Source organism: Erythrolamprus reginae, chromosome 8 (genome assembly GCF_031021105.1).
Source record: "Erythrolamprus reginae isolate rEryReg1 chromosome 8, rEryReg1.hap1, whole genome shotgun sequence".
NCBI classification, from domain to species: domain Eukaryota; kingdom Metazoa; phylum Chordata; class Lepidosauria; order Squamata; family Dipsadidae; genus Erythrolamprus; species Erythrolamprus reginae.
In genome coordinates, this window is record NC_091957.1 from 2,588,140 (window position 1) to 2,697,404 (window position 109,265).

Below are 109,265 nucleotides of genomic sequence, written 5' to 3' on the forward strand. Positions count from 1 at the left end.
CCATCCATCTATCTTGTTATTCTGAACCAACACTTGGGTTGCATCAATAGAGGGATAATTTCAACCACAGGTAGAACCAGGCACTGGTGAGGCCACGCTTGAAATTGTGTGTCTAGTTTCAGTCTGCATGATGCAAAAAAGATGCTATGATCTTAGAAAGTGTGCAGAGAACAGCAACAACGATAATAAAGAATCCAGAGCCTAAATCATATCATGGTTAAGGGAATTAGGTTTGTCTAACGAAGAGAAGAATTGAGGAAGCAATGGGTGGAAACTAACCAAGGAGAGAAGCAACTTAGAACTAAGGAGAAATTTCCTGACAGTTAGAACAATTAACAAGTAGAACAGCTTGCCTCCAGAAGTTGTGAATGCTCCAACACTGGAAGTTTTAAAGAAGATGATGGATAACCATTTGTCTGAAGTGGTGTAGTTTTTCCTACCTAAGCAGGGGGTTGGACTAGAAGACCTCCAAGGTCCCTTCCAAACCCAATTCTCCCATGATTCTTTCATATAAACTTTGCATTCTAAATCCAGCCCTTGGACAATTAGTTCTTTGGTCATTTGGCTCTTCGGCTTTCCAAGGACTCCATCTTGTGGAGACACCCGATTATCCTACAATTTTTCTTCTGCTGCTTGGAAAGACACAGCTTTAAATGAATACACGTATTAATTTAAATAGATGTGGAAAGAATGATGTACATGCTCTTTAATATTATTTATGGATTGTTAAAGTATGTTGTACATATGTACGTTCTTTCTATATTTAAATTGCATATTGTTAAAAAGTGCATTACCCACTTAACATTTAAACTGTATTGTTATGTATTATTATTGTTATTGTTGTTGTTGTTATTATTATTATTATTATTATTATTATTATTATTATTATTATTATTATTATTAATTAGATTTGTATGCCGCCCCTCTCCGTAGACTCAGGGCAACTCACAACAGTGATAAAAACAATACATGGTAACAAATCTAATACTTAAAATCTAAAATGACCGTTTTACATTAAAAAGTCTAAAAAGAAAAAAAATGCACACTTTTTAAATATTTTTGAAATTCTGTGATTGTTAAAATGTGTAGTATACCTATTATTTAAATACTCAAATTCAACATGGATATGGACACCCTATTTAAAGATTACTCAAATGCTGTATCATTAAAGTATTTATTATTTATCAAAATTATATAGCTGCCCATCTTGCAAAGCAAGCTCAACATTGTACAACACATATTATCTACACATGTTGCGTGACATATAAAAAATACACATTTTTAAAAATTGTTTTCTGGCGCGCATCTCCCCTTGTTCACTCTTCTATGTGTTTGCGCAAAATATTAGGTATAATCTCTTCTCCTGAGTTTGATGGGTTGCCTTGGAGATATATAGATCTCTGGGGAATATGGCACACATAGTAACGGGCTGGGAGAAGGTGCATAGTATATAAACCATTGTTTCCCAACCTTGGCAACTTGAAGATATTCGCTGGCTGGGGAATTCTGGGAGCTGAAGTCCAAATATCTTCAAGTTGCCAAGGTTGGGAAACACTGGTATAAACGAATTCCGAGCGTCAAGATCGAAGATCCGGTTCTCTGTAGAGCGCTGTTTGAAATATGTCCAAAGTAAGAGATTCTTGCAACCTGGATGGTGTGTAATTGTAGAAAAAGAAATCCAGGATGGCATTAACCATAGTTTGTTGGCTAAAGCCCAGTTTGAAGGCGGAAAGCTGGAGTCACTATCCTCCCCCCTGTTCTATATCAATCAATTCTGTAATCAAAATTTTATTTTGCCCATTCTAGTTCAGTTCCATTACGGCCGGTCAATTTCATTGCCTGAGTTTCAGGAGAAGAATTCTGGGTTGTGTATCTTCTCTATTTTCCCTCCCTTCTTTTCTTCCTTTTCTTTTTCCTTTCCGTCCTTCCCTTTCTCATTTTCCTTCCTATCTTTCTACATTTTTTCTTTCCTTTTCCTTTTCTTGCCTTCCTTCCTTTCTCATTTTCCTCCCTCTTTTTTTCTTAGTCTACCTCCTTTCCTTGCTTTTCCTTTCCTCACCTACCGTCTTTCTTTCCTTCTCTCTCTCTCTCTCACCATCCTTCCCTCCCTTTCTCATTTTATTTCTTTCCTTCTTTCCCTTTCTTTCCTTTCTTTTCCTTCCTTCTAATTCTTTCATTTTCCTTCCTTTCTCTTCCTCTCCCTCACCTCATTTCCCTCCCTTCTTTTTCCTTTCCTTATGTCTCTTCTTTCTTACTTTTTCTTTCTTTCTTTCTTTCTTTCTCTTTCTTTCACCTTTCCTTATGTCTATTTCTTCTTTCTTACTTTTTCTGTCTCTTTTTCTCTTTCTTTTACCTCCCTTCCTTTCTCTTCCTCTCCTCTCTCACCTCATTTCCCTCCCTTATTTTTCCTTTCCTTATGTCTCTTTCTTCTTTCTTACTTTTTCTTTCTTTCTTTCTTTTACCTTCCTTCCTTTCTCTTCCTCTCCTCCCTGTCTTCCTCATTTCCCTCTCTTATTTTTCTTTTCCTTGTGTCCCTTTCTTACTTTTTCCTCCCTTTCCCCCTTCCTTCCTTTTCTCTCTTTCTTTTTCTTTCTCCTCCCTCCCTTCCTCTCCTCCCTCCCTTTCTTTCTCCTTCCTCCCTTATTTCCCTCCCTTCTTTTTCCTTTCCTTATGTCTATTTCTTCTTTCTTACTTTTTCTTTATTTTCTTTCTTTCTTTCTCTTTCTTTTACCTTCCTTCCTTTCTCTTCCTCTCCTCCCTGTCTTCCTCATTTCCCTCCCTTATTTTGCCTTTCCTTATGTCTCTTTCTTCTTTCTTACTTTTTCTTTCTTTCTTTCTCTTTCTTTGACCTCCCTTCCTTTCTCTTCCTCTCCTCCCTCACCTCATTGCCCTCTCTTATCTTTTCCTCCCTTTCCCCCTTCCTTTTCTCTCTTTCTTTTTTTCTCCTTCCTCCCTTTCTCCTCCCTCCCTCATTTCCCTCCCTTCTTTTTCCTTTCCTTCCCCCCCTTTCTTACTCCCCCCCTCTCCTCCTCCTCCTTCCCTCCCTCCTCTCTTTCCCCCCTCCCTCCCTTCCCCAATCCCACCCCTTGCTCTCCCCGGCGGGCCCTGCAGGCGCCGCTGTCCCCTTCCGCCGGCAGAGCGCGCCCGCACCCGGCCTGAGCTCCTCACTCCAGCCCGGGGACTGGTAGGCCTCGCTCTGAGGAGGCGGAGGCAGGCGGCGGCGGCGGCGGAGGGAGGCGGCGAGAGGCGGAGGGAGGCCAGTCGAGGAGACGCCGAGAGGAGGCAGCAGAAGCAGCAGCAGCAGCAGGAGAAGAAGCAGGAGGAGAAGGAGAAGCCGCCAACGCCATCCGCCGCCATCCGCCGCCCCCAGGCGCCCCGCCCGCCAGACCCCCGGCGCCCCACAAGCACCACAGGTGGGTCTCGGGGCGGGGGGCGGCCGCGGCCTTGGGGGGGGCCCGTCGGGCGAAGGAAAGCGACCAGACCGAGCATAAGATGGAGGGAGACGCAGCAGGCCCGGCCTGGCCTCCAATGCAAGCGTCGCCCCCCCCCCCCCGTTGCAAAAAAGAAAACAATCTGCAAAAGGGGAGGGGGTGCATTTCATGGGGGGGGGGCTTGGCTTTTTAATTCCCTTTCCTTTTATTTTATTTTGCAAGGACGTTTGCATGGGAGGGGGCGCTCCTATCTCTCCCCCCTTCCCCGTTTTGCAACTGTTATTATTATTTTTGTTTTCAAATTTGGGGAGGGGGAAGCTTTGGAGGTCGCCCTGGCCTGTCTGGAAGCCCCCCCCCTGTTAAAATAAAAAATATATTATTTACCTTGCCCGCCTCTCCCCCCGTTTTGCAACTCTTATTTTTATTTTTTGCAGACCCCCTTTTTAAATTTGGGGAGGGGGATGCTTTGGAGGTCGCCCTGGTTTGTCTGAATAACAACACCCCCCCCCACACACACTTTTTATTTTAAATTAAATTTAATTTTTTCCTTGCCAGCCTCTTCCCCTCCCTCCCGCCCCCCCCCAGACCCCTCCCTCTTATTTATTTATTTCCACGCCTTGCAAAACAACTCTTTTTTTTGCAAGGGGGGATTAAAAAACAACAACACAAATTTAATCCTGGGCTTAATGGCATTTTATTATTTTTTCTCGACCCCCCTCCTCTTTTTTTTATCCCCCCCCCCCTCTTTCCTGGGTCTGGCCTTTTTTTCTTTTTAGGTCTCCCCTGTATGTGTTTGTGTGTCTGTGTCTGATGTGGTTGTGTTGCCGTTGCCATTTTGTGCACACAACCAGGGTTAGCTTTATCCATTGTTTTGGTTGGGGGTCCAGGCCTGGGTGATGCTGACCCCCCCCCCATTCCTCCGCATATCATCCATTGCCCACCAGTGGGGGGGGGGGGACGACAAAGGCTACCAAAACCTGACAACACAATCTGGTTGCATTTTGCTCCCCCTCCCCAAAAAAAAGCATCCCGGAAAAAATATATATATTCCGCGATGGGCATCTCCATTTTTTCACTACGACACACCTGGCGTTTAGCAGCGGAGCGAGCAATGGCTTCCATCTCCTTTTTATTTTTCATGCACTAGAAGGGGCATTTTAAAAAAATTAAAATTAGAAAAAGATGATGCTTCTTAATTTGGGTTTTAGGTTGCAATTTTTTTTTTGGTGGTGGGGAAAAAAAGAGGGGGGGGCAACTGGTTTGGAGACATGCCGCAAGTCGTTGGGTGATAAACATGAAAGCGTGTCTCGGTTGCGCCAGATCTCTCCGGGATCCGGTTGGGTAGCTTTGTTTGTTAACCTGCTTTAAAGAAAGAAAAATATGCATCTCCTTTTCCCTAGATTTTGGATGTTGGGGGGGTTGTCAGTGTTTAATTTTTTAAAGGGGTGTTGTTGTTTTTTGTCCCAGCAGGAATCCAAAATTGGTGACACAAACGATGGTTTGGGAGGAAGTTGAATTTCAAAGGTTGCGTTCAGGATTTCCTGCTCGGAACAAAAAAATTTGCGTGCAATGTTGTGATAGGGTTTGTGGGATATTTTATTATTTTGGGGGGCCTGGGATTCTATCTCCAATTCCTCCTTCTGTGCCCCATGGGATCGAGTAGATTTAAAAAAAAAAAAAGGCCTAGCTTGTGAATTGTGGCAAACACAAATATTTTGTGTTGCTTTTTTTCTTTGTTTATTTGCTTGCAAGAAGCAACACAAAACTTTTAAGAATTGTAGCAACATAGATTTATGTTTATATTGACTAAGTGCGACTCTCCCCGGGTTAATCTCCCTGTTGCAACATGTTTGATCCTTTGTGGTTCCCCAAAGTTGATGGTTTCATATTTGTAGCAATCTCTTGAGTGGCCAAAAGTCCTGGTGGGAGTGTGTGTGTGTGTGTGTGTGTGTTTTTAAATTGTCTGCCCTTTCTACAAGGTTTTCTCTGTGCTGCCGATATGTCTCCCAACTTGTGTTGTCTCCTGATTTTTTTTAAAAAATAAAAGTTTAAACATGCAGTTTCTTACTTTTGGTTTTTCATTATTTTCTATTTTGATTTCGCAAACCGACCCTTTGTTGACAAAGCGAAGTTTGTTTTGGTATTTTGTGGGTTTCAACAAAAAAATCCGACTGTGCACCATTGTCTTGGTTTCTCTATAACCCCCAAATTAAATAAACTTACTTTTGTGGGTTTCTGGATGATCTATGCGTGCATGATTACGACATGCTGATGAAAAAGAAAGAAGAAGCAGATAATTATAATGTTGCTACCTCACACCCAGAGGCTGGAATTTGCCAAGTGTTATTTCCCATGTAATGTAGAAATATTGGCTGAATATCTTAGGTTTTTTTCTCTCTCGTGACAAATATTAAGTGATTGTCGTGGGATTCTGTGCTGGAAAAAACCAACATTGTCACGCTGGTCCATAGTAGGGGAAAAAAAGTAAAACTGTAATTGTTATTGCCATAAAAAGAGTGCAACTTTTTGGCTTGTGCAGAATTCTTCGTTTGAGGAGGAAGTAGAGGGATTTATCATTTGTGGCTAGGATGGGGCACCACCAGGAGAGTCCAGGTTTAAAGAAATCAGGGAGAATAATAAGTGAAATATTTCCATCAATGCACCCAGAAAAATGGAGTTGGAAAACTCTTCGCAGGGAATCCTTGACTTACAACCGCAACTGAGCCCAAAAATTCATTATTATTATTATTATTATTATTATTATTATTATTATTATTATTAATTGGATTTGTATGCCGCCCCTCTCCGTAGACTCGGGGCAGCTAACAACAGTAGTACAAAACAGCATGTAAATCCAATACTAAAACAGTTAAAAACCCTTTTCAACCATGGGTATGAATGGTCGTAAGTATGAAAAGTGGTCACAAGTCACTTTCAACGCCATGGTGGCCAACATTTCATTTGGTGGTTTCAAAATGTTTGGTTTTATCCAGATACCGTTGTGAACAGTCACTAAACAGATTGTTTTAAGTTAAGGACTTCCTGTAAATGTGTGGGGCGTTTTGCCAATGGAAGATGGGTCAGAAAAAGGCATTTTTCCCCTCTGCTCCATCAATCATTTCGACCATGTTTCTCTTTTCTTGCTAACTTTTGGGGAGAGCAAGCCTGACCCTTGGCTACTTGAGAGGCTTAGGAGCCTCAGTGGCGCAGTGGTTAGAGTGCAGTACTGCAGGCTAAATTCTGCTGACTGCTGGATGCCTGCAATTTGGCAGTTCGAATCTCAGCAGGCTCAAGGTTGACTCATCCTCCCATCCTTTCAAGGTGGGTCAAATGAGGACCCAGATTGTTGGGGGCAAGAGGCTGACTCTGTAAACCGCTTAGAGAGGGCTGTAAAAGCACTGTGAAGCGGTATATAAGTCTAAATGCTATTATTATTGATTGGAATCCACAGCATGGTGTGGATTCACCCATGACATTTTAAATGTACTTTGCGTGTTCTTTGCAAAACTCTTCCGGATGTTTATTTATTAGATTTGTATTTATTTATTTATTAGATTTGTATGGAAGCAGGAAGAGGGAGATTGTGATCCCCTTTTATAGAGCGCTGGTGAGGCCACATTTGGAATACAGTACTGTGTTCAGTTCTGGAGACCTCACCTACAAAAAAAGATATTGACAAAATTGAACAGGTCCAAAGACGGGCTACAAGAATGGTGGAAGGTCTTAAGCATCAAACGTATCAGGAAAGACTTCATGAACTCCATCTGTATAGTCTGGAGGACAGAAGGAAAAGGGGAGACATGATCGAAACATTTAATAGATTAAAAGGGTTAAATAAGGTTCAGGAGGGAAGTGTTTTTAATAGGAAAGTGAACACAAGAACAAGGGGACACAATCTGAAGTTAGTTGGGGGAAAGATCAAAAGCAACGTGAGAAAATATTATTTGACTGAAAGAGTAGTAGATCCTTGGAACAAACTTCCAGCAGACGTGGTTGGTAAATCGACAGGAACTGAATTTAAACATGCCTGGGATAAACATAGATCCATCCTAAGATAAAATACAGGAAATAGCATAAGGGCAGACTAGATGGACCATGAGGTCTTTTTCTGCCGTCAGTCTTCTATGTTTCTATGTGTGCCGCCCCTCTCCGGAGACTCGGAGCGGCTCACAACAACTTTGCTTTGAATGGGACAGTAAGTGAAGCAGGGATGGGAGGATTAGCTGTAGCAAAAGAAGGGAGGAAGGAAAAAAGGGAAGGAATCAACCAACCAACCAACAGTGATAGCCCTTAGTCTTATATTCCACTTCACAGTTTTTCACAGCCCTCTCTAAGCGGTTTTACAGAGTCAGCCTCTTGCCCCCAACAATCTGGGTCTTCATTTGACCCACCTCGGAAGGATGGAAGGCTGAGGGAGGGAGGAAGGAAAGAAGGAATAGAGAGGCACCCAACAATCTGCCGCACGAATCCCAGCGACCGATTAGGTCCCACAGAGTTGGCCTTCTCCGGGACCTGTCGACGAAACAATGCCATCTGGCGGGACGCAAGGGAAGGGCCTTCTCTGTGGCGGCCCCGGCCCTCTGGAATCAGCTCTCCACGGAGATTAGAACTGCCCCCACCCTCCTTGCCTTTCGCAAACGTTTGAAAACTCATCTTTGTCGCCAGGCATGGAGGAACTGATATATCCTTAGCTGCCTTTGACTTTATGGATGGTGTGTTTGGATTGTATGACTGTTTTTAATAGGAGTTTTTTTAAAGACTGTTTTAACATTGGATTTGTATATTATGTTTTATTTGTTGTGAGCTGCTCCAAGTCCTCAGAGAGGGGTGGCATACAAATCTAATAAATAATTATTATTATTATTATTATTATTATTATTATTATTATTATTATTATTATCTGGGTCCTCATTTTATCCACCTTGGACGGATGAAAGGCAGAGTCAACCTTGGGCCGGTAAGGATCAAACTACTGGCAGTGGGTAAAATTAACCTGCAATGTTGTATTCTAACCAATGTTCACCATGGATGGATGGATGGATGGATGGATGGATGGAAGGAAGGAAGGAAGGAAGGAAGGAAGGAAGGAAGGAAGGAAGATCATTTAGATACTGCTTCTAAGCGGTTTACAGAGTCAGCCTCTTGCACCCAAAAATGTGGGTCCTCATTTGACCCATCTCGGAAGAATGGAAGGCTGAGGGAGGGAAGAGGGAGGGAGGGAGCGAGGAAAGAAGGAATGGAGAGAGGAAAGGAAGGAGGGAGGGAGAAAAGAAGAGCAATGGCCCTTAGATTTATATACCGCTTCATAGTGCTCTTACAGCCCTCTCTAAGTGGTTTACAGAGCCAACTCTTGCCCCCAACAATCTGGGTCCCCATTTGACCCGCCTCGGAAGGCTGAGTCAACCTTGAACCTGATGAGATTCGAACTGCCAAATTGCAGGCAGCAAAAGTAGCCTGCGGTACTACACTGATGCCACCGCGGTGTCTTTCTGTAAGAAGGGTCTTCCTGCTGAGAATGGACACTGGGCAGCGAGGACTTCACAGGTTGCGTTAAAAAATGTTGTGCGGTCATTCATGCAAAAGAGGAGACCTGTTGTGGTTGTCGTTTTGTGAACGAGAGAGAAAGCCAGAGTTTGACTTGCAAACACAATTGGGACCAATATTTCCATGACCCTAGGACAGCAAGACAGTTGTCATTAAGCAAGTTTTGTCCCATTTTATGCTGTTCAGTGAACCACTGCAGTACTACTAACGTAAGTAACAGGCTTGTTAATTGAAGTAGATTTCCTCATTGTGTCAACCCAGAACCTGACCTCCATATCTGAGCTTTCCATGTTGCCACATTGGAGTTGGGAGGGTAAGGGAGGAGGGATTAGAGATAGAGGGGCTTATGTGGTCAAAACAAAGTACTTTCTCTTGAGAACCAAGGACATCATTTATTTATTTATTTATTTATTTATTTATTTATTTATTCGATTTTTATGCCGCCCTTCTCCATAGATTCAGGGCGGCTTACAACATGTTAGCAATAGCACTTTTTTTTAACAGAGCAAGGCTATTGCCCCCACAATCTGGGTCCTCATTTTACCCACCTCGGAAGGATGGAAGGTTGAGTCAACCTTGAGCCGGTGATGAGATTTGAACCGCTGACCTTCAGATCTACAGTCAGCTTCAGTGGTCTGCAGTACAGCACTCTACCTGCTGCGCCACCCCGGCTCATCACACCTGGATGGTGGAGGGAGGGGGGAGGTCATCATAATGACAAGATAGGCTCTCGATTGGACCATGTGACTGATTAGGGTTGTGGGAAAAGTTTCTCTTTTAGCTATGTGAAAACCGTGGGAACCTTTAGAGTTAGTTAGTTAGTTAGTTTATTGTCATTGCACCTCGTACAATGAAATTAAATGCCGTCTTCGGTGTACATCACGCATTAGAAAACTCTAAAACAAAAACACACATCCCTTAGTTCTATACAATTAAATTGAAAACCCCTAATATTGCATTAATATTGCATAGGCACCAAAGACAAATTCCTTGTGTGTCCAGTCACACTTGGCCAATGAAAAATTCTGTTCTGTTCTATTTTCTGTTTCTTCTAGTCTATTTTGTATTTTCTTTTTTTTAAAAAATAATCTTTATTAAAGTTTTACATATACAAAAAGAAAGAAAAGAAAAAAATTAAACAGAAAAATACAAAGAAAAAAACCAAGAAAAACAGACAAACGAACATATTAAACAACATATAAAACATATTCAGTTTCACTCATGTTCTTTATAGTCACATTGATATAGTTATTTGCTTATCACCAATCAATACTTTCTTTCACTACGTACATATATTTATTTGTTACATAGAAGACATAATTTGTCAACCTTATTGTTGACTGTCACTATCAAGCGACTAATATTAAGCATTTGTGTCTACTGTGCGGAATTGTAGGTTTGTTTTCTTTAGTTCTGTATATTATGTTGTATTCATTTTGTATATTTGTGAGGAAGATATGGATCTCTTTTATATTTTCTATCCTTTTCTATTCTATTCTATTCTCTTCTAGATAGTAGAATTCAAAATAATAATAATAATAATATGCAAGGACTCTGGCATAAGCCAGTGAAAGTGGTCCCAGTGGTACTTGGCACGCTGGGCGCAGTGCCAAAGGATCTCAGTGGACATTTGAAAACCCTCGGAATTGACAAAATCTCCATCTGTCAATTGCAAAAGGCCGCTTTACTGGGATCGGCAAACATAATTCGCCGCTACATCACGCAGTCCTAGGTGCTTGGGAAGCGTCCGACTGGTGATGAAATACGAAATCCAGCATAGTGATCTCGTTTGCTGTGTTGTACTGACATAATAATAATAATAATAATAATAATAATAATAATAATAATTTATTATATTTGTATGCCTCCCCTCTCCAGAGACTCGGGGCGGCTCACAACAACAATAATAATAGTATTACAATATAACAAATTTAATATCTAAAAATCCATCATTTAAAAACCATACAACACAAGCATACCATAGATAAAACTATATAAGCCTGGGGGAGATGTCTCAATATAGTTACTGCTCTAGGATAGAAGTTGTTTTTCTGCCTATTTGTCCTTGTTTTTATTGTCTGGCCAGATGGTCATAGTTCAAAAAAAAAAAAAAGGGTGCCCAGGATGAGAGATGGATCTTTAAGAATGTTTTTGAACTGTTTTAAGGCAGCAGGAGCCATAAAGCTATAAATGTATAGAGCAGTGATTCCCAACGGCAATTTGATTTTTAATGGGGGCAGTTGGAACCTTGTTTAAACCAAGTTAATGGCCTTTTAGGTTTCCTCTGCATAAGTTCACTTTTTGAATAGTAAGAATTATATTTCACGGGGCATCAGGATTTTAGAGATGGCCCAAAAAAGGTTGGGAACCACTGCTAGAGAGAGATGTGCCAATGTGGTATTCCCAATAAGCTATTTCTTTGAGGAATCTATCTGCCTTGGAGTTTTGCTTGCTATGGATCTATTGACAGGTGTGAACTTTGGGCGCTATCTAACAAAATGAAATTCAGTGGTGAAAACAGGTTCTACGTGGAGGCAAGAATAAAACGCACAGGTACAGGACAATGTGGTGCATTGCTCAACAGTAGTAGCTGTGAGAGGGATCTTGGAGTCCTAGTGGACAACCATTTAAATAGGAGCCAGCCGTGAGCAGCAGCTGCCAAAAAAGCCCACACAGTTCTAGGCTGCATCAACAGAGGGAGAGAATCAAGATCATGTGAAATGTTAATACCACTTTATAAGGCCTTGGTAAGGCCACACTTGGAATACTGGATTCAGTTTTGGTCGCCGTGATGCAAAAAGGATATTGAGACTCTAGAAAAAGTACAGAGAAGAGCAACAAAGATGATTAGGGGACTTGAGGCCAAAAAATATGAAGAACGGTTGCAGGAACTTTGGGTATTTCTAGTTTAATGAAAAGAAGGACCAGGGGAGAGACATGATAGCAGTCTTCCAATATGTCAGGGGTTGCCCCAAAGAAGAGGGAATCAAGCTATTCTCCAAAGCACCAGAGGGCACAACAAGAAGCAATGGGTGGAAACTAAACAAGGAGAGAAGCAACTTAGAACTAAGGAGAAAATTCCTGACAGTTAGAACAATTAATCCGTGGAACTGCTTGCCTCCAGAGGTTGTGAATGCTCCAACACTGGAAGTTTTAAAGAAGAGACTGGATAACAATTTGTCTGAAGTGGTACCGTATATAGCAGGGGTCCCCAAACTTGGCAACTTTAAGACTTGTGGACTTCACCTCCCAGAATTCTCCAGCCAGCTATGTTGGCTGGAGAATTCTGGGCATTGAAGTCCACAAATCTTAAAGTTGCCAAGTTTGAAGGCCTCTGGTATATAGCTTCCTGCCTAAGCTGGAGGTTGGACTAGAAGACCTCCAAGGTCTCTTCTAACTCTGTTATTCTAGAAACATAGGAACATAGAAGATTGATGGTGGAAAAAGACCTCATGGTCCATCTAGTCTGTCCTTATACTATTTCCTGTATTTTATCTTAGGATGGATCTATGTTTATCCCATTCAGTTACTGTGGATTTACCGACCATGTCTGCTGGAAGTTTGTTTCAAGCATCTGCTATTCTTTCAGTCAAACAATATTTTCTCATGCTGCTTCTGATCTTTCCCACAACTAACCTTAGACTGTTCACCCATTTTGAGACGGTCAGAAACCACTACCCCTAAATCGTTCTCTTCTGAAGTTTTTGCTAACACGGAACTGCCAATACAATACTCTGATTGAGGATTCCTTTTCCCCAAGGGCATTATTTTACATTTGGAAACCTTAAACTGCAGTTTCCATTGCTTTGACCACTTCTCTAGTAAAGCTAAATCATTTGCCATATTACAAACGCCTCCAGGAATATCAACCCCATTGCGCTATTTTTTTAAAGAGTCATCGTCAAATAGGCAAACCTTCCCTACCAAACCTTCCCCTATGTCACTCACTTTCTATTATATTCTATATTCTATATTCTATTCCATTTCATATTCTATATTCTATTCCATTCCCTGGAACCCTGACACAATGATTTTGCTTGTCAGAAGGTACCTGAGACACATCATAAAGATGAGTCACTTGCCAAGTATTTGGCATTTTGATCACATGCTGCAAATATCGTAAGTGTGAAAACCATCACTTTTAAAAGTCTCTACAAAGAGCCCTTTGTAAGCCCCTTATTTCAATGCTCCAGTAACTTCGGACTGAATGCCTGTAATTTAAGGACTTTTTACTATTTGTGCGTTTTTTGTAGTACAAGCTAAACTTTGGTTAAGCTTCCCATCCACCACCACCACCCCGTCTGTTTTAGCGAAAGAAATTTTGGGTCGTAAGTCAAACTACCTGAATTTAATTTAGTTTAAGTTAAGTTTAAGTTTTATTAGATTTGTATGCCGCCCCTCTCTGAAGACTCCGGGCGGCTCACAACAGCAGTACAATATACAAAGTACAAATCCAATATAAGTTAAAAGCAATTTAAAACCCATAAATATTAAAAAAAACACGATCCTTACTACACAATCACACCATTCTCATATATTACATTCAGAAAAAGGTGGTGCTGGGGGGGTCAAGATAGTTATTCCCCCCATGCCTGGCGACATAGATAGGTCTTCAACATCTTGCGGAAGGCGGGAAGAGTAGGGGCAATTCAAATCTCCGGGGGAAGTTGATTCTAGAGGGCCGGGGCCGCCACAGAGAAGGCTCTTCCCCTGGGTCCCGCCAAAAGGCATTGTTTAGTCGACGGGACCTGGAGAAGGCCAGCTCTGTTAGCATAGTTACTATTTATTAAATTTATTTACCACTCATCTCACAGTCACTCTCGCAACTTTAATTTGGACATATTGTGTCAAGATAGATCAGTTTGGCTCTGCTTTACTTGAAAACCTGGAATTACTAGTTAAACTGTAACTCCTGTTCTGCGGATTGCACTTTCTGATCCTAATTCAAAGAGTAAAGCCAGCTTTGTGTGAATCGGGGAAAAAACCCACGATTGGGGTCATGTATCCCTTTTTCTCTGCACAAAATCTGGAAACTTTTGCATGTAAATTTTGCAAAAAAAAAGGAATTAACATGGTGGATGTTTAGCGAATAAAAATAGAGCTGAGTGTGCATTAAAATAGATTTAAAACAGAGTGAAAAGCAAATTGAGACTCTAGAAAAAGTGCAGGGAAGAGCAACAAAGAGGATTAGGGGACGGGAGGCTGAAACTCATGAAGAACGGTTGCAGGAACTGGGTATGTCCAGTTTAATGAAAAGAAGGACCAGGGGAGACAGGATAAAGTGCTCCAATATCTCAGGGGTTGCCCCAAAGAAGAGGGAGTCAAGCTATTCTCCAAAGCACCTGGGGGTAGAACAAGAAGCAACAGGTGGAAACTAAACAAGGAGAGAAGCAACTTACAAGAAGGAGGGAGAGAGGAAGAAGAGGGAGTCAACCTATTCTCCAAAGCACCTGAGGGTTTCCGGCTTAAGCAGGGGGTTGGACTAGAAGACCTCCAAGGTCCCTTCCAACTCTTTTATTATTATATTATTAAATTAAGCCTTATGCGAGCCCAACGGAATCATTTCAGGAAATGGAATTGATTAGCGAAAGATGCCTATCCTAGAAAGGGGGCCAGACTAGATGCCCTCTAGGGTCCCTTCCAAACTATCTGCTCCATCACTCTCTGAAATTTCAGGCAGGCAAAGGGAAGCCTGTGATAGTGCCAGCTTACAATTCGTGCACGTTTTCTGATGTTTCCATTGACCTAAGAAATTAAAAATTGGATTTGAGGGATATTTCCCCCCTCCCTCTTATAGTTAAAGAATGTCGCTTGGGGAAGAGCCTTCTCTGTGGCGGCCCCGGCCCTCTGGAACCAACTCCCCCTCAGAGATTAGAATTGCCCCCACCCTCCTTGCCTTTCGTAAGCTCCTCAAAACCCACCTCTGTCATCAGGCATGGGGGAATTGAGATACTCTTTCCCCCTAGGCTTCTACAATTTATGCATGGTATGTTTGTATGTATGATTGGTTTTTATATTAATGGGTTTTTAACTGTTTTTAGTATTGGATTATTGTTGTACACTGTACACTGTTTTATTACTGTTGTTAGCCGCCCCGAGTCTGCGGAGAGGGGTGGCATACAAATCCAATAGATAGATAGATAGATAGATAGATAGATAGATAGATAGATAGATAGATAGATAGATAGATAGATAGATGATAGATAGATAGATAGATAGATAGATAGATAGATAGATAGATAGATAGATAGATAGTTCTCATTGTCTTTTCTTTTTCATAACTGGGAAAAAGACCGTTTGTGTTATTTGTGATTTTACAAAAAAAATATGTTTATTTTTAAAGCTCCATCATGTCTAGAGATAGTATTGCTATTTTTTTTATTTTTATGTTCTGTGGTCCAGTTGGAGGTTTTCCTTAACTATTCTAGTGGAGTTTCCTTCCTACAACTCAGGGGTTTTGGGGGGATTCATTTCTAAGCCAGGAAATTTGTTGGTCACAATGTTTTCTTAAATCTTTCGGTGGCCAGTACCCAGCTACAAGCAACTGGAAGGTTGAATATGCCAAAGGAAGACATTTCTCTTATTCCTAAAATGGAAAATCATAGAAACCTAGAAGACTGACGGCAGAAAAAGACCTCATGGTCCATCTAGTCAGCCCTTATACTATTTCCTGTATTTTATCTTACGATGGATCTATGTTTATCCCAGGCAGGTTTAAATTCAGTTACTGTGGATTGACCAACCACGTCTGCTGGAAGTTTGTTCCAAGGATCTACTACTCTTTCAGTGAAATAATATTTTCTCACGTTGCTTCTGATCTTTCCCCCAACTAACTTCAGATTGTGTCCCCTTGTTCTTGTGTTCACTTTCCTATTAAAAACACTTCCCTCCTGGACCCTATTTAACCCTTTGACATATTTAAATGTTTCGATCATGTCCCCCCTTTTCCTTCTGTTCTCCAGTCTATAAATCCTTTCCATTTTAGGAATTTAAGCTTAAAATTTAACCATAATGTTTCCCTTAGCTGTAAACTGAACCCCAGTTGTTCAATTTCAGCAGTGTTTTTCTTTATTAATTAATTTATTTATTAGTAGCATTTATATGCTGCTCAATTTCAAATGGATTCTGGGCGGCTTCAGACTTTGCTTCCCCAACCTTCAGAATTTTAGCCCCACCAAACTGGGGTTTTTTAAATTAAAAAAAAAAAGCAAAACAAAACATTTCCGTTTGGGGCTCAAAACATTTCCTGAATCGAATTGATGATTTTTCACGCCCAGCGAGAAAGCTTCTTTTGTGCTGGAAAGCAAACTTGATTTGAAAAATCAGCTCACGGCCCTATGAAAAAGGGATAATGAATAATAATACTGTCATTTAGAAAGTTGTAGTTTTAGATTGTGTTTTTGTAAACCCCCTCGAGTGTGACCAGACCAGAGGAGCTGTCTGCCTTTATCCAGATTTTATGATGGCCTGTTTTGGAGGTAGAAATGCTACCAAAGCTGAGATGGGGAAACTCTTTTTTGAAGGTTGTTTGCTAAGATGAAAAGTTGTCCCTTCCTTCCTTCCTTCCTTCCCTCTCTCCCTCCCTCCCTCTCTTTCTTTCTTTCTTTCTTTCTTTCTTTTTTCTTTCTCCTTCCTACCTTCCTTCTCCCATATCCTTTTTCCCCTTCCCTCCCTTCTCCCTTCCTTTCTTCTTTCCTTCCTTCCCTCCCTCCCTCTCTTCCTTTCTTTTTTCTTTCTCCTTCCTTCCTTCTCCCATATCCTTTCTTTCCTTCCCTCCCTTTTTCTCCCTTCCTTCTTTCCTTCCTTCCCTCCCTCCCTTGCTCCCTCATTCCTTCTCTCCCTCTTTCGTTCCTCCCTCCTTTATCCCTGCTTCTCTCTCCTTCTTTTCTCTTTCCTCCCCTTCCCCTTCTTCCTCTTCTTATTTTTTATTTTCTCCTTTATCCCTTCTTTCCTTCCTCTCCCCTGCCCCCTTTCTTATCTCATTCCATTCTTTCTTCCTCCTCCTTTCCTGCTTGAGCAGGGGGTTGGATAGAAAACCTCTAAGTTCTCCTTTCTTATCCTGTTGTTGTGGTCTGCTTTATATTTTTTCCCCCGGGGGAATTGTCGGGCCAAGACAAGTCGCTTGGTTAGCTGATAGCTCAAAAAGCCATTGCGCAAACTTAGCAAAATGGGTAAAATTCAACAAGTGGGTGGAACGTGTTACGCACCACCATAAATGGCCAAAGCTGCCCCCTTATCTTTTCATCCCCTGTGTCTTCCTGGCTCCTGGTTTCGAAAATATTTTTTACCAGCGGCGTTTTCAGATCAGAACGACATGGGACCGTTGAGAAATTTCCATGTGGAATTCAAACTGGCCAGTTCCCCCTTCCGTATTTATCTTGCCGTATTTATTTATTTAGAAACATAGAAGACTGACGGCAGAAAAAGACCTCCTGGTCCATCTAGTCTGCCCTTATACTATTTCCTGTGTTTTATCTTAGGATGGATATATGTTTATCCCAGGCATGTTTCAATTCAGTTCCTGGGGATTCACCAACTACGTCTGCTGGAAGTTTGTTCCAAGGATCTACTACTCTTTCAGCCAAATAATATTTTCTCACGTTGCTTTTGATCTTTTCCCCAACTAACCTCAGATTGTGTCCCCTTGTTCTTGGGTTCACTTTCCTATTAAAAACACTTCCTTGAATTTTCATTGCTTTTGTGCTTTTTTGTCTCCTCTGCAGGCAGATCAGGAGCGGTGCAGAGAAATTTCCTTACTCGATGACCTTTCATCGCGATGTCCGATCGTTCGGGGCAAATAACCAAGGGAAAGGATGGGAAAACCAAGTACACGACCCTCAGCCTGTTTGATAAATATAAAGGAAAGTCAGTAGAAACAGTCAGAAGTACAGGTGAGCTGCGTTGGAACAGGATGTGTGTGTATGTGGAGATTTTTGCATTTAAATCAGCCGTCATTTGATATATAGTGCCAAACAGACAATGAAACAAAGTTTGAGGAGTAACTGCGATTGAAAATGATGTGTGTCCCACTTTTAATGCCCGTTTATAGCGCTAGATAACCGTTGTTTGTTGCAATCCTTGCCAAGGATAATGTGCTCTGGATGGATTATTTTCTCTCTCTTTCTCTTTCCCTTGCTAGTTACTCCTTTTTTAAAAATAATAATAATAATGTTTAAAAATTTATTTTAAAATACTAAACATAAATATTAAAAAAGACACTTAAAACATTACAACACAAATTTAAGACATTACAAAACAAACAAACCCAAAAAAAGAAGATAAACTTTTATAACACTTCTTTTGTATGGTGAATTTATTTATTTATTTACTTACTTACTTACTTACTTAATTACTTAATTACTCAACTTACTTATTTACTCACTCACTCACTCACTCGGGGCGGCTTACAACTTTGATGCAACTTTGATGAATTGCTTTGATGTCACACTTTCATACATATATATATATATATATATATATATATATATATATATATGAATGTTATTTCTTTTACAGTTTTCATCTATCACTCTTAGTTAATTATTACGGTAATTAATACACTGCTCAAAAAAATAAAGGGAACCCTTAAATCAGTGTTTCCCAACCTTGGCAACTTGAAGATTCGCTGGCTGGGGAATTCTGGGAGTTGAAGTCCAAATATCTTCAAGTTCCCACTAAGTTGGCCTTCTCCGGGTCCCGTCGACCAAGCAATGTTGTTTGGCAGGCCCCAGGGGAAGAGCCTTCTCTGTGGCGGCCCCGGCCCTCTGGAATCAACTCCCCCCAGAGATTAGAACGGCCCTCACCCTCCTTGTCTTTTGCAAATTACTCAAGACCCACCTTTATCGCCAAGCATGGGGGAGTTAAGATATTCTTTCCCCCTAGGCTATTACAAGTTATGCATGGTATGTTTGTGTGTATGTTTGGTTTTATTATAAGGGTTTTTAGTTGTTTTATTAATTGGATTGTTATATGCTGTTTTTTTATCATTGTTAGCCGCCCCGAGTCTGCGGAGAGGGGCGGCATACAAATCCAATAAATAAATAAGTAAGTAAGTAAGTAGGTAAGTTGCCACGGTTGGGAAACACTGCCTTAAGCAACACAATATAACTCCAAGCAAATAAAAAATCTGTGAAAACTGTCCACTTAGGAAGCAACACCGATTGACCATCAATTTCACAGGCTGTTGTGCACATTTAACTTTGTACAGAACAAAGTATTCAATGAGAATATTTCATTCATTCAGATCTTTGATGGGTTCTTTGAGTGTTCCCTTTGTTTTTTTGAGCAGTGTATTTACCTGCTATAAAGATCTATAATAAAGATTATATCTATTTCTTATACGTCACTACTTAAATATTATATCTATTCCTTATGTATCATTGCTTGTACATTTCTTCCCTCTTTCCCTCGCTAGTTATTCCTAGACATGGCTTACAGAGTCTCGGGAAAGTTGTTTCCGCGCGGCGTATGCCCCCGCCTGCCAACTTGCCAAGTTTGAAATCGGAGCACAAAGGAAACGACCCCAATATCATCATCGTGCCGAAGGACGGAACAGGATGGGCAAACAAGCAGGACCCTCCAGAGCAAAAGAGGTGAGACGGCCATTTCCCACCTTCCTTCCTTTGGAAGGATCAGCCCTTCGGGGTAGGCCTCTCGGGGGGCAAAATGATTCAGGGATGACCGGAGCTGCATGCTATAAAACGTATCAGGAAAGACTTCATGAACTCCATCTGTATAGTCTGGAGAGCAGAAGGAAAAGGGGGGACATGATTGAAACATTTAAATATGTTAAAGGGTTAAATAAGGTCCAGGAGGGTTTAAGTGTTTTTAATAGGAAAGTGAACACAAGAACAAGGGGGCACAATTTGAGGTTAGTTGGGGAAAAAATTAGAAGTAATGTGAGAAAATATTTTACTGAAAGAGTAGTAGATGCTTGGAACAAACTTCCAGCAGATGTGGTTGGTGAATCCACAGTAACATGCCTGGGATAAACATAGATCCATCCTAAGATAAAATTCAAGAAATAGTATAAGGGCAGATGAGATGGACCATGAGGTCTTTTTCTGCCGTCAGTCTTCTACGTTTCTATGTTTCTATTGTGGTAGGTTATGGCCACAGAATCTTTCACCCGCTTTTTTTCAAAAAGTTTTATTAAGAATTCCAAGGTGTTAAAGAAAGGAAAAAGAATTAACTATGTTCTTCATACTAGCATGTAAAAAAACATCTGAGTAGTTTTTTGGTCATATTGTTTCCGCAAGCATAAAGTCCAGAAATGGTTTCCCAGGTGAAACAAAATTGAATTGTATTTCCTTCCTTAATCAAAGCGGTCAATTTATAGCCGTCTCTGCTGACTCCCACCAACTTTTACAGCCATTCATCTATTGTGGGCATAATCCAACTTTTTTTAAAAAAAGTTTTTTAAGTGGACTGATGAAAAAATCACCACCGATCTGTGATACTCACAGAGACCTGGATGGTATATAGCAGGGATGGTGAACCTTTTTTCCCATGGGCGCTGAAAGAGCATGTGTATTGCACATGTGCGAGTGCCCAGAACCATAATTCAATGCCTGGGGAGGGCAAAAACAGCTCCCACCCCCCGGAGGCCCTCTGGAGCCAAGGAACAGGCTGCTTTCCCAACCTCTGATGGGCCCAACAGGCTCGTGTTTTGCCCTCCTCAGGCACCAAAGGGGGGGAGGGTAAAAATGCCCTCCCCCATCCCCCTGGAGGCTCTCTGGAAGCCGAAAATGCCCTTCCAGAGCCTCTGTGCAAGCCCAAAATCAGCTGGCCGGCACACACATGCACGTTGGAGCTGAGCTAGGGCAACGTCTCGCGTGCCAGCAGATATGGCTCTGCGTGCCACCCGTGCCATAACTTTGCCATCACTGCTCTATGCTCTTTATTCTATGTAGAGTTTCCTGTTGCAGTTAAATAGTTGAGCAGTAAAGCACATGGTGTCTGTGCTGTTTGTTTGCTCTGCAGAGCTATATATAAAGGTGTCCAGGGAGAAAGCATTTTGAAATTCCCTGATATTTCCCTGTAACTTACGATCTAGTTAAAGCACGGTCGTAGATGACGGCATACAAAACGGCTAAGCCGTGGAGAAATATCAGTAGCTGAGGAAGCAAGTTATTGCCACAGTTAGGCTCATTTTTGCTTGACTCTGCCAGGCAGCGCGATCCATTGGGGGTTTTTTAACATGATTTTCCCCTGCCTTTTAAACATTTTAATCCAGTTTGGGGTTTTCCCCTCTGATTTATTCCGTTTTTTTCACTAATAATTCCCTGATATTTCCCGAACCGCCAATTTCCCTGAAGCTAAGCTAGGGCATCTGCTCTCGTGCCAGCAGATAAGGCTCCGCGTGTCACCCCTGGCACCCGTGCCATAGGTTCGCCATCACTGGTATATAGTCACTTTCTCCTTTTATGTCAGTTCCAGTTGCACAGCCGCACAGCCGCGGGAGTCGCTGCCGCAGCAGGATTTACAGAAATCTGTCTCCAGTTTACAGAAACGGAACCCGTCGATCAGCCAGGAGGTGAGTCGGACGAGCGAGCTGGGCGCTCAGGCTCAAAAGGCGGGAGTTCAAATTCAAAACTATTAGCATCTGGCATGTGCTCGGGACGGTTTGCAGCATTGCGTGATCTCCTTTTGGGACCTCTACTGCAGAGGGGGTGGGTGGGAGGAGCCAGATTCACACAACAATTGTATGACTCGCTAAATGACGCTAGCGACCCACTGAGTGACCATGGCAAGAATGGTTGCAAAATGGGACAAAGTTCAGTTGAACCGACCGCTTAGCGATGGAAATAGATAAGTGAGTGAAGATTGGACTTAATCCCTGGATAGTTCAGTGGATTTGCAGCTGGCTGAAGTGTAGACATCAGAGGGTTGTTGTTAATGGCGAGTATTCTGAGCAGAGACTGGTTACAAGCAGTGTGCCACAAGGGTCTGTTCTGGGTCCTATTCTTTTTAATATATTTGTGAGTGACATAGGGGAAGGTTCGGTAGGGAAGGTTTGCCTATTTGCCAATGACTCTAAAGTGTGCAATAGGGTTGATATTCCTGGAGGCGTCTGTAATATGGCAAATGATTTAGCTTTACTAGATAAATGGTCAAAGCAATGGAAACTGCAGTTTAATGCTTCCAAATGTAAAATAATGCACTTGGGAAAAAGGAATCCTCAATCTGAGTATTGTATTGGCAGTTCTGTATTAGCAAAACCTTCAGAAGAGAAGGATTTAGGGGTAGTGATTTTTGACAGTCTCCAAATGGGTGAACAGTGCGGTCAGGCGGTAGGGAAGGCAAGTAGAATGCTTGGCTGCATAGCTGGAGGTATAACAAGCAGGAAGAGGGAGATTATGATCCCGCTTTATAGAGCACTAGTGAGATCATATTGGGAATACGGTGTTCCGTTCTGGAGACTCACCTATAAAAAGATATGGATCAAATTGAACGGATCCAAATATGGGCTACAAAAATGGTGGAAGGTCTTGAGCATAAAACGTATCAGGAAAGACTTCATGAACTCAATTTGTATAGTCTGGAGGACAGAAGGAAAAGGGGGAACATGATCGAAACATTTAAATATGTTAAAAAGTTAAATAAGGTTCAGGAGGGAAGTGTTTTTAATAGGAAAGTGAACCCAAGAACAAGGGGGCACAATCTGAGGTTAGTTGGTGGAAATATCAGAAGCAACGTGAGAAAATATTATTTTACTGAAAGAGTAATAGATGCTTAGAACAAACTTCCAGCAGACGTGGTTGGTCAATCCACAGCAACCGAATGTAAACATGCCTGGGATTAAACATAGATCCATCCTAAGATAAAATACAGGAAATAGTATAAGGGCAGACTAGATGGACCATCATGAGGTCTTTTTCTGCCGTCAATCTTCTATATTTCCATGAAATTTTTGAGGTCGTAAGTTGAGGACGGCCTGTAAACGCTTCTATTTTCTCTTGTTCTTCGTCAGAATACAAATTCAGCACTCGGTGGTGTAAAATCATGGGCGCAGCTGAATGGAAAGCCAGCCAGACCAGAAGGTGGTAAGTATCCCCCTGTCTGCAGGCGTTTTGTGCTTGGGCAGGTCCGCGTCATTCCCAAGCTGGAAGGACGAAAGGCTTGTGGATGGCGCCATCTCTCTCTGTCTCTCCTCCGCAGGTTCAAGGGTCTCAAACCGACTGTTATCCTTCTCTCCCGAGGATTTTCCAACGTTGAAAGCAGCTGGAGAGCAGGACAGGTCTGGCAAAGAAAAGGGCACCTTAGATCCGTCGTATGGGCCCGGACCAAGCCTCCGCCCCCAGAGTACGTAGGTTAAAAAAATAAAATATATTCGTCAAGAATCATAAGATACAACGGCATTTAGTGGATGGCCATAGGATACTATAACTAAGTATCTTAATATTTCTCAGCCAACTAGATTACCAGGGAGAGAGAGAATAGAATAGAATAGAACGGAACAGAATGGAATGGAATAGAATAGAATGGAATGGAACGGAATAGAATAGAATGGAATAGAATTGAATAGAATGGAATAGAAAAGAACGGAATAGAATAGAACGGAATAGAATGGAATAGAATAGAATGGAATAGAATAGAATAGAATGGAATGGAATAGAATGGAACAGAATGGAACACCAACCGTCTGCCAACAATTTGGGTCCCAAACAGCCTCTTTCGAGCATCACAGTTGGGCTTCCCCAAGGCCACTCCAACCAAAAACATTCCTTTCCGGGATTTTTCAAAAGCATCTTTCATTTTTTTGGCCTGCCGCTCCTTGTTGGTGTCATCAGATGTCCTTGTCTTAATCCTCTCTCCAGGCTGGGGGGAAAAAGTCACTCCTAGAAGCCCTTTCAACAAAAACTGATCCAAACCGAAATTCTTTTCTATGTTTAGCTTCCCGTGTGGGTTTGTTTAGGAATGTTTGGAGTAGGCCAGAGTTTTCAATGGAATGTTAGATCTTTTTCCCCCTCAACTGTTTGCCTTTGCCCTTTCCTTCCTTCCTTCCTTCCTTCCTTCCTTCCTTCCTTCCTTCCTTCCTTCCTTCCTTCCTTCCTTCCCTCCCTCCCTCCCTCCCTCCCTCCCTCTCTTCCCTTCCTCCCTCTTTCCTTTCCTTCTTCTGCCCTCCCTCCCATTTTTCTCCCCTCCCTCCTCCCCTCCCTTCTCTTTCCTCCTTTCTCTTTTTTCTCCATTTCCTCCGCCTCTTCCTCCTCCTATGTATCTTCTCCTTCTTCCTTCTTGCCATCCTAATTTATCTTCTCATTCCCCTTCCCTCTCATAAAAGCCTGAACCTGTAGATGAAGAGCAAATAAACAATCCTTAAATTTTGAAAGATGCTTAAAAATCATTTTTTTAAAAAATGAGATGCACATCCTAACATTGCCAATTGTTTTCTCTTTCTCCTTCCTTTCTTCTCTCTCTTTTCCTGTCTTTCTTTCTCTTTCTCTCTTTCTTTTTCCTTCCTTTCTTCCTCTTTTCTTTCTCTTTCTTTTTCTTCCTTTCTTTTTCTTCCTTCCTTTTTTCTTTCTTTCTTTCTTTCTCTCTTTCTTCCCCCCCCTCCCTCGCAGATGTCACAAGTTGGAGGGAAGGTGGTGGCAGAAGCAGCACCTCGTCCACCTCTTTGTCCCCCTTCCCAACCGAGCTGGGTACCAAGGGCTCCAGCGCAGGTGAGGATGTTCCGACCGGGGCCAACGGGGCCGACCCCAAGGAGCCTCCTCTCCACCCTTCTCTGCCTCCTCGCAAAGGAGCATCGCAGTTTATGGCAAACACGTACCAGCCACCCACATACCACGACATGCTTCCCGCCTTCGTAAGTCCTTGAACGCCTCCCGGAGTTTACCTTCTGCATTACAGGAGACCGGAGACCGCCTGGGGGCTTCCTAAATACACCTTACCCTCAACTTACAATGGTCATAAAAGAGTCAGTTTTCAAGCATTCGAATGTATAAACCAGTGTTTCCCAACCTTGGCAACTTAAAGATATCTGGACTTCAACTCCCAGAATTCCCCAGCAAGCGAATGCTGGCTGGGGAATTCTGGGAGTTGAAGTCCAGATATAGTTGCCAAGGTTAGGAAACACTGGTATAAACCATGTGACCACGGGGATGCTTCTCAATGGTCATAAGTGCGAAAAATGCCCGTGTGCCTTTTTTCTTTTTTTAAATTTTTTTTTAACAATTCAATTTTTCTCATTTTCCTTCCCCCAAAACTAAGGTGTGTCCGAAAAAGTATTTTCTTCCCCTTACACAACAGTTTTCCAAATAGTTATTAAACTTTTCTATCTTTATTTAACAAAAATACTATGAGAAAAATGAGAGGCCCTGAAGTAACAGAGAGGTTAAAACTACTGCCTTGCAAGGGAGACTCCAAATCCCAGTAAGGATATGGCTAACTGATGAGAGGAAAATAGCTTGAAATAGATCTATCCTAGTCTCCCTTCCTTTTCATTATCAGCAAAAATATGTTACAGAGAGAGAGAGACAGACAGACAGACAGACAGACAAGCTAAGACAGGAGGAGAACCTTTGGCCTAGAGGTTAAAGCTACTGTCTTACAAGGCAGATTCCCGAGGTTCAAATCCTGGTAAGGGTATGGCTAGCTGATGAGAGCAAAATAACTTGAAATAGATCTATACCTAATCTTCCTTCCTTTTCATTATCAGCAAAAAGATATTACACAGAGAGAGAGAGAGAGAGAGAGAGAGAGAGAGAGAAACAGACAGACAGATACACACACACACAAACACAAGCTGAGGAGAACCTGTGGCCTAGAGGTTAAAGCTCCCCGGGTTCAAATCCCGGTAAGGGTATGACTAGCTCATGAGAGAAAAATAACTTGAAATAGATCTATACTAGTCTCTTCCTTTTCATTATCAGCAAAAGATATGTTACACACACGCACACATTTATTTATTGATATTGATATTTATTTATATTTCTTTTTTCAAAAGAATGTTGTCTGTAAGGTTTTTAACACATTGTCTGTCATCTTCCCAGGAGAGAAAGAAGGCGGAAGGCTTAGCCATTTTCTAACACTTCGTTTTTATTTCCGCTGTCCATCATCTCAGATGTGTTCGAACCCACCAGCCGAGACCCCAAGCTTGCCCGAACGGGGGTCCTTTCCTCTGCCCTCCTTCTGTCTGGAGCCCCGTGTCTCCTTCAGACCACATCAGCCTGGCGACCAAGACGGGTAAGCCGATAGCGTTGTGCGAGATTGTGTCGTTGGTCCAGGCAGCACCAATTGCGGTCACGTCTTGTTTTGCAAGCACTGTTCCTGTTTTTAAAAAATAATTTTTATTGAAATATATACATTAAAAAAAACAATATAGAAACATAAACACAACATACAAACATTTAAAGACACACACACATATACTGTATATACACACACATACACACAAAAAAAGATATTCAAGTTAAAATATTCTCATCCATTAAACATGTTGTCTCCATAGAAAGTTTTACGGCTACAGAATAAGAAAAATTAGTTCTGGTTATTTAATTTATATATATATTTGTTCTGCTTTTTACTGCCTTGTATGGATCATTATTACAATATCTCAATTAATACAAATCAACTAGTTTAAATAAGTTATTATTTAAATAATATCCTTCTGACTTTTATATCTAATTCATAATTATACACTAATTTTGTTCTTTCCTTGTTTCTAACCATTCATAACATGAGTTCCAAGTTTTGTTATATTCTGAGTCTTCTTTATTATTTAATTTTAACGTCAGCCTCTCTGCTTCTGCACAGTCTATAATTTTCTTTATTAATGTACACTGCTCAAAAAAAATAAAGGGAACACTTAAACAACATAATATAACTCCCAAGTAAATCAAATTTCTGTGAAATCAAACTGTCCACTTAGGAAGCAACACTGATTGACCGTCAACTTCACATGCTATTGTGCAAATGGAATGAATGTTTCATTCATTCAGATTGGGGGAAGATCGGAAGCAACGTGAGAAAATATTATTTGACTGAAAGAGGAGTAGATGCTTGGAACAAACTTCCAGCAGACGTGGTTGGTTAATCCACAGTAACTGAATTTAAACATGCCTGAGATAAACATAGATCCATTGTAACATAAAACACAGGAAATAGTAAAAGGGCAGACTAGATGGACCATGAGGTCTTTTTCTGCCGTCAGTCTTCTATGTTTCTATGTTTCTATACCGAGACATACCAACAGAGCCGTTTCCCCCAAACTCTCTCTCCGATGCAGAAAAGAGAAGCGACTTGGCCCTCCCCGCCCAGTTCGTCCGGTCCGACCGCCGGGAGAACGAGTCCCCCGACCGACCATCATCAACGCAGAGAACCTGAAAGGTCTGGATGAACTGGACAATGATACAGAGGATGGCTGGGCAGGTAAGGGTCTTATTCTACGGATTCTGTATCGGTGATGGGGAACCTGTTTTATTTTTTTGGCTCAGGTGCCAAAAGTGCGGTGTGCATGCCCGCACCCATTATGCAATGTCCTCCCCCATGTGCCTGCACTCACAACCCCCACAAGTCCCTTATCAGTTCTGTGATACTTAGCTTGCAGCTGTGAGGCAATTCACAGTCCTTCTTCTTTCACAAAGTGAAACACACTTTGCTCTGGGTTAGTTTCAAAGCGGGGGAAAATCAGCACACAAAAGGTCAAAGTCAGTAAAGCAGTCACGAAACACAAGGATCAGATAATCCTCCACAATGGCCAAACCCACAGGCTGCTCTTTATAGCAGCCTCACTAATGACCACAGCCCCACCCAACCACAGGTGGCCTCATTTTCTTTGATAATAATCTCTCAGTTGTTGCTGCCTATGCATCGCTCTCCGCATGCGTGGCTGTATCCTTAACTCTTGTTCTGAATCCAAGGAGGAGCTAGAGAATTGATCTCCTTCTGAGCTGTCTGCCCCACTCTCCTCCTCCCTGTCACTCATGTCTTCTTGGTCAGAGGAGCCTTCATCATCAGATTTCACCGGGGGGGGGGGGGGGGCAAAACAGGCCTGCAGCATGTGGATGTCTCCCCCACATCCACAGTCCTTGGGGCAGGAGCTGGGCCAGAGCTAACCACAACACCCTCTTAAAGCCACACTGTTCCAATACATTTAAGCATAACCCAACCAGTTATGTACATGGTGAACATTGGAAATAGCAGCGTCTGTTGGCTTTGTTTCTCCAAATTGGGCTCCTTGCCTTTTCCCCTAGGAATTCACGACGAAGTGGATTATTCCGAAAAACTGAAGTTCAGCGAGGATGAGGAGGAGGAAGACGCCCCCAAAGACAGGAGGCAGAAATGGTAAATGGAAAGAGATACACGTGTAATGGGTTACTACCGTACCCCGAGTAGAGATAATAGTCAGCAGAGCCCAGAGCTGCATAAGGAGGCTCCAAAGAAACACCCCTTAGTTTCTCAGGCTGTAAAAGGGCAGGCTGTAGTGGGAAGGCACTTTTGTCCCAATCGCCAGGACACCGTGAGTTCTAGTCCCACCTTAGCATGAAAGCCAGATGAGTGACTTTGGGGCCAATCGCCAGGACACTGTGAGTTCTAGTCCCACCTTGGCATCAAAGCCAGATGAGTGACTTTGGGGCCAATCGCCAGGAGACCATGAGTTCTAGCCCCCCTTAGCATGAAAGCCAGATGGGTGACTTTGGGGCCAATCGCCAGGACACCGTGAGATCTAGTCCCACCTTAGCATGAAAGCCAGATGAGTGACTTTGGGGCCAATCACCAGGAGTCCGTGAGTTCTAGCCCCACCTTGGCATGAAAGATAAGAACCGGGTGTTCAAGATTTTTTGTGCCTCTTCTCAAGAACAATTTTTTTCCACTTACAAACCCGAGCCTCTAAAACTTTAACCGGAAAAGGCAGGGAAAAGCCTCCATGGGGCCTCTCTAGGAATCTCCTGGAAGGAAACAGGGCCGGAAAAGGCGGGGAGAATCCTCCATGGGCCTCTCTAGGAATCTCCCGGAGGGAAACGGCCGGAAAAGGCAGGGCCAAGCCTCTGTGGGGCCTCTCTAGGAATCTCCTGGGAGGAAACAGGGCTGGAAAAGTCGGGGAGAAGCCTCCATTGGGCCTCTCTAGGAATCTCCTGGGAGGAAACAGGTCCGGGAAAGGTGGGGAGAAGCCTCCGTGGGGCCTCTCTAGGAATCTCCTGGGAGGGAACAGGGCCTCTGCCCTCCCTGTGGTTTCCCCAATCGAACGCCTTATTTGCTTTTACATTGATTCCTATGGGAAAAATAGCTTCTTACAAACTTTTCTACTTAAGAACCTGGTCACGGAACGAATTAAGTTCGTAAGTAGAGGTACCGCTGAACTTGAATAAAAAGACCTCCATGCCTCTATTGGCAGGAACAGCTGGGATCCCCGCAGGCCGCCTTTGCTGAGCTCGGCCGAAAGCCCCGAAGCCAGGTACCCCACAGAGGATCCCAAGACTTGGAACGACTCAGCCAGCCTCTCTCGGTCCATCCGCAAAGCACCTGAAGGTCTTCCAGGCTCGAGAAAGCTAAACGGCTGGACTCCTCTGCCGGAATATCAGGTATTTTGAACTGAGTCCCCAAAAGCTGCGGCATTCTCTGGATACACTTTTCTTTGGCGAGTAATTTGAAGAGGGGAAAAAAAAGTCTAAAATTTGGATTTCTCCTTCACACAGACACACACACACATAGAAATTCTCTACACATAAGAACCAATTGAGGTTCGACTACTGCAATGCTCTTTACATGGGGCTACATCTGTAGAGTGTTCGGAAACTTCAAATCATGCAAAATGCAGCCGCACGAGCGGTTATGGGCCTTCCAAAGCATGCCCATGTTTCTCCAACACTCCATGGACTGCATTGGCTGCTGATTGGTTCCCAGACACAATTCAAAGTGTTGATTATTGTTCTGGTCTCCGGCTAGAGCCTCTGTTAATTGGAATAAAGGCTTGCTGAATGAAGAGATTTATAAAAACAAAACCTCATCTTTATTTTTTCTTCCTTCTGTTACAAACTGCGTCATCGGCATGCAGTCACTTTTATCTCAGTCTTTAGTAATTAAGGCAGCAAAAACATCCTCAAAGCATTCCTCCATTCATCTTAAAATTTATGGCTAAGCAGCATTAGCTCAGGGTAATAAAAACTGCAATTAAAAACACATAAAACAAAGCTTACTTTCAGAGCCGCGGAAAGGCACCTCCATATTGATTCATAGCAGATTGAAAACTCCACCCTTCTTCTCCGCTGACACTCCGCTGATGAATTAATTACTTAATTAATTAACCCGTTCCTATTCTAATATTTCTTCCCTGACACTTGTTCCCTTCATCTCTGTAATCGTCTGAAAGAAGGATTTATCCATCTGATATCTGTCTCTCCTTCACTTGAGTCTGAGCTCATAGGAACGTCCTGTGGTTGGTCTCCCCCTTCTTCCTCTGCCTGTAAATCAGGACCTGCCACTAATTCATAAACACTATCCGAATCAGAATCTGCAAAATCCTCAAACTGAACAGGAGTACGTATACACAACAGTTATGACCTATAAACCCTACATGGCATTGGGCCAGTTTACCTGCGGGACCGCCTTCTGCCGCATGAGTCCCAGTGACTGGTGAGGTCCTACAGAGTCAGCCTTCTCCAGGTCTCGTCAACCAGACAGTGTCGTTTGGCGGGGCCTAGAGGAAGAGCCTTCTCTGTGGTGGGGCCGTCCCTCTAGAATCAGCTCCCCCCAGAGATTTGTACTGCCTACACCATCCTTGCCTTCCGTAAGAGTCTAAAGACTCATTTGTATCGCCAAGCTTGGGGTCATAAGACTCTAGCCCCCTGGCCAACGAGTATAGGTATAATATTATTATTATTATTATTATTATTATTATTATTATTATTATTATTATTATTATATATTAGATTTATATGCCGCCCCTCTTCGCAGACTTGGGGCAGCTCACAACAATAATAAAACAATGTACAGAGAACAAATCCAATATTTAAAAATATCTTAAGCCCATTATTTAGGTATGTCTGTTGCTGAATCGGATTTAATGATTTCTAAATGCTATTAGGGTTTTTAAATGTAATTAGCTAAATTAATTGGATTTTTAATATTTGTACTGTATATTGTCTTTCTCAATATGTTGTAAGCCGCCCTGAGTCCTCTGAGAGGGAGCGGCATATCAATCCAGTTAATAAATAAATAATAAATAAATTGACCCTTGGAAGATTAAAATGTCGGTTTCTTCGTTCTTGGCCAGAAAACCCCGCTGGCTTGTCTGCGGCAACAGTGTCCCGAAGAAAAAGAAGAGAAGTCGCCCCTGAGACAGAAGTTCGTCTACTCGGAAATGTCGGAAGCCGTCGAGCGGGCCAGGCGCCGGCGGGAAGAGGAAGAGCGCAGAGCGCGGGAAGAGCGCCTGGCTGCCTGCGCGGCAAAGCTGAAGGAGCTGGATCAGAAATGCAAGCTGGCGCAGAAAGCGGGCGAGGGTCCCAAACACGCCGAGAGTGATGAGCCCCGGTCCTCGGCCTCGGAGAAGAATGGCGTCCCGGAGAGCAGCCACGTGACTCGGAGAGGTAAGGGCGGGAAGATAAGCGAACGGTTCAGACGTCCAGGTAGGACCCGGAGGCCGCAAACCTTTTGTCCAGAAAAAGCCACTCGGAGTCCGTGTCGGAGTGAGTGGCATATCAATCAATCAATCAATCAATAATATTAAAAGGCACGATGAAAAATGGGAGTGCAAGGACCATTCATTGATTTCCAGTTAAGATAAATTTATTTGCTTATCTGGTCAATTAATGGCTATTACTCAATTGGTGCTTAGATATAACAGAATTTAAGAGGGATTGGACTTGGATTGCTTACAGGGACTCCAGGCTCATTACCGTATGTTTTGGAATATAAGACGCATCTTTTTTCTCCTTAAAAGAGGCTGGTAATTAGGGTGCATCTTATACTCTGAATGTAGGCCCCCCCCCCAGCCCTAACTAGCTGCCAGCAATGTTCCCAGCTCTTACCTTGCAGGCTCTTTCGTTGTTTCTCTCTGCGAAGAATGTTTTCCAAGCCCCTAGTTTCTCAGGCTGTGGGAGATTTGTACCTTCAGATTTACAAGGTCCTGTTAATGTAGCTTTACAGTAAAATCAAAATCAGTTCATAGCCTTACAACTGGTCACTTAGCAAGCATTCAGATATAGTGGTACTTCTACTTATGAACTTAATTTGTTCCGTGACCAAGTTCTTAAGAAGAAAAGTTTGTAAGAAGAAGCCATTTTTCCCATCGGAATCAATGTAAAAGCAAATCATGTGTGCGATTGGGGAAACCACAAGGAGGGTGGAGGCCCTGTTTCCTCCCAGGAGATTCCTAGAGAGGCCCCACAGAGGCTTCTCTCCGACTTTTCTGGCCCTGTTTCCTCCCAGGAGATTCCTAGAGAGGCCCCATGGAGGCTTCTCCCTGTCTTTTCTGGCCCTGTTTCCTCCCAGGAGATTCATAGAGAGGCCCCACGGAGGCTTCTCCCTGCCTTTTCCTTCCGGCCCTGTTTCCTCCCAGGAGATTCCTAGAAGCCCCCATGGAGGCTTCTCCCTGTCTTTTCTGCCCCTATTTCCTCCCAGAAGATTCTTAGAGAGGCCCCACGGAGGCTTCTCTCTACCTTTTCTGGCCCTGTCTCCTCCCAGGAGATTCCTAGAGAGACCCCATGAAGGCTTCTCCACGCCTTTTCCGGCCCTGTCTCCTCCCAGGTGATTCCTAGAGAGGCCCCAGGGAGGCTTCTTCCCGCCTTTCAGTGGCTCGGGTTTGTAAGTGGGAAAAATGGTTCTTGAGAAGAAAAGTTCATAAGTAGAGGCGTTCTTAGGTAGAGGTACCACTGTATATAACAGACACCCCCCCCCAAGAGGCATCCCATCCAGCTAACGTGTTCGCTTAACGACTGTTGTGTTCGCTTTAAGGACGGCTGTAAAACAGCTCCTAAATCGGGAGCGATCGCACAGTGACCCATTTCGCGACTCTCACGGCTTGCAAACGTAATGTCGGAATGCCGTACTAATAACAATGGTTACAACTTGCAAGCTTTAAGCAAACGTACCTTTTATCTGTTGCGTTTCCTGCCTGGCCAACCTGGTGAGGCTGACGTGCAGCTGCGTTGCTTTAGAGCGCTTTCCATTTTTGGCCTCTCCTTTTCTTCCCTCTAAGCCGCCCCTGAGCCTCACGCCCAGGAACCCCCTCCTGGTTATGCGGATGAGGAGACCCCAGCAGCTGCCTCCGCGGCCCTCCGGAGTAGCAGCGAAGAGGAGCTGCGCGAAACCGTCTCCCCCATGCAGGAATTCGGCAAATTCCCCAAGCTCCTGCCCCCGCGGTTCCAGAGAAAGCAGCAAGTAAGAAAATGGTTCACTACATTCATTTCTCTCATTCATTTGGGGTTTTGGCCAAGCGGGGTTGAGGTTTGGGGCCCCAAGTATGAGTGGGTGTCCTTTCTTTGAAGTCAACTGGCATGGATGTAGCCAAAGTTTGCAACTTTTATCCATCCATCCATCCATCTACCCAACTATCCAACTATCTTCATTTCATAAGTTTGCTTTTCTTTTTGATGTCTTTTTATTTCGTGTGCACATTTGTTTTCCTTTTCAATGTCGGAGTTCTCGGTGCCGCCTCTACCGTTAATTACTTTCCCGGGTTTCCTTTCAGGACCAGGTCCACAAACTGCAGAGCTGGCCAACCTCCCAAGCCTATCCACCTTCTTCCCACCCTCAGCGGACTTTCTACCCAGCTCACCCGCAGATGTTGGGGTTCGATCCGCGATGGCTAATGATGCCTTCTTATATGGACCCTCGAGTTACTCCAGGACGCCCACCTGTGGATTTCTACCCTTCATCCCTTCAACAATCAGGTAAAACATATATATGAAATGTGAAACGTTTTTAACTGTCTGATGCTTGTAAGTTTCCTATTTTTTTCTTCATCTATTCCTTTTTCAATAACGCTTATCTATTTATTTATCCACTCATGTCTTCTATCCATCCATCTACCTATCCATGTCTTTTATCTACCCCTATATCAGTCACTCTTTCCCGAGGTCTTCTGTCTGTCTCTCTCTCTCTCTCCATCTCATAGAATATACACTGCTCAAAAAAATAAAGGGAACACTTAAACAACACAATATAACTCCAAGTAAATCTAGCTTCTGTGAAATCAAACTGTCCACTTAGGAAGCAACACTGATTGACAATCAATTAGCAGCCCCCCAAAAGTGTGGGTCAGCAAAGGGACCAGACTAAGAACGCTAGTAGGCAAAGACAGATTCCCCCCCCCCTTGTTTTCCTCTCCCCCAAAACTATACTCCGTCTTATACTCCGAAAAAAGGTATTAATTTAAATGTGGAGTCTCCTCTCTATTCCTTAGGATTAGGCGGCATTTTAATGTGATCTGATTTGTTATTTTTTCTCTCTCTATCTCTGCTAGGGATTATGAAGCCTGCCACGCAGCCAGATTCCGTGAACGGGGGCGGCTGCCCATCGGAGGAGCAGAGCTGTCAATCTGTGGCGGGACTGCCGGAGAGAAAAGGGGAAAACATCTGGGGTGTAGAAAATTTTGTCCCCTTGCCGAACAAAAACAGTTCCGTTTCTCAGCCAAAGCAAACAGAGAATGTGGCGGAGGAAGGATTACATACCAGGTAAGTACCGACTCATCTGGATGGAGTTTTAAGACGCTAAATACAAGTGGTCCTCATTTAATGACCATGTTGAGAGATTGGTCATTAAGTGAAGCAGTTGCTAAGTGAAAAATGCCCTTCCTTATCATCTTACTTCAGTTTTCCTTTGCTTTAAGGACCTGCAAAGGTCATTGAAAACGAGGGATTATGCATTAACTTTATTTTTTCATCCCTATATGGTCATTAACAAGGCATTCGGGAAACCAAATCTACCTGTGATGGAGCTGTCGTCAATTTGAGTCTTTTTTTTTTCTTTAAAAGGGTTGGAATCATTGTTGAGTTGCTCCAGTTGTGCTGAAGGTAGAAAAATAAAGTACTTGTCTTGCCTATAAATCTTTAGGTTTGCCTATTTGTAATATTTGTATGCCACGTGCCATATTTGTAATATGGCAAATGATTTAGCTTTACTAGAGAAGTGGTCAAAGCAATGGAAACTGCAGTTTAATGTTTCCAGATGTAAAATAATGCACTTGGGGTAAAGGAATCCTCAATCAGAGTATTGTATTGGCAGTTCCGTGTTAGCAAAAACTTCAGAAGAGAAGGATTTAGGGGTCGCGATTTCTGACAATCTCAAAATGTAACGTTGAAAGGTCGCTGAACAAATTGCTGTCAGTCGAGGACGGCTTTTAATTTCTCCCTCCTCTTAGTTCGTAGCAGCCACTTGGGCGAGTATTTGCGATCGGGTGGGGTATCCATGCAAAGTTTATCAGTCTTTCCTGCTCCTTAACGTGGAATTCCTTCTTTTTTGTGGGTCCTCTTCTTTTTCCCAGGGTTGAGAATTCTTACTCTGCGTCCTTGGGGCTTAACACCCAACGTGACTTCTTTGAAGAAGTTGGAGATGACTACTTAAGCTCCTTCGAGAAGAAACCCCAGGGGAACTTCGACCGGTGCATCAGTCCTGCCCAAAGGGCACCCCAAGAACGTATCTTTCAGCCCCCTGAGTGCGGCTCTGAGCTGTCTGACCCTTGTGATAGGAGCCTGTTGAATTCTCCTTTGGAATCCGCTTCCCTTCCCGATGAAAAGAAGTCCGAATACAACAGCTGGGACATGGGCCATTTTTCCAAACCTTTGGAAGAATCACCTTCGATGAAAGAAGAGGGCTTCCAGGAAGACTCGTTGTTTGGCTCCGAGATGTGGAAGAAGGAAGGATCTAGCAGCAAACAAACCAACTCTGGAACTGGATGGACGACCCCCGAGAACCGGAACGCCAATAGCCAACCACCACAGCAGCCAGAGTCGACAGGCCGAACCCGTCGATCTGGTCCGATTAAGAAGCCGGTCCTGAAGGCTCTTAAAGTGGAGGAGAAGGAAAAAGAACTGGAGAAGGTGAAGGTGGAGGCCGAAGAGATTTCCCGTCCCGCTAAAGAAAAGGGGCCTGTGCCGAAAGCGTCAGAGGAGGTCAATTCCGGAGGGGTCGTCCACTCCACTCGATACCGCTCGCTGGACGAAAGACGCTCCCCACAAACCCCTGTCCAGGACAACGAGAGACGTCATGAAGACAACGAGGAGGAGAGCAAAGGAAAAGAGAAGATAACCAAGGACTCAGAGAGCAAGAATCCGTTGCGGGAGTTTCCTGAGCTGCCTCCGACCAAAAGAAACAACTGGATCTTCATTGATGAGGAACAGGCCTTCGGTGGACGGGGGCGTGGACGTGGACGGGGCTTCCGAGAATTCACCTTCAGAGGCCGTAGCAGCACGGCGGGATGTGGAGGTGCGGCTGTTGCTGGTGGCAGTGGCAGCGGGAATCTCCGAGGCGGATACAACAGCAGCAACGTCGGGGGTCCCCCGAGAAACAGCCGAGGGCGAGTCTTGCGAGACTTCAACCAGGGGGAGGAGTTCCCGCGGGGAAAACCCAGGCGCCGGATCGCAAGCGAGACCCACAGTGAAGTCTCCGAGTACGAGGAGCTGCCGAAGCGCCGGCGTCAAAGGGCTTCGGAGAATAATAACGAGGCGGAGAAAGAAGAGGACGACTTCAAGAAGGGGGACTTCCACGACTCCTGGAGATCCAATAAGATCTATTCAGATGATCAGGATGCCAAGTCGAGGGCCCCGCGAGCTTTCGGGCGATCCTTACCCCCGAGGTTGAGCAACTCGACGTACGGGCGGCGAGGATTCATTTCCAAGGAGCCTTCCCAATGGCAGAGCCGGAACGGTGGGAATACTTGGCAAGAATACAGCCACAACGCCCCTCTGGACGCCTTCGGCATCCGGCGTCCACCCGAGAGGGAATACAGCCAAGAGTCTTACAAGGCTTCGGATTCGTTTAGCCGACGGGCATTTGAGGAGGACTACGGAGGTGACCCTGAAAACGCGGAGAACCGTCCGTTCCGTCGACGGCGGCCCCCTCGTCAAGACAAACCTCCCCGATTCAGGCGCTTGAGGCAAGAACGCGAGTCGGTGGGCCAGTGGACCCCTGAAGAGGGTGGGTCCAACCTGGCCACTTGCCAGTGGCCCAGAAGAGCGAAGCTGGTCACGACCGATTACAACGACTCCTCGAACAGAAGGTCGCCGGAACTCTCCTATCAGAACACCTCGGATCACGCCAACGAAGAGTGGGAAACGGCCTCGGAAAGCAGCGACTTCAGCGAGAGGCGGGAGAGGAGGGTCGGTGGCGGGAACACGGAGAACGAGGTGCCGTTGGATGGCGGGGTGCCCGGGAACGGCTTAGGGGAGAAGAGAGACCTGGCCAAGAGGAGCTTCTCCAGCCAGAGGCCCGTGGTAGATCGGCAAAGCCGGAAATCGGATCCCGTAGGATTTGGGGAGAAAGCTGTACGAGCTGGTGGGAACCGACCGGCGTCCTATTATGAAAACCAGCAGAATGTCCTTCAGATGAGGAGCAAAAGGTAATAATCTTCCCTCTTCTTAAGAAAAGAGAGAGGGAATATTTGGGTACAGGGTGGACTTCCTAGTCCAGCTCAATCTTCAACGCCCAGATTTCCCTGGCCGGCATGGTCTGTCTGGGGAATTCTGGGAATTCTCACAACTTGCAATTGCTAGAGTTTGGAAGCACTGGTTACCCCTTAGGAAAAAAGAGACAATACAGTAGTACCTCTAGATACGAGCTGCTCCACATGCGAGTATTCCAAGTTACGAGCCACGACGGGAGCGAAATTTCTGTTCCACACCCGAGCTCAAATTCGGGATACGAGCCGAGCTTCCACTAGGTGGCGCAAGAGTCCTTGCTTCTGGTTATCTCGGTGGGGAAAAACAAAGTCTAAAGCCATTTGTTTCAGATACGAGTTGATCGACATACGAGCTCCATTCTGGAACGAATTAAACTCGTATCTAGAGGTACTTCTGTATTTGGAAACAGTGGACCACTAGTGCAATAGCACTTAGACTGGTATACCGCTTTGCAGTCCTTTTACAGCCCTCTCTAAGCGATTTACAGAGTCAGCCTGTTGCCTTCCTCATTTTATTGATCTCAGAAGGATGAGAAGCTGAAGGAGGAGGGAGGGAGGAAAGGAAAGAAGGGAGGGAGGGAGGAAGGAAGGAAGGATAATAGCAATAGACTTATATACTGCTTCCCAGTGCTTTCCAGCCCTCTCTAAGCGGTTTACAGAGAGTCAACCTCTTGCCCCCAACAATCGGGGTCCTCATTTGACCCACCTTGGAAGGACGGAAGGCTGAGTCAACCTTGAGCCTGGTGAGGATTGAACTGCTGGCAATGGACAGAGTTAGGAAGGAAGGAAGGAGACTTCCTTCCTTCCTTCCTTTTTCCTTCCTTCCTTTTTCCTTCCTTATTAAAGGTTGACTCAGCCTTCCATCCTTCCGAGGTGGGTCAAATGAGGACCCAGATTGTTGGGGGCAAGAGACTGACTCTCTTTAAACAGCTTAGAGATGGCTGGAAAGCACGGAGAAGTGGTATATAACTCTACTGCTGTCTTCCTTCCTTCCTTCCTTCCTCCCTCCTTCCCTCCCTTTCTCCTTTCCTCCCTCCATTCCTTCCTCCCTCAGCCTTCCATCCTTCCGAGCTGGGTCTAATAAGGACCCAGATTGTTGGGGGCAAGAGGCTGACTCTCTGTAAACCGCTTAGAGAGGGCTGTTAAAGCAATGTGAAGCGGTATATAAGTCTAAATGCAATTGCTGCTGGCCAGGCTCCATTAGTGTCATAACTCGATACAGACTTTTTTAAAAAATGCTTCTTCCCCTTTGACCTAGCCCTAGGCTAGTGTTTCCTAACCTTGGCGACTTGGAGATATTTGGAAGTCCAAATATCTCCAAGTCGCTAAGGTTGGGAAACACTGCCCTAGGCAACATTGCTGGCCAATTTCTGCCAGGACCATCTTCCCTATTTGCTGCAGGAGTCCGCCCATGAAATCATTTTGCATTTTGAGTCAGAAACCGCTGTTTTCCCCGTTTAGATCTCCGGAAGAAAACGGCGTTCTTGATAACGGCAGTCCTGGGCGAAACTGTTCCGCTTACGGGTCACACTCCAACCTGAGTGGTGCCGAAAACCTGGAGAAAAGGCAAGAGAAGGAACTGAAGTCTGCGGTCAATGAGATCGGAGAGGCCATCAATTCGTTCGAGCTGAGCTACAGAAGTAAGTCCCTTTGAGAGGGGCCGGAGAGAAATGGACGCTCCTTTTGCAGAAAGAAAAAAAGTTCAAATTTGCAATGTTTTGTTAGTCCGTTGTTGTTGTTAATTTGCAAGGTTGTGTTAGTCTGTTGCTGTTGTTAATTTGCAAGGTTTTGTTAGTCCGTTGTTTTATTATTATCAGCAAGACAGCACAGCAAACGAGATCACTATGCTGGATTTTGTATTTCATCACCAGTCGGACGCTTCCCAATTATGTGTGTGCCGATCCCAGTAAAGCGGCCTTTTGCAATTGACAGGTGGAGATTTTGTCAATTCCGATGGTTTTCAAATGTCCGCTGAGATCCTTTGGCCCTGCGCCCAGCGTGCCAAGTACCACTGGGACCACTTTCACGGGCTTATGCCAGAGTCGTTGCAGCTCGATTTTTAGATCTTCGTATTTCACTAATTTCTCTAGCTGCTTCTCCTCAATTCTGCTGTCCCCTGGGATTGCAATGTCGATGATCCATGGTTTCTTTTGCTCTACAGTCATGATTTCTGGTGTGTTATGTTGTTATTGTTGTTGTTATTCTGTTATTGTTTTGTTTATTTTTACCCTGCCTTTATTATTTTTATAAACAAGGCAGCAAAGATACCCAGCTCTCCTTCCTCCCCCTATTTTCCCAGCTAGCTTTCATACTAAGGCAGGACTAGAACTCACCGTCTCCTGGTGATGGGACTGAAATCACCCAATCGACTTACTTACATGCCTAACATGGAATGAGAACTCACCGTCTCCTGGTGACTGGCCCAAAGTAATCCAGCTGGCTTTTATGTCTAAAATGGGACTAGAACTCACCGTCTCCTGGTGATGGGACTGAAATCACCCAATCGACTTATTTCCATGCCTAACATGGAACTAGAACTCACTGTCTCCTGGTGACTGGCCCAAAATCACCCAGCTGCTTTTCCTGCCTAAGGCGAGACTAGAACTTCGGGTCTTCTGGTGATTGGCTTAAAGTCACCCAGCTGGCTTTTGTACTAAGGCAGGACTAGAACTCACCTCCGCCTGATTTCTTGCCTGATTGAGCACTAGTTCAGTCTTTCCAAGGCCAAATTCCCGCAGCCTTTAAAAGGGCCGTGAGAAAATTCCACTTTCCAGCGAGAAGTTTCGAACTGGCGTTACAAACTTTTTAAGCCTTTGCCCAAAATGCTTTGTGTGCCGTTGCGCAGATGGTGTGATGGACGGCCGTGGGTCAGGGCCTGGGGCAGAGGCGGAAGTGGGGCCGATCAACAGCGAAGGGTTCATTGAGGTGCTGACGAAGAAACAGCGGCGGCTGCTGGAAGAGGAACGCCGGAAGAAGGAGCAAGCCGCTCAGGTGAGAGAGAAATCAGAAATTAACAGGCAAAACCTCCATTTTGTGACTGTGCCAAAGTCACAGGAGCACTGGGGGAAAAACCCTATTTTATGTGTTTTTCACGCTTATGACTGTGGCAGTATTTATTATTATTATTATTATTATTATTATTATTATTATTAATTAGATTTGTATGCCGCCCCTCTCCGTAGATGCGGCAGTATCGCCGTGATCATTATTGTAGGGTTTTTATTGTTATGAATTTTTTTAATTTATTTATTTATTGATTCATTCATTCATTCATTTATTGGATTTCTATGCCGCCCCTCTCCGAGGAAATTTTTTTATTATTAGGAAATGTATATTGATTCATTATTAGTAAATATATAGAATACATGTATTCTATATATTTACTGGATTCATTATGATGATTTTTTTTATTATTAGGTAATTTATTCATTATTAGGAAATGATATCAATGAATGTGGGCATATTATTATTATTATTATTATTATTATTATTATTATTATTATTATTATTATTATTATTATGTCAATACAACACAGCAAACGAGATCACTATGCTGGATTTCGTATTTCATCCCCAGTCGGGCGCTTCCCAAGCACCTAGGACTGCGTGATGTAGCAGCGAATTATGTTTTGCCGATCCCAGTAAAGCGGCCTTTTGCAATTGACAGATGGAGATTTTGTCAATTCCGATGGTTTTCAAATGTCCACTGAGATCCTTTGGCCCGGCGCCCAGCGTGCCAAGTACCACTGGGACCACTTTCACTGGCTTATGCCAGAGTCGTTGCAGCTCGATTTTTAGATCTTCGTATTTCACTAATTTCTCTAGCTGCTTCTCCTCAATTCTGCTGTCTCCTGGGATTGCGATGTCGATGATCCATACTTTCTTTTTCTCCACGATCACAATGTCTGGTGTGTTATGCTTCAGAATTCGGTCAGTCTGAAGCCGGAAGTCCCACAGTAGTTTTGCTTGCTCATTTTCGACCACTTTTTCGGGCTTATGATCCCACCAGTTCTTTGCCACTGGGAAATGGTAGTTCCGGCACAAGTTCCAGTGGATCATCTGTGCCACAGCATCATGTCTATGCTTGTAGTCAGTCTGTGCGATTTAATGATGATGATGATGATGATGATGATTTATTATTTATTATTATTTATTATTATTATTTATTATTATTAATAATAATAATAATATTTATTATTAATAATAATAATATGGTTTTCTTCCTCATTTTATAGGCTCCAGCTAAAGGTCGCGTCCTTCAGTCGCGCATCCCACCTCGCTTTGCCAAAAAACAGAACGGTCTGTGCTTGGAGCAAGGGGACGTCTCGGTGCCTCGAAACACCCTGGGGACAGAGATTTGGGAGACCAACAGCGCAGGTAGGCACAAGTCTTCCTTCCGTTTGGCCTTCGGACTCAGAGGGCGCTGTGCAAAACGTCGGATCGTTCTGATGGGTTGTGAAACATCTGCGAGAACGTAGCTAGGAAAGCAACAAGGACCCCACGATTCCTCTGTTTCCTTTTCCTCCTCTTCCTCCTCTTCGTTGTCTCCTCCTTTTCTTCCCATACACATGCTGCTCCGTTGAAGCATTGATGATGTTACCTAGTTCGATTGGGAAATGTCTGCAAGCAAAGACCCAAACTCAGAAAGCAACAAGGACCCCACACTTGTCCTCCTCCTTTTCATTGTCAGTCTCCGTCTCTTCCTCCTCCTCCTCCTCCTCCTCCACCACCAACTTCACTTTTGCAACACTGATGACGTTACCTAGTTAGTTTGGGAAATGTCTGCAAGCAAGATTTCATTTTCTAATACAGTGATACCTCGTCTTACAAACGCCTCGTCATACAAACTTTTCGAGATACAAACCCGGGGTTTAAGATTTTTTTGCCTCTTCTTACAAACTATTTTCACCTTACAAACCCACCACCGCCGCTGGGATGCCCCGCCTCCGGACTTCCGTTGCCAGCGAAGCACCCGTTTTTGCGCTGCTGGGATTCCCCTGAGGCTCCCCTCCATGGGAAACCCCACCTCCGGACTTCCACTGCCAGCGAAGCACCCGTTTTTGCGCTGCTGGGATTCCCCTGAGGCTCCCCTCCATGGGAAACCCCACCTCCATTGCCAGCGAAGCGCTCGTTTTTGCGATGCTGGGATTCTCCTTCTGGGATTCCCCTGCAGCATCGCAAAAACGGAGGTGGGGTTTCCCATGAAGGGGAACCTCAGGGGAATCCCAGCAGCGCTAAAATGGGCGCTTCGGCTGACAAAAGGGGTGAGTTTTGGGCTTGCACGCATTAATCGCTTTTCCATTGATTCCTATGGGAAACATTGTTTTGCCTTACAAACTTTTGACCTTAAGCACCTCGTCCCGGAACCAATTAAGTTTGTAAGACTATCACTGTAATGTGTGTTTTGGGTGTGTTCGCGGGGGGAAAAAAGGTGACAATAAAAGTGATCATCTCTCTCTCTCTCCTTTTCCGACAGCTCTGTCCGTTCAGTCATCTGGTCCCGATTCCTGGAACAAACCCATCGGCACCTTTATCGCTAACGAATCTGGCTCTGCGGAGGTCAGTGCCGCCCGATGGGTCATTTTCTCACACCAGGGAGAGGTTTATAATGCTGGGGCAGAGGGGTCTTGGCTAAGCTGACCTGTGCAGCCAGGCAAAGCAGGGTCTTTGAAGCTTAACATATGAAGAACAGTTGCAGGAACTGGGTGAATGTCTAGTTTAATGACAAGGAGGACCAGGGGAGACGTGATAGCAGCCTTCCGGTATCTCAGGGGTTATTGCCACAAAGAAGAGGGAGTCAAGCTATGCTCCAAAGGCCTAACAGGAAGCAATGGGTGGAAACTAAACAAGGAGGGAAGCAAGTTAGAACTAAGGAGCAATTTCCCGACAGTCAGAACAGTTAATCAGTGGAACTGCCTGCCTCCAGAAGTTGTGAATGCTCCAACACTGGAAGTTTTTAAGCAGATGTTGGATAACCATCTGTCTGAAGTAGTGTAGGGTTTCCTGCCTAAGCAGGGGGTTGGACTAGAAGACCTCCAAGGTCCCTTCCAACTCTGTTATACTATTCTATTTATTTATTAGATTTGTATGCCCCCCCTCTCCACAGACTCGGGGCGGCTATTCCAATATCTCAGGGGTTATTGCCACAAAGAAGAGGGAGTCAAGCTATGCTCCAAAGAACAAGAAGCAATGGGTGGAAACTAAACAAGGAGGGAAGCAACTTAGAACTAAGGAGCAATTTTCTGAACATGAGAATAATTAGCCAGTGGAACTGCTTGCCACCAGAACTTGTGAATGCCCCAACACTGGAAGTTTTAAAGCAGATGTTGGATAACCATTTGTCTGAAGTGGTGCACGGTTTCCTGCCTAAGCAGGGGATTGGCTAGAAGACCTGCAAGGTCCCTTCCAACTCTGCTGTTGTTGTTATTGTTGTTGACCACACTTGGGATATTGGTTGCCACATTATTAAAGAAATCATATCATTAAAGAAACTCTAGGAAGAGCGTGAAGAAGATAAACGTGTGCTTAAACACATGTTTTAAAAAAGGGTTATCCGATTCCTTTTCTTTCTTTTCTTTTCCCCTTTCTCCCCCCTTGTAATTCTTTAATGTATTGAATGTGGATTTTGTGTATGTCAAATTGTGTTTTTTAAAAAAATTCTCAGTAAAATCTTTTTTTAAAACAAAGGTTTCTCCGATTCAGGCCAGCGTAGTTACTGTTGCTCTTAACTCCCCTCCTCTTCCTCGCAGGGCTTCAAAGGCAGCCAGGGAGACAGCGGCATCGATCTGAGCGCGGAGTCCCGGGAGTCTTCGGCCAGTTCTTCCCAGCGCAGCTCTCCGTACGGCACGCTCAAGCCGGAGGAGTTGAGCGGAGGCGGGCTGGGCGAGGCCAAGGGAGACGGGCCGAAAGAGCCAGCTTCCAAGCAGCTGGAGAAAAAGGTAAGGCAGGTTTCTAGTCCTCTGCAGCAAATCTTGGCTCTAATTTGATGGAGGAAGGCTTCGGCCTTGGGTTGCTGACTTCTTTTTTGGGGGGTGGGATCCTGTTATGGCCCATTAGCTGTCTTAACAATGAAGCAAAACCCACATTTTTTATCCTTTATTTCCTTTTATTTTTGCCTCTGTTTCCCCCCTCTTTCCCTCTTTATCCCTGCCTCTCTTCCCTTTCTTCTTTTCCCATTCATCCCTCTCTCTCTCTCTCTCTCCCTTCCCTCCTCCCTTTACCCCTGCTTCTCTCCCCTTCTTTTCTCCTTCCTGCCTTCCTTTCTCCCCCTTCTTTCTTCTTCTCTTCTTTCTCCTCTTCGTCCTCCTCTTCTTATTTTCTCCTCTCTCCCTTTTCTTTATCTGTCCTTCCCCCCCATTCCCCCTTTCTCCTCCTCCTCCTCCTCCTATTCTTATTTTCTTATTTTCTCCTCCTTTATACCTTCTTCCTTCCTTCCTTCCTTCCTTCCTTCCTTCACTCCCTCCCTCCTTTATTCCTGCTTCTCCTCGTCTTTCTCCTCCTCCTTTTCTTCTTTTCCTCCTCTTCTTATTTTACTCTTTTCTGCTCCTTTATCCCTGCTATCCTTCCTTCCCTTGCTCCCTCCCTCCTTTATCCTTGCTTCTCTTTCCTTCTTTTCTACTTGCTCCCCCTCCTTTCCCCTCTTCTTCTTTTTCATCTCCTCCTCTTTTTCTTCTTTTCTCCTCCTTTATTCCTGCTTCTCTTTCTTCCTCTTTCCCTCCCTCCTTTATCCCTGCTTCTCTTCCCTTCTTTTCTCCTCCCTCCCTCCCCCTTTAACCCTGCCTCTCTGCCCTTTCTTTCTTTTCCCATCTGTCCCTCCCCTCGTTCACGTTTTCCCACTTTTCTTCTTCTACCTTTTCCTTCTGTCCCTTCTTTTTTCTCTTTCTCCCACTCTCTTCCTTGCCTTCCCTCTTCTCCCTCCTTCCATATCAACCTCTCTCTTCTTTTTTCTTGCCCAGGATTCGGAACAGACCCTGACCCCAACCAAGGACCACAAACCGGGGCCCATCGGCAACGAGCGCTCCTTAAAAAACCGGAAGGGCTCGGAGGGGGCCGAGCGCCTGGAGGGCAACATTGCCCCCACCAACGGGGTGGATCTTCACGTGGATTCGGTTCTGCCTGTCCCGCCCATTGAATTCGGAGTGAACCCTAAAGTAAGGATGCGGTTCGACTTCTCCTTAGAAATATAGAAACCTAGAAGACTGACAGCAGAAAAAGGCCTCATGGTCCATCTAGTCTGCCCTTGTACTATTTCCTGTATTTGATCTTAGGATGGATCTATGTTTATCCCCTAAACACTCTAGAAAATGTCCAGAGATACTTTATTAAAAGAGCCCTCCACTCCTTCACTCGTAACAGAATCCCCTCTGCTACTAGACTTACAATCCTAGATTTGGAAAGCATAGCACTGCGTCGTCTTAAACACGACTTAAGCATAGCCCATAAAATCATCTGCTACAACGTCCTTCCTGTCAATGACCACTTCAACTTCAACCACAACAACACACGAGCACACAACTGATCCAAACTTAAAGTAAACCGCTCCAAACTCGACTACAGGAAATAAAACTTTAGTAACTGAGTAGTTGATGCCTGGAACTCACTACCGGACTCTGTAGTATCATCACCTAACCCCCAAAACTTTACCCTGTTAGACTATCCACAGTTGACCTCTCCCGATTCCCAAGAGGTCAGTAAGGGGCGTTCATAAATGCACCAGCGTGCTCTCCGTCCCCTGTCCTAATGTTTTTCTCTCTTACGTATTTATGTATATAAATAAATAATCTCTATTAAATATGCGTTAAAAACGAAACAGACATAAGTATAACTATAATACATGACATATCAATCATATATGTTGTACTATAACAGAAGCAGAAGAAAAGAGAGAAGGAAGAAAGAGAGAGGATAGGAAAGATGTGGTAGAAAAAGGAAGTTAGGGGATAGAGAAAAGAAAAGGGGGATTGAGAAAAAATGAGAAAAGGAGAAGACACGCCGGCTATTTAGCTGGCACTTCCGTAATATACGACCTCTGATTTAAATCTGACTTTTGTTAGTTCATTGTATGGTGTTATTTAAATTTTTGTAAATATTGTTGGTGTTTATCTAACAGGCATGTATATAAATTTTGTTACATCTTTGTATACCATCAGTACGCACTTGAAAAAAATAAATAAATAAAATAAGCACAAATAAAATTTGTTGCAGGATTCGGACTTCAGTCTCCCGCCTGGTTCATCTCCGGGCACTCCAGCCAATCCGGTTGCGAAATTGCAGAACGTGTTATCCAGCAATGTAAGGATATTTTGTGGTTGTCGTTCTTGCTTCTCTTCGCTCTTCGTCTTCTCTTCCTCCTCCTCCTCCTCCTTCTCGTTCTCCATCTCCTTCTCTTCTTTCATTTTTTTCTCCCTTCATCTTCTGCTTTTTTCCCCTTTGGCTTCTTCCACTACGCCTCTTCCTTTTCTCTCTCTCTCTCTATCATCTCTTTCCTTTCTTCCATCTTTTTTCTTCTCTCCCCCTTTTTTCCCACAACTTCCCCTCCTGTTTTTTTCCCTCTCTCGTTTTTCCTTCTCCTCCTCCTCCTCCTCCCTCCTTTCCTCCATCTTCTTTCATTTCGCTCTCCCCTCCTTTGTTGCTTTCTTCTTCCCGTTTTTGCTCTTGTTTTATTCTTCCATCTGCTCTTATTCTTTATTCTTCCCCCTTTAACAGCTTCTCCTCCTCTGCTTCCTCCTCCACCTTGGAAATCAGGGGGAGCTCTTTCCTGTTGTTTGGGAAATTGCACTCGGCTTAAAAACGTGATTTGCACGCGCTTGTGTTTATGTGTGCCCTCCTCCGCAATCTCTTTTAAGAACTGACCTCCCAGCCTGCTCCTTTTCTCGCTGTTAATTCTGTCCAGTTCTTTGTATGTTAGGTTCCCACCCAAAAATGCTGCCGTCGGTTAACCAAGGTTCTTTTTCTCTCCACAAACTTTACAGAACTCTGCCAACCCAACACGGTTTAACTGTATCCCATCTATGTTTCAACAGTCTGGATTAACCCAGTCCCTCCCCGTTATTCGACGAGACCACCAACTTCCCCGTTGCATCAGCTTAAACATATCTTATCCTACAGCAGAGCTGACCCTTAAAGTAAGTTTTTTTAGGCGGATGGGGGGAACTGACAAAAAGAACAGCGGGCACGTCTTTGATGGACAGGTATCACTGGCAATGATGGGCCACCGTCGCCTCCTTCTCTGAGGAAGACGGGCAGTTAAGAAATATGAACTGCAAATAAATAAATAAAAAAATTAAAAAAGCATTTGTTTGTTATCCTAGGAGCCTTAATCAAGGTAACCGGACAAAGGTAGTCCTCAGGTTGAGCAAACAATTTCTGTGGTTGAGTGAAATACTGTATTTTTCGGAGTATAAGACGTACCTTTTTCCTCCCTAAAGGAGAATCTGGGTGCTGTCTTGGAGCTTTTTTCCCCAGCCCCAATCTTCCCAACTTGCAGGATTTTTTTTCATTGCTACTCCCTCCAAAGAAGGTTTTTTCTCCCAGCCCTAAGTCTTTGCAGGCTTCTTTTCATTGCTTCTTCCTCTGAAAAAGGTTTTTTCAGCCCTAACGAGGTGCTAACCATCTTCCCAACTTGCAGGATTTTTTTTCATTGCTACTCCCTCTGAAAAAGTCCTTTTTTCAGCCCTAATCAGTTATACAATAATTTGCTAAAGCTGACCAGACTTAAGGACGGTAGCCAGATGAATACCTGGTAGGCAGATTCCCCCTCCCCTATATTCCTCCCCCCAAAGTAAGATGCGTCTTGTACCCCTTATACTCCGAAAAATACGGTATATGGTTCTTTCTGACAGGTCAGAATTGATGCTAGGGTGCTAATTCCTGTCCCCTGGTCCTCTTGCAGATGGAGTCAGCCCGAAAGGCCTGGGAAAACTCTCCCAGCCTCCCCGAACAGAATTCCCCCGGAGGGGTTGGCTCTGGCATTCAGCCTACATCCGGCATTGGGGCTTCTAGTGGGGTCAACTACAGCTCTTTTGGGGGTGTTTCTGTGCCCCCCATGCCCGTAGCCTCCGTGGCGCCTTCTGCTTCGATTCCAGGTGCGTCTGTTTTAATTTTTAAAAAAGATTTCTAGTAGGGAAGGACTCGTAAAGAAATGCCCTGCAAATCTTGCTCTATCTAGCAATCCGAAACGAATCAATCCTGGTTTGTGGCTGTCCAGTTAGCCTTTCATTGGTAACTTCTGCTTCTGCTTGTGTCTCATCATTGCTAGTTTACTTCTACTTTATTGTAGGCTACATTAACAGAATTGTTAGAAATTCTGTTTGTTTGTTTCTTTGCTTGTTTATTTATTTATTTAGATTTGAATGACGCCCAGACCTGAAGTACTTATATTATTATTATTATTATTATTATTATTATTATTTTATTATTATTTTGATTTGTATGCCGCCTCTCTCCATAGACTCGGGGCGGCTTACAGCAATGATAAAAACAATATATAATAGCAAATCTAATAGTTAGAGTCTAAAATAACAATAATACATTTAAAAAGTTTAAAAAACAAGAAATCCCAATATATAAAAAACATACATACAGTCATATCATACAAAACTACAGCTCTGCAGAGCAAACAAACAGCACAGACACCATGTGCTTTACTGCTCAACTATTTAACTGTAACAGGAAAATACTTAGAACAAAAGAGCTTAGAGTATCAGGCAGTGTTCTCTCTAAAAAATTTTTTGGGGTGGGCGGAAAAGTATAGTGTCTGAGCGGCAGTCCCTTCGGGACTGGGCGACACAGAAATAATAATAAAATTTCCCTCTCGGCTTCTGGGCAGGTTTGGAAAACTCTGAGTTGATGATGATTTTTAAGTGAGCGATTGCTCACCTGCTCAGCTTAGAGGGAACTATGGTATCAGGGTGTCCAGCAAACCTGGAAAACAGGGAAATCAGGAAATTATCAAGGAAATTGGGGGTTCAGGAATTATCAGGGAATTATTAGGGAATTCGTGAAAAAAACCGGAATAAATCAGAGGGGGGAAAACCAAACTAGATTAAAATGTTTAAAAGTCAGAGAAAAATCATGTTAAAAAACCCCCAAGGGATTGCGCTGCCTGGCAGAGTCAAGCAAAAATGAGCCTAACTGTGGCAATAACTTGCTTCCTCAGCTACCGATATTTCTCCATGGCTTAGCCATTTTGTATGCCGTCATCTGTGACCGCGCCTTAACTAGATCGCAAGTTACAGGGAAATACCAGGGAATTTCAAAATGGGCATCGTATCCCACGGCGGTAGCAGAAGGGCTGGTGCAAAGCTAGGTCGAAAGCTTCCCGTCTCTGTGATGTTTCCAATGGATCCTACTGAACCCCTGGCTGTGCAATCGGTCAAAGGGCGTTTGAAGAGATTTTACGGCTGAGAGACTCCTGGTTTTGCTGCCTATATTCAGACTTTTGCATCTTTAAAAGTGGGAGGAAGCTCAAGAAAGACGTTAGCCTATGGGCAGAATTAACCTCTCTCTCGCTTCTTTCCCCACCCGTTCTAGGTAACCACATCACACCCCTGTATTTAGACGGGCATATGTTTGCTAGCCAGCCCCGGCTTGTTCCCCCAACAATACCTCAGCAACAAGGCTACCAACAGGCAAGTCACTTCTCCTTGTGTGTGTGTGTGTGTGTGTGTATGAGAGAGGGAATATATCTGTGATGTTTCCAAAACTTTGCAAGCAGTCAATAGAAACACAGGAGATTAACGGCAGAAAAAGACCTCCTGGTCCATCTAGTCTGCCCTTATACTATTTCCTGTATTTTATCTTAGGATGGATCTATGTTTATCCCAGGCATGTTTCAATTCAGTTCCTGTGGATTGACCAACCACGTCTGCTGGAAGTTTGTTCCAAGCATCTACTACTCTTTCAGTGAAATAATATTTTCTCACGTTGCTTCTGATCTTTCCCCCAACTAACCTCAGATTGTGTCCCCTTGTTCTTGGGTTCACTCTCTTATTGAAAACACTTCCCTCCTGAACCTTATTTAACCCTTTAACGTATTTCAATCTTTCAATCGTGTGTGTCCCCCCTTTGGTCCTCCAGACTCTACAGATGGAGTTCACGAATTCTTTCCTAATCAGTTTGATGCTTAAGACCTTCCACCATTTTTGTAGCCCGTCTTGGACCTGTTCAATACATCTATCAATTTTATCAATGTTCTGTGTAAAAGGCCTGCGCCTCCATCAATCAACCTTGGATTATGTTTTGAGCAAAATTTCAACTCTACTCCAATCCTCAAGCATTCAAAGGAATTTTGAATTCTAGGAACATTGGTTGACGTTTGTAGGGAAAGCTGAGGATTCTGGGCCGAAGTCCGTCCATCTAAAGTTGGCCTTGATGATGGGCCCTTCCTGCTTTGACGTCATCCTTGTTCTTGGTCTTGCTCTTTCCCCCTTGTAGGCAGCTGCTGCTCAGCAGATTCCACTCTCCCTCCACACTTCCCTGCAAGCCCAGGCTCAGCTCGGACTGAGGGGCGGCCTGCCAGTGTCCCAGTCCCAGGAAATCTATAGCTCCATCCCTCCCTTCAGGTAACCTTCTTCAGTGGCCATTCTCCTCCGGTCTTCTTCCTCCTCCTCCTCCTCTTCTTTCTCTTCTTCTCCTTTTCTTCCTCTCCTCCTTCTTCTTCTTTTCTTCTTCTCTTCTTTCTCCCCTCCTCTTCTCCTCTTCCTTCTTTCCTTCTTTTCTCCTCTTCCTCCTCCTCCTCCTCTTCTTTCTCTTCTTTCTCTTCCTCCTCCTCCTCTCTTTCTTTCTCTTCCTCCTCTTCTCCTCCTTTCTCTCCTCTTCTCCTTCTCATTTTCTTCTCCTCCTTTTCTTCTTCTATTCTTTCTCCCCTCCTCTTCTCCTTTTCCTTCTTTCCTTCTTCCTCCTCTTCCTCGTCTTTTTTCTCTTCCTCCTCTTCTCCTCCTTTCTCCTCTTTTCCTTCTCATTTCCTTCTCCTTCTTTTCTTCTTCTCTTCTTTCTCCCCTCCTCTTCTCCTCCTTTTCCTTCTTTCCTTCTTTTCTCCTCTTCCTCCCCCTTCCCCTCTTCTTTCTCTTCCTCCTTCCTCCTCTTCTCCTCATTTTCTCCTCCTCCTCCTTTTCTTCTTCTCTTCTTCCTCCTCTTCTACTCCCCCTCCTCTTCTCCTCCTTTTCCTTCTTTTCTTTTCTCCTCTTCTTCTTTCTTCTTCTCTTCTTCTCTTCCTCTTCTTTTTCTCTCCTCTTCTCTCCTCCTTTTTTCTTCTCCTCTTCTTTTTCCTCTTCTCCTCCTCCTCCTTTTCCTTCTTTTCTTTTCTCCTCCTCTTCCTTCTTCTCTTCCTCTTCTCTTCTCTTCTCCTCCTAATCTTCTTTCTCCTCTCCTCCTCCTCTCCTCCTCCTCCTCCTTTTCCTTCTTTCCTTCTTCTTCCCCTCCTCCACCTCCTCCGCTGCTCTTCATCTGCTGACTTGCTGCTTCCCCCTCCTCAAGGTCTCAGGTCTACATGCACCCCAGCTTATCCCAGCCCAGCACGATGGTCCTGACTGGAGGCACAGCGTTGAAGGCCCCCTACTCCGCCTTTCCAGGGATGCAGCCGTTGGAGATGGTGAAGACACAGTCGGGCAGCCCGTACCAGCCTGTCAATGGCAGCCAGGCTCTGGTGTACGAGGGCCAGATCACCCAGGCGTCCCAGATGATGGACTCACAGCTTCAGCAGGTCTGGATAAGCCCCGGGGATGTGGCTGTTTTATTTGATTTAAGCAGTGGTTGTACAAGGTCTGGAGTAGCGCAGTTGTAGCAACTAGTACAGTACTTCTCAGCCTAGGCAAATTTGAGGTTATGGACTTCAATTCCCAGAATTCCCCAGCCAGTATGCTTTAAGAAGGGTGGACTCCCACCAGAAAGTATAATATATATTTTTTAAAATATACTTTATTAATTTATACAAAAAGGAATAAAACGGGGAAAGGGGGATGGGAGTACAGAAAGGAAAAGTGGGAGGGGAGTGGGGTAAACAATATTGTTATATCACAGCTTATATATATTATTGTATATACATTTCGGGTATTTGTCCATATGTAAATAATTCGTATTCAGAGTTCTTATTTAAATATCTTATAGCTGTAATATTTGATAATCCAACAGTAATGTGGGAAAAGAAAGGATAGAAAGGGGGAAAAGGGAGAGAGAGAAAAAAAAGAGAGAGAAAGAGAAAGGAGAGAGAGATAGCAAGATGAGAGGTAGTACCTGCAAGCAAGCAGGCGTTTGGGTTTGTGACGACTTAGATGGATTATATTTATTGTTTTTGTTAGTATAATCATTTTTTAAAATATATGCACGTGCCGAAACGGATAAGCTCACAATAGACCTAAGCAGCCACAAAAATTCAGTTCATTATGAAACTTGGGAACAATGGTAATCATTGGGTGGAATGTAGGAAAAAAGAAAAAGAGAAGTAAGATTCCTAACGTGCAAATATGTAGTGTATAAAGTATAATATGCAAAAACAGCTGTATAAGAAATTTGAATAAAAAAGAACTAGAGTAATGTGAAAAGGTATAAAGAAAACAGAACTATATATTAATGTAGAATTACTCTAAGAAATAATGTAATGATTGTTCTTAAAACTTTTGAAAACAATAATGTAATGATTGTTCTTAAAACTTTTGAAAATCAATAAAGTTTATTTTTTTTTAAATTATCCCACTCCCAGAATTCCCTAGCCAGTAGCAGCATTATATACAGTTGCCTTCAATGGGTATTTTAACACTCTGACGATGTTAGTAGAGGACTAACAAAAGCTTAGTTAATTTTAGTAGTTTTTAATTAATGTTAAACGTTCTGAAGATCGTGATGGCTGTTGCCTCTTCATTTATATATGTGAGCTGAAGGGATTGGATACTGTAGCCTAGAGGTTAATTCTCTGCCTTACAAGGCAAAGGTTGCAGGTTCAAGTACCAGTGGGTATGGCTAGCTGATGAAGCCAAAATAAGGCCGAAATAGATCTATCCTAGTCTCCCTTAATTTTCAAATTCAGCAAAAAAACATGTGACATATGTTTCGACGAGGTCCCCAGAAATTTCCAAATCCTACACGGGAAGAAACCCGAATATACCAATACCATCATATCTGTACCTGTGAAAATCTATGAAAACACACACACACACACACACATATATATGTGTGTGTGTGTGTGTATGTATATATATATATATAAGGCCGAAATAGATCTATCCTCATCTCCCTTAATTTTCAAATTCAGCAAAAACATGTATTTATTTATTTATTTATTACTTGGATTTGTATGCCGCCCCTCTCCGAAGACTCGGGGCGGCTCACAACATGTAAAAAGACAAATCGTAAGTAATCAACAATTTAAAATTTTAAAGATTTAAAAAACCCCACAAACTAACAGACTCACACACAAGCATACCATATATATACCATATGTAACATATATATGTGTGTACGTATGTATATGTGTATGGATATATATATATACACACACATATACAAGGACAGAAGCACCAGCCTGAAGATGACGAGTGGGACCTCGTAGAAACATCGCCAGAAATCTCTGAATCCCACACGGGAAGAAACCCGAATATGCCAAGACCGTCGGGTTTTGCCCCGTGTAATATTTTCAGTGTCTACGCGACGTTTCGGTGAAATCACATTCACCATCACATTATATATATATATATAAATAGAAAAAAACTCCAATTGCTCTCCATTGACTGAGACTCCTTGCTTCTATCTACCCACAGCTCACAATGTCAATTCCGGGGTCACAGCTCCCGATGGCCCGTTACGGCTCCGGCCAGCAGCCTCTCTTACTCTCCCAGTCCATTCACCTGCCCCAAGCGCAGAACCTGCCCGTCGGCGCCCCACGCAGGATCCTCTCGCCCAACTCCCAACTGTCTGCCCTGGTTACAAACAGGGAGGTAAGTTAGTGATGTTTTCTCGGGGAGTGTGTGAGCGGGCACCTCGGTGTGAATGCACAAGACGTTGAATTTTTAAATTTGAATTTTTAAAATTTTTAAATTTATTCTTATAAAGGTTTTGAACCGCATATGACACTCCCTTCCCAAAATAAAAAAACCCAGCCCAAATGTCTCATAATTCTTATTTTCTGCAAGATCGAATAATGTAGCTGGTTTTTCCACTGTTGTTGTTGTTGTTGTTGTTGTTGTTATTATTATTATTATTATTATTATTATTATTATTATTTTGTCTTCTAGCCTTCTCACATGGAAATCAAAGGATTCTCCTTTCCAGACACTAAACAAAACATCGTGCCTGGGGGGCCCATTCCGTCTCCTCATACTTACAGGTGAAAAATTTAACGCTTGGATTTATTTGATTGGAATGACGACGGCAGGGGGGGGGCTTCTTAGAGAAAGTGGTTGGCCCAAGGGCCCCCCCCCCCCATCTGACTATTTCCCCTGTGGGCTCCTTGGCGCCCTCTGAGCCTGGTGGTTTCCTCGCAGACATTTTATGACCCAACTAGATAACATTATCAGTGCTAGCGAGTGTGGGGTTTGCTGCCTGTTAATTGATTGATCGATTGGACTTACATGCCGCCTCTCTCGAAAGATTTATAGATAATAGCTCCGAGCTGGGCGATTTCATGACCCAATTTATTTAAAACTACTAAAAATTACTCCGCTTCCATCAGTCCCTACTGACTTCGTCAGAGGATTAAAATCCCCATTGAAGAAACACTTGCTTTGATATCATGCTGCTCAATGTAGCCATTGTGTGTGTAATTTTATTTATTTATTTAATTTATTTATTTCGTCCAATACACAATGAGGGTTTTAGTGGGTGTGTATATATATATATATACACATAGTAAAATGTATGATGAAGGTTATAGAGGAGATACTCATAGTAAAATATATCTAAGAAAGAATAGAAAAGAAGGTATAGGAATAGAACATATCAATGAAAGAATAGAAGATGAGATACAGGAATAGAAGAAAGGAATAGGACATATAGGAGAGCAATAGGACAGGGGACGGAAGGCACTCTAGTGCACTTGTACTCGCCCCTTAATTAGCTTTGTTGTTTCTGCCTTAGTCATGCTGACAGATAGGATAGTAGTGATTTTAAATCAATTTTAAATGCATTAAATAAATTCATTTTAAATAAATTAAATAAATAAATAAAAGTTTAATGTATATAAAACTATAAATATAGTTTTACGTATGGTATGCTTGTGTTGTGTGGTTTTAAATGACGGGTTTTTAGATGTTTTTTAAATATTAGATTTGTTACATGGTTATTATTGTTGTTGTGAGCCGCCCCGAGTCTGCGGAGAGGGGCGGCATACAAATCTAATAAATTATTATTATTATTATTATTATTATTATTATTATTATTATTATTATTAAATAACTCAATGGCTCCATTGAGAAGCGTTATATCAGAGCAAGCATTTCTTCAATGGGGATTTTAATACTCTGACGAAGTCAATTGGGACTAACGGAAGCTGAGTAATTTTAGTAGTTTTAAATAAATTGTCTACAAGGAAATCACCCAGTTCAGAGCTATTGTCTATAAGTCTATAAACAAACAGGGAGCAAACTCCACACTTCTTCAATGTGGATTTTAATACTCTAACGAAGTCAGTAGGGACTGACGGAAGCGGAGTAATTTTAGTAGCTTTAAATAAATTGTCTACAAGGAAATCACCCAGTTCAGAGCTATTGTCTATAAGTCTATAAACAAACAGGGAGCAAACTCCACACTTCTTCAATGTGGATTTTAATACTCTAACGAAGTCAGTAGGGACTGACGGAAGCGGGGTAATTTTAGTAGCTTTAAATAAATTGTCTACAAGGAAATCACCCAGTTCAGAGCTATTGTCTATAAGTCTATAAACAAACAGGGAGCAAACTCCACACTTCTTCAATGTGGATTTTAATACTCTAACGAAGTCAGTAGGGACTGACGGAAGCGGAGTAATTTTAGTAGCTTTAAATAAATTGTCTACAAGGAAATCACCCAGTTCAGAGCTATTGTCTATAAGTCTATAAACAAACAGGGAGCAAACTCCACACTTCTTCAATGTGGATTTTAATACTCTAACGAAGTCAGTAGGGACTGACGGAAGCGGAGTAATTTTAGTAGCTTTAAATAAATTGTCTACAAGGAAATCACCCAGTTCAGAGCTATTGTCTATAAGTCTATAAATAAACAAACAAACAGGGGGCAAACCCCACACTTCTTCAATGTGGATTTTAATACTCTAACGAAGTCAGTAGGGACTGATGAAAGTTTAGGAAACGAACAGATTCCAACAGAAAAATTAATAATAAATAAAGTATATACATGTGTAGAAATGGATGAAATTACAAATTCAACCAAGGGAAATAAAATTGATGAACCGAAACGAACATGGTACAAATGCCATGAATGCATTCAAAAGAGAACCTAAAAATAATACAATACAAAGTATCAGTACAAACAAAACAAATAATAGATACCTAGCAAATGTCTTTCTTTTTTATTACTGTATGGAAAAAGTAACATATTAATGAAACAAATAAATAAACGTATAATGTGAATGTAAGGTGCAAAAGGATTAATGATACACACAAAGGGTAATAATGCTGGATCATGATCTGTAAAAATGATTAAAACATGTGATAAATACTTGTGAAAACAATAAAGAAACTTTGAAAAAAAGAAAAGAAAGCTTAGTAATTTTTAGTAGTTTTAAATAAATTTTAAACATTCTGGAGATCCTGATGGCTATCGCTGGAACTCGCAATATCTTGAGAATTTGGTTTAAATGATGTTGCGAATGAAATGCCTGGAGAATTGAGGGTTATTGGAGAGATTGGTTGTTTCTGCGCCAAGCTGGTGCAACGGAATCCCTTCTTGACTTTGAATGACGGTGTTTCTTATCTTCCACCGCTACCGCCATCACCTTCTTCCCCTTTTTCCAGGCCCAGTTCTGCCAGCCCCAGCGGGAAGTCCTCTGGATCGGCCGTTGGCATGAGCTCCGTACAAAGGCATTACATTCAACAGGTAAAGTGTCCGTGGGGGTTACACCAGCTCCCTCCTCGAGAACTGAGCTTGGGATGTCAAAGCTGGACTTCCCCCACTAGGAGTTAGCAGTGAGGTGCTAAGAGTAGAAGAAGGTCCCTTGGCCTCCTGGGGATTCTGGGTGTTGCAAGGTCCAGGACTTAATCTGCCCTTCTCCATCCACCTCTCGGCCCTCTCTGGAGCTCTGTGAAAGGATTGTGGAGAGAAGGAAGGAATGGAAAGAGAGATAAAGGGAGAGATAAACACAAGTTAATCTTGCCCTGGTTGTGTCTTTCTTCCTTCCTTCTCTCTCTCCCTTCCTTCCTTCTTTCCCTTTCTGCTGCTTTCTCTTTTCCCTCCTCTTCTCTCACTCCTCCCTTTTCTCTCTCCTTCCTTCTTCTTTCCATTCTCTTCTCTCCCCACTTCTTCCCTGCCACTTCTCTCTTCCTTCTATTCATTCCTTTCTCTTGTTCTCCCTTCCCTTTTCTTACTTACCTGTCTCTTTTTCCTTTCGTTTCCCTCTCCTCTTCCTCTCTTCTCTCTTCCATCTTCCTCCCCTCTCCTTTCCCCCTCTCCTCTCCTTCTCTCATCTCCTCTTCCCCTCTTCTCTTCCTCTCTTCTCTAACCTATCCCCCTCTCTTTTCCTTCTTTCCCCCTCTTTTCTCTCCTTTCCTTTCTCACCTATCTTCCTCTCCTCTCCTTCACTTCCGTTCTCTCCTTTTCCCCTCTTCCCCTCTTCTCTCTCCTCTTTTCCTTTCCTTCTCTCCTCTCTTCCTGTCTTCTCTGTCCTCTCTTCCTCTCCTCTTCCCCTCTTCTCTTCCTCTCTTCTCTAACCTATCCTCTCTTCTCCTTCTTTTCCCCTCTTTTCTCTCCTCTCTTTTCTCACCTATCTTCCTCTCCTCTTCCCATCTCCCCCTCTCCTCTCCTTTACTTCCCTTCTCTCCTTTCCCCCTCTTCTCTCTCCCCTTTTCCTTTCCTTCTCTCCTCTCTTCCTCTCTTCTCTGTCCTCTCCTCTTCCCCTCTTCTTTTCCTCTCTTCTCTCTCCTCTTCCACTTTCCCCTTCTCCTCTCCTTCTCTTCTCCTCTCTTCTTCTCTCTCCTCTTCCACTTTCCCCTTCTCCTCTCCTTCTCTTCTTTCCTTTCTTCTTCTTTTCCTATCTTCTCTTCCTCTCTACTCTCTCCTTCCCTCCTCTCCTCTCCCTTCTTCCCTTCCCCTTCTTCCTCTCCCTCCCTCCTCCTCCTATGACCGACAGGCAAAACAGCGAGTGGATGAGAACAAAAGCCTGGGAGCCGTGAAACTTTCGGAGTCTCCCTCCTCCACCGGTCAGATGAAGCCGGTCCGTACGGGCGCCATCAAGCCTCAAGCTGTCAAAGTGGAGGAGAGCAAGGCCTAACTAAGCTCCCCCCCCTCCCTCCACGAAGGATGCCCGCCAGTCCTCCAGCGGAAGAGGAAAGAGAGAGAGGGAGGGAAGGAGAGGCTCTGCAACCCACATCCTTCCCCAGGGGGTGGGTGGGTGTGTCTCTGGATGCTCCCAGCTGCTTTCTTTACGCCCTACGGGTTATTTTCTCTCCCCCCCCTCTTCCTTTTCCATCCTTCCTGGGCCCCTGCTTGTTGTTTTTTTAAAGAAGAACACCCGAGGAAGAGCGCTCCGTGGGAATTCAGCAGCATCCAAAGTCCTCTTTTGAATTTGTGGATTCTGGAGTGGCTACAGGCATTTTTAATTCATTTGTTTTCTCCACTTGCAAGTAGCAGAAAGCATTAAGGAGATGTTAAGCTTTTTATGTGGCACAGTGGAATGCTAGGCTATCTGTTGTTCTCCTCCTGTCTTTTCCCTTCCTTCCTTCCTTCCTTCCTTATTTCTTCCCTCCTTCCTTCCTTCCTTCCTTCTTTCTTCCCTTCCTCCCTCCATCTTCCTATCCTATCCTATCCTTTCCTCCCCTTTCCTTCCTTCCTTTCTTCCCTTCCTCCTTCCCTCCATCTTCCTTTACTCCACTTTCCTTTCTTTTCCTTTCCTTTCTTCCTTTCCCTTCCTCCCTCATTCCCTCCCTCCATCTTCCTTTCCTTTTGTCATCCTTTCCTCCCCTTTCTTTTCCTTTCCTTTCCTTCCTTCCCTTCCCTTCCTTTCCATCTTCCTTTCCTTTCCTCACCCTCCTCTGCTGTCTTTTCTTCTCCCTCTCTTCTTCCCCAACTTCCTCCCTAACTCCATCAGAGGGGTCTTTTTAACCTCCAACCCCCTGAATCCTTCATTGTAGCTGAACTTCTCCACCTTCTGTTAAGATATTTCCCCCCCCTTTCCTGCTTCCGATTGACTCACCCGGAAAGGAAACATTTCCCCAACCTCCAAAATCATGTCTTTGTTTGCATGGGCTTCCTTTCTTGGCTAGAGATCCCTACATGCGACTTTGTGATGGACGATGGTGTTCCATCAAGCTTGGACCTCAGCTCTTTTCAACCAATACATTCTCCCCTCTCCTTCCCTTTGGCACTTAAAGAAACAAGCTTTTGGAAATAAACCAAGATAAAAGAGAGGCCCGCACAGCTGTCTCCCCATTGCCTCGTTCTTCAAATTCCCCAACGTGTGGAAGTCATTTTGAAATAAATCACCAAGAATCTTCCCAAATCTGCCCCCTCCCTCCTCAAACCAGGGCATTCATAGCTGTTTTTTTAAAAAAAAAAATTCCTATATGCAATTTATTTCCGTGTCGTTTTTAGACACGAAAGGATTGTGGGAACGTAAGTGGCTCAAGTTTTCTGCTTTGCCGGAAAAGTGATTTTTTTCCTCTCCCAATCTTGAAGGGGTGTGGACTTCAACTCCCAGAGTATTTTTCCAGCATGGATTCTGGGAGGTGAAGCCTGCTTTATCTTGAAGCAGGCTAGAGGCTAGCTGTGGAATTCTGGGAGTTGAAGTCCACCCATCTTAAAAGTTGAGCTTTAGAAACGCTTTGACTTGATGGTGGTTTGAAATTGCTTCTTCCTCTTTTCCTTCTTCTCATTTTCCTACCGCTCTCCCCTCCACCAAAGTTTGTCCTTACTCTGCATCCCTTCCTTTGCTTTCGCTCATTCTATTTTTCTTTCTTTTACCCTTTCTTCCCTCTTTCGCATCCAGGAGTCTGTTTCTGTAGAAAAGGGTCTTCTTGGTAACAAACCAGGACAGGTTAAAAAAAAAATAGAGGGTTTTGGCACGCAGGGAGGTTTTAACATATATTCCCCCCCCCCTTCTCTCCCTTTCCAAGCCTCGTAGCAACAAATGACGAAACACCTTTTTTTGCACAATCATTGTTGGAAAAATACATTAGTAGGGGAGTTCTGCATATGGGTATTTTATTTTTAAGAGGAGGAAAAAAACGGCGGAGTCGCAATTTGTGTGGCTTACTTTAAGGTGTCCCACGGGCCTCTTGGTTGGCAATTCCAAACACCACATTTTTGGGGAAGGGAAAAAACATAATGCAAAACCTTCAGGACTTCAGAGCCGTCCTGCTGATGTGCAAAAGAGGCGATTTTGAATTTTCCAGTAACTATCAAAATGGTCTTTTTAGTACAGTAGTACCCCTAGATACGAGCATAATTCGTTCCATAAGGGAGCTTGTATCTCGAGGCAACTCGTATCCGGAACAAGTTGTTTTTCCCCTCCGAGATAACCAAAAGCAAGGATTCTTGCGCCACCTAGTGGACGCTCGGCTCGTATCCCGAATTTGAGCTTGGAACTAGAACAGAAATGTCTCTCCCCTTGTGGCTCGTATCTTGAAATACTCGCATGTAGAGCAGCTCGTATCTAGAGGTACTACTGTATTTGTTTTTCTGCAAGAGCTTTGTCAATAGTGTTGGCTTCGTCAGCTCCTTTGCTCCCTCGGCGTGCATTGGAGATCTCTTCCCAACCGTCTCCAGAAGTTTAAAATGTAGGGACATTTCAATAAAATAAAGAGCATTGCTAGGGAGAGAGAGGATTTTTTTTTTAAAAAAGAGATAGAACTCTACTGCTTGTAGTCATTTTAGTCATTTGGAGTTGAGTAATTCTTCAATATTCGCCTTTGGAGTTCTGCCAAACTTTCCATGTATTTTTAACCTTGGTTTTACTCCCTGTAATTATCTTTTTTTAAAAAAAAAAAAAGACTTTTTTGCTTCCTTCTATGCCTCTGCTTGAAAAAACATTGCAAGCCACAGAATTTCTCACACAAAACGCCTCGAAAAACATTTGGCCAGCTCTGTGCAAAAAAATAAATAAATAAACCAATTTCAATCTTGGCGTAATTTGCTTTGCTTTAATTTTTCTCTCCCTCTGTGCAAAGATTAGCGAATTGCAATCCTGCTCTTATTAGTGGCAGTAAATGCTTTGTGCCCCCGAGAATGAGTTTTTTATTTTTATATATTGTTTTCTTCGTCCGGCCAAATGTTTCGGCCTTTTTTGTCTTTTCAAATTGCGAGGCAGCTAGATTGATTGTTAGATGCACGAGAGCATCATAAGGCTTCTGGTGGGAATTTAAATCTTAGAATAGAGGAGGTTGTTCTGCCTTTCAGCCGTTTCCTTCCACTCCAGCAAAATCTAAAAACACTAGAATTTATTTATGCGTCTTTGATGTTGTAGGTAAAAAGAATTAAATACTTCACTGATCTATTTATATAATGTCTGGATTTATTTTGCACAGGTCAGGCCGAGAAAGTGTCCATAGATTTTTCCTATTTTGTCAAAACTCGCTTTCGATTCTAAAGCTTTTTAACCGTAGCCACTTAAAATTTTGGCTTAAATCTTCTGGCTTTATTTTTGTCTGCCCCAAACTGACTCCAGAGAATATTGTGATGTTCTTGAAAGAAAACTGTTTCCTTTGCTACAAATTCAACAATTTTTTTGTGTGCGTGTTTCGAAGAAGGAACACTTCTGATGCAAGCAAAAAGTTTTCCAAACTGATTTCTGGATGCAGTTGCTATGCGGGCTGACATGTTGGTGAGAAGCAATTCTGCACAAGCATTTTTCTCCTGCGTGAACCATGTAAATGCCGAAGATTGTATATTGGCAAGGACGGTGGGTTTTATTCCCCTGCCACCAAAAGAAAAGGAGATCGCACCTCTTCCCAAGATTCCTGTCAAATTTCAGCTGTGCACACGATTATTTGGGAAAAAAATAAAAAATAAAAACCCGGAAGGAAAGAACCGCAGTCTGTTTATAATCCAGAAACAAGCTAACAAGCGCTTCTCTTGATCATTTTTCCCCTAAGTTGTTTTAAAGCACCATTTTAAAGCTATTGTGTTTTTGTTCAGCCTGTAAATAGAATTTTAATTCTGCGTTTCACCCTCTTGTATTTCGAGGCTAGCCTGTAAAAACTCTGAAAATTATTCTTTAAACTGAAGGTGTCTGAAAGAGAGAAAAACGGGGAGGCTAAAAGTTTTAAAAGATGAACGGAGAAACGTTTATAGACCATAGTTAACGTAGATCTTTCCCCCTCCTTGCTTTCTATAAAAGGACCCTCCATATTCCTGGCTCTGCTTTTATTTTATTTTTTCCAGAAAGTTTATAGATGGAAAAGACCCATCAGCTTAAAAGTTTTATCGTTAGCCACAAGACCTTAATTGCATGCCATTTTTATTCCCCCCACCCACTTTCCTTTGTGTCTTTTAGCCTTTGGTGTGATGCAAAAAAATTCTCTTTCCACGTCACTTAAAAATATGGCAGGCAGATTTCAATTTAATTTGCCTTCAATCCACTTGGCTTATAATTTGTCCTGTGGCTTCTAATGAGCATTTTTTTCGCCAGAGATGTCGGACTGAAAATTGTGGGGTGTAACGTAAGCGCTAACACAACACTTGGTCGTTCGACACAAGGCTGAACTGCTTTTAAAGTTTTTCGAGGATGTTCAAAAGAAGCTGAATACTACGATGTTGTTCATAGCAAAATTTTCTTCTCTCGTCCTGTATAAATCACATTATTTTTTATTTTAAAGATGGTATCGTACCTGTTCATGTTTTAATCTTGGAAACCTGTACAGTAAACTTCTTTTTTGTTTTGTTTATTTTTGTTTTGTTTTTTTTGGGGGGGGGGGGCGTCCCCTGTGTTTTGTCTTTTCATGTAGAGCAGAGATTTGAAAGGGTGAATGCATTTGCAGACACGTAAAATGTTTTAAAATCTTTCGGAGAACTGCCAAAGCCGGTAAAAAAAAAGACAGTTCTTGTTCGCCCTTTTATGGGGTTGGGTTTGTTTGTTTTTCTTTTTTGGGTTTGTTTTTTTGTTTTTTGTTTGGGTTTTTCCCTCCAGTTTGTATGGTTTCTCCTTTCAAATATGTGATTGTATTAGCTCTTTCCATATGAAAGAATTATCCTTATTTAAATTTAAAAAAAATAAAGAAAGAAATAAAAGCGAGGCCATTTCGTGTCGTGCTTTGGTCCAGTTTTGCAGAGGAAGGCGGAGCAAAGATTGCGGTCTGAAGAGACGGGTGCAAAACACCATTTCTGTTGCTAAAAAAAGAGAGATCATACAAAAGATCGCGTTGCATAGCTAAAAATTGGGAAATTCACAAGTCATCCAGGTCATGGCTGTGCTTTTTCAGGAAGCAACTGGACTTTATTGTTTTTGATTTTGCTAAGAATCTCCACAGACTTTTAGCTATAGACAGTTTGGGATTAGTGTTGGGCGAACTGAACTTGCAAAGTTTGGGTTCGTGCCGAACTTTGCAGTGTTCAGCAAGCCGAACCTGAAGCAGAATTTTTAAAAAGTTCGGGTTCGGTGTTTGATTGTGCACTGCAAAACGCCGCCGTGGGATTCCCCACCTCCTTTTGCTTGTAGTGCCACTGCAGCATCCTTTTCCGTAAAAATAAAAGGAAGCAAAAGGAGTTGGGGAATTCCCCACCTGCTTGTTTATTTTTACGGAAAAGGATGCCGCAGCGGCGCTGCTGCTGTTCAAGTTCGGGTTTGGCGAACTTACCTGAACTTCACGGCAAAGTTTGGCCGAACTTCGTTGGGTTTGCCCAACACTATTTGGGATGAACACCCTTTGAATGGTGTGGGAGTAGGAATGAATTTCCAGAGGGGGGGGGAGAAATGCATACTGGGAATCAGGAGCACCACTCAGCTGATCCGGAGGAGACAGATAAATCTCCAAGTGGCCTCCACAACCCTCTACAAAGGATGCAAATGACCAGCTTTCTGCAAAGAATATAAATCCTTCCATTCCCCACCATCCAGTTGGAACTGAAGAAGTGAAATGTCTTCGAAGGAAATACAAAGTCCACTTGTTTCCTGAAAAAGCACCTTTGACACATCTGTCCAGCTGCCCCTCTGAAATTCAACAATTTGCATTCACCCTTGTGTTTACCCTTTTGCCATACATCACTGCAAGTAATGTACTTGCAATTGCAAAGCAAGATTTCACTAGGCCGGTGGTTCTCTACCTGGGGGTCGGGACCCCTTTCGGGGTCGAACGACTATTTCACAGGGGTCGCCTAAGATCCTGGGAAAAGACAAATTCTACATGGTGTTAGGAAGTAAATCTATTCTGGCCCCTTGGAACATATTTTTACAATCTGACCAATCGGGCGTCTACAGTGGGCGTGTCAGCTTAAAGCTCTCTTTGGAGAATTGCTGCTAGACTTATGGTTAGGGGTCACCACAATATGAGGAACTGTATTATGGGTTGTGGCATTAGAAAGGTTGAGAACCACTGCACTAGGGTGACTGATACCTACAGAAAAGAAAATAGTTTTAAATAAATTTAATTTAGGGCCACTTTATTTAAAGTGGGCGTTTTCTCAACCATGAATAACTACAGAAATTGGATAATGAAAATTTATAATGCCTTGGTAAGGTCACACTTGGAATCCTGCATTCAGTTTTGGTCACCACGATAGAAAAATGATGTTAAGACTCTAGAAAAAGTGTAGAGAAGAGCAACGAAGATGATTAGGGGAATGGAGGTTAAAACATACAAACGGTTGCATGAATTGGATATAAAAGAAGGACCAGGGGAGACATGATGGCAGCCTTCCAATATCTCAGAGGTTGTCACAAAGAAGGAGTCAAACTATTCTCCAAAGCACCTGAGGGTAGAACAAGAAGCAATGGGTAGAAACTAAACAAGGAGAGAAGCAACTTAGAACTAAGGAGAAATTTCCTGAAAGAACAATTAACCAGTGGAACAGCTTGCTTGCAGAAGTTGTGAATGCTCAAACACTGGAAATTTTAAAGAAGATGTTGGATAACCATTTGTCTGAAGTGGTGCAGGGTTTCCTGCCTAAGAAGGAGGTTGGACTAGAAGACCTCCAAGGTCCCTTCCAACTCTGTTATTCTATTCAGCATCTGAAAGGCAAAAATCCAGAAGGATTTAGGAAAATGGTAATAAAAACCAACACCCTCCTGTTCTGTACTGTAGCAACTAGTAAGGCCGTGGTTCTCAACCTGGGGGTCAGGACCCATTTGGGGGTCGAACGCCCATTTCACAGGGGTCGCCTAAGACCATTGGAAGAGACAAATTCCCGACGGTGTTAGGAACTAAAGCTTCTATTCTGGCACCTTGGAACATATTTTTACAATTTGATTAATCAGGCGTTTACAGTGGGGGTGTCCCTCTGACCTTCCTGCCAATCAGTTTAAAGCTCTGTTGGGAGAATTGGTGTTAGACCTTTGGTTGGAGGCCACAACAAAACGAGGCACTGTATTAAGGGGTCGCGGTTGAGAACCGCTGTAGTATGAGATTTCTGACTGTCATTTTGTGACAAGCAAGGCTAAATAGATTTGCAGTGGGAGATGTAATGCAAAACATCTGGTAACATTGGCCTGGTTCTGGAATTATGATTGCATAAAATATTTTAAATACTTTAATACTTTGGTGGCTACAATATCTAAATACTGTAGGTTTGGTATTGCAAAGAATACTAGGAATTCTGGGGATTAATTTCCCAGGAAAATAACCAGGTTGCAAATGACTATCGGGGAAAAAAGGGATTGTTGAAAAATAAATTTTAAAAAATTGCCAGGGGAAAAACAAAAAAAAGCACATGGACTCTATGGTTTCTTGTTCCTATGGCAACTGCACGGGCTCGTGATGTCACTTCCGGCCCTGCCTTCCTGCCTTCACGTGGAAGGGCGTAGAGCGGATGGCATGTTCGCCTCCTGTCTCTCCACCCTTTTGTACAATTGGTACGTCCCATATCCGCCGCTTTGAGCCCTGCACGAAGGCGAGCCCATTCTAGAAAAGGGGGGAGGCGGGGAGAAATTAGGGAGATTGAACCAAGCGAGCGAGCAAGCAAGCGAGGCAGAAGCAGCAGGAATCGGGTAAGTGTCTCGAAATAATGGGAAAGAAAGTGAATTTCTTTCCCGGCTATTTTATAGATAATATTTAGACATATTTTTTTTTCTATTTTACAGGCGTGCGTTTGGGGTGCAAAAAAAGAACAGGGGTTGGTGCAAAAGAGCAATTGCTGGAGAGAGTTTGTACGCTCCAATGTTGCTTTGTGATGCATTAAAATGATGTGCAGATGTTGGTTGGATGGAGTTAAATGCATTGCCTCTCTTTCTAATTTGTTGCCTTCTCCACTTTCTTTTTTTAAAAATAATCTTTCTTAAGTTTCTACATATAAAAACAATTTAAGCAAACAGAACATACAAAGAAAAGAAGAAAGAAAAATAGACAGACAAATCAATTTATAAACTTAAACAACATTTAAAGCGTTCAGTTTCAGTGGTGTTAGATATAGGCACGTAGATGGTTATTTGCTTATCAATATTTTCTTTCACTACATACATATATTTATTTGTTATATAGGAGACATAATTTGTCAGCCATGTTGTTATCACTATCAAGCTACCAAATATTGAGTTTTTATATCTAGTGTGTGAAATTGTATGTTTGTTGTCTTTAGTTCTGTATATTATATTGTATTCGCTTTGAATATTTCTGAAGAAGGCCCAAATTCGTCTTTAGGGGTTTTATGTTCCATCAATTTATGGTACAGTATTTCTACATTTTCATTTTATTTGGGTACGAAAGGAAGGCGTGTCTGATTTTGCTTTTCCTTTTTAGTGTATTTTTTCTGTTTGAGCCATTTGTACCTTCTCCACTTTCTTTTGCTGTCTCCAGATACTGCCACTTGTTCTTATGGTTTGTCACTCCACCAGCCAAACATTTAGACTGCATTTGGCATTTGGGGCCACCAGACAAGTCCCTGTAGCTCAGGGTTTAGACTGTGGGCTCTTTGATGGCCTCCGAGCTTGGTTGTTTCCTTGCAGGCCTTTCATGACCCTACTAGGTTACATCACTAGTGCTATTGAGTGTGGGGTTTGCACTATGTTTATATACAGTAGCTTGCTCTGCCAATGTGATAGGGGGTTTGGTTTTCTCCTTGGTAGTGCCTCAATTAAGATATTATCCTCTCTGCTTGCTTGTCTGGAGTTAATCCCGGTTTATCTAAGTATTGGTAGCTGGAGATGTGTTTTAGTTTTCGTTGTTTCCTTCTGTTTTTGTATTGTTTCTTTTCAACGGTGGGCAAACGTGGTTTATCTCTCTGTGTCTGTGGATGGTTGATTGGTCCGAATAATGTAATTTTTCCAGCAATTTGAGAGCATGCAAGATTCTCCCCCCCCATTTAAAAAATATATATATATTAATCCATACACCTTTAAATATTACAGTATTTGTAAACACATGCTTTTATTTATACTGTACATTTTTTAAATTAACCATTCATGTATTCTTAATATGTAGAACAGTTCATTTCAGGTATATTTTCATAATATCGTGCTTCTAAGAAAAAGGAAAAATATATAAATCTAATTTTGTCTTCTGGGATGTCCAGTAATTAATTTCAAACAATCCCCCGCAAATTAACTGCTATTAGCTTAATTCACCTTTAAGTCACTTAATTTTTTATGACAAATGGGACCAATTTTCCTTATTTTTTATTTATTTAGATGTCACCAGACCATTCTGAAAAAATGCTCGGATATTTAAAGCAGCCAATTGTCTTTTCGGTGGAAATCAATGTCAACCTGGTGGTTTTGACAGTGGTGGGATTGATCAGCCGGCTGTGGGCTCTGTCCTACCCCAGAGCTGTAGTGTAAGTAAACATATTTCAATATATGGAGATGCCGTAGATTTAGTAGACTGAAAATATCCGTATGGACAATGGCTCTTCCAGGGATTGAAACGAAACTTTTCTCTCTGTCTCTTTATAAAGACTGTCTGTGGGAAAACCTCACCGTTGCGTTTTTAGAAGCTTTTAATCCAGGCGCATAAACTATTTATTATTCAGTCTAGCTTTTAGAGTGTGAAAAAGCTTTGAAAACAAAATGAGATTAACATTACTCAAGCTGTCGTGGTGCATGAAGCTTGGATATCTTTTATTCTCTGACGGAATTGTAACCACCGGGAGACTGTTGTGAAAGTCAGTTTTGTCTCATTTTATGACCTTTCTCATGGATGGTTGATAGATAGATAGATAATAGACAGACAGACTAGATAGATAGACAGACAGATGATTAGAAAGATGATAGATAGATAGATAGATAGATAGATAGATATAGAAAGATGATAGATAGATAGATAGATATAGAAAGATGATAGATAGATAGATATATATAGAAAGATGATAGATAGATGATAGATAGATAGATAGATAGATAGATATAGAAAGATGATAGATAGATAGATATAGAAAGATGATAGATATAGAAAGATGATAGATAGATATAGAAAGATGATAGATAGATAGATATAGAAAGATGATAGATAGATAGATAGATAGATAGATAGATAGATAGATAGATGAATAATAGGTAGGTAGGTAGATAGGTAGGTAGATGGATAAATAGATGAGAAAAGATGAGAAATGGTGGTAGCCATATATAATGATATATCACAAAATTTTCTTATTGTTTAGATTTTAAACATATATAACTTTATTTTATGAAGTAGGGGATATATTATGAATAGTTTCTTTTACTATAGAATTTTTAATTAGCTATATGCTATAATATTAAAATTTAGATAATAAAAGAGATTTTATTGTTCTTTGCATAGATGTATTGTAACTTGTGTATAGTAAGATAGAGAGGAAGAATTTTATTTAGTTTTTAAAGTATTGATACATTAAAATTAATAGAAAATTTTAGAGGAGGAGAGATAAGTTTATATATGATTGATTTTAAGCATTGTTGCTGTGTTTATAACTATATATTGCTTTACTTTATGGTGGAGAAAATTTAAAAAAAATCTTATACCCCCCCAAAAAGAATTTATCTGTAGCTTTAATGCTGTCTGATGCGTCTTTCTTTGGAACTGATATTCGGTGTGTTTCTCCATTGCGGTGAGAAATCCAATTACATGAGGGGTTTGATGAGAAATCTCTCGTCTCTCTTTTTCTAAAAAAAAAAAATATTTTATTGCATTATTCCAGTTTTGATGAAGTTTACTACGGCCAGTTCCTCTCCTTGTATATGAAGCGGATATTTTTCATAGATGATAGTGGCCCGCCGTTCGGACACATGCTTTTCGCTTTGGGAGGTAGGCAAGTTTTCAAATAATTCACATCCTGTGTTGCAAGAATAAATTAAGGCATCTCTGCCCCAGTATGTGTTGCCGGGAATTTGAATATTAGCAAATTGCCTGAAACCCCGCAAATAAAGAGAGGGAAAAATAGAAGCTGTCCAGGTGACTTTCAGTTGCTCACCCGGAGACTGGGAATTCTACTCCATCCTTACTAGAACTAGTAACTTGCTGGTTGATTTTGGGCCAGTCAGCAGGAGACGGCGAATTTTAGTCCCACTTTAGGTATGAAAATTTTAAAAATGAAAATAAACATTGGAAAAAGCTAACCACAATTTTCTTATGCACCTGTAGAAAACGGGGGGAAACCCTGCACAATATTGACACTTAATTAAATGTATTTTTATAGCTGCCGCAGCCTTTTCTTTCTTACAATGTTGGACGGAAGGATATTCTAAAAATAAAATCTTTGATTTTACTTTGCTTTTTGAAGTTTATTTTCTTAGGTGCAATGAAGGAGGAGAGATATAGTCAAAACTTTAGCCCTGAGGCTATGGCATTTTTTCCATGATTAAGCGTTTTATATAATTGAGCCTCCTTCCTTCTTCCTTCCTTCCTTCCTTCCTTCCTTCCTTCCTTCCTTCCTTCCTTCCTTCCATCCTCCCTCCCTCCCCTTCCCTCTCTCCTTCTCTTCCTTCCTTCCTTCCTTCTTTCCTTCTTCCTTCCTTCCTTCATTCTTTCTTTCTACCTTTCTTCCTTCCTTCCTTTTTTCTTTCTTTCTTTCTTTCTTTCTTTCTTTCTTTCTTTCTTTCTTTCTTTCTTTCTTTCTTTCTTTCTTATATTCCTCTCTCCCTTTTGATAGTCATAATACCTGAATTTCACAATTTGTGGACTAGGCTTTGCTCCTGGGCGGGAGGTTAATGTATTCTAATATTTTAGGGCCCCTGCTTCGATTTGTTTGACTTATGCTAGATCATTTTTAGTATGAAGTCTTCATGCTGTTTTTAAGTATTATCTATTTTCATTGGTTTTTATTTTTCTTGTGCGCTGCCCAAAATCCATGGCAGTGAAACATTTGGATGATATGTCAATTCAAATGATAAGGAGTTGAACCGATAAATGTGTACTGATTACGTACACATTGATTACGTGTATCGAATCTAGATGGAGAAACTTAGAAAAAAGAATTCATATATTGCTGCAAAAACCATAGGGATACATCCAGGTTTTTAGCCAGCATCCATCTTTAATTTAAGTTTAGATTCCGTGAGCTGGAAAATTTAATTTTCTCTTTCCCTTCCTTTTCAGGTTACTTAGGGGGATTTGATGGAAATTTCCTGTGGAACAGGATAGGAGCAGGTAAATTAGTCTCTGAGTCACTCTCCAGCTAAACATGGCCACCTGTTAAAACGAGAGGGGAAAAAATAAAGGAAATAAAGGATTGTATATATATCTTTATTGTTCCTGATGAGAGATGTAGAAAAGCCAGCTAAAATGGAAGTGTCAGGGTTCCAAGTAACACCATCAAATAAAGAGGACCCCAATGCTAGGCATTCCACAAAGACCCATTAGAGATTTCATATTGGCATATCTGGGAAAACCCAAATTGGAAAGTTACTGGGTTTTCCCCACCCAAGAGAAAGTCAAGGAGCTATCTATTCTATAGAGCAGAGTAGAGTAGAGTAGAATATAATAGAATAGAGTAGAAAATATGGAATGGAATAGAATAGAAACATAGAAGACTGACGGCAGAAAAAGACCTCATGGGCCATCTAGTCTGCCCTTATACTATTTCCGGTCTTTTATCTTACAATGGATATATGTTTATCCCAGGCATGTTTAAATTCAGTGACTGTGGATTTACCAACCACGTCTGCTGGAAGTTTGTTCCAAGGATCTACTACTCTTTCAGTGACATAATATTTTCTCACGTTGCTTTTGATCTTTCCCCCAACTAACTTCAGATTGGGCCCCCTTGTTCTTGTGTTCACTTTCCTATTAAAAACACTTCCCCTCCTGAACCTTATTTAACCTTTTAACATATTTAAATGTTTCGATCATGTCCCCCCCTTTTCCTTCTGTCCTCCAGACTATACAGATGGAGTCCATGAAGTCTTTCCTGATAGGTTTTATGCTTAAGACCTTCCACCATTCTTGTAGCCCGTCTTTGGACCCGTTCAATTTGATCCATATCTTTTTGTAGGTGAGGTCTCCAGAACTGGACACAGTATTATTCCAAATGGGGCCTCACCAGCGCTCTATACAGTGGGATCATAATCTCCCTCTCCCTGCTTGTTATACCTCTAGCTGTGCAGCCAAGCATCCTACTTGCTTTTCCTACTGCCCGACCACACTGCTCATAGAATAGAATAGAATAGAATTTCTTTATTGGCCAAGTTTGATTGGACACACAAGGAATTCACCTTCAATGCATAAGCTCTCAGGGTAAATAAAAGCTTTAAGGGATAAATATCATCATAAATACATTCATCATGAATCATAAGAGACAACTCTAAGTAATAAACATAGGATACTAAATAAGCAATCAAAATCACACTTGGAAACTAAATAAAACAATATAAATCAATACAAACCGACAACAAGGTTATAGACATAAGTAGGAAAGGTAATAGGAAGGACGAGAAGAAGAATAGCAATAATACAGTCTTAGTAAATTAGTTGTTTAGCAGAGTGATGGCACGCAGGCAAAAACCATCCTTCTGTCTATTGGTTCTGGTGTGCAGTGCTTTATGTAATGTCGTTTTGAGGGGAGAAGAACTGATCCGGAGAGGCAGGTAAACCACTTGCAATTGGTGCATTGGTTGGTAATGATTTTTCTCTTTATTTTATCCTAGAATACAGCGCCAATGTGCCCATCTGGGCTTTGCGGCTGCTACCAGCCATGGCTGGTGGCTTATGCGTCCCCTTGGCATACCAAATACTGGTTGAGTTACGTTTCACTCATTTTGTTGCCCTGGGTGCTGCGGTCCTGATTCTACTCGGTAAATAAGATCTCGTTCTTTCCAATCCTTCCTTTGTGCCATCCTTGTCATCTATTGGTTCTCTATTTATTAATTTATTTATTAATTTATTGGGTTTGTATGCCGCCCCTCTCCAGAGACTTGGGGCCGCTAACAGCAACAATAAAGCAGTGTACAATAGTAGTCTGATGTTAGAAATAATTAAAAGCCCATTAATATAAAAAACCAAACATACATACATACATACCATGCATAAAATTGTAAAGGCCTAGGGGGAAAGAGGATCTCAATTCCCCCATGCCTGGTGGCAGAGGTGGGTTTTAAGCAGCTTATGAAAGGCAAGGAGGGTGGTGGCAATTCTAATCTTTGGGGGGAGTTGGTTCCAGAGGGCCGGGGCCGCCACAGAGAAGGCTCTTCCCCTGGGTCCCGCCAAGTGACATTCTTTAGTTGACGGGACCTGGAGAAGACCCACTCTGTGGGACCTAACTGGTCGCTGGGATTCGTTCAGTAGAAGGTGGTCCCTGAGATAATCTGGTCTGGTGCCGTGAAGGGCTTTATAGGTCATAACCAACACTTTGAATTGTGATCGGAAACTGATCGGCAACCAATGCAACTGCGGAGTGTTGGTGTAACATGGGCATATTGTAGATCGTTAGTTGTAAAGTTCCTTCAGAAGTAACTTTACACGAATTTAAAAGCCACGATAAATGAATTTAAAAGGCATAATGCCAATATGGAGATTCTCAGTCATCCAGGTCAGGGTTGATTGGTTGATTGGTTGATTGGATTTATCTGCTGCCCAATTGGACTCTGGTTGTCCCAAAGGTGCTTTTTTCAATTTTCCTTTCTCCTTTTGTGTCTTAACAGAAAATTCACTCATCACTCAATCCAGGTTGATGCTGCTGGAGTCCATTTTAATATTTTTCATCCTGCTGGCAGTTTTATCTTACCTGAAGTTTCACAACCTGCAAAAAGAAAGGTAAAAGGTGTCTCCAATGTTCCACCTTTGTTTGCAAGTGGAACGTGAAGGTAACACAAACCAAGCCTAGCAATAACACCAGAGGTGGATTCCTCTCGGTTTGTGCTGGTTCTATAGAACCGGTAGTAAACAGGCAATGAATTCACAGAACCGGTTCTGTCCGTGGATGTTGCCATTTTTATTTCATTGTTTAAAAATTCAAAAAAAATTGGGGGTGGATTTTTTTTGCTGGTTTGTCGTGCCCAAAAGCTGAGATTTCGGCACTGTGAATGTGCCCCCGTCTTGTTTTCAGCTTTTTTAAAAAAGTATCTTTATTGGTTATTTACATATAACAAACAAACAAAATAGTCAAAATAATCAATGTAGTAAAAAAAAAAAGCAAAATATTCAAATACAAGCACAGGAAAAACAAAGGAGAGAGAGAAAGAGAGAAGATAAAGGAGGGAGATAGTTACAGATAATGAGAGTTACGGGAGAGAAGAGTTTAAGTAGCATAATATACTTTACTCTTTGTTATTATTTTTTTAAGAGAGTTGTTTTCTTGTTTTCATCTATTTTTCCTAACACCCCCCCCCCCCCAGTTTTTGCTTCTGTGCATGCGCAAAAGCTGAGTTTTTCGCACTGCGCACCACACAGGGATGACATGATGGGAGTCTTTCAAAATTTGCGGGGCTATCAGAGAGAGGAGGGGGTCCCCCTATTCTCCAAAGCGCCTGAGGGCAGGATAAGAAGCAACAGATGGGAACTTTATTAAGGAGAGATCCAATTTAAAGAGGAATTTTCTGACCGTGAGAACCATTAACCAGTGGAACGACTTGCCACCAGAAGTTGTGATTGCTCCAACACTGGAGGTTTTTCAGAAGAGACAAATGGACAACCATTTGTCTGGTGTGGTATAAGGCTGGCCTGTGAGTAAATATGTTTTTTCCCCCTTTTTTAAGCTCTTTTTCTGCAAGATGGTGGCTTTGGCTGTTACTAACAGGGGTCTCCTGTTCTTGTGCAGTTGGGTAAGCTTATCTCTTGATGGTCTGCTAAGTTATTGGATAACTGTCTTCTTCTTAAACATCTTAGCCACCTTCCAACTGTGACTTTAAGGCTTGTGGACTTCAACCCCCAGAATTCCTCCCGTGCCGGCTGAGGAATTCTGGGAGTTGAAGTCCATAAGTCTTAAAGTTGCTAAGAGTTGGACATTCCTGTCTTAGATTTTCTGGCCCATCATGGGTTCCCTACATGTTCAACTCTTTACCTGGAACCCCACTTCAGGCTTCTCCTACTAATGGGCTTGGTTTAGGTGGCAAATTTATTTCTCTTTTTAATCATCTTTATTGGATTTATTAAAAAAAAATACATACAAACATACCAACATTCATACTTACATATGACATATAGCATATAAGATACATTTGGTATGCAGCCTTAAACATGGACACCAACTATTTCGTCGACACTTTCATTTTAAAAACTCATTATTATATCTTTGTATTTTCCTATGTAATTAGAATTTACATTGATGTCATTCTTATTTGGTTCTACTAGTATAGTATAATATTGTATAATCAAGTCAGTACAGAAAGTGGATTATTATTGTTCTTTGTGGAGTTTTGATTTGTAAGACCTGAATATGTCTGTCTGTCGGTCTGTCTATCTATCTGTTTGTCTATCTATCTATCATTTATCTATCTCATCTTGTCTGTCTATCTCATTCTGTCTGTCTGTCTATCTATCTATCTATCTGTTTGTCTATCTATCTATCATTTATCTCATCTTGTCTGTCTGTCTATCTATCTCTGTCTGTCTGTCTATCATCTATCTATCATCTATCTATCATCTATCTATCTATCTTCTATCATCTATCTATCTATCTATCTATCTATCTATCTATCTTCTATCATCTATCTATCATCTATCTATCTATCATCTATCTATCATCTATCTATCTATCTATCTATCTATCTACCTTCTATCATCTATCTATCCATCATCTACCTACCTACCTACCTACCTACCTACCTATCTATCTACCTATCTATCTATTTGATATTTATTCTGCCCTAACCAGCTAAAACCAGGTGTTGTAGAATTCTGAATCGTCTTTGTCCTGTACTCATTTCTTCACACTCCTAATACTTTTAACTGGGGTTATTTCAGATGGTTTAGGGGGCCTTCCATGCTTGCTTCTCAGGGTGAAATACATGGGACTTTTCACTTACCTTCTCATTCTGAGCCTGGCGGGGATCCATTGCTGGCAACTGGTTGGCGATCGCTGCTTGTCCAACGTAAGTCGGAGGGGAATTACAATCTGCTCCCTCTGAGGTGGTGGGAATCGATCTCCAGGACTTTGGGAGAACTTTGGATTTCGGCATCCGTGGGTTTGACACAGCAGTTGTTTGGGTGGATGTAAACCAGTCAAGGTTGCAGGAAATGTGTTTTTCCATACCTGCTTTATGGTAAAATTGGGAATATTGGTAAGTTAGATGTGAGGCTCTCTAGCATAGAGCTGTCATATCCATCAATGACAGGTACTGTAGATACTGTGTTTCCCTGAAAATAAGACCCCGAAATAAAGGCTTGGCCTTATTTTCTGGGGGAGGGGGTGTTTCTTATTGGGGCACAATATAGATAGGTAGGTAGGTAGGCAGAGAGGCAGATAGGTAGATGGATAAATAGATGATGGATGGATGGAAAGATAGATAGATAGATAGTAGATGGATGAACATGGATGGATGGATGGATGGATAGAGAAATAGATGATACATAGATGGATGGTAGGTAGGTAGGTAGATAGATAGATAGATAGATAGATAGATAGATAGATAGATAGTAGATGGATGAACATGGATGGATGGATAGAGAAATAGATGATACATAGATGGTAGGTAGATAGATAGATAGATAGATAGATAGATAGATAGATAGATAGATAGATAGATAGATAGATAGTAGATGGATGAACATGGATGGATGGATAGAGAAATAGATGATACATAGATGGTAGGTAGATAGATAGATAGATAGATAGATAGATAGATAGATAGATAGAGAGAGAGAGAGATAGAGAGATAGATAAATAGATATAGATAGATATAGATATATAGATAGATAGATAGATAGATGATAGATAGACAGAGATAGATAGATAGATAGATAGATAGATAGATAGATAGATAGATGGAGATAGAGAAAGGATGGATAAATAGATAAATAGACAGACAGACAGGCAGATGATGGATAGAGATAGATGGATGGATGGAGAGAGAGAGAGAGATGATAGATGATGGATGGAGATAGATAGATAGGTAGATAGATAGATAGATAGATAGATAGATAGATAGATAGATAGATAGATAGATAGATGATACATGGCCAGTTTATTCTAGCGGTGAAGATGCTGGAGTATGAAACCAGGGTTGGAAAACCCGTTAGAAGCCAACGTGACCCGTTCTGACTTTTCCATTTTAGGTCTCCCTGCTGGGGCATTGTTTGGCCCGAGCTTTAGCTCTCCTGGTCCTCCCTGTCGCTCTCTACCTCTCCTTTTTCTACATCCACTTGATTTTGTTGTACCGATCCGGCCCCCACGATCAAATCATGAGCAGCGCCTTTCAAGCGAGTTTGGAGGTGAGACAGAGCTGCCTTGAACTTTGAATGGTCGCTATATGGACTCAGTAGGATTTGTGCTTCTGGATTGTGTAACAAGCACTCTGTGTGTTTGTGTGTGTTTTTTTTAGGGAGGGCTTTCTCGCATCACTCAGGGGCAGCCCTTGGAAGTGGCTTATGGTTCCCAGATTACTTTGAGGAACATCTTGGGCAAACCCTTACCGTGTTGGCTACACTCCCACCGGAATACCTATCCCATCAGGTGAGGAAGGGAGGTTTCACACCCGGAACATTGTGTACAACCCAGGTCTGTCTCAACAATGGATTCCACCCTCTCTGATGGAGATGCTCTTTTCTTTGGGATTTTACTAAAAATCTTATTAGAAGATTAATTATCTTATTTTCAGGGAAATGCAGTATCTCTCTTCTCTCTCTCTCTCTCTCTCTCTCTCTCTCTCTCTCTCTCTTTCTCTCTCTCTCTCTTTTTCTCTCTCTCTCTCTCTTTCTCTCTATCCATCATCTATCCATCCATCCATCCGTAGAAACATAGAAACATAGAAGACTGACGGTAGAAAAAGACCTCATGATCCATCTAGTCTGCCCTTATACTCTTTTTGTATTTTATCTTAGGGTGGATCTATGTTTATCCCAGGCATGTTTAAATTCAGTGACTGTGGATTTACCAACCACATCAGCTGTAAGTTTGTTCCAAGGATCTACTACTCTTTCAGTAAAATAATATTTTCTCATGTTGCTTTTGATCTTTCCCCCAACTAACCTCAGATTGTGCCCCCTTGTTCTTGTGTTCACTTTCCTATTAAAAACACTTCCCTCCTGGACCTTATTTAACCCTTTAACATATTTAAATGTTTCGATCATGTCTCCCCCTTTCCCTTCTGTCCTCCAGACTATACAGATTGAGTTCATTAAGTCTTTCCTGATACGTTTTATGCTTAAGACCTTCCACCATTCTTGTAGCCCGTCTTTGGACCCGTTCAATTTTGTTAATATCTTTTTGTAGGTGAGTTCTCCATCCATCCATCCATCTATCTATCTGTCTATCTATCCCCATCATCTATCTATCTATCTATCTATCTATCTATCTATCTATCTATCTATCTATCTATCTATCATCTACTCCCCTAAAATCTTCCCCTTTGTCTTTTCTGATCCAGCTGACCTTGAAGGGCTGAGATCTCTTTCTGTTCTTTTCCTATGCAGTGCAGAAAATAAATATTATATTTTTTCCCTGTGACCTAAAAGAGCCCTTGAGATTATCTTGCGTTCCTTCTTTTCCAAAGAGTCGATTACGTCCCTTTTCTTCCCTGTCTTCTCCAGGTATGAAAACGGACGGGGCAGCTCCCACCAGCAGCAGGTGACCTGCTATCCCTTTAAAGATGTGAATAACTGGTGGATCATCAAAGATCCTGGAAGGTAGGTCTCTTCAGGTAGCCCTGAATGCCAATAAAAGGGGGAGGTAAGGCAAATAATAAAAAGGAATAAAGAATAACACTACAGCCACACTTTAATGCCTTGGTGTCCTTGGATTCTGCTGGTCCAAGCCCCCGTTTTTCCGCCTCTCCCAAAACAGGCAGCAGCTGGTCGCTAGCAGCCCGCCACGGCCTGTGCAACACGGCAACATTGTGCAGCTGGTCCACGGGATCACAACCCGCTACCTTAACACGTAAGCTTTTTCCTCCTCTGGCTTCAAGTTGGGTGTCGTCTCGCAACTGCTTGAATGGGTGTGTGGGGATGGCCTAAGGCAGGTCAAAGTTGGCTCTTCTTTGACTTGTGGACATCAACTCCCAGAATTCCTGAGCCAATCATGCAAGCTCAAGAATTCTGGGAGTTGAAGTCCACATGTCATAGAAGAGCCCACTTTGGCTACCCCTGGTCTAAAGGAACGGCCAGATAAGAGGCGGCTCAGCCATCAGCTCTAGGACAGGGCTGGGCAAGAGGCTGGAAAGAGGCCCCCCCTGAGGTCTCTGGAGTCAGGGGAGAATTGTCTGGAGTGACGGGCTTCCAGGATTTCTCCAGCGTTTGGACACTTAGCTGGATTAGACGGTTGAGTCTGTCCATTTGTTTATTTATTTAATGTATTTATTTATTAATTAGATTTGTATGCCGCCCCTCTCCGTAGACTCCATAGACTTGTTGTGCAATGAAGGAGTTTTAATCCTGTTTACTGTTTACTGTCTGCAATTGGTGTTCTCCTAGCATTGATGATGTTACCTAGTTGGGTCACGAAACGTCTGTCAGAAAACAACCAAGCTCATAGAGCATCAAATTCCCCAGAATCATTTCCACCTCTTCCTCCTCTTCTTCATCTTCCTCCCCTTCCTCCTCCTCCCCTTCTTCTCCTCCTCCTCCGTTTTCTCCTTCTCTTCTTCTTCCTCCTCCTCCTCTTCTTCTCTTCTTCTCTTTCTTCTCCTTCTTCCCCTCCTTCTCTTTCTCCTCCTCCTCCTCTTCTTCTTCTTCCTCCTTCTCCTCCCCCTTTTCTTCTTCTGCTTCTTCTGATCTTCCTCCTCCTTTTTCTTCTCCTCTTCCTCTTCCTCCTCCTCCTCCTTACCTAGGTGGGTCCTGAAATGCCTACAAGAGTCCTCGGAGAGGGGCAGCACATGTCCAATGAAATAAGTCCAATAAAATAAAACAACCAAGCTCGGAGAGCACCAGGGACCCCCATAGTCCAACCCCGAGCTTCAAATATTCCCTCCTGTTGCTTTCTCCCCTTTGCAGACATGACGTGGCTGCCCCCCTCAGCCCCCACTCCCAAGAGGTGTCCTGCTACATCGATTACAACATCTCCATGCCCGCTCAGAATCTCTGGAGAGTGGTAAGTGGAATTGTAGAATTGCTGTAGGGCGATAAAATTTCGACTGAACTAAAATAATAAAATAAAAAAGACGGCAATATCACAGTCCTTTCACAGCCTTTGTGCTGTACAGAGTCAGCATGTTGCCCCCAACAATCTGGGTCCTCCTATTACCCAACCCCGGAAGGACGGAAGGCTAAGTCCACACCTGCAGCTGGTCAGGATCGAACTACTGACAGTCGGCAGAGTCAGCCTGCAGTACCGCATTCCAACCACTGCACTACCGTGGCGCTATCCTGGCTCTTAACCCTTTTCCTAAACCGGTTTATAATCAGACGTGGAATCTAATGGGGTGGTGGGAGCAACGAAGGCAGAGTCTCAGCCAAACTTGCAGCCTCAGTGGGGTGTGTGTGTGTGTCTCTTTCAAACACGCAGGACATTGTGAACCGCGAGTCGGATAATGAGATTTGGAAAACAATCCTGTCCGAAGTCAGACTGGTCCACGTCAACACGTCGGCCGTGTTAAAGGTGAGTGATGTGCAGAGAAGGCATTTAGTCTGAATGATTAATATTCTTTTTAATTGATTGATTGATTGATTGATTGATTGATTGATTAATAATTCTTGACAAATGTCTCTTCTCTTTTATGTACACTGAGAGCATCTGCACCAAAGACAAATTCCTGGTGTGTCCAATCACACTTGGCCAATAAAGAATTCTATTCTATTCTTTCTATTCTGTTCTATTCTATTCCATTCCATTCTATTCTGCATTCTATTTTATTTTCTTAATTCTTCTCTTAATGCTTCTCTTTTCTTTTAATTCTAGTGTCTATTGTATTCTATTCTATTCTGTTTTCTATTCTATTTTTACTCCATTCTATTTCTCTCTCTCTCTTTCTCTCTCTCTAATTGGCTAAAAACTGTTAAGATACTTACTGGTAGTATCCTATGACTATCACTGAATGTTGTATCTTGAGATTCTTGACAAATATATTTGGTTTTTTTCTTTATGTCCACTGAAAACCTATGCACCAAAAACAAATTCCTTGCATGTATCCAATCACACTTGGCCAATAAAGAATTCTCTTCTCTTCTTCTGTTCTGTTCTATTCTATTCTATTCTTACTTCACTCTCTCTCTCTCTCAATCTAATAAATCCTACGGAGTTGGGTGCCATAGAAATCAAATAAATTAAAGTGTTAAGATACTTACTGATAGTATCCTATGACTATCACTGAATGTTGTACCTTATGAATCTTGACAAATATATTTGATTTTTTTTCTTTATGTCCACTGAAAACCTATGCACCAAAAACAAATTCCTTGCATGTATCCAATCACACTTGGCCAATAAAGATTTCTATTTATTTTAAAGCTCTTGTTTTTCTTTTCTTTTAAAAAAAAAGCAAACCCTTTTTTTCTGCCTTCCAGCTCAGCGGAGCCTCTCTTCCCGAATGGGGTTACCGGCAACTGGAGGTGATTGGCGAGAAGATCTCCAAGGGGTATCACCAAAGCATGTTGTGGAACGTGGAGGAACACCGATATGGGAAAAGTTAGTTTTTAGGCAAACCGCTTTGGACGTCAATCCAGGGTTGTTGTTTTTTTATCCCCCTGCAAAGTTCTGGAAAGACTTTTCCGCCCCTCTCCAAAAGTCCCACTCACCACCAGACCTGGCGAGGTTGTCCTTGACTTAATGACCACAACTGAGGCTTAAAAAAAATCCTGTTGGCCAAAGGAGACAATTAAGTGAAGTTTGCCCCATTTAATGACCTTTCTTAAGAGAATCACTGCAGTGATGAACATGTCCGATGAGTTGCTTCCCCCATTGACTTTGCTCATCACATGGGACCACGTGACCAAAACAACCATCATAAATACATGTCTGAACTTGTGCCATGGAGCTTCAGTAAAGGTCGTATGTATGGAAAAACAGCCGTAAGTGGCTTGTTTTTCAGTGCTGTTGTAACTTTGGTCAATGACAGTCTTAAAATGGCTAAACAGTGCAGTCAGGCGGTAGGGAAAGCAAGTAGGATGCTTGGCTGCATAGCTAGAGTTATAACAAGCAGGAAGAGGGAGATTGTGATCCTGCTGTATAGAGCGCTGGGGAGACCACATTTGGAATAATACTGTGTCCAGTTCTGGAGACCTCAGCTACAAAAAGAGATGGATCAAATTGAACGGATCCAAAGACGGGCTACAAAAATGGTGGAAGGTCTTAAGCATAAAACTGACCAGGAAAGACTTCATGAACTCCATCTGTAGAGTCTGGAGGACAGAAGGGAAAGGGGGGACAGGATCGAAACATTTAAATATGTGAAAGGGTTATATAAGGTTCAGGAGTGAAGTGTTTTTAACATGAAAGTGAACCCAAGAACAAGGGGACACAATCTGAGGTTAGTTGGGGGAAAGATCAGAAGCAACGTGAGAAAATATTATTTTACTGAAAGAGCAGTAGATGCTTGGAACAAACTTCCAGCAGACATGGTTGGTCAATCCACAGGAACTGAATTTAAACCTGCCTGGGATAAACATAGATCCATCCTAAGATAAAATACAGGAAATAGAATAAGGGCAGACTAGATGGACCAGGAGGTCTTTTTCTGCCGCAAATCTTTGATGTTTCTGCTAAATGAACTCTTTGTCAATCAAGGGCTACCTCTATGTTCACCCCCAATTGTCCTCTCTGAGCAGCAACTACCGATCTACCAGCCCCCAGGTGGGTTTAGAGATCACGCCGAAGGATTGTGGGGGAAAGCTTGGCCCCCACCTAACCTGGGTTTGTTTGTTTGTTTCGGATCTCTTTTGTTGTGATCTTTTTCAGGCCATGAGCAGAAAGAGAGAGAGGTGGAATTGCACCTGCCCACTCAGATCAACATCAGCCAGAATCTCACCTTCGTTGCCAAGTTCACCGAACTGCAGGTGAGAGAAAGGGCCAGGAGGCCTTTGAGAAAGTCACAGGCTGGCCTTCATTTCCCAGAATTCTCATAATGACCACAGCCCCACTCAACCACAGGTGGCCTCATTTTCTTTGATAATAATCTCTCAGTTGTTGTTGCCTATGCATCACTCTCCACATGCGTGGCTGTATCATTAACTCTTGTTCTGAATCCAAGGAGGAGCTAGATAATTGATCTCCTTCTGAGCTGTCTGCCACACTCTCCTCCTCCCTGTCACTCATGTCTTCTTGGTCAGAGGAGCCTTCATCAGCAGATTCCACCGGGGGCAAAACAGGCCTGCAGCATGTGGATGTCTCCCCCACATCAACAGTCCTTGGGGCAGGAGCTGGGCCAGAGCTAACCACAACACATTGTTCAAATCCCGCCAGCCGATTTCACAACTTGTAGACTTCAAGAGACGTTTTGAATGTGGGTCTATATAGCTCGAGGTATCTAGGAAAGTCTGCAAAACCCATTTTTTCTGTTTCCGTTCTAGTGGAAGATCCTTACCCTGAAAAACGAGGACACCGAGCATAAATACAGCTCATCCCCTTTGGATTGGATCACCCTGGAAACCAACATCGCTTACTGGTTCCATTCCAGCTCAGGGGTGATTTAACTGGAGTTTTATATGGGGAATTTAGAAATCGTGTTTTCTGGAATATATACAGGCAATCTCCAGATCTCTTTTTCTTCCACAAGAAAATTTCAGCAGGTCATAACCTGCTGCCTTTCTAGCCCTACAGGGAAGTCCTTGGTTAACAACCATGACCGAGCCCCAAATTTCCTCCACTAAGTGAGTTTTGCCCCATTTCTTGCCACTAAGTGAATCACTGCAGTCGTTAAGTTAGTAACACGGTTGTTAAATTGAATCCCATGAGCTTGCAGAAGGTTGTAAAAGAGGATCATGTCTCACCCCCACCCACCCCCAAAAAAAGATGCTGTGACCATCATAAATGTGAACTACTGTGACCATGGGATGCTGCGAAAGTCATAACTCTGAAACGCAGTGGTCGCTCTTGAGTGTGTTTCTTTTCATAACGTAACAACTCAAAGTATTTTCTAAAATTGAACTAAAAAAAAATCAAATTAAAATAAAATTGAACGGGTCCAAAGACGGGCTACAAAAATGGTGGAAGGTCTTCAGTGTAAAACATATCAGGAAAGACTTCATGAACTCCATCTGTATAGTCTGGAGGACAGAAGGGAAAGGGGGGGACACGATTGAAACATTTAAATATGTTAAATGGTTAAATAAGGTTCAGGAGGGAAGTGTTTTTAATTGGAAAGTGAACCCAAGAACAAAGGGGCGCAATCTGAGGTCAGTTGGGGGAAAGATCAGAAGCAACGTGAGAAAATATTTGACGGAAACAGTAGTAGATGCTTAGAATAAACTTCCAGCAGACGTGGTTGGTAAATCCACAGTAACTGAATGTAAACATGCCTGGGATAAACACAGATCCATCCTAAGATAAAATGCAGGAAATAGTATCAGGGCAGACTAGATGGGCCAGGAGATCTTTCTCTGCCGTCAATCTTCTATGTTTCTCCATCTTTCTTGGCCAGGCTCAAATTCACCTTCTGGGCAACCTCGTCAGCTGGACATCGGCCAACGTAGCCACCGTCGTCTATGTGGTTTTGTTCCTGGCTTACCTGCTCCGTCGGAGGCGGAACATCCAGGATATCCCCGAAGGTCTGGGACCACCGCACTCACCTTGATCTTCCATCCCTGACCCCCTTAATTGGGTCGGCAACCTGTGGCTCTTTGGCTCTACAATTTTGAGAGAAACTTCCAATTTGGGGTGTGTGTGTGATAGGAGGAGACTCTATGGCAGTGGTTCTCAACCAGGGGGTGGGGACCCCTTTGGGGGTCGAACGACCGTTTCAGGGGTCGCCTAAGACCACATGGGAAAAGACAAATTTCCCCCTGGTGTTAGGAACTAGAGCAGTGTTTCCCAACCTTTTTTGAGCCGCGGCACATTATTCACATTTACAAAATCCTGGGGAACATTGAGCGGGGGGAGGGGGGGCTAAAAAAAGTTTGGACAAAAAAAATATCTCTTCCTTCCTTTTGCTCTATTTCTTTCCCTCTTTCTCTCCCTTCCTTCCTCTTTCTTTCCCTCTCTCTCTCCATCCCTGTTTCTCCCTTCCTCTCTTTTTTTCTCTCTTTCTCTCTCCCTCCTTCCCTCCCTCGATGTCTTTCACTCATCCTCCTTCCCCCCTCTTTCTCTCTCTCTCTTGCTTCCTCTCTCTCTTGCTGTCTTTCTCTCTTTCTCTCTCCCCCTCTCCCTCTCTTTCTCTCTTTCTTGCTATCTCTCTTTCTCTCTCTCTTTCTTGCTATCTCTCTCTCTCTCTCTCTCTTTTGCTTTCTCTTTCTCTCTCCCTCTCTTGCTATCTCTCTCTTTCACTCTCTCTTTCTCGTACACCACGCCTCAGCAGTGGCATTGGGCAGTAACTGTGGGGCAGCGGCAGGGTGGTCAGCTGTGAGGCGGAGCTCCAGAATGGAGGCACCGACGGTGACGGCTGGATGTGTTGTAAGTGCCAGCCACGCAATGCCAGCATGTACGGCGTACAGCAACATATTCAGCCGCCGCCGTCAGTGTCTCTGTCCTGAAGTTCTGGCTCGCAGCCGACCACCCTGCCGCCGCCCAGTGGCTACTGCCCGGTGCCGCTGCTGCCGCCGTCGCCCTCCCGCTGCCGCCGCCCTCCTGCCAGGCCCCAAAGCTCACATGCTGCCGCCGCCAGGGAAGCTCCAGCCAGGTGGGGCGCTGCAGTTGCCAGAAAACTTGGAAGGCGCGAAGAAGGAAGCTCAGCTTCCGGTCTCACAACTTTTTGCTCTTCGCACTCTCAGCAAAAATTTGCGAGACCAGAAGCTGAGCTTCCTTCTTCGCGGCACACCTGACCATGTCTCGCGGCACACTAGTGTTCCGCGGCACACTGGTTGGGGAAACACTGCCCTAGAGCATCCATTCTGGCACCTTGGAACCTATTTTTACAATCCGGCCAATCAGGCGTTTGCAGTAGGCGTGTCCCTCTGACCTTCCTGCCAATCAGCTTAAAGCTCTGTTGGGAGAATTGGGGCTGGACTTATGGTTGGGGGCCACCACGACATGAGGAACTGTTTTAAGGGGTGGCGGTGTGTCAGAAAAAACCAATACACACACAGAGCTCTGGTACAAAGAGCAAAAATTTATTTAAAGGGAAAAAAACAAACAGTAGACATACAAAGTATGCCCAGCATCCAGATACGTAGACATATATGGGATCGCAAATTAAAATATGTGATCGCAAGTCATGAGTACAATGATATATTTATAGCATTGAATATAACTTCGACCGCCCTTTTCCTGTTGTCTATATATGGGCATATTATCCAAGACCAACTTCCTATGTCTTCACGTTTCCTTGGAACCATGGATCATTCTTGTTTTGCTGACCCTATGAAGGTTCTTTGACCCAAAACTGACACCGTCAGAAGTCTATTTCTTAATAAACATGTTTTTCACTGTGTTGTGCAATTTCCTATGGGTGCCAAGGTTTAAAAGTTCATTTTTCCCTCCAAAATATATGGAATATAACATTTTCAGGCCCTATCCCCTATAGGTATTTCTTACACGGTGTTAGAAAGGTTGAGAACCACTGCTATGGCAACGGGTGGGTTTCCGGTGGGCTCCACAACTGAAAGGGCTTTTGGTCAGAACATGTTGGGAAGTAATTTGTGTGTGTAAGAGAAACAATTGCATGGGTTGGTTGAGGGTGGGTGCCATCTCCGGTTGGCTGTGCCTTGGATTCTGAGGAGGGGTCTGCAGGCCGATTGTAGGTCAGGGGGTCTGTCGATGAACAGGCGGACTCTTGCGCAGTGCCAGGCTTCGGTGACCTGCCTGGAATTCCCTGCACCCAGCCAGCAAGGTTAGTGAAAGGCCCCAGAGGTCCATTTCTTTCTTTCATTCTTTCCTTACTACTTATTCATTCATTCATCTATTTATTTACTTATTTGTTCATTCTGGGGAATTCCAGAGCATACCATAGTCTTTCGAGACTGAAGGATGCCAGTGCGTCTGTCTATACTGCCTGTCGGTCTATGTATCTCGCTATCATCTAGCTACCTACCTACCTATCATCTATCTATCATCTATCCATCCATCACCCATCCAGTTCTATCTTATCTATCATCTATCCATTGATCTATATCTATCATTTATCCATCCATCATCCATCTATCTATCATTGATTATCTATCTTATCTATCATCGATCTATCATCTACCTATCCATCCATCACCTATCCAGCTCTATCATCTATCCATCCATCACCCATTCAGCTCTATCATCAATCATCTATCATCTATCTATCACCCGAGTCTACGGAGAGGGGCGGCATACAAATCTAATAAATAATCATAATAATCTATATCATCTATCCATCTAATAATATATCATCTATCGATCACCCATTCAGCTCTATCTATCATCTATTATCTTTCTCTCCTCCATCCCTCTTTTGCTATCTCTCCCCCCTCTCCTTTCTCCCTCTCTTGCTATCTCTTTCCCCATCTTTCCCTCTTTCTCCCTCCCTCTCTTGCTATCTCTCCCTCTCTCTCCCTCTCTTGCTATCTCTCTCCCTCGCTATCTCTTTCTCCCTCTCCCCTCCCTTGCTTTCTCTTTCTCTCCCTCTTGCTATCTCTCCCTCCTTTCTCTCCCCCCTCTCCCTTTCTTGCTATCTCCCCTCTCTCTTGCTATCTCTCCCTCCCTTGCTATCTTTCTCTTCCCCCTCTCCCTCTCTTGCTATATCTTTCTCTCCCTCTCTTGCTATCTCTCTCCCTCTCCCTCTCTAGCTTTCTCTTTCTCTCCCTCTCTTGCTATCTCTACCCCCTCCCTCTATCTTGCTATCTCTCTCCCTCTTGCTATCTCCCCCTCTTTTTCTCTCCCTCTCTTGCTATCTCTTTCTCTCCCCCCCTCTTTCCCTCTTGCTATTTCTTTCCCTCTTTCTCTACCCCCTCTCCCTCTTTCCCTCTCTTGCTATCTCTTTCTCTCCCCCTCCCTCTATCTTTCCCTCTCTTGCTATCTCCTCTCCCCTTCTCCCTCCCTCTCTCCCTCTCTTGCTATCTCTCCCCCCTCTCCCTCTCTTGCTATCTCTCTCCCACCTTTCACTCTTTCTCCCTCTCTTGCTATCTCTTTCTCTCCCTCTTGCTATCTCTCTCCCTCTCTCTCCCTCTCTTGCTATCTCTTTCCCCCACCTCTTTCACTCTCTCCCTCTCTTGCTATCTCTCTTTCCCTCTCTCTCCCTCTCTTGCTATCTTTCTCTGCCCTCCCTCTATCTCCCTCTCTTGCTATCTCCCTCCCCTCTCTCCCTCTTTCTGCCCTTTCTCTCTTTCCCTCTTGCTATCTCTCTTCCCCCTCCCTTGCTCTGACCCTCTCTTGCTATCTCTTTCTCTTCCCCCCTCTCTCTCTCTCCCTCTCTTGCTATCTCTCTCTCCCCCTCTCTTGCTATCTCTCCCTCTTGCTATCTCTCCCCCTCTCTTGCTATCTCTTTCCCCCTCTCCTTTCTCTCCCCCCCTCTCCCTCTCTTGCTATCTTTTTCTTTCCCCCTCCCTCTTTCTCTCCCCTCTCTCTTGCTATCTTTCTCTTCCCCCCTCTCCCTATCTCTTTTTCTCCCTCTCTTGCTATCTCCCCCCTCTATCTCTCCCTCTTGCTATCTCCTCTCCCCCTCTCTCCCCCCTCTCTTGCTATCTCTTTCTCCCCCTCTTGCTATCTTTCTCTCCCCCCTTTCTCTTGCTATCTCTCTCTCACCCTCTCTCTTTCCCTCTCGCTATCTCTTTCTGTCCCCCCTCTCTTGCTATCTCTTTCCCACCTCTTTCACTCTCTCTCCCTCCCTTGCTATCTCTTTCTCTTCCCCCCTCTCTCTTTCTCCCTCTCTTGCTATCTCTTTCTCTCCCTCTCCCTCTATCTTGCTATCCCTCTCTTGCTATCTCCCTCTTTCTCTCCCCCCTCTCCCTCTTTTCTCTCCCCCCCTCTCCCTCTCTTTTCTCTCCCTCTTGCTATCTCTTCCCCTCTCCCTCTCTCGCTATCTCTCCCTCTTGCTTTCTCTTTCTCTACACCTCCCTCTTTCTCTATCCCACTCTTGCAATCTCTTTTCCCCCTCTTGCTATCTCTCTCCCTCTTGTTATCTCCTCTCCCCCTATCTCCCTCCCTTTCCCCCCTCTCCCGCTATCTTTCTCCCCCTCTCTTGCTATCTCTCTCTCCCCCTCTCCCTTTCTCTCTCCCTCTTGCTATCTTTCTCTCCCCCTTGCTATCCCTTTCCCCCCCTTTCCCTCGCTATTTCTCTCTCCCTCTTGCTATCTTTCTCTTCTCCCTCTCTCGCTATCTTTCTCCCCCCTCCCTTGCTATTTCTCCCCCCTCCCTCTCTTGCTATCTTTCTCCCCCTCCATCTTTCTCCCTCTCTTGCTATCTCTTTCTCTCCCCCTTTCTCCCTCTCCTTCCTCTCCCTCTCTTGCTATCTCCCTCTTGCTATCTCTCTCCCTTTCTCTCTCTCCCTCTCTTGCTCTTTCTTTTCCCCCCTCTCCCTCTCTTGCTATCTCTCTCCCTTTCCCCCTCTCCCTCTCTTGCTATCTCTCCCTCTCTTGCTCTTTTTCTCCCCCTTTCTCTCCCTCTCTTTCTATCTTTCTCCCCTCCCTTTCTCTCTCTCCCTCTCTTGCTATCTCTCTTCCCCTTTCTCTCCCCCTCTTGCTATCTCTCCCCCTTTCCCTCTTTCTCCCTCTCCCTCTTGCTATCTCTCCCCCTTTCCCTCTTTCTCTCTCTCCCTCTCTTGCTATCTCTTTTTCTCCCTCTTGCTATCTCTCCCCCTCTCTTGCTATCTCTCTCCTTTCCCTTTCTCCCTCTCTTGCTATCTCTCCCTCTTGCTTTTTCTCCCCCTCTCCCTCTTGCTATCTTTCTCCCTCTCTCTCCCGCTATCTCTCTCCCCCCTCCCTCTTGCTATCTCTTTCTCTCCCTCTCTTGCTATCTCTCCCTCTTGCTATCTTTCTCCCCCTTTCTCCCTCTCCTTTCTCTCCCCCTCTCCCTCTCTTGCTATCTCTCTCCCTTTCCCCCTCTCCCTCTTTTGCTATCTCTCTCCCTCTCTTGCTCTTTTTCTCCCCCTTTCTCTCCCTCTCTTTCTATCTTTCTCCCCTCCCTTTCTCTCTCTCCCTCTCTTGCAATCTCTTTTCCCCCTCTTGCTATCTCTCTCCCTCTTGTTATCTCCTCTCCCCCTATCTCCCTCCCTTTCCCCCCTCTCCCGCTATCTTTCTCCCCCTCTCTTGCTATCTCTCTCTCCCTCCATCTTTCTCTTTCTCCCTCTCTTGCTATCTCTTTCTCTCCCCCTTTCTCCCTCTCCTTCCTCTCCCTCTCTTGCTATCTCCCTCTTGCTATCTCTTTCTCTCCCTTTCTCTCTCTCCCTCTCTTGCTCTTTCTTTTCCCCCCTCTCCCTCTCTTGCTATCTCTCTCCCTTTCCCCCTCTCCCTCTCTTGCTATCTCTCTCCCTCTCTTGCTCTTTTTCTCCCCCTTTCTCTCCCTCTCTATCTTTCTCCCCTCCCTTTCTCTCTCTCCCTCTTGCTATCTCTCTTCCCCTTTCCCTCCCTTTCTCTCCCCCTCTTGCTATCTCTCCCCCTTTCCCTCTTTCTCCCTCTCCCTCTTGCTATCTCTCCCCCTTTCCCTTTCTCTCTCTCCCTCTCTTGCTATCTCTTTTTCTCCCTCTTGCTATCTCTCCCCCTCTCTTGCTATCTCTCTTTCCTTTCCCTTTCTCCCTCTCTTGCTATCTCTCCCTCTTGCTTTTTCTCCCCCTCTCCCTCTTGCTATCTTTCTCCCTCTCTCTCCCGCTATCTCTCTCCCCCCTCCCTCTTGCTATCTCTTTCTCTCCCTCTCTTGCTATCTCTCCCTCTTGCTATCTTTCTCCCCCTTTCTCCCTCTCCCGCTATCTCTCTCCCCCCCTCCCCTTTCTCCCTCTCCTTTCTGTCCCCCTCTCCCTCTCTTGCTATCTCTTTCTCTCCCTCTTGCTATCTCTCTCCCTCTTGCTCTCTTTCTCTCCCCCCTCCCTATCTTGCTATCTTTCTCTTCTCCCTTTCTCCCTCTTGCTATCTTTCTCTCCCCCCTCTCCCTCTCTTGCTATCTCTCTCCCTCTCTCAGCAGCGGCATTGGGCAGTAGTCATGGGGGCGGCGGCAAGGTCGTCAGCTGTGAGGCGGAGCTCCAGAACGGAGGCACCGATGGTGGCGGCTAGATGTGTTGCTAGATGCCGTACATGCTGGCGTTGCGCTGGGCATGGACGTGGGGTTGGAGCCTCCATCCTGGCCCAGATAGCAGGCAAGTGCCAGCCACGCAATTCTAGCATGTCCAGCCGCCGCCGTCGGTGCCTCTGTTCCGGAGCTCCGCCTCACAGCTGACCACTCTGCCGCTGCCCCACGGCTACTGCCTGCTGCCGCTGCCATCACCCTCTCGCTGCGCGCCGCCCTTCCGCTGCCGCTATCCTCCCACCAGGCCCCAAAGCTCACCTGCTGCAGCCGCCAGGGAAGCTCCAGCCGGGCGGAGCACTGCAGTTGCCAGAAAACTTGGAAGGCGCTAAGGAGGCTCAGCTTCCGTTCTCACAACTTTTTGCTCTTCGCAAAAAGTTTCGACACCAGAAGCTGAGCTGCTTTCTTCGTGGCATACCTGACCATGTCTCGCGGCACACGTGTGCTGCGGCACACTGGTTGGGAAACAGTGATCCATCCATCCATCACCCATCCAGCTCTATATCTCCCTATCTATCTATCTGTCTTTAGATAATAGATGTAGATATAGATCTATCTAATTTCTGTATCTATTTCTAAGTAGATAGATATTTTCTATTATAGCATATAAAACAATACAAATATAGAATTTTGAAATCCAGCCATAAAAACTAATCTTAAAAACCCAAATTTAAAACCATTCAACTGTCTTCAATCACGCTTGTTCTCTATGCCAACTGACTTGCCCGTTTCCCCATCCTGTTTCTCTGCAGAGTCTTGGCAGCAGTGGCTCCTGGCCGGAGGGGTCTGCGTAGGTGGGTGGGCTGCCAACTACCTGCCTTTCTTCCTGATGGAGAAGAACCTCTTCCTTTACCATTACCTGCCGGCCGTCACTTTCCAAATCCTCCTGATCCCCGTTGTTCTGCAGCACACCAGCGACTTCCTTTGCAGGTAGGGCCAGTCGGCCACACAACCTCACCTGTCCCCTTCCTGGGTTTTCATACATTTTTTAAAATGGCTTTTTAAATAATAACCGGGAGCAAAGCAAAAAGAAAACACAAAGAGACGTATATGTGGTTCTTGATTTGAGACCGTTTGCTGAATGACACTAGAACTTACAACTTCCACGTGTGTGTGTGTGTGACCCTTGATCGTTTTTCCCACTTAATACCGCTGCAGCACCATCACCCCAAACACCAACTCATCCCTCCCAAAAATATGTACAATATGGGTGGAAGAGGAAGCAGAAATAGATAATAGATGGAAGAAAAATAGATAATTAGGTAGGTAGGTAGACAGACATAGAGAAGATTGATGATAAAGATGATAGATAAATAAAGAAGATAGATGATAGATATAGGTAGAAAGATAGATGATAGATGTAGGTAGGTAGGTAGATGGATAGATAGATATAGAGATTATGTATAATAAATAGAAAAATATAATACAAACTTCTCTTGAAACTTGATGTAAGAAATCATATTACAACTCAAAAGGTTTTGCATAAAACTGAAAAATAATCATTGGTACAAAATACCGTAGAATAACATAAGATAAAGAACTGTGTGTGTGTGTGTGGTTGTGTTATTATATGTGTATTTGATTCTATGTTTCTTTTTCTTTTTTCTATCTTTATCTGTCATTTTTTCTGTTTGTCTGACTCAAGATATTGTACAACATTAATGTAAAAGAGTATGAAACAGAGGTTAAAAGATTATGTACTGTCTTTTTTAATGTATTTATATACTGCTTTAAAAAATAAAGGGAACACTTAAAACATTCAACTCTGTGCAAAAAACAAAGTATTCAATGAGAATATTTCATTCATTCAGATCTAGGATGGGTTCTTTGACTATTCCCTTTATTTTTTTGAGTAGTATATACAGTGATACCTCGTCTTACAAACTTAATTGGTTCCAGGAGGAGGTGCGTAAGGCGAAAAGTTCGTAAGACGAAACAATGTTTCCCATAGGAAATAATGTTTCCCATAGGAAACAATGTAAAAGCGATTAAAGCATGCAAGCGAGAAAAAAAATCACAAAAACAACGCTCCACTGTGTGCCGCTACCCAGCTGTCACCTTTTGAAACAGCCGGGGGGCTTCTCTGCGTTCTCCTGAACACCGAACCCGGAAGTTTGGCAAAAGTTCGGGTTCGGTGTTCGGGAGAACGCAGAGAAGCGCCGCCGCCCGGCTGTCACCTTTGCAGAAGAGTCGCGGAGCTGTTTAGGCCAGCCACGGAGGACATCTCCGTGACATCAAAGCTCCGCCCATGGAACTCCCTATTGGGATTCCCCACCTCCATTTGAGCCTCCCGACCGGCCGACAGTTCCACGGCTCTTCTGCAAAGGTGACAGCTGGGTGGCGGCGCTTCTCGGTGGCCTCCCGAACCCGAACGCCGAACCCGAACTTTTGCCGAACTTCCGGGTTCAGCGTTCGTGGCAGTGGGTTCATAAGGCGAAAAAAGTTCGTAAGACGAGGCATAAAAATCCCGAACCCTGGGTTTGTATCTCGAAAAGTTAGTAAGACGAGGGGTTCGTATCACGAGGTACTACTGTATTTAATAAACTTTTTCTAGCGCTTGGCTAAGATGTTCCCAAATCAGATTGTTAGAAATGCAATCAAACCAAAGGAACTTGGTCTGCGGAGAGGGGCGGCATACAAATCTAATTAATAATAATAATAATAATAATAATAATAATAATAATAATAATAACCTATTGCCACATGTGGTGGAGTTGTCCAAAAGCAAAACAAAATGAAATGAAATTAAAATACAATTAGGAGAGATCGCCAAAGGGGGAAAAAAGAGACGAAACCAGAAATATTTTTATTGGACAGCTTACCTGAAACCTACAAAAAATAAGTACAATATTTAATAATACATATAGCAGTTGCAAGAGTAGTCTTTGGTCAAAATTGGAAAAATCAATATATACCACTTGATTAGAAAGACCTTAGAGTGTGCCCAAATGGATTAAAAACGAAAAACAAGATATATATAAAATAAAATATTATAAAGTATGGGTATGAATGGTTAGAGAAGAGGAATAAAGGATAAGAGAATAATGTGAGAAAGAACAAAAGAGTTACTGGATGGTACTAAACATAAACAAATAAAATAGAAAATAAGGTAGAAATAGAGTACACTTACGTAATGTATATAAATAGAATTGTGAAACATATATAGTGTTCCCTCGATTTTCGCGGGTTCGAACTTCGCGAATAGCCTATACCACGGCTTTTCAAAAAATATTAATTAAAAAATACTTTGCGGTTTTTTTCCTATACCATGGTTTTTCCCACCCGATGATGTCATATGTCATCACCAAACTAATAATTTTTGCAAATAACAAAAAAAATAATTATTGTTAATAATTATGTTTATAAATATCAGGATCACTAAATGTCTTATTCAATGGTGAGTACCAGTAATAATGGTGACTAAATGGTTGTTAAGGGAATGGGAAATGGTAATTTAGGGGTTTGAAGTGTTAAGGGATGGCTTGGGATACTGTCCATAGGCAAAAATGGTGTTTTTACTTCCGCATCTCTACTTCGCGGAAATTCGACTTTCGCGGGCGGTCTCGGAACGCATCCCCCGCGGAAATCGAGGGAACACTGTAATTGAAATGAAAAACTGAAGAGGAAAAAACTAAAATCTAAAATGTTCTAAGCGATGCAAAATTGTTTTAAAGGAGGAAATTAAAATTGTTGTAAAGAAGGAAAGTGTAAATGTCTGTGTTTGTTTTTAACTTAAAAAAAATGTTCAATAAAAATTATTTTAAAAAAATAAACATACCTTATTCCAGTTCTTCCTCTGTTTTAGCCCCAAGGAATCATCTTGGTTGCTCGTCTCTGCAATTTGAGTCTCAACCTCTTTTTTCTTTCTCTCCCACAGATCCAGGCTTTCCAAGAGCATGCACAGTGCTTTAGTGGTGGCATGGGTGTCCTCCGTCTACCTTACCTACCACACCTTCCGCCCGCTCACCTATGGAGAACCGGCCCTCTCCAAATCAGAGCTGCAAGCGCTCCGTTGGAAGGATAGCTGGGACATTCTCATCCGCAAACGCTGACCGCCCAAGAAATGGACGGCGGAGATTTATGTCGGGACTGGATGAGCGAGAAAAGGAGAAAAGTCTTCAACTGAAATTGAGAAATTTTGGACCGGTTTCATGTAGATGTTGAACAGCAGGGGCGAGAGGAGGAACCCCATAAGGAAGGGACCTCAAAGTTGACCTCTGGCCGCCTGCTAATACCGACCAGAGTGGTAGGAGGAGAACCACTGCCTCCCACTCCCAACCCCTCCAGTCGGCGCAGAAAGATACAATGGTCCATGGTATTGAAAGCAGCTGAGAGGTCAAGAAGCACCAGGATATTATAGAGATGTATCAGTTTTTTAGGACCACCAAGCAGGCAGTCCCCGAAGGGTGGGAGGCCAGGGAGGAGGTAGGTGTACCTGCGCTATTTGGTGGCCAATGGATAAAACCACGTATGCTATCTCAGTTACCTTTGTTGAAGGCTTTTTGAAGAATCTACGTTGGCCTGTTTTGGGATCATAAAACATGGCATCGTTGGAATGTAGTGTTATATCACCTGTTTATTTTCTTGGATCCAAGTTGCATCAAGAACTGGAAGTTGCAGTTACCTAGATCACCAGTAGATGGTAGTGTGGAACGTAACTATTTTGCTGCCCTCTACTGGCAAGTTGGAACATGACCCACTCTGATCAGAAAATTTAAGCTCAACAGTTTAAAACTCTTACGACTAAAATTCCTTTTGCAGCTGGACAGTGTGACTCAAGATTGGATTAAATTTGTGATGATAATATTTTGTTTAAAATGTGTGAACCTCTACAATTAATGAAGGCAGTTGTATTTATTTGTTTGATGATCTTAATAGGTCCTAGAGAATTTTACAAATCTTGTAAAAATAAAAAAACAACCGAAAGCATCTATCCTTTTCCAATTCTTTAATAAAGTCAAACAAACGGTAAAAAGCACGATGACCTTTTAGGCATTAAACTCTTTTAAAATCCCACCTAGGTGGATAAAGATGGGGCAGAAAAGAATAACGAGAAACACATTTGTTTTCCTTAAATTTAAAAAGGTCTGGTAAAAAAGAAAAAAGAGGATATGAAACTAGGGAAGTTAATAAGCAGATTCATAAGAAGTCAGAGGGAGAGAAGAATTTCTCTCTTGAGAAAAGCGACTTGGCAAGTATTCACACATTACTAGATTCCAGGAGTGAAACGATTGTCTGGAGCAGCTCATTTTTTTCTTTCTTGGGGTTGATGAACCGTTGTCCAAAGGAAGGGAAGGGAAGTGTTCACATTAAAAAATAACAATACATGCAGTGGGGAAAAAGGAGGGAGAAGGAAGGAAAGAAGGAAAAAGAGGAAGGAAGGAAGGAAGGAAGGAAGAGGTGGGAAGGAAGGGAAAAAATGAAGAAATGAATGAGAGGGATAAAGAGAAGGGAAGAAAGAAAAAGGAAAAGCAGGGGGAAAGGAATGAAAAGTGGAAGGGAAAGAATGAAAGGAAATGATTGAATGAATGAGGGATAAAGAGAAGGAAGAAAAAAGAAAAAGAAAAAAGGAAGAAAAAAATGAAAAAGGAAGAAAAAAGGAAGGAAGGTGGGAGGAAGGAAAAAATGAAGAAATGGATGAATGAGGGAGGGAGCAATAAAGAAGGAAGAATAAATGAGGAAGAAAGCAAGGATGGAATATGCAGGGAGGGAGGAAGGGAAGGAAGGAATTCATTAAGGGAAGAAGGAAAAGAGGGAGGAAAGGTCCCACCCACATGGTACAGTATCTTCTAGGATTTTGCTCTGCTACTGTTTGGGGGAGGGGAAGCTAAGACCCGCCCCCTTTAAAATAAAGGCGGTGTCTTCTTAAAGGCACCCCCTCCCCAGGAGAAGTCCAGCTGAGCCGGAAGCAGGTTCGAAGCTTCCCAAGGAGGTCAGTGGGGGCGGCTGCTGGATTCCAGGTGGGAGCGTTTCCCAGGCGCCAGGAGGGGGAGGCTGTCAGCTTGCTCGGGGAAGGGCCTCTTGGAGGAACGGCCGTGCCCGTTCATGGCGCCCCGGTTCCACTTGCAGATTTCGCCGCTGAGAATGTCCTGGATGTGTTGCACAATCAGGTTGATGGCCACTGCCAAGGGAGAGGAGGAGACGGAGGGTTGAGGTGGAGAGCCTAGTTGGGTCATGTTGTGGTTAGCCCAGCTCCTGCCACAAGGACTGTGGATGTGGGGGAGACACCCACATGCTGCAGGCCTGTTTTGCCCCCGGTGGAATCTGCTGATGAAGGCTCCTCTGACCAAGAAGACATGAGTGACAGGGAAGAGGAGAGTGGGGCAGACAGCTCAGAAGGAGATCAATTCTCTAGCTCCTCCTTGGACTCAGAACAAGAGTTAATGATACAGACACGCATGCGGAGAGCGATGCATAGGCAGCAACAACTGAGAGATTATTATCAAAGAAAATGTGATTGGGTGGGGCTGTGGTCATTAGTGAGGCTGTGGGTTTGGCCATTGTGGAGGATGGGGCTGTGGTCATTAGTGAGGCTGTGGGTTTGGCCATTGTGGAGGATTATCTGATCCTTGTGTTTTGTGCCTGCCTTGCTGACTTCGACCTTGGTGTGCTGATTTTTCCCCGCTTTGAAACTAAACACGAGCAAAGTGTGTTTCACTTTGTGAAAGGACTGTGAATTGCCTCACAGCTGCAAGCTAAGTATCACAGAACTGATAAGAAACTTGTACAAATTACCAGTTTGTTTGGAGACCAGTGCTCTTTGCTATACCAAAAGAAGGCTTAGGTTAAGTGAATTTTCGGTATAAAGAACATTGTTTTGAATTTTCAAACGTGTGTGTGTCTGAAATTTGTATCTGACTTTTCGGGAGGATTCTGCCAGAGAGCTCGACAGAACAGGTCATGAGACGTCTCCAAGAAAACTGTTGTGGGCAGCCGGCCCTTCCAGAAGCCGAATCAGAGGAGGCGGCCTGAGAATCAAGGTCAGCATCAAAGCACCCCAAGAGATCCGAGAGGGGAGAGGGGAGGGAGCTGGGAGAGTGAGAGAGACAGACATGGAGCCTGTCAATCGTCAGATGGAAAGTCAACAGCCCCCAAGTCTGGAGGTGGCTGATGACCAAGAGGAGGAACAGCTGGGTCCAGTGCCTGATGCAAAGAAGGCGGAGAGGAGAGCAGTGGAAATGTAGGGGCCGGTCCTCAGGACAAAAGAGCAAGGTGTACTAGCAAAGCCTCACCCTAACTTTGGAGATAAAAGGCAGGGGGACAGAGATGAATAGGTATGGCAGGCAACTACAGTGGTACCTCTACAATACTTACAAACTTAATTTGTTCCGTGACCAGGTTCTTAAGTAGAAAAGTTTGTAAGAAGAAGCCATTTTTCCCATGGGAATCAATATAAAAGCAAATAATGTGTGCAATTGAGGAAACCACAGGGAGGGTGGAGGGCCTGTTTCCTCTCAGGAGATTCCTAACGAGGCCCCACGGAGGCTTCTCACCACCTTTTCAGGTCCCGTTTCCTTCCCAGGAGATTCCTAGAGAGGCCCCATGGAGGTTTCTCACCACCTTTTCCGGCCGTTTCCTCCCAGGAGATTCCTAGAGAGGCCCCATGGAGGCTTCTCACCACCTTTTCCGGCCCCGTTTCCTTCCCAGGAGATTCCTATAGCCTATTTATTGCCCGTCCATCAGCTCCCAAAGGAAAATGACAACCATCCTAGTTTAAGCTCGAAAAGCTTTTCCCCGGCTTCTGAAAGCAAAAGCTGAAGTTGTGTTACGATGTCACTCAGTGGGATTCAAGAACCTCCCTGTCCCTTTCTCTATAAAGGGTGGACATTTCTTACCCATGTTATCCACGCCTCGAGGAATAATGACGTCTGCATATTTCTTCGTCTGCAAGAAAAATCACAGTTGTCAAAATAAAAAACAAGTGGCCCGAAACAATCGAGTGCTCGGAGAGTGGCGGCATATAAATCCAATCATCAATCAATCAATCAATCAATCAATCAGCAACATAAGAAAGAAAGAAAGAAAGAAAAAAAGAAAGAAAGAAAGAAAGAAAGGCACATGTTATCATTATTATTATTATTATTATTTATTAATAATAATATTATTTGTATGCCGCCCCTCTCCGTAGACTCGGGGCGGCTCATAGCAATGGGGGATATGTGGAATTGGGTAGTAAAGGTAATAGGGAGAGATGTAGAATAGAAACCTGAAGATTACTCATTGTAGCAAAGTATTGTTCATAGTATAACAAACACATCATAGACAAAGACGCATGCACACAGTATAAGACACATCATAAAGAAAGATCAAGACACATGATCCTTGCCCCTGCCCTTTTCTTTCTTTCTTTCTCTTTCTTTCTTTCTTTCTTTCTTTCTTTCTAGCTACCGTATTTTTCGGAGTATAAGACACACCGGAATAAAAGGCACACCTTAGTTTTGGGGGAGGAAAATAGGGAAAAGAATCTGTTTACCAGGTATTCATCTGGCTAGCGTCCTTAGTCTGGTCAGCTTCAGCAAATTATTTTATCCCCTGGTTAAGGGCTTACTTTTTATTTTATTTGGAGAGAGTAGCAACACAGTAAGAGCTGGGAATATCATTAGCACCTGAGCAAGTAGAGCAATACAAAAAACCCTGCAAAGACTTAGGGCTTGGAAAACATTCTTCTTTGCAGAGAGTAACGATGAAAGAGCTTGCAAGTGGGTAAGAGCTGGGAACATCGTTAGCAGCTGGTTAGGGCTGGAAAGAAATGTACTCGGAGCAAGTTAGAGTAATGAAACAAACCCTGCAAAGACTTAGGGCTTGGAAAACATTCTTCCCAGAGAGAAACAATTAAAGAGCCTGCAAGGTAAGAGCTGGGAAGATCGTTAGCAGCTAGTTAGGGCTGGGGGAAAAAAGCTACATTCAGAGTATAAGACACACACAAATTATCAGCCTCTTTTAGGGAGGAAAAAGGTATATATTATACACCGAAAAGTACGGTAGTTGTTTACTTTCTACCTTTATCATCTATTTATCATCTTTCTCATTTTTCTTTCTATCATCTCCTCTCTCTATTTTCTTGCCAACCCTTGACTTTCCGTTCATTCTTAAGAGAAGGGTCACAAAGTGAAACCATGAATCCCTCCAATTACTTCACTGCAAAACCTACCGGCAAACAGAACTCTTCAAAGGCAGGCTTCACAAACGTTGTATACTGTGTCAAAATCTGCTCCAGGTCCCTTCCTCGTTTCATATCGCGAAGCACTTCCATGGGAGAAAGAAAACCAGTTACAAAAACCACCATCTCTTCGCATTTTCAAAAACCACCATTTTCAACTACAACGCCTCCTCCACCAATCACAAAACATAGAAGATTGACAGCAGAAAAAGACCTCATGGTCCATCTGCCCTTCTACTATTTCCTGTATTTTATCTTAGGATGGATCTATGTTTATCCCAGGCATGTTTAAATTCAGTTGCTGTGCATTGACCAACCATGTCTGCTGGAGGTTTGTTCCAAGCGTCTATTGCTCTTTCAGTAAAATATTTTCCCACGTTCCCCCAACTGACCTCAGATTGTGTCCCCTTGTTCTTGTATTCACTTTCCTATTAAAAAAACTTCCCTCCTGAACCTTATTTAACCCTTTGACATATTTAAATGTTTCGATCGTGTCCCCCTTTTCCCTCCTCTCCTCCAGACTATACAGATTGAGGTTGTTGTGGTTAGCTCTGGCCCAGCTCCTGCCTCAAGGAATGTGCAGGTGGATGTGGGGGAAACATCCACATGCCGCGGGCCTGTTTTGCTCCCGATGGAATCTGCCGACGAAGCCTCCTCTGACCAAGGAAGCGTGAGTGACAGGGAAGAGGGGAGTTTGGCAGACAGCCCAGGAGGAGATCAATCATCTGTATCATCCTTGGATTCGGAACAAGAATTAATGACACATCCACGCAGGCATAGAGTGATGCATAGGAGACAACAACTGAAAGATTATTACAAGAGAAAATGAGGCCACCTGTGGTTGGGTGGGGCTGCTGTAATTAGTGCTACAGATAAAAGTGCAGCTTGGTGTTTGAGCCTCATGGCAGTTTATCTGATTCATTGTTTCGTCAAGATTGTGGTTTTTGTGCTGTTCAAGATTGTGTGTGTGGACTCTCTGGACTTTAGAATTGGGCTCAATTTCCCAGTTATTGGGTGAGCAATTGGATTGCATTTCACCTGTGCCTTGTGTGTACCAAAAAATCCCTTTGACATTTAAAAAGGGAACTGTTTCTGTTTTTCTGTTTATAAAAACTTTTGGGTTTTCCTTTTATCGTGTGGTGTGTGTCTTCCTGGACTAATCACCCTGTAATTACGGGCGGTTGAAACAGAGGTCATGAAGTATTTCCCGACTACTTTGATGCTTAAGACCTTCCACCAGTTTTGTAGCCTGTCTTTGGACCCATTCAATTTTATCCATATCTTTTTGTAGGTGTGAACACAGTGTTCCAAATGGGGTCTCACCAGCGGGATTTCTCCCAAACAAGATGCAGGGTGGCCCATATACATGCACAAACCCCGAAAATGTAATACAACCCCCCGCTCTGCATGCCCCTCCCAGAGATATGCGCCACACACCTATACATTACCAGGGCTTCGATTACAACACCTCTATAAACTCCCTTCCAGTCTTATTCTAAACCTCAATCGTTTCCCTTCCATTTGACGCGAAGGGGAAACAATTCCTCACCTCTCCGAGACAATCTAACATCTGAATCGGTGTCGACAAACAGCCGAAGATGAAACATGTCTCGTATCTCTTGACTGTAGAAAACTAAGATCCCTTCAAAGAGCAGCACGTCGGCAGGATAAACCATTGTCGTCTCGGCCAATCTGTGTGCAAAGAATAATTGTCCAACGCACAGAGCAAAAATACATTTTTTTTCCAAAAAATTATAACAGAAAAAATATGCCCACCATTCTTGCCTGCCAAAGAATTGACACTGACCTGGAATGGGTGACAAAATCGTACGTTGGGACCTCTACGACTTGACCATCGATGATGTTCTTCAACGTCGTTTCCATCAAATCGTTGTCAAAAGCATCTACGGAGAAAAAGAGGAGAAGCTTTTAAGAAAGGAGCAACACAGATCCGACAATCTCCATTCAGTTCCACAATGTTCCAAATCACAATAAAGTTCACGTGAAAGTTTACCACTGCTTTGTAAATACTCAGTAAAACCACGCTTGGACTACTGAATCCAGTTTTGGTCCCCGCGATATTAAAAAAATGGTGTTTATTTTATTTTTCTTCATAAAGTCCTTGAATGTGCAGAATTAACTAAATTGACATGAATTACAAGATCAAGATAAATCTGACTTTTATACAGCTTGGGAAAGATGGTATAATTGGCTTTATAAATACCTTTAAAACCCCCAGAAAATGAGTAATTTAAAATGGATACTTCACTCTGTACTCACTCATGCCCTCATCACCTCGAAACTTGACTACTGTAACGCTCTCTACATGGGGCGACCTTTGAAAAATGTTCGGAAACTTCAGATTAGCAGAATGCAGCTGCGAGAGCAGTCATGGGCTTTCCCAAATATGCCCATGTCACACCAACACTCCACAGTCTGCACTGGTTGCCGATCAGTTTCCGGTCACAATTCAAAGTGTTGGTTATGACCTATAAAGCCCTTCATGGCACCGGACCAGATTATCTCCAGGACCGCCTTCTGCTGCACGAATCCCAGCGACCGGTTAGGTCCCACACAGTGGGTCTTCTCCGGGTCCCGTCAACTAAAGAATGTCAGTTGGCGGGACCCAGGGGAAGAGCCTTCTCTGTGGCAGCCCCGACCCTCTGGAACCAACTCCCCCCAAAGATTAGAATTGCCACCACCCTCCTTGCCTTTGGTAAGCTGCTTACAACCCACCTCTGCCCTCAGGCATGGGGGAATTGAGACCCTCTTCCCCCCTAGGCCTTTACAATTCTATGCATGGTATGTATGTATGTATGCTTGGTTTTTTTTATATTAATGGGCTTTTAATTATTTCTAACATCAGACTACTATTGTACACTGCTTTATTGTTGCTGTTAGCCGCCCCGAGTCTCCGGAGAGGGGCGGCATACAAATCCAATCAATCAATCAATCAATCAATCAATCAATCAATCAATCAATAAATAAACTATAGATGGGGGGCGAGGGGATAATAATTAATTAAGACAAATCATGGACTGTGCAGAAATGGACATTTTAACAACGAACTTACATGGGAAAGAAGTTTCTCATTATTATAAAATATGGGATGAAATCTATATTTGGTTCAAAGAAAGAAATGATAAATGAAGTTAAATTATAAGGGTGTGGTTTAATACAAAGAAAATGCAATTATAATATTAACAAAGAAATGTATAAATGTATATGTCTCTGATAATAACTTACGGTGGAAACAGGGTTATAAATAACCCAATTAATTATTGTATGTTTGTTTTTGTCTTCTGTGTGCTTCAAACAATAAAATAACTATGTCTATGTACATATAAAGAACATTACTGTAATTGAATATGTTTTATATGTTGTTCAAGTTTATATGTTCATCTGTCTGTTTTTCTTGGGTTTTTTTTCTCTTGTATGTTTTGTTTCTATTTTTTTTTCCTTTTTCTTCTATTTTTATGTGTAGAAACTTAAAGATTATTTTTAAAAATAAAATAAAAAATACAATGGTGATTATTTAGAGGGCCTTATTCGGGGCCTTATTTGTGACGATGTGAGATTATCGAGTTGGGTCACGAAATGTCTGCAAGAATAGAATGGAATGGAATGAAATAGAATAGAATAGAATTCTTTATTGGCCAAGTGTGATTGGACACACAAGGAATTTGTCTTTGATGCAGATGCTCTCTGTGTACATAAAAGAAAAGAGACATTTGTCAAATGCTATAGAATAGAATAGAGCAGAGTAGGGTACAGAAGATGGAACGGAATGGAATAGAATATAGGAAAGAATAGAATAGAGAAGAGAAGAGGAGGATAGAATGGAATGGAATGGAATAGAATTCTTTATTGGCCAAGTGTGATTGGACACACAAGGAATTTGTCTTTGGTGCAGATGCTCTCCATGTACATAAAAGATTTGTCAAGAATCATAAGTGTCAATCCACACTTAATGATTGTCATTAAGACAAACCAGTTCACAGAGTACCAAGGATCCCACACTTCTTATCTTCCTGTCCTTCTCCCTCTCCTCCTCCTCTTGATACCCCACTCCCTTCTAGCACTGAAGATGTTACCTGGTTGGGTCACGAAATGTCTGCAAATAAGACAACCCAGCTCAGAGAAGATAGAACTCAACCTCTGTTGGTGTTGGGGGAGTCTTTTGCTGCAGCAAGGCCCACCCTTGGCCTTTAGGATCCTACTTTGCCCTTCTTCTTCCTCCCACCTCCCCTTCCAAGCTCAACCGAGGTGGTCCAATAGATTACCTGGATGGTCAAAGTTATATTGTCCCTTTAAGGCTCTGGCTTTCTGTTCTGGGGTGAGCACTTTGTAGAATCGATCTTGGCTGAGAATGACCACCTTCCGTTGACGGTGGTCAACCTCGTTTTGACCCAGCAGCTCCATGATCTTCTCACATACCGTTGACTTTGGAGGGAAGAGACGGACAGACAGACAGACCAAAAAGGAAAGTTAGTGAAGCCAAAAGGACAAATCAACCAGAATCACGACCAGCATTTCCGATGCTAAGCAAGGCGGTCGTTAAAGCCGGTCAATGTCCTATTTTATGGCCATTTTGCCACAGTTGGTACTTGACCCACTGCCATTATAAACCGAAATCAGCCGGCTTCCTGATACAGAACGTTTGCCCAACTTTTTAAAAATTACAGGTTGGAATTTTTGCTAATAATTAATGATTAATAAGCAAACTCTGATTTCATGAAAACGAAGACGCTGGTAAATATTGGGGGTGGGTGGGTTGGTTTGGCTTATTATTTTATTATTTTAATGCACTATTATTTTATGCATTATGTTATTATTCTTATGCATTATTATTATTTCATGCATTATTGTGCATTATTTTATTACTTTTAGGCATTACTATTTTATGCATTATGCATTATTTCATTATTTTAGGCATTATTATTTTTATGCATTATGTTATTATTCTTATGCATTATTATTATTTCATGCATCATTGTGCATTATTTTATTATTTTTAGGCATTAATATTTTATGCATTATGCATTATTTCATTATTTTAGGCATTATTTTATTATTTTAGGCATTATTATTACTTCATGCATTATTATGCATTATTTTACTATTTTATGCATTATTATTTTTATGCATTGTTATTATTCTTATGCATTATTATTTCATGCATTATTGTGCATTATTTTATTACTTTTAGGCATTACTATTTTATGCATTATTTCATTATTTTATGCATTATTATTTTAGGCAGTATTTTATTATTTTTAGGCACTATTATTACTTTAGGCATTATTATGCATTATTTTACTATTTTATGCATTATTATTTTTAGGCATTATTATGCATTATTTTTTGGGTGGTGCGTTTGGCTTTCCAGCTCTTTGGCTGACCCTCCCCCCCCTTCCACCCCGCCCATGCGGGCCAATGCATTGCATACATTTATTATTATTAATATAAGGGTTATTTTGCAACGGGGGTGGCAGTTCTGCAGCGTTTACCTTGCCGCTGGCGGTGCCCCCGCTGACTCCGATAAGGAAGGGCCGCGGGTGAGGCCGCTCCACCTCTCCGACCGGGACGCTGCTGGAAGCGTGGCCGCCCGCCGTGGCCATGAGTTCGGCTGGGCCGAAAAACCCTGCGCCGCCAACGCCGGAGGGCGGGGGGAAATGTATAGGACTACGCCTCCCAGCCGGCCCCGCGCGAGGCACAAATCCCGCGCTGGGGCGGCTGGAGCGCCTGACATGCCGGGAAACGGAGTCCTCCCACAGGGAAGCCGCCCCCAGCGCCCACATGACCGGCTGTGATTTGGTGGAAGAGGCGGGGCTGGACGGGAAAGGGGTGGAGCTTAAGCAGGCATCGTGGCTTTGATTTTCATGTTAATGAGCATCAATATACAGTATATACTGTATATGCATATACAGTACTGTATATCTATATCATTTATATGTAATATATATATATACATATGTATGTTATATAAATACATACAAACAAACATACATACATAAGGTCTCCCTTATTTTTTTTTGTTAAATTCAGCACAAACATGTTATAAATATACAGGGGGGTGGACAAAAAAATGGAAACACCTGACTTTTTGGCATCATGATGTTTGAACATGTTCAAATCAATCAAAACTTGACATATTTTAATGTTTTTTTAAAAAAATTCTGTTATTTGATTTTTTTTAAACTACTTTTTTTTTTTTACACAAATTTAAGGAAATTGGTTATATCCTTCTAGAAATGGCATCTCATCTGGCCACCACAAACACCAGACCTCAACATTATTGAGCATTTATGGCCGATTTTAGAGATTCAAGAAAGAAGATTATTTCCATCACCACCGTCTTTAAAAGAACTGGAGGGTGCTTTAATTGAAGAATGGACTAAAATTCCTTTGGAAACAATTCACAATTTGTATGAATCAATACCTCGGAGAATTGAGGCTGTATTTGCCGCAAAAGGTGGACCAACACCATATTAAAAGATATTTTGATGATTTTTCAAGGTGTTTCCATTTTTTGGTCCACCCCCTGTATATCTATCTATATAATTATTTAATAATTATCTATATTACATCTATATATCTGTATAGATCAGACTTGGGCAAGTGGTGGCCTGGGGACCGCATGCGGCCCGCCCGCTGTCTGTGACCATCCCACGGAGGCCGGCCCAAGCTGCATGCATGCAATGCGCATGAAGGCAAAATCCAAACACCGTGCACCATTTCCAAACACTGCACAGTGGAGTCAGACGGCCTCGCTACTTGTGAAAATCCAGGCAATATCCAAACACCGCGTGCCATTTCCAAACGCTGCCCGGTGGAGTCGGACGGCCTTGCCACCTAGGATCAAAGAGATACTAAAATGTCTAAATTCTAAGAATCTGAAATGGTTCTTGGATGTTCTGTTTTCTGTTTTATTTTTTAATTATTATTATTATTATATTGATGGTCTTTGGCTGTAATAAAAGTCTATTTATTTAATACAACCAGTGGTGTAATAACATTCAGGCCAAATGAAACATGGGTGAATCAAACCACTGCCAATAATAGTCTCTGGACAAACGACATGCTAAAATTAATTAATGTGACTTATAGCAGGCCCTGGATAGGGAATAATTATAATCATAGCCCTTGTGATTTTAAGTTGTATGCTACTCCCGTGTTTGATACCAATATCGATGAGAGGATTGGATTCGGTCGTAAATTTTAAGGTAAATTCACAGGTATCTCAACTGATTCTGCGTTGTGAATATACTAAAATACCTGTATTAGATATCGCTGAGGATGATACTTAAAAAAAATTTCAAAGGGGGGAATGAGAGAGTAAAATGCTTATGTACAATAAACCAAAGCTCAGCCATGATGAACTATGTATAAACCTTTACACTAAAGTTTAATATTGTATGCATAAGCTAGTGTACAAAGGTGCAGAAATATAGTAAGAAAAATGTGTAACCACAACTGCCAACCACAAACGGCTTCAGGACGGGAAACAGCTTAGGAAGTCCAACTAAAGACACGTATAAAAATCCTGTTTGTAACCTTCATTTTTCCGCAGAGCTGTGAGTTATTTTTCTCTCTCTGCCTTGCGTTGCAATAAACTTATTTTTACTTTATCAGATTGCCTGCTTCCATTTCCAGTTTTCTCCACGAATCTCTCCACGTATCATCATCTCTGTCATTGACTTTTGTCCGGCTGATAAAAGCGAGGGTGTCCCTGGGACGATTTTTTAAACTGTTCTTGCAACGGTGTTTGAGGACATTTGTGGTTTTGTAAAGAAATTATCCCAGGCTCTTCTACAGTCCTTCATATACGCCTCCTTTCCTTTCTTAAATTAACAATACATCAAGCAGGAAGGGGGTGGTTGAAATACTTATTCAGAAGACTAAAGATTCATTTCTCCTGAAGACTGGAATCAGATATTAGAGATTCCGGCTCCTTTTTAACAACTCCTGCCCATTATAACCTTAGTCTATCAACTTCTTGGCTTTTTACTGCCATTTCCAATTGCGCTGATGCCCCAGCACCGATGTCCCATTTCCAATAGCGATGATGTCTCCATTTAGAATATGTCTTTCTTCCCCTCTTACACCGTCTTCAGTCAGAATGCAACACATACTTTATGGAAGAATTTGTCACAGGCTGCACCGGTATGATTCGGTTGGTCCTCTGCAGGAAGTGGAGGATGCCGGGCCTTTTGTTCATTGGTCCTTCTGGGACAACTTTGCTAGTCTTCTTACAAAAGAATTTTATTATTTTGGATAACCTACAATGCAGAGAAAAAGAGGAGATCAATTTTTTTGCAGAGATTTCCCTTGTGCAGCACCAGATAGCAACAACACGGGAGGCAAAAGAGCTACTTGCTTAGTTTCCCCTTACATAGAAACATAGAAGATTGACGGCAGAAAAAGACCTCATGGTCCATCTAGTCTGCCCTTATACTATTTTCTGTATTTAATCTTAGGATGGATCTATGTTTATCCCAGGCATGTTTCAATTCAGTTACTGTGG

The 109,265-nt window shown here is 42.9% G+C and overlaps 2 protein-coding genes and 1 non-coding gene across 10 annotated transcripts; 2 read left to right on the forward strand and 1 right to left on the reverse strand.

Moving 5' to 3' along the window:
• The first annotated feature begins 3,271 nt into the window (after nt 1-3,271).
• LOC139170971 (protein O-mannosyl-transferase 1-like) lies at nt 3,272-96,507 on the forward strand. Of its 8 annotated transcripts, none has more exons than XM_070758660.1 (50): nt 3,272-3,413; nt 17,699-17,866; nt 19,390-19,567; nt 21,408-21,510; nt 22,948-23,020; nt 23,136-23,279; nt 24,542-24,783; nt 26,041-26,162; nt 27,205-27,347; nt 28,172-28,262; nt 29,314-29,500; nt 31,192-31,504; nt 33,115-33,296; nt 33,607-33,808; nt 34,381-34,591; nt 35,401-37,473; nt 38,995-39,173; nt 40,379-40,524; nt 41,769-41,910; nt 43,010-43,092; nt 44,283-44,471; nt 45,489-45,683; nt 46,738-46,824; nt 47,505-47,657; nt 48,425-48,617; nt 50,065-50,166; nt 50,972-51,095; nt 52,009-52,234; nt 54,285-54,461; nt 54,759-54,850; nt 57,474-57,555; nt 68,444-68,589; nt 69,928-70,034; nt 71,325-71,375; nt 72,872-73,018; nt 73,865-73,976; nt 74,918-74,983; nt 76,159-76,252; nt 77,436-77,591; nt 77,702-77,832; nt 78,909-79,004; nt 79,162-79,254; nt 80,307-80,403; nt 80,818-80,910; nt 81,816-81,936; nt 83,206-83,303; nt 83,817-83,930; nt 84,887-85,013; nt 92,331-92,508; nt 95,456-96,507. In XM_070758660.1, the coding sequence occupies exons 2-50, from the start codon at nt 17,752-17,754 to the stop codon at nt 95,628-95,630; spliced, it is 8,751 nt and encodes a 2,916-aa protein (XP_070614761.1). In that variant the 5' UTR covers nt 3,272-3,413; nt 17,699-17,751; the 3' UTR covers nt 95,631-96,507. The 8 variants fall into 8 exon arrangements, with proteins under 8 accessions (XP_070614761.1, XP_070614762.1, XP_070614764.1 ...); XM_070758661.1 differs by having other exon boundaries at nt 50,065-50,162; nt 50,968-51,095; XM_070758663.1 differs by lacking the exons at nt 76,159-76,252; nt 77,436-77,591; nt 77,702-77,832.
• On the forward strand, nt 49,856-49,942 carry LOC139171729 (small nucleolar RNA SNORD62). The gene has a single exon (XR_011559786.1). It is a non-coding gene; the product is annotated as a small nucleolar RNA SNORD62 (small nucleolar RNA).
• A 4-nt stretch (nt 96,508-96,511) lies between the features above and the next one.
• On the reverse strand, nt 96,512-106,421 carry UCK1 (uridine-cytidine kinase 1). Its single transcript, XM_070758683.1, has 7 exons — nt 106,249-106,421; nt 105,022-105,181; nt 102,546-102,642; nt 102,288-102,430; nt 100,730-100,824; nt 99,414-99,462; nt 96,512-97,699 (listed from the first exon to the last, which is right to left on the reverse strand). The coding sequence occupies exons 1-7, from the start codon at nt 106,357-106,359 to the stop codon at nt 97,512-97,514; spliced, it is 843 nt and encodes a 280-aa protein (XP_070614784.1). The 5' UTR covers nt 106,360-106,421; the 3' UTR covers nt 96,512-97,511.
• Between the last annotated feature and the right edge of the window lie 2,844 nt (nt 106,422-109,265).

Excerpts from the sequence above, each read along its gene's own strand:
- LOC139170971 (XM_070758660.1), top strand. The coding sequence starts at position 17,752 with ATGTCCGATCGTTCGGGGCAAATAACCAAGGGAAAGGATGGGAAAACC. Across the intron at positions 37,474-38,994 it reads CTTCAGATGAGGAGCAAAAG|ATCTCCGGAAGAAAACGGCG; the intron begins GTAATAATCTTC and ends TTCCCCGTTTAG. Across the intron at positions 48,618-50,064 it reads GCCTTCTGCTTCGATTCCAG|GTAACCACATCACACCCCTG; the intron begins GTGCGTCTGTTT and ends CACCCGTTCTAG.
- UCK1 (XM_070758683.1), bottom strand. The coding sequence starts at position 106,359 with ATGGCCACGGCGGGCGGCCACGCTTCCAGCAGCGTCCCGGTCGGAGAG. Across the intron at positions 105,182-106,248 it reads GGGGCACCGCCAGCGGCAAG|TCAACGGTATGTGAGAAGAT; the intron begins GTAAACGCTGCA and ends TTCCCTCCAAAG. Across the intron at positions 100,825-102,287 it reads TGTTAGATTGTCTCGGAGAG|TGCTTCGCGATATGAAACGA; the intron begins GTGAGGAATTGT and ends CTCCCATGGAAG.